We start from the raw sequence: 106447 nt of genomic DNA on the forward strand, positions 1-106447 counted from the left end.
GGGACTTTGGTGTCGGCATCTCCTGTCTGGCTGTGACGGGGGCTCCCTCCCGTCTTTATTTCCTCTGGTTTAACTTGTTCTCCTCCTCCTAGTTCCCTAAGTCTGAACGTTACATTGTTGACACGAGACCTTTCTTGTGTTTTCACGTGTGTTGATCGCCATAAATGTCCTCCTTCCGGTATTTTAGCCGAGTCTCTTGTATTCTGATACCTTATGTTTTCCTTTTCTCTCCTCTCCGAGTATCTTCGGAGTTTCCTAGTGGTTTCTTCTTCCGGAGTGTGTTGTTTAGTTTCTACAAACCTGTAGATTTTCTACTTCATCCTATTGTGGTTCAAGGAGCTATTTTGTGGATCTATCTTTTAAAATCCAGCAAGATGCAGCCTGGGGCCTGTCGTCGGCTCTCCGCTGGAGACCGCCCCGTGTCCTGCTGATGCGTGCTCTGTGTGTGTGTCTTAGACCTGCTTGGTTCATCATGTTAAGTCCTGTTTCCTTACCTTCCATCTGATTGTTTGCTCGTTATGGACAGTGGGGTACCGATGTCTCCAACAATTGTTGTAGGAATGCCTGTTTCTCCCTTCAGTTATGTCAGTTTGGGTTCATGTATTTTTTTTTTTTAAAGTACAAGATCTTTTTTTTTTTTTAACGTTTATTTATTTTTGAGACAGAGAGAGACAGAGCATGAATGGGGGAGGGTCAGAGAGGGGGAGACACAGAATCTGAAACAGGCTCCAGGCTCTGAGCTGTCAGCACAGAGCCCAACGCGGGGCTCGAACTCACGGACCGCGAGATCATGACCTGAGCCGAAGCTCATCCGCTCAACCGACTGAGCCATCCAGGCGCCCCTGGGTTCATGTATTTTGATGATCTGTTATATAGGTTCACAGTGCCTAATAATGTTCAGTATCTTTTCGTGTGCCCATCGACCATCTGCAGATTTCCTTTGGATAAATGTATATTCATATACCTTGCCCATTTTTTTAAAGTTTATTTATTTATTTTTGAGAGAGAGAGAGAGAGAGAGAGAGAGAGAGAGAGAATGTGAGCAGGGGAGGGGCAGAGAGAGAGGGAGACACAGAATCTGAAGCAGGCTCCAGGCTCTGAGCTGTCAGCACGGAGCCCGATGCGGGGCTCGGACTCAACACCCATGAGATCGTGACCTGAGCTGAAGAGGGACACTTGACCGACTGAGCCACCCAGGTGCCCCTCCCCCTGCCACCCATTTTTAAATTGAGTTGTAAGAGTTCCTTATATATTCCAGACACTGGACCCTTACCCAACATGATCTGTAAATATTTTCTCCCATTCTGTAGGTTGCATTTTCACCGTCTTCATAGTGTCCTTTTTTGCACAGAAGCTAAACATTTTCAAGTCCGGTTTACTTATTGTTTCTTTTGTTGCCCATGTATTTGGTGCCACATCTTAGAAACCACTGCCAAATCCAAGGTCATGAAGATTTACACCTGTGTTTTCTTCTAACAGTTTTATAGTTTTATCAGGCTTTTGATCCATTTTGAATTAATTTTTGTATATGGCACGAGGTAGGGGTCCAAATTCATTCTTTCGTGTGTGTTTATCCAGTTATCACAGCGCTACTTGTTGAAGAGACCATGCTTTCCACACGCTGCCTGAGTCTGGCAGTTGCTATAAGACTATAGTAATCAGGTCAGCATGGCCTTGGCAAAGACATGGACATAAATCACTGTGACAGAAGAGCGTCCGGAAACAGCCCTCCCACACACATGCCCAACGGTGTTTTGAGAAGATGTGAAAGCAGTTCGACAGAGAAAGTGTAATTTTTTCAATAGGCGGTACTGGGAGAACGGTACATCCTTATGCAAGAAAAGTAACACTTGACCTAAATCCCACACCTTCTATAAAAATTAACTCAAAAATGGGTAATGTCTCCAGGTGGGACACATAGAACTTCACGGCTTTGGAGGAAAGTATGGGAGAAAATCTTTGTGATCTGGGGCTAGCCAATGTCAAAAGCGTGAAAAGCGTGATCCGCGTAAGAAAAATATTGATGAATGGACTTTATCAAAATGGAAAATTTTGTGCTGTGGATACAAGTACAAAAAGAGAAGCCACCGGTGGGGAGGAAGTATTTGCAAATCAAATATCTAACAAAGATTTAAAAACATTTTTTAAACATTTATTTATTGCTGAGTGACAGAGCATGAGCTCTGGGGAGGGGCAGAGAGGGGGAGACACTGAATCCGAAGCAGACTCTGGGCTCTGGGCTGACAGCTCAGATCCTGTAACGGGGCTCGAACCCACACACCGTGAGATCATGACCTGAGCCGAAGTCGGACACTTAACCGACTGAGCCCCCCAGGCGCCCCTAGTTTGGCAGTTTCTTAATAGGTTAAACATACACCTGTCACACGACCCAGCAGCCCCTACTCCTGGCATTTGCCCGAGAGAAACCCAGATGTGTTCACACAAAAACTTGCGTGCAAATGTCGACGGCAGCTTTATTCATGACTGCCCGAACTGGAGACAACTCAAATGTGATTCAGGGGAGAAGTGGGTAGATAACCTGTGTTCTCGCTGTATATGGAATTTTATCCATCGATAAAAAGGAACAAAGGGTTGCGACACAGCGACCTGGATGAATCTCTAAGGTGTCATGCTAAGGGAAAGAAACCCGCCCCAAAAGGGACATGGTGTAAGCTTCTGTTCACATGACGCTCCCAAGACGACGCCACAGTAATGGAGAACAGCTCAGCGGCCGCCGGGGCAAGAGGACCATCTAAGCATAAAGCGAGAGCGTGGAGGAGAGTTTTGGGGATGGGACAGTCTGTGTCCTGATCAACGTGGCTACAGTCATCTGCGCGTGTGCTAACATTCATCCAACTGTGTATTCCCCCGAGAGTCCCTTTTCTGTGTGACAACTTAAAAAGATAAAAACAAAAAATAATTCAAAAAGCACAGCCACCATAGTAGAAATGGATGCAGGTAAGAATCATCAATGAGTGTTGGGTTGAAAGAGGATTTCGATGAGGAACAGGATATCTACAGAATCCAAGGTGCATCCTCATTAATTAGCTCATACTTACGAGGGGAAAATAAAACTTTGCTACAGGAAAAGCTAGCGGCCACCACCGTCACTGGGTCGTCGGGGGTGACATCCCTGTCAGGGAACTAACCGATGTGAGGCACCTCCCCTTCGGATGCGTTGAGGGGAATACGTGTTGCTCGGCGGGGATTCCCACCAGGAAAATAAAACTTGAACTCATTCGTGCAGAAACATCAGAAGCTCCAGAAGACGGAACTCTTCAAAGCAACTGGCCTCAACTCTTAAAAAACGTCAGTGTCATAAAAGACACAAATGGCAGAGGAACTATTTCCAATTAGAGGAGATCAGGACATGTGACTTGGGAAACCAGCGTTCGGTCGCAGACCGGGAAAAGCTGCCGGGGCGGCTGGCGCCATCGGAACAGGGCTCGTAGACCGAAGTGTTGTGTCAGTTGGAAGGATGCAGTCGAGTGCTGAGGGCAATGATTTACGCAGCCCCTTCGCAAGTGGCTTGGAAAAAAGAATATGCGTAGATACACACACGGAGAGTTGCATAGACGCACACAGAGAGGATTGCATGGACACACACACAGAATTGCATGGACACACACAGAGAACGAGAACGCAGATGGGCAGGCATTGACAATAGGGTGCCGGCGAAGGGCGCCCGACACTGGGGGCACCTACTCTTGCAACATTTCTCTAAGTTTGCAATGATTTCAGAAGAAAAAAATGTACATGTGTGGAATCTATTGCTTCCGGCCACGGTGAAGTGGCAGGTGGCAGGCCAGCCCTGTGTCCACGAGGAAGCGTGGAGCTAGACCCCATTGCGGCAGCCGCCCCAGGCGGTGGGGGCCCAGGGAGTAGGGCTGCGGGTGGAGGGAGGTGGGTTCAGCGGACCCACACTCGCAGGGTCATCCAAGTGGGTCAGGCTGAGGCTGGGGCGCAGGCCGGCTGAAGCGCGGGGAGTGGCTTGGGTCTGTGCCTTCTGGCTGGGGGAGCCTGGGGGGCTCACGGAGAGCAGACACCACGGTCTGTGTCCTCGTGTACTAGTTATCTATTGCTGCATAACAAATGATCACAGGTTAGTGGCTTTACAAAACATGCGTTTATTGTGCACACCCAGCTCCCTGGGTCAGGGGTCCAGGCACGGCTTACTGGGTCCTCTGCTCAGGGCTTCAGAAGGGTGCCACCAAGCCATCAGTTTCCTTACGAAGCTCACGGTCCTCTTCTAAGGTCACATGGCTGCTTTCTTTGGCTGGACAGCTGGAGGCCACTCACAGCTCTTAGGGGTTCCTTGACCTGTGGCCCCTTACAGGCCTTCTCACATCTTGGTAGTTCTCTTCTTCAAGGCCAAGAGGAGAATCCCTCGTTCCGGTCTGTCTGCCGAGACAGGGTCTTAAATAACGTAGGCCAAGTAAGGGAGTTATAGCTCACCCCCTCTGTCATGTTCTGTTGGCTGGATGCAAGCCACAGGCTCTTTCTGCCCTCAGGGGGAAGAAGTTACTCCAGGGCATGAATCCTGGGGAGGGGGGGTGAGTTGAGATCAGAGCCAGAATATCAGCAGACATCCCATGCTGGGCACCACTGGTATCTGGACCTGGCTGGGATGGAGAGACCTTCTGACTTATTTCTTTAAGAGATAAGACTACAGGGGCACCGGGCTGGCTCAGTCAGAGGAGCACACAACTCTTGATCTCATGGTCATGAGTTTGGGCCCTATGTTGGGGGTAGAGATTACTTAAATAAATAAAATAAAAAAAAAAAAAGAGAGAGAGAGAGAGATGGGGTGCCTGGGTGGCTCAGTCAACTTTGGCTCAGGTCATGATCTCACGGTTTGTGGGTTTGAGCCCCGTGTCGGGCTCTGTGGTGAGAGCTCAGAGCCCGGAGCCTGCTTTGGATTCCGTGTCTCCCTCTCTCTCTGCCCCTCCCCCACTCACACTGTCTTTCTCTCTCCAAAATAAATAAACATTAGGAGAGAGAGAGAGAGAGAGAAGAGTACCACCTAAAGTAATGTCTACTCTAGGACCATCTAAGAAAAGTTAAAGCTGAGCCTCATGAAAGGCTGGGGGACCAAGACTGAAAGTTGAATCTTATCCATCTGAGGGAAGTTATGTTGGGTGTTCCACAAATCAACACCAAAAAGCATGAAAACAAGCCCCTACAGGCCCAGCGATTGAATGGCCACTAAAATAAGAACCCACAGTCTCCAGAGGAAGATAACAGAATCCAGAGTCTTCACAGAACGTTCAGCATTCAGCCAAAAATTACTAGATGTGCAAAGAAATAGAAGAATTTCCTCATACCAGCAAGGAAAAAAGCCAGCGATCAATTAATTTTCTCTCAGCGGTGAATTTATCCTTCAGTGCCTGCCTATGGAATGATCTGCTCACCGTAAAGCAGAAATGCTTCAGGTAAGTCTGTCCGTCATCACAGAGCAGGTCTTGAGGCGGGAGTTTCGAGCCAAGAGGTGGTGAACAGATGACGGCGCACACCTGTGGCTCCGAACCCCATCCCCGTGGCGTCCTCGCACAAGTTCACACACAGCGGCACACGGCAACCTTATCGTGGAGCAACACTGAATGCGGAACCCCGTACGGCAGTGAGAAGAAACAACTACCGTGTAGACCGTGTATGTGAAGTCTGAGAGTAGACAACATGATGCACGGTCTAAGAAGTCAGGACAGTGGTCACCTCTGAGGGCACGAGGGAGTGTTGTGTTTCTTGATCTGGGTGGCCAGGTACCTTTGTCATTTGTGCACTTTTCTCTAAGCATTTCCAAGGACAGTCCCCACACCCCCCCCCCACCTTTTCTCTAGCCAAGGACGAGCTTCCTCAGTCTTGCCAGTAGGGAGGGGGTCTCCCCTGGGGCAGGGCAGGCTCTGGACCTCTACCATTGATGGAGGCCGCCAACAGCCTCCTGCACCAGTCACCCTAAGACACCCACGAGGCCTCCTGCTCTGGAGGCAGGTTATTCCCAATTGCCCTGCCGAGGGTTTGCTCTACCTACGAGGTGAAAACATGGGCCCAGAGTTGCTAAGGAGCCTCAGGATCCCCAGGGTTGTCTGCCTGGAGACACTCCTCCTTGAACTGAGCACTGAGGCCTCTCCCTGCAGCACCTGAGGAGTGGGCAGTGGGTCTGTAGACCCTCCCCAGGGGCTCCCTCCGTCTCTGGGCCCCACCATAGGGGCTGCCCCTTCTTGGCCAGAGAGGTTGACCCATCCCCTGGGCTCTCCAGTGGCCCCTCAGCCTGCCATGGACCACATGGGGGGGCTGGGCCCCCCCCCTCCTCCTGGTGCTAGGCTGGAGCCCTGGACTCTGGGGGGCTCAGAGGGCAAAGCTCGCCAGACCCCTTCCCCGGTGGTGGCGCTGGGCTTGGGCAGGGCAGGGGTGGAGCTCTGGTGGCGGCAGGAAGCTGCCCTCCCAAGCACTGGTGACACTAACCCGGGCTCTGGGTGGAGCTCTGCTCCTTCGCCATGGCAACAGCGCCCCGCTGTGTTGCTGGGGGATCGGCCCCAAGTGCTGATGGCTGGTAGGGCAGGGCCGGCTGACCTTCCCTTCCCTGAGGGGCTGCATCCCCCTCCTCGGGGCCTCCCACCCTCCAGGCACGCTAGGTTTCTTAAGGTGGGCCGTTTGGGGGCCTAGATTGTCTAGTAAGTCACGCCCTGCACCCCGTTCCACTCGGCCCAGGGACCGAGCCCAGGGCTGGACGTTCGGTGGGGCCCCTGCCTAGCCTTGGGGTCTAGTTGGGGCGCAAGCGGCCGGCCCGCCACCCCTCCTCCAGCCCCGCCCCGGCCCTGCCACCAGGCCGCCGCCCCCTCTGGCCCCTACTTCTCTGATTTGGGGGCACGATCTCGCTTTTCCGAGGGGAGTTCAGCAGCCGACAGTTCCTCCTCCATGGACACCACCTAATGTGCGGACTCATGGGCAGCTCAGTTCCCTGGTTGTCCAGCCTGGGGAGCTGGGGGAGGGAGGACCTTGACCCCAAGGCCGTCCAGGGTCCTGCTGCCCAGGTAGGCTGGGAGATGAGATGTGACTGACCCTGCACATGAGGGTGAACACCGGAAGTCCTGGGGACAGACAGGAGCCTGTGGCCCAAGGCCAGGAGTTGAGGTCATTCTGAGACACCCCAAGGCTGGAGGGTGTGCTCAGCCCTGACCCCCATCCTGCCTCCAAGTCACTGCCCGGGCAGCAGCTCCCAGGGTGACCACTGGCCTTGGCCCCGCAGGAAGGCACATGCCCAGCTGGTCAGTTATGCATTCGCAGGTTATTATTAACCCAGCAGTGACATCACCAGCAGCCAATAGGAGGAGGGTTTATTTCCAGGCTGACAGCTTGATAACGGTTAATTTTAGCTGGGTCTTCTTTCCACGGGCTCATGAAACCTCAGCCCGTCAAAGTGGGGGCTGCCTGTGTCTCCCCAAACAGTTCCCCGCTGGGGGTAGCTGGGGGCCACCGGAGGGGACAGAAGGTGTGCCGTGAGGCGGTGGCCCCTTCTTTGCTCCCCCCCCCCCCGCCCTAACCACCCCCTTGGCTGCTCTGGGGGCCGTTGTGACTAGAGGCTCGGATTTGGGAGGGGGGGGGTTGGGGGGAGTTGGAGGGGGAGGCGTGGCAAGCCTGACCTGGGAGGAGGGGAGGAGCGCAGGCGGGAACCGGTTGGCCTCTGTCCAGGAGTGACACTGCCGGACTCAGGCCTTCCAAGCTGCCGGCAGGTTCCGCTCTCCTTGCTGTGTGACCTTGGGCACTGTGGCTTGTCTGTCTGTGCCCAGCTGACTCTTGGTCAGTGGGTGCCCCGCCGCCTGGTAGGCCCACCCAGCACTTGATGAACTCACAAGGCCTGGAGACGGGTTATTTAGTATTTGGTGTTTGGTTCTGTTCAGTGACCTGTAGTTATTAAATGCTGTGCGATGGTGAGGAGGTGTTAGTTAGTTTGGGGACTCTGCAGTCGTACGGGCTTGTTCAGCACTGTCGGTGTCTTATTATGCAGTCTCACCGTCCAAGAGAGCTTGAGTGTCGCCACCTCACCCAGCCTCCCAGGGCCCTGCAGGCTGCCCCACTGCAGGTGCACGGGGCGCATCCTGGGGACACAGAGGCACCTTGGAGAAAACACCCGAGACCCCTCGGGGTCAGCGTGTAGGGCTTTCAGGGAGGATGCTGCATCCCACCGGCAGTGGCTGCTCCCCTGAGCAGCACCTCCCGGCACCGGCCTGCCCCTGGCAGGGGTGTCACAACGTGATTCGGTCCCCACCAGGCTGACGGCCGTGGGTAAGCCCAGAGTAGGTGCGCAGTCCAGACCTGTTGACGGGGAGCGGTCTGCAGGCAGCCCGGGGTCCTGGGCGCTGGTGGTCCCTCTGGGGAAATGGGGGTGGGCGTCTCCATGGACCTGGGCCTCCCTCAGCCTTGGTTTGGCCCATCCCAGCTTCAGCCAATCCCGATGTCTCCCAGACCCCTGCTAACCTTCAGGCGGGAGCCACGCATTAAATATAGAGGGCAGCTGGGCGGGGGGTGGGGTGGGTCTCCGTTTCTTGCCAGGAGTTTATTTTTAATTCCTGGCTCCTGCGTGATAGTATCAGCAGCACTTGGAGGTGCCCGGAGTCATCTGTGAGCCCCTCCCTGCCTGAAAGGGCCAGGAGTCCGTCTGTCTGTGGGTGCAGACCTTGGTCCTGTGGGGCAGGTCCCCCGTCCTCACAGCCCAATGGGACAGCCTGTCCCTCCCTCAGAGACCTCTCCCTGAGCACGGGAGACCTGCTTGCCCCCCCCCCCCCACTGTGCTGGGCCCCTTCCCCCCCCCCCCCCCCGACCTCTGAGGGTCCCATCTCTGAGGGCTCTCTCAGCCACTGCCCCCGTGCAAGGAGCTGGGCACTAGGCCTCTGCTCTCACCCACTCAACACACATTTCTAAAGACCCTGCAGTCACTAAGAAGAATAAGACAGGAGCGGTGGCCGGACGATGGCAGATGAGGCCACGGGGAGAGGTGCCAACGGCGGAGAGGCCTGTAGACTTGGTTTTCACACAACACAGCGCTTCCCCGTCCCTCCCCTGAAAACCCATTTTGGCCATTGCCCTGGTCTGCCCAGGACCCTCAGAGGTCCCCCATCTGTGGCCTGGGACTCTGCTTCCCTGGGGGCTCCGCTTCCCTGGGGGCTCCTGCCCGTCGTGCACACCAGGGCAGCCCAGGAGGCACCAGTGGGCTCTGGGAACAGACCTGGGTGCTCCCTGCATGGAGAGAGGCCCAGGGTGAAAACAGTCCTTTCCAGAAGCCTCAGAGGGACAGTGGTGGAGGTGGATCGCCTCAGGCCTCAGGTCACTCTGGCGAACTGAGGGGACCCTGGACACACCATTTTCAGTCTGTCCCATGGGGCCGGACTGGGGGCACGCCAGGGTGAGGCCACGTGGCAGGCACCCAGGCACAGGGGCCTGGAAGCAAGCAGATTCCAGGGTCTCGGGGAAAGGACCCATTCCGCAGAGGCCACACTGAGGAGGCAGAACAGAGGCTTGTTAGTGCGTCGGGCACCAACCACGTGGAGGGCCAGGCCAGGGCTCAGTCCCTGACCTCAGTGCCCTGACCTCAGTCCCCTGACCTCAGTCCCTGCCCCCTCCTGGCCGAGGCCTTACCTGCTGCTACCCTGGCCCCACCTGTGTTTTCCGGTACCTGGGGCTGACCCCTGGCCTGAGACCTCCCTCGGCATCTGCAGTGCCCTCTCGCTCTCTCCAGGAGCGCCTGAGCCTGGCCACTCCGGCTCTGCTTCATCTGCCCTCCATCTCTGGCTGTTTCTCTCCCGTCGCCTCCCTCCTCTCTGTCTCCCTCCCCCTGCCCCCCTCTCTTCTCTCCGCGCCTCCCTGCCTGCACTCCCTCCGGGTGCGTCCGCGCCTTTGTCGCTCGCTCCCTCGCCGCATCTTTCTGTCGCGTCCCTGCCGCGCCCGCGCGCGTCCGCCGTCCCCGCATCCCCGCATCCCTCGCGTCCCCGCCCCGGCCCCGCCCGCCCCCCTCCCCCGCCGGTACCGCATTGCCGTACTGCAGGGGCGCGGTGCATTGCGCCCGCTCCGTCAATAGGTGGACCCCCTCCCGGAGAGATAAAACCGCCGCGCCGGCGCCGCTAGTCCCTCTGGCTGAGATCTCGGCTCTGGGTAAGGACGCTCGGCCTCCGGGTCTCCGGCTCCATCCCCAGCTTTCCGCAGAGGGCCCTCTCTCGGGGGACGGGACCTGGAGGCAGAGAGGGGCCAGGGAGGCGCCTGGCCAGGCTGCGCTGCTCACCCCGGGCTTCGGCCAGCCATCCCACGCGCCCGGACCGGCACCAGGGTTCGGTCCCCGCTGGCGACAGGGGCTGGGGTGGGGGCACCGCGGTGGCGTTTGTTTATGCGGTGGTGGCGGCGGGGGGAGCGGTCTTCTGGGCGGCGGCGATCGCCCTGCTGCCGTGACCTTGGAACCGGCTGGGGCCCTGCGGGGTTGGGGCAGGGTCGTCCTTGCTGGGGGCTGCTGGAGATGCCCGCGGAGGGGGAGGCAGTGAGAGCCCAGAGGCACTCGCCACCCTGCCCCCACCGGGTGGGCCTAGGGGTGTCCGCTTGGTGTCTGCACCCTAGGGTGCACTGTTTCCCTCCCTCAGGCACCTGTCCCCTCCCGGGCTGCCCAGATTTCTTCACTGACCTCCAGGATGGGGCAGGGGCTGTGACCTGGGTTCTGACCAGAGGGAGAGGGGGAGGGGGTGCCCCCCTGCCCCCACCAGGCTGCAGGCATGGCTGTCTGGCTCTTGCTGAGCTTGGCTGCGGGGCCAGATTCTTCTCTCCTCTTTCAGAGCCGGCACCCCACTCCCTTGCCCTACTGTCTGCCCCCTGCCCGGGTCCGGGGAGGGCCCAAGCTATTCTAGGCCCCCTGTCTGGGCACCACCGCCTTGTCGGAGCTCTGGCCCAGCCTGTCTCCCCTGGTGCCAGCCTGCCTGGCAGGGATGAGGGGAAGATGGCTCCCTCTCTGCTGGAGGAGAGGAGTGGGGAGCACTGACCGTCTCTCCACCAGGCGACAGCTATGCTGGTGGGGGTGGGGCACAGCAGTGGGCCTGGGACTCCCGGGAGGGGAGAAGCATCAGGGACAGAGCCCCGGAGAGCGGAGAGCGGGGCAGGGTGACTCATCACCGGGCTCCTGGCTGGTCATGGGGCTCGCCCAGCTTGGCGCTCCTCCCCCGCCTTCAGGGGGGGTTAGCGTCCTTCATGGGGGTGCCCTGTGGGCACAGCACCCCGATATTTACTGCAGATTGGACTGCTGGGGCTTGCCACTTGACCCGAAAGGGCCAGGCCCAGGCTGGGGGGTGGCCTTCCCTCCCTACTAAATGTGGGAATGCGGCCCCTGCCTCGGGGCCAGGTGTGTGGGCAGGGGTGGGGGTGTGCTGGCAACCTGTGCAGGGCAGTGTCTCTGCTGGCCTCCGTCTGAGGCTCTCTGTGGCCTGTCCCCCACCCCACCCCACAGAATCACTGCCCGACAGCCCCCTCATCCTGAGCCACAGCGCTCCAGCTCGGTCCGGCCCCTCCCCCCACCCCGGGCAGAATGGGCAAGGAGAAGACCCACATCAACATCGTGGTCATAGGCCACGTGGACTCCGGCAAGTCCACCACGACGGGCCACCTCATCTACAAGTGCGGAGGCATCGACAAGAGGACCATCGAGAAGTTTGAGAAGGAGGCGGCGGAGGTGAGCCTGGGGGCCCCTGTCTTTTTCGCCACACTGAGGGGACAGCTTCCCGCCTTGGAGGCCGGGCTGGCACGTCCCTGACTCCAGGCACAGCTGATCTCCTCCAGGGCACGAGGGCGGTGTGAGCCCTAAAGGAAGCCGCGTGGGGGACAAATATCTGAGAGAGTCCAGGTGGAGTGGCACGGGGGGGGAGGGGTTGCCTCCCTCTGAGGATGTGCTTGGTGTTGGCAGGGGAGGGGTGGCCCGCTGGCTCTGCCCCTGGGGCAGGGGAGGTGGCCTGGACGCAGCATTTCTGCTGCCCCCCCCCCCCCCCACCACAGCAGGCTCCGGAACTCTCTGCCACGCTGGACTTGAGAACCTGGAATGGGTGGGGTTCCCGTGTCCCCACGGCCGAGTGCTGGGGCTGCAGGCACTGCTGCCCTCACTTGTCCCGGGGCTGGGCCACGACTCAGGGTGGCTATTAATAGCTCACTGATGGGCACCCGGCCCCAGCCCATCAGCTCCACTTTCTCATGCTGGGCTGGGGAGGGCTGCTTGTCCAGGGTGGCACTCTTTGGGGGGGGGGGGGGATTCTGGTTGCCTGGTGAGGATGAGAGGGGCCCCGGTGACTGAGCTTTCTCTCAAGTGGCAGAGACCCCCGAGTGGGAAGTGGTCATGGAGTGGGGGTCTGCTCTTTGCGACCCCTGCCCCCACCCCTGGGCTCTGGGAGAAGCCCCCGTGTGGGGGGCTGTAAGGGTCCTCTCCTGGATGACAGAGGGGTGGGGGCCAGGGCCCAGGAGGAGTCAGTTGCTGGCCTGGGGTGACCTCGCTCGGAGTGTGTGTGTGTGTGTGGGGGGGTGCTGGGCCGCCTCCCTCCGCGCCTGGGCCCAAACGCTGCGTCACTCCCTCCTTCCCTGCGGGTTTGGCGCTGGGGGGAGGCCGTGGGTGTTTGCAGGATGTCTGATTCAGGTCTAGCTGGGTCCCATGTGGGTCCTGGCAGGGCGGCCCTCCTGGCCGGGCAGCCTCACATCAGCCCAGCTGGGCGGCAGTAACCACAGCTCTGGGCCCGGCACGGGAGGCCTCGCTGGGCTGGGCACAGGTGTTTGCAGGTGGGGCGAGGAAGGGGAGGAGGGGCCTCAGAGCTACTAGGAAGCCTTGGCTGTCTGTAGAAAGAGCTGGAAAGCCCGACCCTGCCATGCAACCTCATCCAATTTCCTTTTTATTTTTTGTCTTAAAAAAATCACAGAGGGGTTTTGGGCTTGACACGTCGACAGCGGTGTTGCAGGCCTGTGGCTGACGCAGCGATCTGCGCCTGCGGGTGCGGCTGCGGGTGCGGGGGTCGCCAGCTTCAGATAAAGGGGAGCCCCCAGCCAGGGGAGGGGTTTAAATCGCCTGGGGGCTTCTCCGCAGGCCTGACTCCCAGGCCCTTGCGCCACCTACTGGTGGACGTTCAAATGGCAAGCATCGAGGTGGCAAAGGCCAGACCTGGGGGGCCACAGGATGGCAGGGCCGAGGTCGAGGTGTCCCTCAGAGGTCCTTGCATCTGACTCCCTCGCTCCGGAGATGGGATCGGGGTCCTGGGGTTCCAGTGGGGAGCGAGGGAGGCTGTCACCCAGGTCTCTCCGCTGTGACATGCTGCCGTGGTCCGGGGGCTGAGTCCCAAGCCCCTCCCTGAACCATCCCCCTCCCCCGCCCCCCAGATGGGGAAGGGCTCCTTCAAGTACGCCTGGGTGCTGGACAAACTGAAGGCGGAGCGGGAGCGCGGCATCACCATCGACATCTCCCTCTGGAAGTTCGAGACCACCAAGTACTACATCACCATCATCGATGCCCCCGGCCACCGCGACTTCATCAAGAACATGATCACTGGCACGTCCCAGGTGGGCAGGGCTGCAGGGGGCCGAGGGGGCACCCGTTCAGTATACACCTGGGGGCCCGGGAGCCTTGAGGGGTAGCTGGGTTTCCTCTGCTCCCTTGCCAGGGCACAAGGAGAGAGAGGGAGAGGGGAGGGAGAGTGAGATGACCTCATCACACCTGGACAGAGTCCCCCACAGAGCTGACCAAGGGCCCCATCATCTCAGCTAGGCAGAGGTGCCCACAAGGACCGCTGGCCACTGTCAGGGCCACCTTTGCAGACAGACAGACCCAGACACCGTCAGGCCATTCGCACGGGCGGACGAGCCCCTGCTGCCGCCCCTAAGGCCCAGAGCCCGAGGGCCTGTCCCGGGGCACCTGCCTGGCGGGGCCCGGTGCGAGGCGGGGCCTGGGGCTCACTGCACCTGACCTGCCGGGCAGGCGGACTGCGCGGTGCTCATAGTGGCTGCAGGAGTGGGCGAGTTCGAGGCGGGCATCTCCAAGAACGGGCAGACCCGTGAGCACGCGCTGCTGGCCTACACGCTGGGCGTGAAGCAGCTCATCGTGGGGGTCAACAAGATGGACTCCACGGAGCCCGCCTACAGCGAGAAGCGCTACGACGAGATTGTCAAGGAGGTCAGCGCCTACATCAAGAAGATCGGCTACAACCCCGCCACTGTGCCCTTCGTGCCCATCTCCGGCTGGCACGGCGACAACATGCTGGAGCCCTCCCCCAACGTGAGTTGCCCGGGGCTGGGCGGGGGGGGGGGGGTGGGGGTGGGGACGGGGCCGCTCGGAACCCTGCCAGGGAGCCCAGGGCACTGGGTCAGAAGGCCTGTCCACAGGCTCCCCTCAGCCCCACTGTGTTCCCTTAACCTGCATGACCCTGGGCACCCGGCCCCGTGGGTGTCTGCCTGGCGGGCCGCCGCCGCCTCCTCGGGGCCTAGGCGCCGTGCCCATGAGGCCAGCAGAGGCCCCTTCTCTGGCCAGGGGTACCGGCTCTGGGCAGGCAGTGTGGGAGCAGCGGCCGCCACGGCCTAGGCCCAAGCGCTCTGTTGCAGGGGGCTCTGCCCTTATGGGGTTAGTTGTCGTCTCCCCAGGGTGTGGAGCGGGCTGGGCTCTGGGAAGGGCCGAGTCCCGGCTCTCCGCTGGCCAGCTGGGAAGTTTCTGGCTCCCGCAGCCACAGCCGGCATCTCAGGGACTCTGACTCAGCGGGAGGTGACGAGGCGGGGCCCGAAGTGGTTTTCAGAACGTGAGAACAAGGGAGAACAAGGGCCTGGATGCAGCGAAGGCAGAGGACGGCGCTGGCCTAGAAGGGTGGCCATTTGCTCCAGCCAGTGCTGCAGCCACCCACACTGAGCTGGGCGGGCATGGAGGGGGCCCTGGGCCGAAGCTGGGGACCCTGCCCCCGTCCCGCTGGGCTGCATGCTCGCATGTGGTGGGTCCCGCACAGGATGTCACGGAGCAACCAGTGAGCCGCCACTCCCCACCCTCCTGGCAGGGCCGACAGAACACCCTAGCCCTGAACTTCCCGCTCCTGACCTGCTGCACAGGGAGCCGTCTGTTGATCTGTGCTGCTGGGAGGACACAGCCCCTGGGAGCGGACTGGGCAGCACTTCCGGCCCCCTCCCCTTCTCCCTGCCCGTGGCCAGTGGGTCGGGGGGGCTCCAGGCAGGAGAAGCCCTGGGCAATGCCGGGTCAGTCGTGCCTGGAGACAGGTGGCATAGCGGTTGGGGGCCGAGGCTGGACCCTCTGCCTCTAGGCTGGCCACTGGCCGGACTCTGGCCCCTCCCGCTCTGGTGCCGGCCCTGCCCAGGGATCTGAGGGCTGCCAGAAAGAGGGGCTGAGCTGGGCTGGGCTCCATGCTGGACGCTTATTCAGGGGTGCCAGAACCCGCCTCCGTCTGAGTGCGGTGTGAGCAGTCTGGGCTGGGGAAGGGGCCCCCCTGTTTTTTCGCCAGACCTCCTTTCCCAAGGCTTCTGTGATGTTGGGAGTGTGGACCAGAGCTGGGGAGGGTGCAGGGCTGCGCAGCGTCTCGATGGCATGAACAGGCTTAGGGTGAACCGTTGGCCATTAGGTAGCGGCGAGTCCCGTGCTCCCCTGCTCCCCAAGCCCTCTCAGGTCACATGCCTCCACCGGGATTTCTGGAAAGTCCTGGGGAGGCCCTGGGGCTGTGGGGCAGGGCGGGGCAGGTGGAGGCGGTCTCTGCCTCCAACGGACACCTTCTTCCTGTCCAGATGCCGTGGTTCAAGGGCTGGAAAGTGGAGCGTAAGGAGGGGAACGCCAGCGGCGTGTCCCTGCTGGAGGCCCTGGACACCATCCTGCCCCCTACACGCCCCACAGATAAGCCCCTGCGCCTGCCACTGCAGGACGTGTACAAGATCGGCGGTGAGTGACGGTTCAGTGCTGGACGCTCCACCTCAGGCAGCTGGCCCAGCCCACCCTGGCCGGGTCTACCCCTCACACCCAGCTCCTGAGACCAGGGCCCCTGACAAGGAGGGTTCGAGGCCAAGTTATCTGCCTGTCCCTCAGTGCTGCACACTTCCTGGGGGCCATCCATCCACCTGTCCATCTCCCGTCCATGCTCCATCCATCCATCCACCCCATCCATCCATCCATCTGTCCATCCACACATCCATCCACATGTCCATCCACCACCCATCAATCCACACATCTATCCATCCATCCATCCATCCATCCATCCATCCATCCATCTGTCCATCCATCTGTCCATCCACCATCCATCCATCATTCATTCATCCATCCATCCATTCATCTCTATCCAGACGACTGTTTACCCCACACATTCATCCATCCATCCATCCATCCATCTACCCACCCATCTGCCTATCTGTCCATCCAGACATCCACCCACCCCTCCCATCCATCTCTCCATTTATCTCCCCATCCATCCATCCATCCATCCACCCACACACCTACCCACCCTTACCCGTTCATCCATCTGTCCAGGGTCTTTCTCTCTTCAAGTAAGCACTGAGCCCTGTGCCAGGAGTTGGTGGCATAAGGGTAACTCACATGTCCCCTTCCCCCATGGCCGTCCCAGTCCTGTGGGAGACATGACCTACCCCAGGCATGAGAAATGCTATTCGTGAGATGACAGAGAAACCACAAGCAAACATGAGGCCCACAAGGGGCACCGTGGAGACCCCCAGCCAGGGGGCTCATGCAGAACGGGGGTGTCACACTCACCTAGCACAGAAAACCGCCACCAGCCTCAATGTCTGTCATACCACAGCCAGGGATATGGGAGTAGGATCTCCCTGCACGCACGCTGGGGGACCCCGCATAGCCACTGAGCAGGCACACAGGCGTCAGCGGATCCATGAGAAGCGCTGGTGCCACAGTGTCCCTCTGGGGGTGGCTCCCTGAGACAGGCAGGCAGTCCTGGGTGGATGACCTTGACCCATGCTGCTGCTGCTGCCTCACCAGGAGGGGCCTCAGAGAAGGGAGGGGTCCCCACAGTACCGCCCCCGGTCGAGATGGGCCTCCCTCTGCCCATGCCCCCCCCCCCCCACACTTTGCTCCTGCCCAGCACCACTAGGGGTTCTCTCTTGTTCAGTCCTTTCTGTTCCTGACAGAACAGGCCAGGGGAGCCTCCACTTCTATCTGAACCTCAGTGTCTGCCTTGTCTGGGGTCTCCCCCGTCTCTGCACTCTGCCCATGTGGCCACACCTGTCCCCCACCCCTCACAGCCCTCTTTCCTTCCACCCAGGCATTGGCACCGTGCCCGTGGGCCGAGTGGAGACGGGCATCCTTCGGCCGGGCATGGTGGTGACCTTTGCACCCGTCAACATCACCACGGAGGTGAAATCAGTGGAAATGCACCATGAGGCCTTGAGCGAGGCCCTGCCTGGTGACAACGTCGGCTTCAATGTGAAGAACGTGTCGGTCAAGGACATCCGCCGAGGCAACGTGTGTGGGGACAGCAAGTCCGACCCACCCCAGGAGGCTGCCCAGTTCACCTCCCAGGTGCGTGGCTGCAGGGGCCGGTGTGGCCCGTTCCCTCAAGGGTGGTGGGGCTGTCATCGTACGGTGCTGGGCGCCTGGGAAAACGTAGACCCCCACTTTACAAACGAGGCCACCCAGGCCTGGAGAGGCTGGATCAGGGCTGAGGGCACTCACGGGAAGAGCGGACACCAGAGGGGCCCGGCCTCTGAACCTCACTGAGGTCCCGCTTGAGTCCTGAACATGTTTTTAGTAGTTTATTGCCGGAGACATCTCTACATTTTTCTTTTATTCTCTTCTCGACATTTTCACGGCACCCTCTTGGTCACCTCTTCGTGTGACAACAGGTGTAAAAATTGTCTTCCTTGACATATAACCGAAGTGTAATAACTGAGGTCCGCTTTTCTCATCCCCCTGCCTCAGCTCTGGCCAGTGCAGACAGTAGGAGTCCTGCCCAGTGGCCCTTCATGCAGTGCACTTGCTGGCTGTTTCTCTCCTGTGGTTTGCCAAAGGCTTGATGGGGACCCTGGGGTCCATGTCAGGGGTGTGGGTCCCTGACCTTTCCTCACGGCCAGCACCTGGGCCCCTGGGCCTAAAGCTTCGCTCCGATGCCGTCTCACCCCCTCTGGGCACGCCTGACGGCCTTGTGCCCTTGTGCACCTCTTCCTCCAGGTTATCATCCTGAACCACCCAGGGCAGATCAGTGCCGGCTACTCACCGGTCATCGACTGCCACACGGCACACATCGCCTGCAAGTTTGCCGAGCTGAAGGAGAAGATTGACCGGCGCTCAGGCAAGAAGCTGGAGGACAACCCCAAAGCCCTGAAGTCCGGTGACGCAGCCATCGTGGAGATGGTCCCTGGGAAGCCCATGTGTGTGGAGAGCTTCTCACAGTACCCACCTCTCGGTGAGCTGGGCAGGTGGTGGAGGGAGGTGCAGCCTGGGTGGGGCTGGTCCGGGCTGCCAGAGGACCACTTCCGGGTGGGGGGTTTGGCGGGGGGGGGTCCTTCGGTTTGCTCCGCTTAGAGTTTAGCAGGAGACCTGCGGCCTCCGTCCCATGAAGCAGCCCTGCCGGCCAGCTCTGGGATGGTGTCCTCCTCTGTAGATGAAGGCCCCGGGCCCCATAGCCAGTCTAGTGGCAGCATTAGGGCTGACTGCCGGAGCTGGACAGCGGCTGGCTGGCCGCACACACGTCCCTGGGATAACCCACCGGCCTCTATGCGAGAGCTGCCTCGTGTAGGCTGCCGGCCAGCTTCGTCGTAGCTGTGCCTTGCCAGGCGCGCTCCAAGAGCGTCGGCGCGTCCTTGGACCCCCACACGCCCGGGGCGGGTCCTGCAGTCGTTCCTGCCACCCGAGAACCTGATAGCGCTAGCGTCCCACACTCCTCGGGCAGTGGCCGCACCGCGCCACCTGCAGCCCCGCTGGGCAGGTAGCAGCGGGCGCGAGTGCGCCTGCGCCCGGCGTGTCCCGGCCGGGGCGGGGCCAGGCCGGTCCTCGCCCACCCCTCACGCCCTCTCCCCGCAGGCCGCTTCGCCGTGCGCGACATGCGGCAGACGGTGGCCGTGGGCGTCATCAAGAACGTGGAAAAGAAGAGCGGCGGCGCCGGCAAGGTCACCAAGTCCGCGCAGAAGGCTCAGAAGGCGGGCAAGTGAAGCACGGGCGCCCGCGGCGCGACCCTCCCCGGCGGCGCCGCGTACCGGCCCCGCCCCCGGCCCCGCCCCGGCCCCGCCCCCGGCCCGGCGCCCCGCTCCCCCGCCAGGCGCATGTCTGCACCTCCGCTTGTAAGAGGCTCTCGGTCAGCGACTGGATGCTCGCCATCAAGGTCCAGTGGAAGTTCTTTAAGAGGAAAAGCGCCCCCGCCGCCCCCGCTTCCGCGCCCAGACTTCGCCGCGCTCAGTGCCCGTTTTACCAATAAACTGAGCGACCCCAGAGTCGTGTGCGCCTGCTTCTGGGTGGGGTGGGGTGGGCGGGGGCCGCCCTGCGCTCTCCCCTAGCCCCTTCCTTCCGGCCCAGATGGCCTCCCGCGTTTACCCAGGGTGGGTGGTGGGGCGGGGGTCCCCACACACGCTGTGGCCCAGTACTGGAGGCCCGATCCGAAGTGCAGCTGGTCTGGCTGGGGCGGGTTTTGGAATGCCCTCCTGGGGGCATCCAGCACAATCAGTCACTTCGGATCCACAGAAGGGGGCTGACTGTTTTGAGGGTCTCTCTGAGAGCTGAGGGCTCCTCCCCCACCAGTGATTGTCAGGCACACTGGCCCCCACGTCTCACTCCCCTCCCCAGCCAGTCGCCTGTGGCTGGAGGGGCACCACCACCTACATCCCCGCTCGGCTCCTCAGCTGAGCCCTCCCCTCACCCAGGAGCTCCAGCCGAGCAAAACCCTAGAGAAAGCCCTGACTTTGGTCATCGAGGTTGGGGGCGGCGGGGGGGGGGGAGGGATGGCAGGCCCAACCCTGCCCCGCCATCCCTGCTCCAGGAAAGCAGTCCCAGCCTGTGCCCGGTGTTGGTGTTGCAGAAGGAGCTCGGGGTGGGGGTGGGGGTGGGCAGCTGGGTCACCCAGGCTCACAGTGCAGACGCCGTTGCCTGTGGTGGGGAATGGGCTGGGGGCTTCCCCTCCAGGGTGGGCAGCAGGCCAACCATGTGAGTCTCCTAGGGTCACTGCAACAAATCACCTCAAACCGGTGGCTTAAAATGACAGAGGTGTCCTCTCTTACCGGCCAAAGTCACCACCAGTGGGACAAAATTCAGGCCTTGGCAGGGCTGTGTTCGCCCCAGAGGCTCTAAGGGAGGGTCTGTTCCTCACCTTTCGCAGCTTCCGGTGGCTCCAAAAGTGGCTTGGCTTGTGGCTGCGTCCCTCCAATGTCTGCCCCATGGTCACGTGGCATCCCTTCTGTGTGTCAGATCTCTCTCCGTCTCCTCTTATAAGGGTGCATGTAGTTGGCTTACATGATAGTCCGGGCTAGTCTCCTCATCTTGAGGTCCAGGATTTAGTCACTTCCGCAGGACCCTTTCTGGCCACACAGGCCCCATCAAGGTTCCCGGGATTGGGAAACCTGCGGGGGCACAGGCAGGCCACCACACTGGGTGAGGCTGCCAGCCAGGAGAGATGGGCCGCGGAGGGGCCGCTGTGTGTCCCCACCTGTCCCAAAGTGACCATGGGTCTCAGGAAGGCGCATGAACAGCGTGTGATGAGAAGGAAGGGCCGAGTAGCCAGGCAGAGTGCGGTTCCCAGTCTGTGTCCCGGGCAGTGGCACTGGTGGGGCAGAACCACGTGGGAAGGGTCTGGGTTGATCCGTGGAGGCCGCCAACGGAGATGGCCTGAGCAGGAAAACACAGACACAGGAAACCCAGTCAAATTTGGATTTCAGATAAACAGTGGATAATTCTTTAATATGTCGTATACAGTATTCACACCAGAAAAGTACTTGTTCTTTATCTGAGATTCAAACTGGACTGTCTGTTTTGTCTGCGACCTTGGGAGACCAGGTGCCTCCTGATGCAGGCTACCGCCACCAGTGGGGGACCCGCTGACCCTGCAATGTGTCTGCTCCAGGAGGCTGTCAAGTCGAAGAAAGCTGTGAGCCGGGGACAGGGTACGAGTGAAAGAAAGCCCCACTGGGGTGAAAGCACTTCATGGTTTGTAGTGGTCCCTGCCCTCCTGTCCCAAGCTGTCACCACCTGGCTCCCTCTGGGAGTCCTGGTCACCTAGACACTTCAGGTAGGACGAGGTCAGGTCCTGCCCACCAGAGGTCTGTGCTCACAGCCCCTCTGCTGGCCCCGGGTGAGGTGATGGAGGCAGGCCCAGGAAGGTCCAAGCGCCCGGATCTGGAGCCTGGCAGGGCTCTGGGCCTTGGAGCACCCTTGCCTGGTACCAGGCTCAGCGTATGGCCCACGGGACGGGCAGGGGATCGTGGCTGGAGGAGGCAGAAACCTGGGGCCTCAGCCCGGCGGGGTGCGGTGGCTCTGGGCCTCCACAGGGGCAGCACGCCTCCCCGGGATTTTCCCCGGGGTCCAGCAAGGGGGCTCCCCTGCCTCCAGCACCCTGCCAGCAGGACGGCGCGAAGTGCCCAGGCTGTTCCTGGAGCTGCCCACACTCGGAAGGTGGGTTCCTGGGGTCCGGTGGGCACTGGCCACACCTCGGGCTTGAGACACTGCAGGGAGATGAGCCCCCGTCACAGGGGAGGGCTGGGGTGGGGGGACTCGCACAGCCTCTCGTGTGACACTCTGGCCCTCGGTTCTCACCCCGTCACATAGTGACAAATGTGTGGCGTCATCACACGTCACGGCCTCCGGAAAACTCCACATATAAGAGAGAACAGTAGTGACAGAGAAAAGGTCTTGATAGGACTATGGAAGCAGTTTCGACCTCTAGGACCTTCTAGAAGGTTCTTGGGACCTGAGGGGCCCGGACCGAGCTTTGACAGCCCCTGGTCTCAGTAGCATTGCAGGTAGCAAGGCGCCAGGGACAGAGCAGATGTCTGAATGAGCGGCACTAAGTGCGTGCTCGCAGGTGTGGCCGGTGGGCTCCCCTCCTGTCTCTGCCGCTGTCCAGCTCCGGAGTGGCCGCTGGAGCCATGGCCGTGGCCTGCAGGAGTCAGGTGGGGGTGCAGGCTTGGGGTGTGGAGGGAGCTGGGGGGCCTTCCTTTGCCCCAGTGGTGGGGGGGGGCCCTTTCCTACCGCAAGCAGGGGCTGCTGAGCAGGGTAAGGGGCAGGGTCCACCAGGCTTGGGGGTAGGGTGTCAGCTTGAGGAGCCCCGTGGGCAGCTGGGCACCACAGCCCTACCGTGCCGCCTGGAGTGGGGGGGCCACAACCTGAGGCCTGGGGGCCCAAGCCGGGGACACGGAGTGGCACCCAAAAAGGGCTCGTGTGCCTGGACTGCCGAGGAAGATGTGGAGGCCCAGGGAGGTGCCCTGCCTGCCGGCCACAGGGCTGGCTCCGGCCGGGGCTCAGGGAGGCTACACCTGAAGTCGGGCCTTGGGGCCAGATGCTACCACCCTTGCTCGGCTGTGAATAATTTAAAGCAGGACCCCCGGGACCCCATTGGCAGCTTCGCTCTTCACTTTGGGTGCCTCTGAAAAATTCATGAGTCTGTGGGGTCCTGCTGAGCTGGCCAAATCTGATGTCTCCTGCCCTTGTCTGCCCGGGGCTCCTGGTGCCCTCCCCTCAAAGCAGAAAGCGTGTTCTCACCGTCCCCCAGGGTCCAGGGTAGCCCTGGCAGTGACAGTTTTGGGTCTGAGCAGCAGTTTCAGACCCCAACAATGGGATTTTGGGGTTTCTCACAAGAGAGCCACCGTCTTGTGGGTGGCCGTGGGTGAGTCCCCTCCTGGGTGCCCTAGTGTGGCTCAGAGTGGGACCACGGGAGTGCCCCTGGTGCGTTCCCAGTGTGGGCTCTGCGTTCCTGTGCGTGACCCGGATGTAGAACTCTGCGCATCCGTGTGTGGCTCCGTGGGGTGTGGGGAGAACTCGGTGGGCGTCGCGGAGCCCTCGGGAGCTGGTGCGGTGTGCGTGTGCACGTGTGTGTGCAAGTGCCTGAGGGTGTAGGTGATGTGCGTGCACACACGAGCACGTGTCCTGGCCCTTCCTGTGCCGCTGGCAGGCTGCAGAGTCAGAGCTGAGCTCCTGGGAGGCATCTGTGGGAGGCCGGGTCCAGGCCTTGCTGGCAGTCCTCTCTGTCCCATAGCCCTGCGGGGAGAGGCTAGCGGGGGCGGGCGCACCGTCAGGGGTACGATGTCTCGGTTGCTCCCAACGCCGCTGGGGTGAGTCCGTGGGAGCGGAGCACGGTGTCAGTAGGAGATTCAGGGTGCTGGCTCCTTTCCTGGCCTCACTTGCTGCTCCTGGTGTCTCATGGTGGGGGTCAGCGGGGGAGGAGGTGAAAGAGGGTGGAGGGGGCCTCGAGTCAAGACCAGCCCAGACACGGGCTCGCGGGCCGGGAGTCGGGCCGTGGTGGCGGCCAGCCAGGAGGCCCAATCAGCCTCATCACAGCAGGGTCTGGGCCCGGACTGGGTCTGAGTGGGGGCCAAAGCAAGGGTTGGGGGAGGTGATGGCATCTGGGTTCTCCTTATCCTGTGTCCACCTTGGGCAGAGTGGGTGGGCCCGGAGGGGTCAGTGAGGGCGAGTGCCAGTCAGTCTCTGGGCTGTGGCCCTGAAGATACTCGGAGGGGTCGATGCTGGCAGCTCTGGTTGGAAGGGGAGCTTTGTTCCCCCAGGCTCCCAGGAGGGGGCTTGGGGGCTGTGGGCTGGCACACAGTGCCCGATGGCCCTGGTGGGGTGCCTGGCCCGGAGAGCCCACCCTGGGATCTGGCGACAGCCAGCCGCCACTCGAAACTGCGCCTGTCAGGCGGGCCGGGGCCCCTGGGTTCCAGGGCTCAGCTGCCTGCACGGTGTAGGGCAGCGCTGAACCAAACGGGGAGCCGGGGGCACGCGGAGGGAGGGGAGGTGGCGCAGAGGGGTCCCGTGGTGGGGGTTGTAAAATGTCTCCGTTCACCTCCTGGCCTTTGAGCAAACCTCTTGCTCCCCAGAGCGGGTGGGGCCCGCACGGCAGCTGTCTGCACCCTTAGGGCTGCCGTCTGGGTAAAATGGCTCTCCCGTGTCCCCCAGCTTTCCCAGACGGCTGCGGCCGTCTCTGCTGGGGTGGGGGTGCTCCCGGGACGTTGGGTGCCTTGGGTGCCCTGTCTCCTCCCTGTCTTCACTCTGTGTGTCTCCCGACACCCACGGTCTTCGTCTTGGTGGAGGAAGGCGGTACACGCTGTAGATTCAATGCACTCAGAGCCCGCCCTGGGACGGATTCATTTGTGTTTCCTTTGATGCTGATAGAAGTCTCCCTCGTGCCAGGCTCGGTCTAAATGCTTTACAACCCTTAACTCATCTCACTGTCATAACAACCCTGTGATGTGTGTACTGTTATTAGGCCCCATTTACAGGCTGAGGAACCGTGGTACAGAGAGGTTCAGCAACTTGCCCAAAGTCACACATGTAAATTAAGCCTCCGAACTGTGAAACCGCAAAGACTCCATCGTTCTGTGATGGGGTGAGAGTAGTGTTTTGTCATCAGGCTAGAAGAGAGCATTGTGGAAGGTGCGGGGCTACTGTGCTACGCTCTGACCACGAGCTGATGATGAGCCCGACCTGTGTGGACCCCCATACAGATGCTCGCCTGCCCAAAGCCCTTGGCGGGGCGCCCTCCTTTCCAACCCCTCCCAGATTCCTGCCTCCTTTCCCATGAAAATGCTCATCGCTTGGCTTGGGTATTGTTAGGAGCCTTAGGGAGAAAAATCCACGTATTTGCACTATTTTATGCTAAGGTGTGGATGGTTAACTTACCAGAAATATTTGCATTTTAAGAGAAGACCTTGTTAACCTAAATCATGGTGTCTTAACCTCTGCCCTATTGACATCCGGGGATAGATAATTCTCTGTTGTGGCGGTGGGAGGGCTTTTCTGTGCCTTGTAGGAGGGGCCAGTAACACCTGCCCCAGGCATGTTAGACAAAGATGTCTCTGGGGAACGAGACCACCCCTAGGGGAGAGTGACTGGCCTGATGGATCTCATCTCTGTGGGTAGGACGTCAGGAAGGGATGGGGTCAGCACACCGGAGCCGGGAGGAAGGATGGAGCACTTTCTTCAACTGCAGCCTGTGTGTGGAGGTCTGTAAGAAATGAGGGGAGAGGGAGCCTCCAAGTGGGGAACCGGGGCTGCTGGGGCACCTTCTGCCACCCCCCCCCCCCAGACCCCGGACACCACTCAGCCGACGCTGCTCAGGGCACTGTGCTGCTCTGCTCCATTCAGTGCCCCCGCAGCCCCACCAGGTGGGAGCCATTTCTCTCCGCCTGACCAGTGAGGGAGCCAGGGCCCTGCCAGCTCGCTTACCTGGTCTGCCCAAGGTCTCAGAGCTCAGATGAGCTCACCGGGCCATCTCAGTGCTGTACTCTGCAGCAACAACACCCTGCCTCCGGTGATGCTACGGGGTGCAGCCTGGTGTCGGGGCGCAGCCTGGTGCTGCTGGCAGAGTGGGTCATCAGGGGCCACCCCAGCAGAGCCCTTGGTGCTGGCCAAGGACTCCAGCTCTGTCTGGGCCGACGTGTCGCCGGTCTGCTGGCTGGAGAGTCCAGCCTTTCTGTCCCTTCCTCCTAGCTTGGCTCGGTGGTGACCTTGTGCTGGGTGAAGGGGTGGGTGAAGGCCTCTGACAGCCCATGGGTTCCGCCCCAGGTTAGATGGCTCTGTCCAAAGCCTACTGGACATCTGGCCAAGCAGGCAGGGCACTCAAACGAGCCCAGGCCAGCAGTGGGCGGGCAGCCAGGGCCCAGATGCTGACAGCCTGTGTGTGGGGGAGCTGACCACTCTGCTGGCAGGGAGCCAGTCTCCATGGCATTGAGCTCCCGCTGCCCATGTCCTCCATGGTCTACCCCAGCAGCCCCTGAGCCACGCAAGCCCCAGGCTGCAGTCATCAAGGGCACATCCTGGCTCGAGGCTCCAAGCGATGTCTAACCCTAGAACAAAGTGACTGTCATTCACAGAATGTTGATGAACAGCTTCTGTGGGCTGTGAGTGTGTGCAGGGGGCTGTGAGTGTGTGTAGGGGGTTGTGAGTGTATGCACTGGGCTGTGGGTGTGTGCAGGGGGCTGTGAGTATGTGTACTGCCTGTCCAGTGGGGAGACGAACAGGAGGCAGCAAACACATGACACGGCTTCCTACCACGCTGGGGAACCAGAACTGAGAAGGAGGGCAGGGGTCCACTTCAGGGAAGACCCGTAAGCAGGGCCTCCCAGAGAAGATGCCCAGAGGCCTCCCTGTGCCGGCGGCTGCGGCAGAGGTCAGACCAGGGGTTACCCCTCCCAACCGCCACCCTGTGTGTTCCGTGTTCCCTCCTGGAGAGGGGGGCAAGGGGGTGGGAGGGCGTGGGGCCGCGAGCAGGGGGTTCCCTTGAAGGCCCAAAACTTTGTCCAGATCCACCTCTACTCCCCAGCCCGTTTCCACTGTCACAGGCGACCACAGGCTCCTGGTGCAAGGAAGGGCCTGTGGCTGATAAATACAAATCAGCCCTCATATGATTAGCTGTTCTGCTGGGGGCTGGGGAAGCTTGTTGGGGGCTCTGATCCTTGAAAAAAAACCTATACGTTAAATTTTCATTGACTTTAGTGTGAGATGTTTCAAAAAAATCAATGCTTTCGTATCGAATCTTTTCCTTATTGTCCTGCTCCCCCATGAACTGGATAAATTCAGCCCTTCCTCCTCCTAATAATGGAAAATTCCCCGGAGGGGAGGGCTGGGACTTTCTGTCGGGTAGGCACTTCCTGTTGTCCAAATTACAGAATTAAGACAACAGCTCTGACCCAGGTTAGGAGATTGAGAGCCTGTCTCTTCTCATTTCCCCAAATTAAGTCTTGTTTCTTGGCCTGGTGGAGTGTCCTCTCTGGGCCTCCGCCAGGATCATCTGTTTTCCTGAAGGCACCGCGATTGGGGAAGGAGCTTGGTCCTCCTCTACTGGGAGGAGGTGGGTGGGTACAGGGAAGTCTCATTTTCAATGTCTGTCCCCAGTGCCCCCATGGTCACTGGCCCACGGAACTCAAGTGTCTCCAGACACCTGGGCATAAATATCTTCTCTGTCAACAGAGCATCAGGCTGGGGCTGTGCTAGAAGGGCCCCCACAGGCAGGGTGACAGAGCAGCCCCTACTCTACCACGGAAGGGCCAGTGCAGCCTCACCGCTGACCCCCCTCGGCCAGCACAAGCAGCCAGTGGAAGCCTGTTCCTTCTAGACTCACTTCCCCTGCACTCTGATGTCTTCTGGACCCGCCGTCACGTGTTGTCTGTGAGACTAGGGTCGTGACTTCCCAGGACTGCATTCCAGGAAATGCCAAGCCCACTCCCTGTCCTGAGCACTGTGCTTTGATTTGGTCTGCACCAGCGGCGGCCATGATATCTACCGTCTACACGTTGTGGACCCTGTGCCAGGCTCTGGGGGACACGGAAGGACACACACAAAGGCAGGGGTGCCAGGCTGGGAAGCGGGGTCACAGCCCCGTGTGGTGAGTCCCTGATCGGAAGGGAACATGCAGGAGCGCTTTGGGGGCAGGTGGGGACTTGTGAGAACTCGGAGCTGTCCTTCCGTAAGACGGCAACGGTGGCCAACGTTCGTTTCTCAGCTCAGGAGTCTGATCTCGGCTGCTTCGTGTAGCCAGCGATGTGGGGACAGGAGGAGGAACCGAGAGGACAGCCAGGAGCAGGGTGCTAGGCCCTAGGTTCTGGGGGGAGTGACCGGAGCTGGAGGTGCTGAAAAGACAGCGCACAGCCCAGCCTGCCCGCCCGCGTCCCGGTGAAAGGTCCCTCCGGACCCGAGCTGGGTGCTGTGTGCATCTGGATTTTTCCACTTCTCTTTCCTGGATCCCACAGTGCAGTTTTGGCAAAGATGGCTTGAGCCTGAAAGTCTTTCCCATCTATTTTTAAATAAATGAAATTCCTGTCTCTTGTATGGAATTTACCCCAACTGAGCATTTTCAACGAACTGCTTCCCTGGGCTGCAGGGGTGGAGGGCACTGTTGACCAGGTTGCCGACAATGCAATCCTTGTACGTGGCACAACACTGAAAGCATACATGTTCAATGAGCCAGCTCACTGAAAGGACGTCCTAGACAGAGGAAGCAAAGATCTTCACGCCTTGAGGTGGGCTTCACGCGCCACAGCCCCTGAGGGTTGAGGCAAAGCTGAGTGTGCAAGAGAACAGCGGGCTTGCGCGTCCCCAGCAGCCTCCCCTCCAGCCTGGCTGTCGGTGCTCCTGCTGGAGGGGCCTCCCCCAGGGGACTGTGAAGGCAACCTGGGGCATGTGGGTCCCCTTGGGGTCCCTGCGGAATCCTGGTCCCCTCCCACCTTCGGGGCAACCTACACTCTGGGATGAGAACAAATGTCACGTTGACGCCTGACTCTGGTCTCGGCGAGCACACAACTCTCCCTGTGGGCCTCCCTGATCTCTCCCGCCTTAGCCTTCTGGAACTTACCACGAAGACAATGGAGACCAAGTTGGTGATGTAGGCTGGGAACCGATGTCTCCAGGTCAGCTTCACCGAGTCCACCTACAACAGGGAACAACGTCGGGTCACCTGGTGCGAACCGTCACAGAGGAGAGAAGTCTGTGCGCACGCGGTGGGGTATGGGTGAACAACTTGGACAAACAAATACTAGGAACACCTTTTTAAAAAAATGCTTGCAGGTGACGAGTAAAGCAGACACCTAGCGTCCAAGGAGGGGTCTGGGGTCTCACCGCTATCAAACGATGTCATGCAACAGTAGAAATAGCGTTTAAAAATGTGGTTCGCCTGTGTCCAGGGCGTAACAGCACCAAACACCTTTCTAAAGTAGACGCTTAGACCCACGTCTTGTCCTGGATGCCAGACGGCACAGACTTTGCTCCCACTCAATGCTCATGCGTCTGCAAAAACGATACCTGGGAGTCACTCCTTCATCCTCTGCGAAACGACCCTAACCACGGATCCACTTCACTCTCACATTGAACCCTGACAAGGGGCTCCCCGAGGAAAGGCCATGCCCAGCATACGTGGCACCCCACAAACCAGGGCTTCCTCTTAACAGGATGAGGGGGAACGAGGGCTGCTCAGAGTCCGAGCAGCAGGGCCAGTCTCGGCAGCTTCTTTCCTTTTGCGATCTAGGCCATTGTCTTCCCCTTGAAGTGACCAGGTGGATCCCCCTTCCTGCGCTTGACCTCAGCGATGGTACACATACTCAAGAAAACTGCAGCCATTTGGGGACATGCTGGCTGATCGCAGCTAATGACCGAGGGGCAGGGAGGTAGGGGTCAAGAGTGTGGTCCCTGGGACACACCTGTGTGCACAGGTGTATGTGGGGCCTAAGTGGCACTCTGTCCCCAACATTCTAGATGACTTACAAATGAGCACTGTGCCTGCATTGACCATTCTGTTTTCCGCTGAATATAGAAAGCTATAGAAAGAAAGGGGCAAACGACACAGCGGACCCAGTGCGGTAGAGTGTGCTGGCTTGTGAGCCTAGTAACTGGAGAGGACGGTTCAGCACAGGGCCTCTCTCAGTGGACCCCTCGGTGCCGGGCAAATGTGGGGAGAGGCTGGTTGCAGTCGGGAGAGGCACCTGCGGCCAACACCATCCACGGGAACAGAGGGAGGCTCCGGGGGGGACACGGTGGGGACTGTCAGCATGGAGTGCACCGGGGCCTCTAAGTGGCTGAGGCATGGGTCCTTTGGCTTCCCAGAAGCAGGTTCTAGAAAGACCCCTCCCCCCCAGGACACCCTGGCTCCCTGGCTGTAGGAGGCAACCTCTGCCAACTGCCCTCAGGAGGACTCCGTGCCATCTGTGTCCAGAACCTTCCCTCCTGGACTGTGGCATCGGTTTCCCCATTGGCCTCCGGCCTGTGTCTTGCCCTGGGGCCCACCGGCCACCCCCCTGCCGCGGGCCCTTTCTGGGGTCTGCCTTAGAAAGCCCAGGCCCCCCAGGGGCAAGTGTCTCAGGTCTCACCTCTCTGACCACCTTTGCCCCTCTTCCTGCTGCAGGGGCCTCTGCAAACCCTCCTCGCCTTTCCCCTGCTGCCTCCCTTCAGGACTCCTTCTCCAAAGCCCAGTTCAGGTAACCTCTTGGGAAGTGTCTCCAGATGCCTCCCTGTACACTCAGGGGACCTGCGTCTAAGGGGTCTTCGTGCCTGGCCCACCTAGAGGCCAAGAGCATAAGTTCCTAGTGGGCTGGGCCTTCACGGAGGGTCCGGCAAGAGCCGGTGCCTGTCTCTCCGTCCTGGGCGTCCCTCCGTCCTGCTCCCAGGCGTCCAGTCCAGGGGCCCAGCTGGTAAGAATCCCACTGGGGCCAGGCGCTCCGATCCACGGAGAGCTGGGGGCCGCTCAGGCGGCGCGCTTGTCTGGCCAAGGAACGACCAGGGGGCCGGATTCCCTCGTCAGGGCACACCGGGCCGCGGGAGCGGGGCCAGGCGGCCCGGGGCGGCCAGACGCCTGGAGCAGCCGGGTCCCCTCCCCCCTCCCCTCCCGCGGCCGGCGCGGCGTCGCGGGGGTTAACGGGGGCGGGGCTAGGCGGCGGGAGGAGCCAGGCGGCCGCAGCGTCCCCGGCGCGCGGCCCGGGCCGGCAGGAGCGCGGAGCCGCCGCCGCCGCCGCCTCGGCCATGCGGCTCCCGGGCCGGGGGCCTGGGCTCGGGCCCGCGCCGCCCCCCGCGCGCCTCGCCCGCTGAGCCCGCGCCCGCCGGGGCGCCGCCCGGCACCATGGTGCAGAAGTCGCGCAACGGCGGCGTGTACCCCGGCCCGAGCGGGGAGAAGAAGCTCAAGGTGGGCTTCGTGGGGTTGGACCCCGGCGCGCCCGACTCCACCCGGGACGGCGCGCTGCTCATCGCCGGCTCCGAGGCCCCCAAGCGCGGCAGCATCCTGAGCAAGCCGCGCGCGGGAGGCGCGGGCGCCGGGAAGCCCCCCAAGCGCAACGCCTTCTACCGCAAGCTGCAGAATTTCCTCTACAACGTGCTGGAGCGGCCGCGCGGCTGGGCGTTCGTCTACCACGCCTACGTGTGAGTGCGCGCCGGCGGGGGGCGCGAGGGGCGGTGGGGGGGGGGTCTACGGGTGAGTGCGCACCCGCGGAGGGTGGTGGGGGGCCTACGGGTGAGTGCGCGCCGGCGGGGGGCGGTGGGGGGTTTGCAGGTGAGCGCGCGCCAGCGGGGGGCTCGGGCGGTGGGGGGGGCCTATGGGTGAGTGCGCGCCGGCGGGGGTCTCGGGGGACGCGGACACCGGGTCGCTGGGCAGCGTGGGGGGTCTATGTGTGAGTGAGCGCCGGCGGGGTCGCGGGGCGCACGGCGGTGGGGGGGGGCTCTATGAGTGCACGCCGGCGGGGGGGCGCGGGGCGGTGGGGGGGCCTCTGTGTGTCCGAGCGCCCGTGTCGGTCACGCCGGTGCCGTGCTCTGAGCCGGAGGACCGCGTTCCCTGGCTAAAGCGAAGGGCGGAGACGGTAGTGCGATTTGGAAGGAGTTCTGGGGCCCGGGCGTTCAGGCGGGTGTGGGGGAGCCATCCCCCTACCGCCAGCGGCCTGGTTGGGTTTCATCAGCCCCTCCCCCGCAGGATGGGGAGATGTGCGGCGCCCCAGCCTCCCTTCCTCGGCCCGAGGCCCCTCCCCACGGCCGCTGCGCTGAACAAAGGGCCAGCCGGGAGGGAGGGTGGCGCTGCGGGTCCTGCCACTGGATCTGGACTCCTGGAGGCCCCCTCTGGCCTAGACTCCCCCAAGGAAGGGGGCAAGGGGCTGGGGGAAGGGGCTGGCCCGCTGTTCCTCAACCCCCAAGCCGCTCACTCTCCAGCTAGGGTGAGCCTCAGGGCTGCTGAAATGGGGAGGAGGGGTGTCCAAATATTACCTCCGTCTCCCAGCTCTAGGCTGAGGGTTGTGGTCTGTCTTGCCCCGCGGTTCCTGCCCTTCTCCTTGGCCCGGCCTGGACCCCCCACCCCCCCGCACACAGCAGCCCTGACCCCTGTCAGCTGGAGGGGCAGGTATGTGTCTAACGCAGTGCACATTCTGGGCTCTGGAGCACCTCCTTGGTAGAGTGGTCACCCAGGAGGAGCGGTGCTGTTGGCCCAGGAACGGGCTCTTGGTTTCCCAGGCCCTGTTCAGGGAACTCCTGGCTCCTGGGGCAGGTCCGGTGTCTCGGACCGGCCTTGTGGGCACGTGAGTGTTCACGTGTGTGGTGTTGCGGGAGCTGCTGTGTGTGGACTGGGCCGTTGGCATGCACAGTCTCTGAGCAGGCAGGCGCTCTCTGCCATCCCAGTTAGACTGGGACCGGGACTCGGCCATTTTGTATGAAAGAGGCATTTTGGGATGGGATTGAGGGACGGATTCTGGGAAAGCGCCTCCATGTGCCCCCTCGGGACGGGAGGCGTGTGTGCCCCATGAATGTGCCCATGTGCCTGTGAGTGTGTGCCCTGGACAGATCCTCCGTGGGATGGGGGAGAACACCCCGGGAGGGAAATGCTGGAGGGGAGGGTGTCTCGGGGAGGGACCACGGCCCTGGCAGGTGCCTCGGGCACGTCTCCAGGCCCAGCGCTGAACCACCTGGGAGTCCAGACGGGCGGGGCTGTTCTGGCAACATGAGTGTCCCCCCCCACCGGCCCCAGTGAGGGGACTGGCTCTTCCCATGTAGGCTTACTCAGGTATGCTGTTCATCCTGGGAAGAGCCCTGTGTCTCCTCACCAGTGGCCCTCCTATCACCACCTCCCTCCCCGTCTGGTGGGACCAGCTCTGGTCGTCCGGGTCGCGGCCCAAGGTGGCCTCCAGTGTGTGGCCAGAGCCCGCCCCCAGCCCCTGGGTGCCTCTGCCAGACCCGTGGTGCGGCTGCCAGAGCGAGCGCTGTGCTTTGGCCCTGCACGTCCCTGGCTGGCAGGACGTCCGGGGGGTCCTGTCTGTGTGGCCCCGTCTCCAGCCCTGAGTGGCTCCTCCCTGCTGGGGCCTGAAGCAGCCAGCCGCTCCTGCCCCCTAAAAGCTGCAGCATCCAGAACGGGGAGCAGAGCAAAGCAGAGCGTGAGGGAAGCCTGAGTCTGGTTGCGGCTCTTGTGTCTGTGGGGTCTGTGCTGGGGTCCACCTCAGGTGTCTGTGAGCCTGGATGTCCAGACCTGCGGCGTGTGGGGGCATGGGGGACAGTGGTCCTCGCTGCCCAGGCGGCCTGCTCAGCCCCTTCCTGCTTCTCTACCGAGGGCACAGAGCTCTCTCCGCACCCCTCCCCCCCAACCCCCCCAACCCCCCCCCCCCCCCGCCTCGCTCACTGGCAGGAGGGGAGCAGAGGTCTCGGCAGCTGCTGGGTTCGACACTTGAGTGCAGTCACAGAATGTGCAGGCCTCAGTCTTCCCACAGTGAAATGGGCATCATACTCCCTATTCCCAGGGCCCCGGAGACCTGAGCTGCCCTCTCAGGGTGGCCCAGTGGCTCTCCCCGGATGGTGACGTGTCTTCTGCCTGCTTTTGTAGCTCCTACTCAGCCCCCAGGCCCCCAGGTGTGGAGTTCGCCCCCGTCCCTGTGCCCGTGCTTGGGGTCCAGCCCCACCCTGGTGCTGGTCTCCTGTTCGAGGCCCAAGTTACTCGACGGTGCGGCAACCCTCGCATCCCCTTGCCCGGCACAAGGACTGGCCCGTATCTGAGTGTCATTTGGTTTGTTGATTCATTAATTAAATGAAGTCCAAGCCCCTCTTCCCTGCCTGGCACTGAGTGGGCCTGGGGAAGCCAGTGGAGGGCAAGCACAAGGCCTATACAGTCTGTCCCGGCCAGAAAGGAGTCCTCGGGCCTGGGGCAGCCCTGAGCCCCCTGGGACCACATTTCTTCTCCTTTTGCCACCACAGCCTGGCTTCTGGAAGATGGAGGTGTGCCAGCCCCTCTGGGTGTCCCAGGGGATCCTGGGGGCAGTGGTTCTCAGAGGTGGGGAGGGAGGGTGGCCGCCCTGTGGCCTCCCGGCTTGGTGGGCCTCAGGCAGGTTCCCCCTCTTCCGTCTGTGGAAGGGGCTTTCTCCGAAGACACGCCTCTGGGACCAGAGCTATGGCCATCACTCCTTCCTGGTGTGAGCTTTTTGAGACCTGCTTCTGGAGACAGGAGCCTTCCCTGCGTCAGGGGGGGATCCGACACCGGCTGAGGTGTGGGCCCTCCTGGGCAGAAACAGCTTGCACCACCCCCCCCCCAGCCCTGACGCCCCTGGAGGGTCCCTTCCTCTGCTCGTAGCGAGATAGACAGCCAGCCCCGGCTGACCTGCCCCATGTGACGGCCCACCCAGATTCGGGTGAGCAGCCCAGGCTGCACGTGGGTCCAGGGTGAGGTTGCCGGGGACCTGACCGTGTTGTCAGCACTGGGTGGGGCCCTGTGTTGAGGACCTGGGCGTGTGGGGTGGGAAAGGGGTCAGACTCAGCTGCAGGAGGCCCACAGATTTTCCTCACCCCCCTCCTCTCTTCCCCACTGCCTGCCCCTCCTCACTCCTCAGGCTGGAGCCTCGGGGTTCGGACGTTCTGTGCACCCTGACAGCGGGGGCGTTTTTGTGTGAGAGGGTTTTCGAGATAGAAGGTCTGGAGTTTCCATGACTTTCTCAAAGCGGTTGTGAGCCACAGAAAAGGCTTAGGCCACCTTTCAGGGGTGTGTCCCTTGCACTCAATGGGAGTCCTTCAGGGGGATCTCCTTAGGGTGGTCTCTCTGGCTGCAGCTGGGGGTGGGGTTTATTTTGTGTCTACAGTGTGTGGGTCTCGGATGTGTCCCTGGGAGCCTGGGAGGTGCCCATTCTCACTGGTGGGGAGACTGAGGCCAGGCCAGGTTGAGAGGGTTCCGGAGCTGCCCCACTCAGGCTGAAAGGGGTCTCTGCCTTGGAGATGAGAGTTTGGGGGTACAGATTGCTTAACCTTTCCAGCATCTGAAAGCCACTTTAAGTTGCCAGGATGCAATTGCGTTTAAAATAGGCCGGGTGGAAAATGCCGGTGACGGCCACGGGGCTGAGCCCGTGAAGTCTGGGCTCACTTGACTGGCTCACTTTTTGTGAGCTGTTTTCTCTTGGGCTCGACTGCCAAGCCCTCTGTGTCCTCAGATGGCATCTGCTGTGGGGCCGGTGCTGGGGGCTGTGGGGCCCCGTCTGACCTCTTACCCCCCCCCCCCAGCAGCAGGCTGGGGTCCGGGGCTTCATGGCCTTGCTCCAGTCCCCTGTGCGGCCTTGGCTAACCCAAGTGGGGTCACACTGTTGGCCCTCACAGGCCGCCTGCTGTCCCCTCCCGCTCATCTGCCACCGGTGGGCCACCTGGGTGGGAGGTGGAGCCTTGGCCCTCAGCCTTGACCCTGAGTGTTGGCCACTCGGTTCCTTGGTCTGACTGCAGTTGGGGGTTGAGTGTGGCCCCGGGGCGGTGGCAGGGTCCCTCCTCTGCTGACGGAGCATTCTGTGTTTCCAGAAGAAGACTGTATTCTCAACTGCTTTCCAGTCGCAGACCTCTCTATAGGCCTGGGGAGAAAGTGTCCACTGGGACTTGGAGAATCTTATGGAACTTTCCACAAAGGTGGGAATGCCAGGAGAGTTGTGGTTTCCAGGGAAACCAGGGCTTAGCAGACCATCCTCGCTGGCCTGGAGACCTCGGGCGTCTTTGCAGAACTTCCCACCCTCCGTTGAAAGTGAGATCACTCTGTACCAGTCTAACACTTTTTGATCACTGTCCACTGTCACACGGGGTCAGTCTCCACACACATTCTTGGGTCTGCAAGGCGATAGGGTAGGTGGGAGGCTCAGTGCTGGACAGCTTCACAGATTCAAGCAGAAAAAAAATCTCGGTTTTATTAGAAATCCGTACAAGTCAAATATTCCAAGTCCGAAGTCTCAGAAGGAGGGAGGCTCGGCTTGGCTAGTGACGTGGGCACCACTGTGCGTTGGGGACCCTGAGACCCCAGATGCTCACCATGTGGTGGGAGGGCCACCCTGCTTCTAACAAAGCTTAAACCCCAGAAGGTCAGGTTACTGAGCCAGATTACTTCCAGGAGGCACAGGCTGAGTCCGGATGGAGTTCCTTTTTTTTCTTTTTTTAAAGTTTATTTTTATTTATTTTGAGAGAGAGAGAGGGAGAGAGGGAGAGAGGGGGAGGAACAAGTCGGGGAGGGGCAGAGAGACAGGGAGAGAGAGAATCCCAAGCAGGCTCTGTGCTGACAGCACAGAACTTGACATGGGGCTTGAACCCATGTATTTCGAGATCGTGACCTGAGCTGAAATCAAGAGTCGGATGCTTAACTGACTGAGTCCCCCAGGCGCCCCTGGATGGAGTGCTTCCAGGTTGGGTTTTACCAGTTTATTTCAGTTAACACGTTAATCCGCAGATCTTTGTTAATACGTGCACTCCTGCCTGACCGAGGCAGGCCCTGTGGGTCTCTGCATGAGCGTTACTCGGCAGACGTTCTGGGTCCTTGTTAGTGGAGCCACAGGGCTACCTTTGGGAGCTGGCTTTCTACCCGTCCCGTAGAAGGTATAAGGTCCAGAGGACTGAGCTCTTGGGACATTTCAGGGGAGGCACTGACAACGGGGTCTTGGCTGAGGGGAGGGGAGACCCCTCAGAGGCTTGAACCTTTGTGCGGGACAGGGAAGCCCACGGAGTGCGTGTTCTGTGCCCCCTGAGCGTCTGCCCAAGGCTGGACAGGGCGGGTGGGGCCAGAGGCAGGTCTGGGCGTCAGGACCCGTCCTGTTAGAAGGCTCATGATGGCGAATGGGCCCTGGGCTGCAGGCTGTTCCCCTTCGGGGGCAGAGCTTATAAGGGATATCAGTGACTGGTGTGTGCCCAATGTCTTGTTACCGTGATGGTGCTGGGATACCTCTCAGGTGGCTCTTTTTAAGTATTCTGAAGTACAAATGTTGGGTCTTCCTGGATGGACGTTGCGGGGGCGCATTGGTAGCGGATGTCACCACGTTCGCCCTCGCTGAGGTTATGCTGTCTCAATTCCTCCTATTGGGTGTGTCACTTAACCGCTCACTATTCATGGCGTGACGTTGTAGCCAGTGGAGATGGTCCAGAGGGCACGTTCCTGTGAAAGACGGCGAGTGGTGGGGACCCCTAGCTCTAGGCTCGCCTGACTGGTGATGTCCCGGGACCGAGTCTTCTTGTCTGTAACGGGGGCTAAGAGCTCCGTGTTCATCTCCTGCAAATCATCCAGTGTGGTGTTTGATGTGTGTGGTGCTCACGAAGCTCGTGGCCGTTGTTGCCAGGTCTCCGTGGTTGTGGCTTAGCAAAATGAAAAGCGTCGTCCTGCATAGAGACTGGTCAGACAGGTGGACAACGGTTAGCAAGCATGTCCTGGACAGCGCCCTCAGCCATCTGCCCCTCGGCTCAGCCACGGCCAGTCCTCAGCCATCAGCCAGTAGCCGGGCCTGGATCAGGAGGTTTGTGGCTGCTGTTAACGAGCCCGCACGTAAACATGAGGCCTCTGACACTTCAGACGCTTGCTTGTGTGTTGCAGGGGGACCTGCTGTTTTCCTGAAGGAAGTTGCTTGCTCTACAGCCGCCTGGGTCCGGGGACACGTCTTCTGTTCACAGCCGAATGGCACACATCCCCAGCATCCTGAGCCTCCAGACATGGAGGCAGAACGGTTTGGGCTTGAAGAACACCGTTGCGGGTGGGTTGGACGGGCGGACTCTTGGGACCCGAAAGAACTTCGCTGGGGACATCTGGTTTCCACCTGGGCGTCCTGACCAGCCCCCCCCCCCCCCCCCACCATCCTCGGCTAAGTCATGTAGTGACTTAGGTGTGTGTGGGCCTCAAGGCTGAGCCCACCTTCGACTGCACTGTCCCCAGAGCGTGGGAGACGCTGCGGGCACGGCTGCTTTCTTCTGCAAGGCTGGAGCTCAGTGGTGCTTTCCAGCAGCAATGTGCTGACAGCTCCAGCAGCCTCTTAAAACGGCTCCTCACTTGTGACGATGCACCGGGCCGTCGCTGCGGGAGGAAGTGTGTCTTCCTGTTGTGGCTGTGTGGCACCCGTCCACCCTGCCCAGCAAAGCTGGAACAGCTTAGCTGGGTCCTAGGTACGAAGAAGAGGGCCGTGCAGACCTAAGATTGTCCCCAGAGAACAACGTCGTCTGTGCTGGGGGGAGGGTTTTGAAGAAAGCAGTGCTTCTGGAAATGAGTCCCGTTTGTCCTTGTCCCCGGGGCCCCTTTCAGCAGCTGGGCCCCACCCTTCGCGGTGGTGATGCGTTGCACTGATCCGTTCGTTCTCAGCTCGCTTTCCCGGCTGCTGGTGGCACAGTGGTGAACCCCCGGAGTGAGTTTGCTCTCCTTCTGTAGTTCTTGGGGAGGTGCATGCGTGTCAGAAAGGGTCAGCAGTGGCAGAGATGGCTCTCCCTGTAGCCTGTTCCTCATGTGAATTTAAAAAGCCGGGGCCACAGAGTCGGAGGGGAGGGGGTCCACGGGCTGTTCAGTAGATGGACTGGTCTGGAGCTGGGGGCAGGGAGGGCTGGAGTTTTTATTGTTTGAAGCTGGTCTAGGTCATGCTGAAGGCCCTGAGGACTGCAGGGTCCCTGGACTGGGGGCCCTCCGGCTGAGCTGCCCAGGGGCAGCTGTCCGCTCCACATTTCCAGGGGAGTAGGTGCTCCTAGAATGATTTGCTCTCAGTAAGTTTGTGCAGCTTTCTCTGCAAGGGTCTTGCTGAGCATGGCAGGATGGGTCCTCGTGGGGCGCCCAAGGGGACTAGGCTGGGGGCTCATTGTGGGGAAGGAAGGGCCTGGTATAGTCACACTGATGGGCACTGGCTGTGGGTCTGAGTGTTGATTAAGGAGCCTCTTGTCCCTAAAGCAATCCACCACCAACCCTGCCATACACCTGTAGCCTCACCCTTTCCCGGTGCAGAGAGGGGACTGTGGCCCTTGGGGATGCTGGCCCCAGTGAGGTGTTGAACCTAACCCTTCCTCTTGCCCCCCGGACTCTGGTTCCTGCGGGGTTCAGTCACAGGGGCAGTCAGGTCTCAGAAAGGGGGTCCTCTGACCCTTCCCCGAGTCTCCAGGATGATGAGCAGGGGTGGGAACAAGATTGTTTTTAGGTGCTCCACACACCTGCTGTCCGTCAGCCCCCAGATGCTGAGGTCAGGACCCCAGGTGAGTGGTCATGGACTCAAGGCCAGTTGATGGTAAGTGGGGCAGCCGGGATTCAGGCCTGGCAGGTGCTGGGTCAAAGAGGTCATGGCCTTCTGCAACAGCCCCCCCACAAATGGGAGAGGTGACCTGACTTGGGGGGGGTTCTGGCTTCCCCCCCAGCCACCAGCTGCCCAGAATCTTGGTCCCACTGCTTAGCACCTGGGGTTAGTTGAAGGGAAGGGATGCTGGGGGGACAGGGCCTTGGCTTTCCTGGCGGCTCCTTGCGGAGACCATGAAGGTTGGGGCCACGGCTGCTCCCCTTGGGGGAAATGGGGGATGGGTGTGTTCCGGGTCAGCCCTGAGCCTGACTTTCATCTCCAGGATGTGCTGCAGAGCTGAGTGTCATTAGTCTCTACTGGTTATCTAGCCTGAATACAATTAGGTCTCTAATTTTTTTGGATTACTTGGAATAATGTTGTAAATGTACAGAAAGTCCTAATGGGAGTCATTGGGAACAGTGTACCCGGATGTCCCTTAATCATCTGTGATGGTGGCAGGTCGGCTGCTCACAGTGGATGGATGGGTAGTGCCGAGTGAGCCCGGCCGCAGAGGGCATCCCCCTGGATTGTTCCTGGTGGCCTGCAGGGTGCGGCCGTCCCCTGCCCAGCTGCACTCCTTCCCCCTAGGTCTTGTCTGCTTTGCTCTTTCCGTCCACGGAATTAGAGAGCTTAGAACTTCTGAGTTTGCTTTTCCATTTAGGCTTGGAAAAAAATGTTTGAAGTGTTTGGAGGAAAAGGCCAGTTTCTCCTGGGACCCCAGGTTTGTGGGGAGGTGGTGACAAGCTGCGGGAGGCGCACAGAGAAGCCAGTTCACTGGGAGAGGATGTGGAAGTGCCGATTCTGGCCCAGCAGCCGACGGCTTGCCGCAGGAGCCTGCTGGGCCCATGAGAGTTTGTTCACCCACAGACAGAGCCTCAGTGAGCCTCCCTCAGGAGGGCAGGGCCTGACCCAGTGTGCTGTTCATCACGTGCACAAGGGCAGAGCAGGGGAGCATTTTGGAGCTTAGGTCCCAGATGGGATTAAGAAGAAGGCAGGTGAGTTTCCCTTGGCCTACCCCAGGCCTGTGGGCAGGAGAGGGTGCTGGCCATGGTGCTGGCCATGGTGCTGAACAGGAGCCCACGGCCCTGGCCCTTCATGGGCACCAGCCAAGGCCCATGGGGCGTGAGGGCCCCTTGGCCCCTTGGCTGGTACTGGGGAAGGGGCTGGGGAGGCTGCACAAGCATCAGCCCTTTTCACCTGGACCACTTGCTTGCATCTCCAGATTTAGCTTGTGCTCCCAGCGATCCTTTCTTCCCAGTTAGCATTCTTGCCTGCGTGTCTGAGGCATGTGTGGTTTAACTAGTCAAAAGCTGAATGAATGTGGCATGGACAGAAAGCAGGTGTTTCAACCCTGCCTGAGTGAGGGGCGCCAGCAGCTTCTTAAACCATTGGGTATGGTCTGTCGTCTTTGCTGATGACAGAAATAATACACACCCCTCGTGGGGAGCTGGGAAGATACAGTCAAACACGGGAAGAACGTTTGTGTCACCTGGTTTATTTTCAGGCATCTATGCCCATCCTATGCGTTTTTTAAACGAGATAGGATTCAGACTTCTCTAATCCTTTTCCACGCTAACGACGTATTGTGAAGTTTCCCTGTGGAATTACATGTGCCTGTTTGGCGAGCACTGGGCTTTGTCTCTGTCATAAGAGCTCCTGGTGCTCCCTGGGTGACAAGGTGGCCCTGTCCCTGACTCCCCTCACCTTGTGCCCTCAGTGGCTTATAGCTTGGGAGGAGACAGTGGCTGTGGGTGCTGGCCTGGAGAATGGACCCCACGCACACGCCTGGGGGAGGACTGGGACCAAGGAGGGGGCATGTTAAAAAGGGGTTCTGCCTGTGGGTAAGCCTCCTGTCACTTGGAGGCATGTGAGTGGAGTCCAAGAAAACACTCACTAGGGATGATTTTAGGGGACCAGTATGCCAGAGCTGTGCGCCGTGGGAGCACAGGGGATGGGCCAGCCCAAGAGCCAGTTGGAGGCTCTTCAGGAAGAGTCTGGGGGAGACTGACCTTGGGGGAGGCAGGCCTGGCTGTCCTATCAACATCAGGGGGCAGTGGGGCAGGGAGGCAGGTCTGTTGGTTCCTGTGCTCATGTAGGGAACGTGGGATGTTTTGTGGGGCGTGGTCCTGACTGATCCCACTGCTGAGCACCTTCTCCCCAAAAGCTGATGTCTTCTCAGCAGATGACAGTTCTGCTGTGTCCTGACCCCAGAGTTCACATCCACAGCAGTTCTGGCTGCCTCAGAGGAACCCTCCTCATCCTGCACGAGGCTCCCCTGTGATTGTACGGACGGGCACGAGTTACCTCTGTCATTTCCTCTGGGGTGTGGCCTTGCTGGAAGTGAGCCACATCTACCCTGTTGTGGGTTCCTGTGTGGCCAGGCTCCTCAGACAGGGCCAAGCCCCTCCTGGTCTCAGGACCCCCATGCTCTGCCTTTGGAAGCTCTCTGGGTCCCTCTAGGACACAGGCCTCCTACCCATGGGCCCCTTCTTTCCAGTTCTTTCCAGTGGTGTTTAGAGACTGCTCAGGATGCACCACTGAGCCATCCTGGGGTCACTGGCCAGTGGGGGGCTTCAAGGGGTCCCCTGAGAGCACCTTCCTGCCCTGGGTGTTGGGAGAGGAAGGGGCATTAGTGTGAAAGGTGTGGCTGTGGGGTGGCCACGGGCGCCAGTTGGTGGATGGGTGCAGTGAGGTGGGGGTGGGGTCTGGGCAGGCCAAGGCTGTTTATGGGGGACTCAAGTGCCGGACCAAGAGCCGGACCTTCTGAGGTCTGGGACTTCCTGAGTTGAGGCATCCGTCACACCTCCATCACCTCCCCCAGCCTTAGGTGCAGGTAGGTGCCACCAAGAAGCCTCCGTTCTCTGATTAGCAGGCTCAGGTGGGCTGGGGGCAGGCCGCGCCCACGGGTGAGACTTGGCTCCAGAAGAGGGGTCTCAGGAGTGCGGCCTTGGCCTCCCTCCAACGCTGGCGGGATCTCAAAGTGATTTTTCACATCTGGTTTACGCCTGGAGCAGCCGTCAGCAGTCCGGGCTCCGTCGCTACTGGAGATTGGAAGTGGCAGCGTGTCCTGCAGGCAGAGCAGTTCATTAGGGGCGAAATTAGATTCCGGGCTGTAGCGCCGGCTGCAGTCCTAGCGGACGAGGTGAGCGGGAGGCTCCTGCGGCCCGGCGGCCAGTCTGGACGGGAGGGCCTGCTTTGGCCTCACACTGGAAGCTAGCCCAGCCCCGGGCCCTGCTGGGCTTCTGGGCCACCCAGCCCCCGGGGAGGCACAGCCTGATTGGGATGGACATTATTCTGGGGAGAGGGAATTTCTACAGCGGAAGACGGTGCTCAGGCTCGACCCTGAACGGCCACGGTGAGCTGCTTCAGAGCCTCTGTTTTCCCATCTGTTAAATGGGTGAGAACATTTTCTGCCTTTAGGGTTGTCGTGGGCCTGGTGCATAGTAGACTCACTGTGAATTCTAGCCTGGAGGGGCGGGGCTGGATGTCAGAGACCCTTCCCCACTTGCTGAAGAGCAGCCAGTGGGGGCTGGAGGGACAGTGGTGTGCTGGCAACCTTCTCCGATCCCGGCTGCTCCCTTGTTAGATGGTGATTTCACTAAGTACACAAATGAGATTAACAGCCCCAGCCATCTCCTGAGTTAGTCTTTGGAGGCTGTGAAGGGGTCTGGGGTGGGCCTGACCACGGGGGCTTTGCCCTGCCAGTGCCGAGGGACCCTCCCAGTTGGCCCCACAGCAGTGAATCAGGACTGAGGAGCCAGGTGGCAGGGGTTCTGTCATATTTTCCCAGAAAATAAATAATTCCCTGCTGCCAGATGGGGCGAGGGTGTGGGACGGGGAGACGGAAGCAGAAGCAGAGGAGTCTCTCCCCGGAGGTGGGCGCTGCCCCTGTGTCTCAAGTGCAGGGGCAGGCAGAGCACACATGTGCACACACCCGCACAGGCGCACGCACATCCGCACAGGCGTGTGCACACCCACACATGCGCACACGCCCACAGAGCGCACCCCGTGACATGCAGGTGTGGCTGCAGGCTGACCACCAGGAGGGGCCCCTCTGGCCAGTGTGATTGCCTCCACCGTCCTCTGTCTCTCCTGTCACCTCGCGTCTGCTCTGGGCCCCTCCCCGCACCGCTGTCCGTGTGTCAGGACCCCAGCCCTCAGGACCCTGCCAGTCCTCTGCTCAGAGCTCGGGCTGTGGCTCAGATGTCCCTCCTGACGTCTGGCTGCGGTTTCTCCTGCTGCCCGGTGCAGACAGTGTTTGCTGTGGGTCCTGGGGCGCAGCAGCAGGCAGCCAGCGGGGGTGTGCTTCCAGCCAGAGCTGCGTCTCCAGGTGGCCTGCTTCCTCGCTGCTCGTGAGCGTCATCTGAGGTCCCTTGTCACCCTGGCTCCCCCTTCTCACCCCCCCCCCCCAATCCCAGCCCCTGGAATCTGGGCTGCTTGAGATACTGGTCTCCTTGGCAACCGCTGCCGGAGAATTCGCGATCATAACCATTCTCGGGCTGCAGGGAAACCGCCCCATTCTGGCACCGGGGACGCTTCCTCCCTCCTTTCTTTCCCTGCAGCCTGGACGGTTCCCAGGCTGGAGGGCATGAGAAGGCCCTCCCCCACCCGGGCCTTTGGGTGCTGGAGAAACCAGGCTGGGATGAGCCTGTGGGGTGGGTAGAGCCACTCACCTGTCCCCATCAGGAGGAAGCAGACCAGCCATCCTGCGCCAGCACAGCACAGATTTCTATCTGAACGTTTCCTCATGAGCCACGTCGGTCCTCGGGGCCTGGAGGGGACACACTCTGAGCACGTGGCCGTGCCGTGAGGGGCCCCCGCGGTGGTGCTGGTCTCCCCTGTGCACCGTCCCCAACACCTCTCCTAGGGCGAGGGGTGGGAAGAAGGGCCCCTTCCTCCCACAGCTGTCAGGAGCCGAGACTGAGGGTCACGGGGTCGCTGAGGGAAAGGACTGTGGGAACACTGGCCATTTGCAGACCCCAGAGCACCCACAGGAAACTCCAGGTCTGCCCAGGGCCCCAACCGCTGCAGCCCAGGGGCCCCGCCATGGGCTGCAGGGCTTTGGTGACTCTCCCCTGTTGCCTTGCAGGAGGCTGGCCCCTCCTCCAGGCTCCCCAGGGCTGGACCCCACCCACGTGTCCCCATCACCAAGGACACTGTGCTCTGGCATCATGAGGCCAGAGGCAGAGCCCCCTACCACCTTTCTGAGACTCAGTGTTCCCCTGTGTAAGGTGGGTATGAGTGTGGATGTGGCAGGGGGGCGTGGCAGGGCACCCTTGTCACCAAGGTGCCTGCAGATGGGAAGAGGCCTGGAAAGAAGTGTATTCCCCGTTGCTCAGCGGCCTGCAGGGCCAGCTGGGGAGCGAGGGAAGGCTCTGGGATCTGTAGGAGACTCGAGTCCTGGGCCTGGGAGGCTGGGCAGGTGGGCGGCCTCTCTCCATGGGGATCTGCTTGTCTTTGCTGCGGGTGTGGGGTGCCCCACGTGGCTGCCTGCCTCCTTCCTCCTCCTCATGGGTGGGCAGGCCCCACCCCTTTCCCCCGCCTGCCGTCTGTGGCCACCTGCTCCAAAACCTCAGAAGCCGGGTGGCTTCTGCTCGGGTTCACTCTGCTCACCTGGTGGCCTAGGAACATTCACCGTGTCTGGCTTCGGGTTTTTCTTCTGTATTGCTGGTGTGGCCCTGGACATCCTAGTCCCTGCCTTCTGGGAAGGGCTCTGCGTCCGTAGAGCACGGCCGGGCCATTCTGGAATGTTCCAAAATGCCAGTCAGAGCTGCCCTCGGGAAGCAGGGCCGGGAAGGCCCGGTTGCTTTGGGACTTGGGCCTTCCCTTTTTACTTCAGGGTAATGTTTTCGTACGGTGTGAGTCTGAGTGTGGACTCCCGGGTCCCCCCACATGGATGACAATGGCATCAGGCCCATCAGGCCCCATTCTTTAGTCTGGTTGGACTTGCCCTCTGCTGAGTCCTGGGACCCCGTGTCGTCCCTTTCTCTGGACCACCCCTTCCTTTCTCCCTTCTTGGCCCCACCGATTCCTTCTTGCCTTTGTGGACACCTTCTCAGGGAAGCCTGCCAGATTTCATGTCTCCCCTGGGCTCTCTGCACCTCTGCCCTGGGCCAAGCTGGGCTGGGTGGCCTCCTTGCCGTGGGCTCTCCCGTCACCCAGGCCTCCGGGGTCCTGACCCAGAGCCCTGGAGTCTCCGGGTCCCCCATTCCTGGCAGAGGCACTGTGTGTAAATGCTGCTTCCCCACTGACTGAGTCGGGAAAAAATACCACCAGGCAGAGAATTATGAATAAACATAAGACACATGAGATAGCTGGACGTTTTTTTTCCAGCGCTCGGTTAATTGAATAAATTGTCTAATGAGCAAAGGAAATTAATTGTGGTTTTGAGATGTGACTGTTTCTTCGCGTGGTTTTGTGTGTGCCAGCGGGCACCGGCTTTGCCTTCGTCATCTGCTGTCCGTGCCTCTGCTCCGGAGTGGGGTGCGCGCCGGGAGCGCCCTCACCAGCCACGCTCCTGGGAGGGTCGTGTGTCTCTGCACGCGGTTGCCCATCTTCGGGGAGTGTGGGGCCGACTGCCCGAGATGCCCTGGGATCCGGCCGAGGCCCTGACGTCTGGGGGCTGCATGTGCCGGCAGGACGTCCAGCTGCAGGCGGCCGGGGGGCAGGGCTCGTGGCGGACCACGCAGCAGCCTCCCCACTGTGGTCTCTCCCCCTGGCACGTCCAGGGTGGCAGTAACACACGGGAGGGGTGTGGTGTGCGGGCCCCTGTCCAGCTTCCCCACACTGTGTGCTTTGTGCCCTCAGACCCCACCTTCAGCCTTTGGACAGACACCCTGGCTGGTGTCAGATGGGGCCTCCTGGTTCCACCTCTCGGGAACCGATGGGTCTTCTGCGCACCCGCTGGGTGCGGCCCGGACGCGGGTCTGCGGCCAAGGCCCTGGGCCGGTGCTCCTTGGAAGATCGGCGGTTTCTGTTTCGGAGCCAAGAAAGGGATGTTACGAACAAGGAGGATGAGTTTCATTGAGGGATGTCCACGCGGTAGCCGGTGTCCCCCCGAGAGCCTGGGGGCCGTCTCAAAGCCCAGGGCTGTTGAGGCAGGAGTCCCGGGGGCGCTGTGGGCGTGCGTGCGGCGTGCTTTTCCTTGGCCCCTCTGTGGCGGCCGCTGACACCCTCTGCCTCTGCCCGCAGCTTCCTGCTGGTTTTCTCCTGCCTCGTGCTGTCCGTCTTCTCCACCATCAAGGAGTACGAGAAGAGCTCCGAGGGCGCACTCTATATCTTGGTGAGCCCCCGCGGGTGTGCAGCCATGGAGGCTGTGGTCGCTGGTCCATCCCCATACCTCCGAGCCTCTGACCCCCCCCAACCTGCTCCTGCATGAGCCTGGCCTCCCCCGCAGAGACGCCCTCCCCCCCCCCCCCCCCCCACCACTGTGGCCCGTGCTCTTCCAGCTCCAGCCTGGTGGACCTGGGCCCCTTCCGGCCTCACCTCCTGACATGAGCCTTCTCGCAGCGTCCACCACGACTGTCACAGTGCTCCCACCTACTTCTCCCCACACACGGTCCACCCCACTGCCCTCCCTGTGTCCCCGCAGCATCTGACAGCCACCCCACTCCCCCACCGCTTCCCCCCCTGTTCACTGGAGCCTGAGGGCCCAGGCGGCCCCCTGGCCCCGAGGTGTGGGGTGTTTCCTGGCGGGCGTGGGCGTGGGACGGGGGTTGAGAAGCTGACAGCAATTGACAGGCAGGGGCGGGCGCCATGGCAACCACAGAGCGATGTCTCTGTTGCTGTTGGCGACAGAGGGGCCGCTCGAGGAGGCTGATCCGGGTCCAGAGTGTGGGACCCCTCCCACTGACACCGGCCCACACAGGCCGGGCCCCCCCACCCTAACTCCCGCTCAGCCAGGCTGGTCCCAGCCCTGACGCGGGCCCGGGGGTGGCTCAACGCGGCCTCTCCTGCAGGAAATCGTGACCATTGTGGTGTTCGGGGTGGAGTACTTCGTGCGGATCTGGGCGGCCGGCTGCTGCTGCCGGTACCGCGGCTGGAGGGGGCGGCTCAAGTTTGCCCGGAAGCCTTTCTGCGTAATAGGTGAGCGGGGTGCGCGTGTGCACGTGTGTGTGCACATGTGTGTGTGTGACAGGTGAGTGGGGGGTGTGTGTGTGTGTGTGTGCACGTGTGCATGCAGGCGGGGGCTGCCAGCTCCGGGAAGAGCTGAGTGTGTGTGGGCACGGGAGGCGGGCTGAGGCTGAAGCTGAGGACTGGCTCCTTCTGGAAGTTTCTCCCACCTGCCCTCTTGGCATCCGAGCCTGTGGTGAGCCCGGCCTGGTGGCGGGAGGAGGGGACAGGTGGCAGGACAGCAGCCGTGCCGGGCAAGGCTGGACTAGGTGGACGGCCGTGGCGTCCCTGTGCTGCCACGCGTCCACGTGGCTGGGGGCCCCGCCCTCATCTGCACCAGGCACGGAGGTGCAGGGGGCCGGCCCCGCCTCGAGCCGCGACGTCCCCCGCAGACATCATGGTGCTCATCGCCTCCATCGCCGTGCTGGCCGCTGGCTCCCAGGGCAACGTGTTCGCCACGTCGGCTCTCCGGAGCCTGCGCTTCCTACAGATCCTCAGGATGATCCGTATGGACCGGCGCGGCGGCACCTGGAAGCTGCTGGGCTCCGTGGTCTACGCCCACAGCAAGGTGAGCGCTGGCGCGGGGTCACAAGCCCTGCTGGACCGAGCCCAGGGGGCGGGTCAGCTGGGAACCAGCCCATCCCCTCTTCTGGGGGCGTCTTTCCATGACCCGGTCCGTCTGGTCGTCTCTCTCCAGAGCGGCTGTTCTGCGGCTCGCTCTGTGCTTGGTGGGTGAGCCTGGGTCTGTGCCACCCGGGCTCACAGCGGCTGCCCTGAGGTGCCCCCTGCCCCACGTCCTGGCAGGAGCCCAGCCCTGTGTCCCAGGCAGCCCCCATGAGGCCCACACTGCACCCCGCCAGCCCAAATGGCCTCCTTTCCTGTCCTTGTCTGAGTCCTGAGGCTGGACGGGGCGGGGGTCTGTCCCCAAGGAGGGCAGCCAGTGGGCATTCGGGCTGCCTGCTCCAGGCGTGGGGAGGTGCGACAGGTTCTCAGCAGTCCCAGATCTGCAGCGGGAATGCCTCAGGATTGTGGGGGTGCTCCCAGCGGCCGTCCTCTGGGTTTGGGTGAGCAGGTGCAGGGGCCACGTGGCAGAGGGACCACACAGCCAGGACCACACACACCATCCCTCCCGCCCCCGCAGCAGCCCTGTGCTAAGGGCCATGCGGCCAAGCAGGTGCCGGCCTGGGCTGCCGAGGGCTCTGTGGGGACAGAGAGCTGGACTGGGCGTGGTGCCTGCTGGGGCCAGGGAGCCAGGACGTGACCCTGTCTTTCAGGAGCTGGTGACTGCCTGGTACATCGGCTTCCTCTGCCTCATCCTGGCCTCGTTTCTGGTGTACTTGGCAGAGAAGGGCGAGAACGATCACTTTGATACCTACGCTGATGCTCTCTGGTGGGGCCTGGTGAGTCCAGGCAGCTGGGGTCATCGTCCTTCACTGGGGACCCGCTTGCTTGGCACCGCCTTCCTTGGGGGCCCTCCTCCTGCTGTCCCCCACCCCACCTCCAGGATGTGCCCCCTGCCCCCAGGGCATGGCAGAGTCACAGGGGCTCTCTGGCTGCAGAGGTCTCTCTGGGGCTGGGCAGTGGGCGGAGAGGCCCTGCCTGGTCACCCACCTTCCTTACTGGCCACCGGTGTGTGAGGCCTCTGTGCTGGAGGGAGGAGGGGACAGCCCTTCCGTCACACGGAGAGTCTGGAAAGGCGAAATCGAGCCCCTGGCCCTCCTGGGCCTCACCTTCCGGGCTGCCCGTCAGGGCAGGCAGAGAGTCTGTGGGCCCACAGCCCCTGCTCACAGCCACCCAGCTCCCAGGGCCCCGGAGCGCCCCTCCCCTGTCACCCGCCTCTTCCTGGGCCAGCCTCTGAAGGGTCCCTCCCACCCTGCATGGGGTAGCGCTGTGTCTGTGGCCCTGCCCTGTGGGTGTCATCCCCATTAGCTGGATGGAGCCTGGCCTGGCTCCTTGCCCGAAACCACGGATGTCCCCAGGCAGGGTGCTGGAATGCCCCGAGGGTGCCGGGCACTTGGCCTGGGGATGAGTGGCTGGTCCTGGGACCCCATGCCCCCTTCCACAAATGCTGGCTGCGTGGCCTTGGGCAGATACTTCAGATCCAGTGGCGAAAGGAATATGTAGCTTTTACACACATCTCAGTGAGAACTCACTTTATCCAGAATCATCTTATCGATTGCCGTGCAGCCTGGAGTCTGTGTGCTGTGCCCTAGCCGAGCGGGAAGGAGCAGGGTGGGCCGTGGGCCAGTCGCCGGTGACCAGGCTTGCCCTGCCCCAGGCCTTGTTCGTGGGCCATGGCCTTCCCATCTTGAAGAATGGAACCGAAACGGCTACTTAAGTGTTTTATCCAAGTAGTACTTAAACATGATGAATAGTGTGTGCGTGTTAGAGTGACCACGCAGTTCCCCACACTCCCTCCCCGCCCTCTGGGCAGGGCTCCTGTGGCTTTTCTTGGGGTTTGCCTCCATGCTCCCAACAATATGCTTACGCTGCTGTTTCCGGATTTAAACTTCAGACGTGAATTATTCACTCTGTGCTGTGACAGAATGAGGTGGTGCCCCGTCCCCTGTGCTCGTCATTCTTGGAAAATGTCCAGCCTGAGCCTCCCCTTTCTTCTGCCCTGTAGGCCTGCGCGGCTGTGGGGGACCCTCGCGGGGGTTGGGGAGTCTCCACAGCTCGTCCTGCCCAGGCCCGCCCCGATGCCCCCCTCGAATCTGCCCTCATTTTGGAGGAGCAGGCCGATGGCTTTCTGAGAGTTTTCTCAGACCCGGGCGTCTGCGAGGTCCCACTCCCACGCCCTCCCGGCTGTCGGGAGCCACACTTCCGGGATCCTCTCCCACGTGTTTCTGGAATGTGGCTGGGTGGGGGGGTTCTCCTGTGCACGTGAGCTACCTCGTTGCCCTCCCTCCGGGCCCAACGGGCCTCAGGATGTGTCCTCTTATCTCTGTCTGTCTCCTCACCCCTTGTCCGGCCCCGAGGAGGCGTCTGGAGCCGTACATCTCCGCCTGCTTGATTTTAATTTCATTTTCAAGATTCCTTTGTCATATGGATATGATTTCTTCTGTGTGAGGACCAAGGTGTCCGGCCACAGAGTGGCCCCGTGGACTCCAGGTTTCTTCCCACCTCCTGACCCTGAGCCCCTCCTCCAGGTCCTGCCCTTGCTCTCCAGGCTTCTTTGCACAACTTTGGCGTTTTTGCAGAGAGTGGTGGTTTGAAGCGTTTCCTGTCTTTAAAATACGCTTAGTTTATGTTAAAAATCTTAACTGTAATCCTCACACAAGGTGAAGATTCTACCAGGGAAGCTTTATGGTGAGAAGTGGGTCTCCTTCCTGCCCACACCCACTCCTGGCTGCCCTTCCTCATTACCTGTGACTTTCCAGAACTTTCTGCACTGGCGGGAATGGGGACGGTGGCCCCTCGCCTGGGCCTGTTTCTTGCTGTATGTAAACAGGCCCTGAAGGTCCTACCCCCGGGGCCTCCATTTACCCAGGGCGTCTCCCAGACTCATGGCAGGCCCTGTGCGGCACCCGGGGACAGCTTCCAGGGGCTGCAGGTGGGTGGTGACAGGTGCCCCTGTCCCCAACAGTGTGAGCCCATCCCCACTGGCAAGTCTGCTAGGGGCCACCTGGGGCTTGCTCCACGGGCAGCGGGCCCTCCTGTGTGCCCAAGCACCCCTCTGCGTGGGCGTTGCTCTCCCCGCTGTACAACAGGGCAGCTTGTGCTCCGGCCACACCTCTGGGGACCCTTCCCGTTCTGGCCTTATGTCACCTCCACACGTCCCACCACACGGTCCCCATCCTGTCCCCGTCATCTGTCCCCCGGGGCTCCTGCTCAGCACCGTTCCTGTCCAGCCCCTGACTCTGCACTTCCTGGCTGCTGCCTGGCCTTGAGCCCAGAGCTGCCCCCGCCTCCGTCCTGGGGGAGGCCACTTGACGGGTTCTTCTGCCCTCATGTGTGTGAAATGGTAACACAGGCTTCCGGTGACCCCCACATCCTGCCCTGGCACGTAGGGCAAGACAAAGGATCCGGAGAGTTCTGATGTGGTTGTTGCAGGGGGGAAGGATGGTGATGGGGAGCCTGGTCCCCTGGGCCTCGTATGGGTGGTGTGGGAGGGTGGTCCCCATGCCTGTCCAGCTCACCCTAAATGGTGTGGGAGGTCGCTGCATGTAAGACTCCCGGGGGCTTTGGAAGTGTCCAGCTCAGGGTTGCAGGTGTCCACGGCGGTCACTGCCAAGCTGGCCGAGTGACCGGCCTTGCCGCCCTACAGATCACTCTGACGACCATTGGTTATGGGGACAAGTACCCCCAGACCTGGAACGGGAGGCTCCTGGCTGCAACGTTCACCCTCATTGGCGTCTCCTTCTTTGCTCTTCCTGCGGTAAGTCCTGTGGCCCCTCTTGCCTTGGCGAGCCCCCGGGTGGCCACACGCAGCTTGGGGCACCTGTCCACTTGGGGTCCATGGGACGGGAGCGTGGCTGCCAGCAGGGTCCCTGGCACCCCAGGAGCCGCAAGCAGCAGGTATGGTGCAAGGACACCCTTTCCCGGGCTGTGCAGGCAGAGTGCGGGTGGCTTCTGTGAGCCTCCGTGGGAGCACACTGACCTTCCTCCAGCTGTGGCTTCAGACCCTGCATCTGTGGTCACTGTCAGCCCCTCCCAGCCCTATGGGATTGACCAGTGGGGTCCCTGTGAGCCAGAGCGTGCTTAGTGGTGATGAGGCTGCCTTGTCAGATCTCCGGCGGGGGGGGGGGGGGGTGTTTCTGGTGTCACCCACAGCTGGACAGGTCAGAGGGGTGGCTGGTGGGGACACAGCTGTCTCAGGTGGCTGCCACCCAGAGCTTGGGCTGCACTTGCTTCAGTGCAGGCCAACCGGGAGGGAGGGTAATCTGTGGGCCCAGCCCACTCCCACAAGGTGGAGGTTTTCCTTTACCCTAAATCCGAGTGTTTCTCCCCAGCATGGTCCCCAGGTGATGGGCGACTGAGGAGGAGGGAAGGCAGAGCCAGCGAGGCCCTGGGGTGTGCAGGCTGGGGCGGGGGTGGGGCTGTGGTCCCCAGCACGTGGTCTGACCCTGATGATCTGCAGGGCATTTTGGGATCTGGCTTTGCTCTGAAAGTTCAAGAGCAGCACCGGCAGAAGCACTTTGAGAAGAGGCGGAACCCTGCAGCGGGCCTGATCCAGGTGAGTCCAGGTGGCCCCACATGGGATTCCCGGGGCGCTCCTGGCACGGCCCTGCTAAGGGGGGGCCACCTTGGCCCCTGTGTCTCCCCTGCCCCGGCGACGTGCACGGCCCTTGTTCCTTTGCAGGAATGTGTTGGGCACAGAAGCCAGGTGCAGACGCCTAAGGCTGCAGTACCTGTAGTGACACCCGGGGGGGGGGGGGGGGGGGGGAAGGTGTGGCCGTCGTCCTGCGTGGGCCCCGGGCCCTAGACCAGGCGGTCACAGGTACCCCTGACGTGCCGCTCACGGGGCCCCTGCCGGGCAGGTGTGGCATCTCAGCTTCACTGCCCGCGCTCACACAGCCCCTCCCACTGCTGGGGTCACAGGGGCCCCTAGGGATCTAGCAGTGCCTCCCGAGCCTGAGCAGCAGGCTGCCCGAGGGGCCCCTCCAAAGCCCATGGGCGCCGGCGGACCTGGGGAGCCGTGGTCTTCCCAGGGGACAGCCTCCTGCGCATGCGTGCGGTGTGTGAGTGCGTACAGGCGGCGTGCGCGTGTGCGTGTGTGCGCGTGCGCATTTACCTTTCACCATAAAAGCTGCAAATGGCTATTTTTCAAATGCGAAAGAGCGTGAGGGACAAGGGCCACGGCCTCACCGCGCACGTGCACATGGTGCCGAGGCTGGAGGCCCTCTTAGCAGCCGCACGCCTGTCCCGCTTCCCCCCGTGAGTGTCCTGTGTGCCTGTCCCCCGTCAGGACTCAGGCAGTTCAGGGGCGAGGCTCGGGTGTCCACCCGGTGGACGGACACTGAGCTTGTGGGCGGGGCTGCAGGGAGTCCCCGTGCAGGAGTGGGGCGCCGTCACGGGCATGCCTCGGGGGACTGCTGGTCGGAGGGCGGTGCCTGGATCCTTCTTTGGAGGCAGGTGGTGGGACCACAGCCCCGCTGCTCGCGATTACAGGCTGGGACAGTTGCACAGCTGCGTAGCTGGTCACCTGGCTGCGATTCCCGGCGCCCAGACGGGAACAGACCAGCGGGGGAAGCCCCAGCAGAGGCTCGGGCCCTCTATGCTCTGGAAGTCTCCAATGGTCTGTGTCCTTCTGGCAGCTAAGGTGCCCGGGCAGGTGTCCACCTCATTGCCTTTGCACGTGGTCCACAGTTTGCCAGAGTGCCCCCCCCCCCCCCCCCCCACCGCCAAGGGAATGGACATCCTCCCTCGGAGGGCCTGGGACAGGCTCTGAATAGCAGCGGGACAGGGAGGGGAGGCATCCCCTGCCCTGTGCTGAGGTCCCCACAGGTGGGCAAGGTGCTCTGGTGTTCTCTGTGAATCCGGGTTGAGGGTGGGCCCAGACGGGGGCCTGGAGAGGGAGGGGCAGGAGGGACAGGACCCAGAGAGGGAGGGAGGGGAGGGCAGAAGGAGATGCCCCAGGCTTTGCTAGGAGCGTCCAGGAGGATGGAGAGGTTGGGAGGAGGTTTGGAGTGTGGGGTTTGGGAAGCCGGTCGGCCCTCAAGGGCAGGTGCGCACAGCGGCTGGCCAGAGGCCTGGAGTGGAGGGGTGAGGCCCTGGCTGGACGCAGAGGTGCAGGAGAGGAGATGCGTGTGCAGAGGATACCAGGCCCTGAACATCACAGGCAGGGAAGGGGGCAGCATGGGGGCCCCGAGCCGTGGAGAGCCCGTTGGGGAGTCCCCGGGGCCGGTGGGCAGGTGATGGGGAGGCACCACTCAGACTACAGGAGCAGGGGTCCGGAGCCTCTCTCTCAAGACCCTACGTTCGAGTCGAGGGTTTGGATTAAAGCTTAGGGACCAGGGAGGTCACTGGACGTGGCGGAGGACAGAATTCCGGCACCTCATTTCTGTGCCAAAGGCACACAGATTAGCAAACCTGTCCGGATCCTGTTTTGGGGACTCAGGAGCTAAATCAGAATTTTACAACAACCAGGGGAGGGGGTGCTTGTGAGCACAGGACTGTGGGCTGTGTGTGGGGTTAAAGGCACACACAGGCCTGCCCCTGCCCTCCGCCCTGGGGAGTCCCTGGCGTGGCCTTGTTCCAGAAGGTCAGCACAGGGCTTTGCCTGTGTTTTGTCCGCCTGGAGACCTCAGGGCTGGAGCAGCCCCGGGGCTGTGAGCGTTGGTAAGAAGGTAACCGCGGGGTAAATGTCAAAGCCGGCCGTGGTGTGCTTTTGACTTGTGACTCGTCTTTTGTTTCTTCACGTGATTTAAAAGGCAGACGCATAGGGCAGTGATCACAGATCCTTTTTTCTGGGTGCAGCGTGTAGAGATGTAAGGGGCTCAACACCAGGGGGTGGAGGAGAGGCAGGGGGTGGAGGAGGGGCGCGTTCGCGCGCCGTGGCAGCTAAGCTGGTTCAGACTAGATGCTTGTGTGAGACGCTCACCGTGAGGCACACGGTCGCCATTAAGAAAACAATTGCTAAAAATTCAGAAGAGGCTCAAGATAACCTAGCAGAAAAAGCGAGCACCGAAGGCAGAAACGAGGCGCTGGGAGCCCGCACGCACAGAGGGCTCTGTCCGTGACCACTTTGCACGTAAGTGCACCCCCCTCTCCCACTTGAAAGGCAGCAGTTGAGAGAACGGATTTGAGGTGTGCCTGGCGGTGTGCTGTCTGTGGAGACTCCTTAGACCCAAGGACAGCGACAGGCTGAAAAGTGCAGCAACGAAGACAGGAACCCCTCAGGGAACGGTGGCCCGAAGGGGGCTGGGAGGGCTGTGGTTGGAGCAGACAAAACACACTAAGGCAGACACTGTTAAGAGAGACCAAGGAGGTGATGACGCATTGACAAGAGTCCGACTGTGGGACAGGGGTAGACGTGTCCACACTGGGGGCAGAACCCCAGAGTATGTGCAGCCAACACCTGACAGAATTACAGGGCGACCTAGATGCTTGTGTAATAATAGCTGGAGATGTCAGCACCCCCCCCCCATCCTCGGTACAAGGACGCAGGATGTGGAGGACCTGCAAATCCCCCCAGGGCAGCCCCCCACATCCTGTCAGCCCCACGGGAGTATTCCCCAGGATAGACCATGTCTTAGGCCCCCAAACAAGCCCCCAAACTGTGATGTTGCAAACCTCCAATGGGAAAGAATGTCTCTGCAACAAATGGTGTTGGGACTGCTGAAGATCCAGTTTTGAGAGTGAAGATTTACTTTCATGCAGAATTTACTCAAAATGGGTCAAAACCTAAATTTGAGAGTCGAAACTATACAATCCTTACAAGAAAATAGGTGTAGAGCTCCATGGCTTTGGTTTCTCAGATCTGATACCTGAAGCCCAAGCAGAAAAGAAAAATACGTGGGAATTTATCCAAGTTAAAACCTTTTGTGCCTCAAAGGACACTGTAGAGGGAGTGAGAAGCTAACCCACAGAATGGGAGAAAGCGTTTGCAAATCCTGTTTCCGGTAAGATTCTGGTATCCAGAACACATAAGGGGGCTCCAGCAATTGAACAACAAAAAGACAAACCAATTAGGAGATGAATTCGGACAGACGTGGCTCCAGAGAAGATGTCCAGGTGGCTAGTCGGCACGTGAAAAGATGCTCCACGTCGTTCATGAGAGAACCGCGAGTCAGAAGCGCCTCAGGCGGTGGGAATGTGGTGGGAGCGGAATGCTGGCGCATTGCTGGTGGCGGGTGCAGGGGTGCAGCCCCTTGAGAACCCTGGGTGGTGCCTCAGAGGGGTAAGTGCGGCCTTACGTCACAGCAAACCCCCCAGGTGTGTACCCAAAAGAACTGAAAACATGTTCAGCCAACAACTTTTCCACAAACGTTTGCTCCTGGGGGATTCACAGCAGCCAGAAAGTGGAAACGACTCGAATGTCTGCGAACAGACGAACAAAATGCGGTGTTTCTGTGCCGTTGAACGTTATTCGATCATTAGAACAGAACGCTAACACTCACTACGACGTGCACGGGCCTTGAAACCTTCGTGAAAACAGCCGGTCATGAAAGGCCACGTGTTGTGTGGTTGTGTCCAGGACAGGACGCCGTAGAGACGGGTGCAGGTGATGCCCGACGCCCCCGCACTGGGGCGTGTGCCTCTTTGGGGGGATGCGAGTGTGGAGCGAGATGGGGGTGGTTGCACGGCAGTGTGAGTGGACCTGTTGCCCCCGGATTGCGCACTTTGAGACGGCGGACCCCGTGCTCTGTGTATTTCGCCACAATCGAAAGGAAAGGGAACGGGAGCCCAGGCCGGGCTGAGGCTGGGCCACTGCACTGGGGAGGGTCCGGCTGTGTGTCCCTGGCTCTGCCCCTGCCCCCCGGCTCCTGAGTCACCCCCCGCCCGCACCCAGGGTGGCATCCCCATCAGGCTCGGGGAGTGCAGGAGCGGCCACCGTGGCAGGTCCCAACCGCCAAGGGTCGGGTGAGGCGGACGACGAAAGGCTCGCTGTAGACGGGCTGCGAGCGTGACCTGTGGTGGCGTGTGCCCCTTCTCCAGAGGGTAAACCGAGGCGGGAGTGGGGCCGGACAGGGCCCGGGCAGGGGCGAGGCCCTCAGGGGCATGGGCATGGTCTGACCCTTGCCCGCTTCCCATCCGCAGTCCGCCTGGAGGTTCTATGCCACCAACCTGTCTCGCACAGACCTGCACTCGACGTGGCAGTACTATGAACGCACGGTGACCGTGCCCATGTACAGGTACCGCCTGCCCGCCGGGACCCCGCCCCACGGCACACCGCCTGCTTGTCATCGTGTCTGTTCTGAAGCCCCATTTTTTGGTTGTTCATTATTTTAATTGAGTTTTCCTTTTTTTTTTAAACAACGTGTGTACTTTCCACGGAGTTCTGTGTGTGATTTATTTCGCAGCATTAATTTTGTTCTTTGTTTTATAGCTCGTGGCTCTTACTTTCCACCTCCACCCACCCTTTGCTTCCCTTCCTTGCTGTGGGTCACGTTATGTTGTGAGCATCGTGAAGACAGGCCCCTCCCGAGAACTCGCGGAGGCCCGCGGCCTGGCGTAGTGCCCACCAGGGCGGGCCCCGGAGCTTTGGAAGTGAAGGGTAACCTCTGTCCTTCAGCGAGGACCAGGGTCTCTGTGTGGGGGAGGGGCCACATCGAGCCTGTAGGAGCAGGAGTCCCCAACAGCACAGAGCACACAGACGCTCGAGGGCGCCCTCGGGTGGGACAGAAGGGCCGGAAGCCCGCGCTGGGGGCAGTTGGTGGAGGCAGCGTGGTCACCAGCAGCTGGCAGTCCCGGCCACCCCCAGGATTTGTCTGTGCTGGGCTCTGGCTTAGAACAAGGTCTGAGGCGAGGGGGGCTGGGGACCCTCGGGGCAGACATTGCCCTGCAGGCCCATCCTTGCCTGGGGCGGGGTGCGGGGGCGAAGCTGAGCCCGGGGGCGTCCGAGCCCCTGGATGTCCCTTACCTGTACCTACTGGTGTCCAGCCAGGAGCCCTCACCGGAAGAGTGGGCTGGGCTGCCAGAGCGGGTTGGGGCTCTGGGCTGGGACGACGTCCCCCTGGGGATCCTGAGGTAGCGATGTCCAGGCAGGGTACCACCGCCCCGCTCTGTCACCTGGGCAGAGGCCGTGGCCCCGCCCCTCCTTCAGCAGCCACGCTGGCGGGCACTCTCTGGAACATCCCCCTTCCCCGGGAGTGCTGAAGGCTCTGGCTTTCCCGGCACAGTCCCTTGGGCCTGAGTGGGCCGACCCTGGCGCTAATTTTCTTTGTTCTGTTGTTTCCCCCACTTTCCTCAACCATTTGGTTAATTTTCTTTTTCTTATCCCGTTCTTTTAAAATTTCCGTTCTCTTCCCTTTGTGTGTGTGTGAAAACACTTGAAAGCTCGCAAACTCAATCCTACGGGGCCTCCAGGTAGGAGATGCATGGGACGGACAGCGTGTGTGGTGTGGTTGTTCTCTGTCTGGGACGGTGCAGGGCCGCCCCGGCCCCCGGCCCCCGGCCCCCGGCCCGCCCCGGCCTGCAGCCCTGTACCCGTGCCCAGCCTGTGTCCCCCACGCCGGGCGCAGGCGCTGCCCTGGTCCCCCTGTGGCCTCCCTGCCTGGAGCCCGGTTCCCCCCTTGACTGGTCCCCTCCCCTGTCACCTGCTTTCTCCGGCTGGATCCGTCTGTCCTGCCTTGTCTTCTGTTCCTCGTCCTGCTTCTGCCTCGTCTCAGTAGCTGAGCCCCTCCCCGCCCTCCCCCCCTCCCCACTGGCCCCATGTGCAGAGCGCAGAGCGCAGAGCGGGTGGACACGGCTTCTGCTGTCCCAGCCAGCAGTGCTCCCTCCCTGGACCCGGGAGGACCGTGAGCGCTGTCCCAATTGCTGTGTCTGCACGGGGTGGGGGTGGGGCTCTCACTCCCGCTGATTCCCTGTGGGATGGGTGGGGCATCGGGCACAGGCCTGCGGACCCAGGGCCCACCCTCCCTGTGTAGACCAAGCCTGGGATCCCCCTGGCAAAAGCTCTTGCCTGTGGTGCCCTGCGTGGGGACTGATTGAACGTTCCAGAAGAGGGGGGTGCTGTGGGGGCAGGGCCGGGCAGCCCCCGAATCCCACAGGCATCTCCACCCCAGCACCTGCCCTTTACTGGCCGTACACCCCAGAGACCTCGCCCAGAGGAGAGGGTGGGGGGGTCAGTGTACATCCCCCCGCCCCCCTGTGTACTGACCCGTCGCTGCCCGGGCAGTTGGGGGTTCCCTGCTACAGGCCTCTCTCCTCCCTTGTCCGTCTTGTCCAGCCGGTCCCTGGCCCCCGTCTGGAGCAGCCTCTCCCCGGCCTGGGTGGTTGGAGGTGTCCTCTTGGAGCTGGCTGACCCCCGGCCAGCCGCCACTCTCTCCTGTGGGGCATCCCCTCATGTCCCTACTCCCGCGTCCTCCACAACCGCCCTCAGCGTCATCGGGGCTGTGTGCTGCGTGCACGTCCCTGCCCATGACCCTGCCCCTCTGTGTTCTGTCCCCTGCTTCTGTGTCCAAGGCATGACGTCCTATCTGCGTATCTGTGTGTCCCTGAACTTGGACCTGCGTGTGTGGGGGCCGAGTGGGGGGTGCTGTCCAGGGTCTCTGCTCCAGGCCCAGGGGTGGGTGCCTGAGGGGCAGTGGGGAGGCCAGTTCTGTCCCCATGTCCAGTCCTGGGGCCTCTGCTGTGCCCATGCCGTGAGCCAGCCTGACTGCCCACATACCTCCTGCTTCGTCCTGACCCACTGGGACTGGGACAGCCCTGCGGGGAGGGGAGGGGAGGGGAGGGGGGAGGGGGAGCGAGCTCACTGGTCTCCCCTTCGCAGCCAGCTCTGAGGCTGTGACCTCAGACCAAGGGCAGGCCGCCCTCAGGGAAGTGTGGCCGGACAAGGAGGGGTGTGGAGAGGCCTGGCCGTCAGCACAGAGGACTCAGGGCAGCCAGCAAGCCTACTGTGGAGGCACGGGGGAGCCATTGAGTGACGTCACGTGAAGGCGGGCGGTGGGGGGTGGGGGGGTGGAGCGGATCACACCTGATAGCGGGTGAGGGCTGAGCCGGAAGTGGCCGTGCCCTCCACACCAAGTAAAGGCTCCGACGCTGATCCTTGACCAGGGCCAAGGGGGGTCTGGACGGGGCAGTGGTCCCCAGGGTCAGGAAGGACAGGGGCTGAGGACAGGACAATAGGGATGGGGGCTGAGGCTGGGTGGGGGTCTTTGAGCATGGTTTTAAAGGAGTGGTTGGGACTCCACTTGAGGACGAGCAGGGGTCACAGAGCTGGGTGGGGAGGCGGTCACAGTGCAGGATGGGGGCTGGGTCAGGAAGGAGCAGGGGCGTTTCCTCCTTATGCTGAGATGAGAAATGTGTGAGGGCAGAAAGTGGTGAGCTCCCGAGTCAGGGGAGGGTGGGTGAGGAGGGACAGAACTTGCCCCAGGAGTTGGGAGGGGACTGGGGTCTTCCCCCCCCCCCCCCCCCGTTAACCCCTCTGGTCCTGCGGCTGGGGTTGGGGAGGCCCGAGGTCCCCCAGGAACCTGGCAGGATTTACAGATCTCTGCCTTGGTGTCAAGGCGGAGACTTGACTGTCCCCTTGGCTCCTGTGGAAGTCCTGCCTGGAGCTGCCCAGTGGCCACATGGGCGAACGCCCACCTGCGGGCGGGGGCTGGGCAGCAGGCTGTCCTGGGTGGGCGTGGCCTGGTCTGGGAAGAGGGGGCTTGGAGCAGAGCCTTTTCTTCCAGCTGTCCAGGCCGCCCATCTGCAGCGGGCTTCTCTCTGCCCAGCAAAGCCCTTTTCTGTGACCTCGGTCCCTGCCCTGGCTTTGCAGGGAGGGATCTGGGACCACGAGTATGTTGGGATGCTGTTTGCAACGGTACTGCCCCTCGGGGGTGTTCAGGGATTGGGAAGGGAGAGGAGACAGTACATGGCCCCCCAACCTGTCCTCTGGTGCCCTTCTAGACCCTCCCCACACTCTCCATGGACGGCCCGGGTGCTGTTCCTGCCCCCCTGCCGTGCATGTTGCTCACTGCCCGCCTCCAGTGCCACAGACCCCAGGAGAGGTGTAGCCCAGAGAGTGTGGGTGGCCCCCCAGGGCCACCACTGCCGGGGAGCCGTCCCCTCCCTCTGCCTGGGACAGGCCACACCCACGCCCCCAGCATTAACACCGTAGGTGCCTGTGTGTGCAGTGGACGCTGGTGAGAGCAGGGGTGAGGGTCCCCCAGGCCTAGGCGGCCAGAAGCTCACTGTGCCTCTTCTCACCACAGACTGATCCCGCCGCTCAACCAGCTGGAGCTGCTTCGGAACCTCAAGAGTAAATCTGGGCTCACCTTCAGGTCAGCAGAGGGCGCCTGGGCTGGAGCTCAGGGGGCGGTGGGGGGGGGGGGGAAGGTGGGTCTCAGCCCTCCTGGGGGTCCTCGGTGAGGGGCAGGCAGCCACAGGAGGTCCCCGGCACTGCTGGCCACGGGCCCTGATGGTCTTGGTGGTTTCCAAAGCTTCTGCTGACCTGGTTGAGGCTCCGATCTCCAGAGGGTGGCCGGTGTGGGGGGTGGGCACAGAGGGTGCTGCTCCGTGTGGGGCCAGGGGCTCCTCCCGTGGCTGGCGTGCCAGCCCCAGGCGGGGGAGAGTCCGTCCCTACATCTCTCCGGAGCAGCGGGCGGACGCACACACTACGGTGCCCGCTGGTTCTCTCGTAATCCCCCCAAATCTGCGACTCGAGTGCAGGGGCACAGAGCCGGGTGTGTGGAGGAATGGCCGCCTGGGCCCCCGCGCAGAGGGCTGCCCTGCGCGGCTTGCCGCCTCTGAAGAGGGGTCAGCGGGGTGGGCTGCCCGTAAGGGTTGAGCGGTGGCCCCCATCCCCTGAAGGTGTGTCTGCGCCCCGGAACCCGTGAACACAGCCTTCTTTGGAAAAAAGCTTTGCAGGTGTTACTATGTGAAGGATCTCAACATGAAACTATTCTGGATTAGCATGGGCCCTAAATCCCAAGACAGCGTGCCTGCGTGAGGGGAGGCAGAGGTGGGAGGGATGTGGCCAGGGGCCCAGGATGCCTGGGGCCACCAGGAGCTGGGAGAGGCAGGAGGGACCCCCCCCCCCAGGCCCTGCCCAGAGCCTCAGGGGAGCTCGGCCGCCCCAGCTCGACGGAGTAGCTCTGTGTTGTGTAGGCTGCCTGGTGTGTGCTCCTGTGCGGCCTGGCGGATGAGTGCAGGTCTGTAACCAGACGTTAGGAGCCTGTGGCACTACCCACAGTGCCTGGGATGGGATATGGGAGAGGACGGTCTGGAAGAAATGGAAAAAAGACACAGGAAAGTCCTGGGTTCCCTGGAGGAAATGACTGACGGGAAACACGGCCGTGGGGGTGGTTCCAGTAAGAGCTCCGGGGAGTGAGGAGCGTGGCGGGGACGGTCTGGTCAGGGCACAGGCCGCTGGAGGGTGCCGTACGCGCTGCTGGTGAGGTCTTGCATGGAAATGGGGATCGCTGGCTACGGGAGGAAGGCCACTCTTGTCACAGACGGTGGCAGACAGGCCGAACCTCATGGAAGACACTGTCTGGGGCGGTGAGGGGGAATTGAATCAACCTCAGAGCAGAGAAGCCAGTGCCTGAAGACTCGGGGCCGTGGCCCCGTCGAGACCGCGGGGGACACAAAGTTAGGAGATGCGCTCTGGAAGGAGGGTCGTGGGCGGGGACAGCCTTGGTGGGAGAGCTCCGTGTGTTGACGGGCGGGTCTAAGCTCTCTTGGCAGAGGCGGTAAGGTGGGTCACCCGGGAGAGAGGTGTGGGAACCCTCCTGCACAACTGCCTGTCCCCGTGGCGTGTGCGGGAGGCCCACGCGGCTGTTAGGAATTTATAGCAGCGTGCCCTGGCGGGCAGGGACAGACAGACTGAGCGAAGGAGGGCTTGGCAGTCTGGGGACCCGCGGGCAGGAGACAGGCTGATGGAGTTCCCCAGCCACAAACACGCTGGGCCTTCGGGGCGAGGGGATAACGGCTGGGGCCCGGGCGGGTGCGGGGCGGGTTCGGGCCGGGGCCCCTGGAGACCACCGAGGCTCTTGTGACCAAGAGGGGTTTCCTGCTGGGTCTCAGACCTTGGGCACTGGTGACCCTTTATGCCTTCCAACTTCTCCCTGTTTGGGTGGGCCTGTCTGGGCCTGTCTGTCCTGTTGTATTTTGGGGACAGATCACTGGTTTTCTAGAGTTGACGGGTCCCCACCTGGAGAGGACTTTTACCCAAGTGTGGATCACATGTGGTTTCCTCGTACCTGGCCCAGATGAACGAGACCCCGCGATTATGGGTTCTCTGAGCTACTGAGCGTTAGTTGAGAGTTGGACGTAGGGCTGATACTGTCATGGGTTGAGACTTTGGGGTGTTGGGGTGTAAGGTGGACATGAATTTTGGGGTGCTAAGGCACAGACCGTAGTGGGTTTAGTGGTGGCCCCCGGAAGATGTCCATGCCCTTGAACCGTGAGTGGACCTCATTTGGGAAAGGGGGGTTTGAAGAGGTAGCTAAGGATCTCAAGGGAAGGTCATCCTGGATTGGGGTGCCCCTAGACCCAGGGACACGTGTCCTGGAAAGACCAGCCACAGAAGAGAAGCCCTGTGACAGGGAGGTGGAGACTGGAGGGACACGGCCACAAGCTCAGGAGTGCAAGGGGCCCCCAGGGGCTGGGAGAGGAGGAGGGACCCCACGCCCCGGCCCCAGGCGGGGAGCTGCGGACCGACACTTGGATTTCTGACTTCTGGCCTCCAAACTGGAAGAGAAGCTCCCGTGGTTTTAAGCCGCCAGATTTGTGGGTCTTTGTGATACCGTCACCGGAGACTCACCGCGCGGCTCTTGGCGTCTGAGCTCCAGGGCGGCTACGGGACGGGCACGAGGGGTCCCACGGAGGCCTCTGCACCCCGCGTCGCTGGACTGTGGGCGGTCTGGCACCCCTCCCGCCTCCTCTGGCGCACGGATCCGCCAGCCACAGCAGGACGGTACCTGTTCCGCCAAGACTGTGGACACGCCCCGAAGAGCCCACTCGGGTCACCTGCGGTTGCCCCACGATTCAGCCAAGGAAAGTCCAAGCCGCCAGCCTTCCATTCAGTTCACGAAGAGCGTGGGCCCTGGAAGTCACCTACCCCCAGTAAGGGTGCGCTGGAGAATTGCCCTGGGCCGAGCCAAGCACAGGCCCGGGACCACAGCCCCGTGGCCTCTCCGCTGGGAAACAACACGGAGAAGAGTGACCCCAAGAAGCCACAGTGGGAGTCAGAACTGGGGCAACTGTCCGTCCCGAACCTTGGCTGTGGAACCGGAACCCTCTGGCGTTTCCATCTACGCTCACTTAGTTAACGTTGGTGGTTCTCATTAAAACGTGTGCCCCTCACATGGGGCCTCGAGCACTTCCAGAATTCCCTCTTTCCTCCAGGACCTGCCTCCTCGGGCCCTCCAGGGGTTCTCGGGGCGGGTGGGCCTGAGGTGGGGCTGGGTGGGGCTGGGGGGCGGGTCTACTGGGCCCTGCGTGGGGTGGGGTCCGCCTGACCGACCTGCTGCTAACAGTCTTGTCGCTTCTGTTTAAAGGAAGGAGCCTCAGCCGGAGCCCTCTCCAAGGTCAGTGCCCGCTTGCCCCCCGCTGCCCCGGGTATGCTGCCGTGCGTGGGGGCTGGCCCCTCCGTGTCTGTGCACTGTCATCGCGGGCCCTGTGCCCACGTGTGGAACTGTGTGTCTGGACCCTGCCGGCCACGCTGTGGGCCCTTAAATCACTTTGCCTGTGCTCAGCACCCCCCGTCCGCCCCTGGCCCTGAGGCAGGAGACCTCTGCGAGCACCCCTAGTCCAGGGTAGGGCCAGACGCCCTCTCCCTGCCTCGTGCCTCTTTGGTGGAAACTGAGCCCTGGCCCTGTGAGTGTTTGCCTGTCCGGCCCCTGCAGGTGCCGCCTTCCGGTGTGCAGTCAGGCAGGTTAGAGACGGGGTCGCCCCCAACCCCACCGTGTGCGGGGACTCCGAGGGCTATCTCTGCTGGGAGCAGAGAAGGGGTGATAGCAATCTGATGTTTTCCTGCACTAAGAAGAAAATCGACTGTTTCATGACTTCCAAGTCTGATAAACCCCAGCCTGCCTGTGTATCACCATGCTGAGCTTGGGGTGCGCCCCCCCCAACACCCTGCCGTGAGTCTAGTCCCTTCTGGACCGCAGGCCACTTAACTGGCCGCTCAAGTTAGGCTGAGCTCTACCCTCTCCATGCACCGGGGGAGGGCACGCTCCTCCCCCCACGTTCCCCCAGAGGGGGTGACAGAAGACTGGCCACACTCTTGCCCCGAACCAGCCGCTGGAGCAAGGGTGACCAGCCCCTCAAAGCGGCTAAGAAAGCCGACCCTGGACCTGGCTGGTTTACCCGGCACACAGACCCCGTGCTCACCATCAGGGGGGATGCAGAGCACATGCCCAGCACGGCCTGGTGTGTGGGGGACCAGGGGGGCTGCCCCCCACGTCCTCAGTCCCCGTCGCTGCTGCTGTGTCGGCCCTTCCGCACCCTGAGCCCGGGGGAGGCGGGCCCGCAGCTCTGCCCCGGTCCATCTGAGGCCCCCCGGCCTCATGCGGCCTCTCGTTCTCCTCCCCACGACTCTCGTCTCAGCGTCTCTCTCTCTCTCTCTCTCCTGCCCTCCCCCCAATTTGGACACTCTTGCCTGCCCCCCCAAGTGCCTTTAATCTTGTCACTGCCCTTCTTGGGCCCCTTTCACGTCCGTCTGTCTTTGGGGAGGAGGTGGCTGACCCTGAAAGCAGGACTCAAGGTGAGGACACACGGGAGCCCTCCCCCGGGCTCTCCGGTACGTTCCGTGGCTCCCCTCTCCCTGCTTTCCGCACACCACTCCTCTGTCTCCTCCCTGTGTGTCCATGTGTCCCTGCCTGCCCGTGACCCAGTGGCTTCCCCGAGGGCTGGCCTGGCCCGGCCCTCCTCCTGGCGCACCCCGGGCTGAGCCCTGGGGACAGAAGGCCTCTCCTGGGACATACACTTGTCAGCTAGGTGACGGAGGGCAGCATTTCTGTCCCCTCACTCGGGGTGGCCACAGATCCCCTTTTCGGCAGCCAGAGCACCGTAGGGATGCCAGAAATTCTTCTGCCGCCTGGGCCCCCAAGGGGGTGGGCCTGTCCCGGGGCTGCCGGGCAAGGGGACCCTGTTCCGTGAAGTGCTAACGGGGGTGTGGTTCCCCAGCCCCTCCTGCATGGCAGTGGGAGGTAGTGGCCTCCTGCCACCTGCCACCTGCGTGCCAGGATCCCGCTGGCACTTACCAGCCTGGGCAGGTGGATGGGTGGGCACAGGGACCCTCACTCAGCTGCCGTGAGACCCCCTCCCAGTCCTGGCTCACGACGGGCATGCGCCCCAGCTGTGTTGGGGTCCTTGGCTGGGCCGGTGTCAGACCAAGGCCGTCTGTGCCCGGGCAGGGTGGAGGGGGCAGGCCGCGGGGTCTCGGGCTGTGCCGCTCTGGGTGTGTCTGATCTGCCCTTTGCCCCATCCCACTTCTCACTGCCCCCCACCCCCCGTGCCTGGAGGAGACCCCCCCCCCCCCCCGTCCTCCAGCTGCTTTCCCCTTGTCTGTGTGGGTCCCTCCTCGTCGAGGCAGCCACGTGCTGTGTCCGAGTGCCTGTCTGTTCAGTCTGGTCTTGGTGAGTGTCTGTGGGTGCCTCTTCCACTCACTCAACCCCCAGGCCCCCTGGGCGTGCCTGCCCACCCCTCCCGGACCCTTGCTGTCTGCTGGTGGTTCTCAGACCGGCCGAGCTCCACTTGGCTGCTGTGGGCAGGAAAACCCCAGCGCTGGCCTGAGCCCCGAAGGAACGGGCCCCTGAGTTGGGGGGCCTTGAGCCACGAGGCCCGTGGGGCAGTGCTCAGGGAGGCCGTGGGTACCCCCCGGCTCTGGTCAGGCTCTCAGCGCACTGTCCCATGGGGGCGCCGCTGGCCACGTGTGACCGGTTCAGGTTTTACTACACACGAGAGCCAGTCCTCCGACGCAGGTGCTCAGGAAGCAGGCAGTGGGCGACAGGTGGGTGGTTATGTCTTCGGTGCAGCTGGGAACGTGTCCCCAGGCAGTGTTGGGCCCTTCTGGGGCCGGCGTCTATGCTGGGAGTTTTGAAGGCAGCAAAGCTGTTTGGGGGGTTGGACAAAGCTAAGGTCCTTCTAAGGCGCTGGAGGCAAAGCCCATCCCCCCATCACCCTCTTGCCCTGGACAGAGCCTCCGGGTGGTGGGGGCTGGGGGCCATGTGCAGGCCCAGGGAGCCCCGGGGGGCGGGGGGAGGCAGCAAGGGGCTCTCAGTCTTTAGCTGTGGTGGGACTGTGGCTGACGTAAGGGTGTGCCTTGGGCGAGAGCATTTGCCCCAAATTTGAGGGTCTTCTGTGGACAGAGCTGCTAGGTGGTGGGGGCGGGGGGGGGGGGTGGTCCGGGTCCTGGGGATACTGAGTCACAGGGAAGTTTGCCCCCATGTGAGGGCACTTTCTGATACAGCTGGACCCCAGTTCCCTCACCGAGAGGACCCCACAGGGAGGAAGTCCCCCCTGGAGGGGAGGGGGCTGGGGGGCCCATGGCCCTCGGCCCATGGCCCTCGGCCCCTGGGCCGGCATGGAGCGCTCTGGGCAGTCTGAGCTGTGCACTGGTGGGAGAGCTAAGTGTTGGGGACCGGAGGCGCCCTGTGGGGACGCCGGCAGGTGCCGCCAGTGTTTATGTGTGTGGACGTCGGGCAGCCCTGCCTGGGGCTGGGTTGTGTGAGCAGGGGGGAGGGGAGGGGTCGGCGTGTCTGGTTCCTGTGCCCGCGGTTTGAGAGCAGCTGTCTCAGGCCATAGCTGCAGGGGTGGGGGGAGGGAGGGTGGCCTCAGGAAGATCAAAGACTCTTGTGTGTTTTCACTTTTGCTTAAAAATGTGCACGATCTAGTGCAGAGAGATCTGGGGCCTTCGGGGGAGGTTCCTGGGGACCGCAGACCACTGGGGGAGCCTTTTCTGAGCTGCCCGGCAGGTCCAGCCCAGCCCAGCCCAGGGCTTCAGCACCGAGACCCAGACGAACCGACTTGGGCGGTGCCCCCAAGGCCCCTTTGCTGAGCGTCCCTCCAGGGACAGGCAGCCACTGGCTCCTGGATGTGCCGAGGCCACTGCTGACCGGCGGCTGGCTGGGCTCGGCAAAGCCTCGGTGATCAGTTTGTGATGCCAGAGTGCACGCTTTCCCCCCCTAAAATGTGTGCTTTCCGGAATCCTGTCCATCTAGAACAAGCCTTTTGCCAAGTCTCGCCCGTGTATTATTTTTTGGTTGGCATGAAGATAGCAAAAAATAATACATTTTTAAGAAGACGTGGCCCAAAACTCTGACTCTGGAAGGAAAAGGTATTTTTGGAGGAAAAAAACGGGAATTTTTTTCTCCAAAAATAGGGCACTATTTTCTTTTCCAGGCCGGCGGAAGACTCTCTGTGCAGGCCCCTCACTGTCATTGCTCAGACCCAAGTGCGGCTGCTGGACCCTGAGCCCAGGGCTGCATCAGGGTCGGCGTGGTGCCTCAGTTTACCTGTGCTTTCTGCCCGCTCGCCCGGCCCAGGCCCCTCTGGGCGCGCCCAGGACTAACTGTGCTCTCCTCATTTCCAGTAAAGGCAGACCGTGCAGAGAGTCCCTGTGTGGATGCTGCCCTGGACACTCTAGGTATCGCGGGCGTGTCGCACGGACCGACCATTGCTGCACGGCTGTACTCCACCTCCTCTCCCGCTCCAAACACTGCTTATTAGAGGTTCTAGATGAGTGAGGGCGAGGCTGGCACCCCGCCCCGGCCCCCCAGGCCCCAATTCTGATTGGCAACTCGGCCTCCACGGCCCCTCGCGGCGGAGCCCCGGGCCCCCTCTGATTCCAAATGATGGCCGGTGACGGTGCTGGCTGCTGGTGGCACAGATGCTTTTGTCCCCAAGCCAAACGATGCCCTGCTCCAAGCAGGAGGTGGGGGGGGGGGGGGGGCCGGCCAGGGGCTCTGAGGCCAGGAAGGGCGCCGGTGGTTTCCGGGGTCCTCATCGCTCTCCGGTGAGCCTTCCCTCCGGGGCTCGCCATCTAGCACCTCTACTATGCACCGAGGGTGGCCACTCCTCACCGGCCGCCTCACCTGCGGGAGGCATCTCCGTCCTGTGTGTGCGGGCTCCCCGTGGCCCTGACACACCAGACGCGCCGGAAAGCCAAAGGCCCACGGCCCCCCCTTCCCCCTACAGGCCTGGTTTTGGGCGGACCGGAAACGGCCCCCTGCCCCGTGGGCTCCTTGTCCGCACCTTTACTCTCCGTCCACTGTCTGCTGTGGGGTGTGTGGAAGCGTCTGTCCTGCTTGCTCTGGGTCCCCACCCCCGCCCCGTCCCCCTCCCGCCTGCCCCCCTCCCCGGCCAGAGCAGCACGCAGCCCCACGGCGTGTGGGCAGCTGCACTCGCCTGTCATCTTGTGCATGTGGCGGTGCTGGCCCTGGGCGCACGGGTGTCGAGCGGCGGGCGTGGGGAGGGGCTGTGCAGCAGGACCAGGGGCAGGGGCATGCTTGCCCACCTGCATCTCTGCATGCCTCGAGTCCCCACCGGAGGCGGCGCTTGGGGGACACGTGCAGCTCCGGGACCGGAGGCATTGGGCCCCGGCAGAAGCTGACCCGCTTGCCCAGAGCTTGTGTCCAGGGGGCTTCTGGCCACAGGCTGGGCCCTCGGGTAAGGGGCCGTGGTCAGGCTGCTGGGGGACCAGACGGCCAGTCCAGGAGCCCAGGCCAAGCTCAGCCTCACGGATGCCCCGTCATCGTTCGCACTTTCCCTGGGCATCCGTGGTCGAGCGCGGGCGGGAGGTCCTCCCCGCGGATGCTGGCTCCCTCCCCGCTGAGCTGGGCCCCGGCTGTGCAGACCCAAGCGTGGCCGATGTCAGTGCGGGCCTCCCCCCCTCCCCCTCCCCTCCCCCGGGTATTTAGGGTTTCGCTGTGGGCAGCAGGCAGGGGAGGAGAAGGCTGGGGCTTGGCTGTCTCCCCCAGACCCTCCGGAACCTGCTCCCCTTGTCCCGTGTGAATGCCAGAGCACTGGTGCCAGGAGAGACCGCCCTTGCACACACACGGCGGTCTCGTCCAGGGGTCTCTCCGCCGGAGCAGGTGGCCAGAGCCCCAGCCCGCGTTGGTTTGCTTCTGTCCTTGGCTTGTGAGGTTATTAAGGCAGCCCTTCCCTCGACCCCTGCTGCAGCAGGGGTTGCGTGGACACCTGGACGTGGGGCGGGTCTGGGGGGCCGGGGGCCAGGTGCTGCACACACTGAGCTGTGCAGTCTGGGCACCCACATGGCGGCCTCTTGCGGCAGAGCGTCCCTCACCAGTCTGCACATTCCGAGAGCTGGGACAGCAAGGCCTTCCTGTGGCTCCGTCCTCGAGACGGCTGCGTGGGGCCCAGCTCCGGGGGCTCAGCCGGGCCGTTGCTTCGTACGGTCTCCCTGGATCTCCGTTGGGAAGGAGGAGGTCGTCTGTGCGGAGGGCCGCACGGTGCCTGGATTCCGGCATCCCTTGCGCCCATCTGGCCTTCTTGGCCTTGTGCTGGGCACAGCCGTTACGGGCTCGGGCCAGTGTCCTGAGCCAGCAGATGCCTGCTCCACTCGAGTGGGATCCACACCGCAGCTCAACTTCTAGCTCTTACGGGCTCCTTTCTTCCCTTTTTCCCTGTCCTGGGGAGACCTGCTCACTAGCAGACGGGTGATCTCAGCTGCTCGGGGAGGTGGGAGGGGATGCTGTGTCCAGGCTGGGTAGACCAGGCCACTGGCCGTCTCTTCTCCGTGGCCAGTCATGTCTGCGCCGTCTCAGGGACCTGTCTCGGCTGTGGGTTCTGGTTGGGGCCGATGGGGGTGGCTGACCCAGGGGAGCCACAGTGGGGTCTGGCGATGTCTGAATGGTGAGCAGGTGATGGTGGCTTCCCGGTGACAGCAGAGGCCCCCGTCGGGCCCCGGGAGCAGCGCAGGGCTTTGCTCAGAGGCTGTTCTAGAAAGTTCTGTGGCTCCTTGCATGTGCTGGGTGTGAGCAGGTTCACAGTTCACAAGAGCCATGCTCTTCCACAGTGGAAACTGTCCGGTGGGAGGAAGCCAGGGGCCAACTGGTCCCTGGGCCTGACCTGCCCCCGGACCACAGTGACCCACTCCTGTCTCGTGGCTGCTGCCCAGAGGGTATCAGACCCAACTGCACAGGGAGGCCCGAGGACCCCTGGCTGGCCACGGTGGCCCCTCCCTGTGGCACGTCCCTTCCATCCCCTGGAAGTGTGGGCGTTCAGTTCCCGGATGCATCCTGTATGTGGGGGCGGGAGCCTGTGCTGGCCCTGGTGCCGGGGAGCGGGGACGAGCCTCACAGGACACCCCGGCCCCCTCCACGCTTCCGTGCTTCCTGCTCCTGCTCCAAACCTTTCTCCGGGTGGCTCCTGGGGTTTGGCAGAGGGGGTTTTGGCAGCTGTGGACCTCACCCCCCCAGACCCTGGGGCAGTTACGGGGTATGGAGGGGCAGGCAGGGAAACCAGAGAAGGTTGCCAGGGAAAAGCCACCGCCACGGGGCACTTGGGGGTCCTCGCGCCGCAGAGTGTCACCGTGGAGTTGGAGACCTGGCAGGACAGTGTGGAGAAGGCCCAGCGCCTTTCCGTAGCGCCCAAAGTGATTTAAGAGTCCGCTGCCCCTCCCCGCGGCCATGCCGAGCACTGAGGGGCCCTAGGGGCGCCCGTGTGCGCGCGTCGGCGTGGGCTGTGAGCGGACGTTGGGGCGTGAGTGTCCTTTGCACAGTGACTTCTCTCGCTGTCTTTCTGTGTGTCCGCCCCTGTCGGTCCTCGTGGGAGCAGTCAGAAGGTCAGTTTGAAAGACCGTGTCTTCTCCAGTCCCCGAGGCGTGGCCGCCAAGGGGAAGGGGTCCCCGCAGGCCCAGACCGTCCGCCGGTCACCCAGTGCTGACCAGAGTCTGGAGGACAGTCCCAGCAAGGTGCCGAAGAGCTGGAGCTTCGGGGACCGCAGCCGGGCACGCCAGGCCTTCCGGATCAAGGGCGCCGCGTCCCGACAGAACTCAGAAGGTGGGTCAGGCCGCCGTCTGCCTGCACTCTCGCTGTCCCCCGAGCACCACCCAGGGCCCCGGAGCCCCTTTGATCAGCGCCTCTCCTCGACCCTTTTTTCTGAGGTGCAACTCCCGTAACGTCAGGTCAGCGACACAACAGTGAGCACTTTGGTGGCAGTACACTCAGCTTTCATTCCAGCACATTCATTGGCTCGGAGCAGACCTGCACCTGTTAGGGCCCCTCCAGCCCCGGCCACTGCCAGGCTGCTGCTGCCCGTGTGCCTTGGCCTCCTCTGCACTTTTCACACAAGCGAGTCACGTGCCGCGTGCTCGCACGCCCGTGCGGGGCCACAAATCGGCTTCATGCCTGTCCGTGGCTGGACGATCTTCCATGGTTTCTGTCCACTTTGAAGCCGTCCTGTGAGCCACTCGGCTGAGGGGAGCACGTGGGCTGGAAGGTGGCTTCCCGGGGAATCAGGGCACTGCTCGGGGGAGGGGGGCGGCCCCTCTGTCCTCGGTGCAGCTCCGCCCCTCACGGGCCGCGTCTCACCCCCCCCCCCCCCAGAAGCGAGCCTCCCCGGGGAGGACGCCGCGGAGGACAACAAGAGCTGTAACTGCGAGTTTGTGACCGAAGATCTGACCCCAGGCCTCAAAGTCAGCATCCGGGCCGTGTGGTGAGGGACTCAGCTTCCGCTCTCCCTGGGATGTGGGCCCTCTGGGGGCTGGCATGGGGGCGTGTGCTCTGGTGAGACACCTGTGCCTCGTGGCTCCCGTGGCCCCTCATGCCACGGCTGTCACCTACCCGACCCGGGTGCAGAGCACAGAGGCTACCGGGAGGCGGCTCCCGGAGGGGGGGGAGGGTGGGGGACAAGGGTCATCTGCACCCCGGGGCCCGGGAGTGGCCCGTGTACACAGAGGGTGGGAGACCGGCCCGGATGATCATGGCGTCGGCCGGTGCCTGTTCTTGGAGGTGCTGGGGGTGCGCGGGGCTCACGGCTGCCCCCACCCCAGCGTGATGCGCTTCCTGGTGTCCAAGCGGAAGTTCAAAGAGAGCTTGCGGCCATACGACGTGATGGACGTGATCGAGCAGTACTCGGCCGGCCACCTGGACATGCTGTCCCGCATCAAGAACCTGCAGTCCAGGCAAGAGCCCCCCCCCCCCCCCCAGCCCTGGGGCGTGGAGGCCGGGTCCTTCTGGGCCACAGCCGGGGTGGCTCCGGAGGCCAGGGTGGCTCCGGCAGGGTGGCGTCCCTCAGGGGCCAGCACGGGGGGGTGGGGGGCGACGTGGGGGTCCTCGTGCCGCCCCCAGAGGGGGGGTGGCAGACAGGGCTGTGGGGACGCGGTGGTCGGCCCTGCCTGCCGCCGCCTACGGGCCCTTCCTCTCGGGCCCCATGCCGGCCCTCCGTGGGCCTTCTGCACACCCTCGTGTGGTCTGTCTGTTGTAACCTTTCCGTTGTCTCTCCCTTCTCGCCCTCCTGCCCCCGCTCTGGTGGGCGAGCGTGTACGTGTGTGTGCATTCACACGCACGTGTGCGTGTATCGTGTGAATGCACACATGCGCGTGCACGGGTGCGGGCACCTGTGGCCACGGTACAGGTGCACGTGTGTGCACACGTTATGCATGCGTGTGGCGTGTGCATGTGCCTCTGTGTGTGCTGTGGGTCCACGCATGTACGTGTGCACCTGTGCACACCGGTGTGCGTGTGTGTTGGGGGTGAGGGTAGTTGTCTCGAGAGAGGGAGCCGTGGGGTTTTGTGAGCCCCGCCGGGAGCTGCTGCTTATTCCAGGACAGGGGCTTGTCCACCCCCGTCCCTCACGGGCGGCCCCCTGCGTTCCAGGACACGTGTGAGGGGTTGGCATCAGCAGGGCACGTACACGCGTGTCCACGGACCCGGGCGCACACCCGAGCACAGGCGCGGACACATGCACACACGTGTGTGTGGTGTAAGGAGCCCACGTGGCTGTTGCCGTGGTCTCTCCGGAAGTGAGTCACACGCTTCCGCCAGCAAGAGCCCCGCCCCTGCCCGTGGTCCCTCAGACTCCACTGGTCTGCCCCGGCCACCTGGGTCCTGGCTGCAGCAGGGTCCGGACGGTCAGGGGACAGTCGTAGGGCTCAGCCAGCTCCCCAGGCCCTGGCGGTAGTGAAGTCCTTGTCCTGGGGTGATCAGTGTGCCCCTCCCGCACCTGGACGCCAGGGAAGGGTCTCTCTGGGCCTTAAGCTGCTCCCGTCGGGCGGGTAGCAGGGGGTGACCCTGTCCTCAACACGGCTGAGGCTGCACGGTCAGCTGCTCACCGTCCCCCACCGCCCCCGGGCGGCAGCTAGACTTGTGCCGTGTACGTGGGCATATGTGAGGTGCGAGTGTGTGCGTGTGCAGTTATGCACATGCAAGCAAACGTGTGCCTGTGCAGCGTGCGTGCAAGCTGAGGCGTGCAGAGTGTGGACGTGCACGTGCACAGGGGTGTGTGAGACAGAGTACTGCAGTGGCTCGGCCGCTGGGCCTGTTCCCATGTCTCTCTCACCGAGGTTGATTTTGTTAACCAGGCTCCTCTGTCCTACCCGCCCCCCCCCCCTTCTGACCGGAAGAACAAAGCACATGGGCCGCCCCAAGGAGCTGGGACACCTGCCCCTCACTGGCAGGGCCCCACCGTGGTTCGCCGGCACCCTCGGCGCCGTGCCCCGGCTGCGGTGGCTCCGGCGCACACACCTGCTGGCCCGGGCAGGCCTGGGGCCAGCCGCGTGGTTGCGGGCCCCCCTAGTTCTGGGCTCGCTCGGGCGCCTCCCAGGTTAGGTGAGCGCCTTCCGCGCTGTTTCACGATGCATTTGGTGGTGTCTCTTTTCTTGTTCACTCGCCAGGATAGATATGATTGTGGGCCCCCCACCCCCTTCAACTCCCCGGCACAAGAAGTACCCCAGCAAAGGACCCGCGGCCCCTCCGAGAGAGTCACCCCAGTACTCACCTAGGTCAGGACGCCAGCCCTTCCCGCCTTGTGTCTGTGGAACGGCCAGCCCCCTTCGCTCCAGGCCACATGACGGCAGCACCTGGCCTGTATCCCGACGGGACATTGGGGAGGCGGGGGGGGCTGCTCCTGGTGGGGGGGGGGGGTGCTGTGTCAGGGTCCCGGGGAAGCTTTCCGTGGGGGGGCTCCTTTCCACAGACATCCCAAGTGACGTCTAGCCTGGGCGGGGGCCCCCCAGCTGGCGGTGTCCTTCCCACCCCAGCCCCCCTGCCCCTTCCCCCTGCGCCCTCCCTGCAGCAGGGCTCACCTGGGCTGCCTCGCGGATCTGAGGAGCGCCTGTTGCTTCTCCCGCCTTGGAGCCACCCGGGTAGAGTAGTAAGGAAGCCCCCCCAGGCACCCAGCACTCGGCTGGGTGCCAAGGGGACGCGTGACAGTTCACTGCGTCATCTCCAGTGGGCAGAATAGTATGGAAGCCGGTCCCGGCTGATGGGCGGAGTGGAAGGTGAGGGCACGGTTAGGTGGGGAGTTCACAGAAGCAGCTGTTCTAGTGACGAGTTCAAACTTCGGTACCTTTCTGCCTCCTTGGGACAGATGGTGGCCGTAACCTGTGGCCCTTGGGCAGGGCTGCTCAGCTGAGGGACAGCGGAGCCCCCAGGGCAGAGAGGAGGGCCAGGGCAGATATGCCCTGGCCTGCTGGCAGCTCAGGGGCAAAGGGGCCCAGGAGCATCCCGGAGGCCAGCAGGGACACTGCCACGTGGATCCAGGCTGGCCCCTGGAGGGACTGGTGTGTTTGACCCGTCCTCCCCGCGTGCCAGGGTTTCTGCCCGTGAGGCTGAGGGTCAGCATGCTGGACCCTGGCTCTTTCGTCAGAAAGGGGTCCCTGACGAAGGAGGCCTGACCCAGGGCAGCCTCTGACAGTGTTTGCTGGTCCGCTGCTCTGCCCGTCCTCTCCCGCCTTGAGACGCCAGCCCGTCCTGGGCATTGTGCAGGGGGCAGGGGTGGGCATCCAGAGCCGTGAGCTGGGAAGGTTCCGTAGCCCTCGGAACTGCCCGGGCCTCCGGACTGGCTGCAGCCAGAGGACACGCAGATTCTCACAGAGAAGGGGCCGGAGACACAGCATGGGCACGTGGGGGTTTAGCCTGACCCCTCAGCCCGAGGCCAGGGGGAGGGAGGGCACAGGCCCCTTAGAGGCCCCTCCCCCAAACCCTGGCAGCGTCAGCTCCAGGCTCCCAGGGGGGACCGGCCAGGCAGGTGGCCCGTCATGTGGCAGGGGTGAAGGCGCTGAGCACCTGTGCCTGGACTGTGTGGACACTTGGAAACACCAGGGAACCCTCCTCCCTCTCCACTGGCGTCTGCTTGGAGCCCGAGGGTCCCCCCGCTGCCCCCCGCCCTTCCTGGTCCTTCGTGCATGAGTCAAGCATGAAGTTCAGACAGAGCATGAGGCTGTACTGTGGCTGACGCAAGCCTGAACCCCTCTTCTGCTTCGTGCAACAGAAAGAGAACAATCCCCCCGAGCCCTGCTCCCCATTCAGAGGCAGACAGAGCAGCCTGTGGGTGAGGAAGGAGGCCGAGACGTGGCCCCGGCCAGCTCACGTGGCCTCCTGCACTCCGAGACCTGAGGAGTGTGCCTCGTGCTGGAGGCTCCCGACCGCCCGGCGGGGATGCCGTTTGCCGGGCCGGTCGGAGGGCTGACCCAGCAGCTTGCACACAGCCCGGGCCTTTGTTCCCGCGTGAGCCCCCGCGTACCTGTGGGTCTTGGCTCAGTGTCAGGAGCCCACACCGCAGCGGTGGCCCCTTCCGAGCCTGTCGGTGGCCCATCCCGTTCGGCCAGGGATCGTACCGACGTCCTCCTCCCAGATGGAAACCTTCCACCTCCGGCTGCCGTTCGGGACCCGTGGCCTCCTTCGAGTTGAGCTCAGCCGCGCTGTCCGTCCCACACGCGCGAGCACACGCGCACACACACACGTGCACACGCCCAGCGAGCACACAGACTGGTTGGCAGTGGCTCTGTCTGCCCCCACCCCGTGTTGTGCGTTGGCGGTTTCCTGTGTTGGTCTGTGTCCCTCCCTGTCCGGTGTGCATGGAGCCGCGGCCCTCATCATCTGCTTCTGTTCCTGCCGCAGACGTGGAGCTCCGCCCTCCCCAGGCCCCCCCCCCCCGCCCCCTCCCCGGGTTGGGCTGACTGAGGTCACATTTAGAGGAGTAAAGCTCAGGGGAGGGGGCAGGGCACGGGGGGCAGGGCAGCTGGGGGGGTGAGCGGTCCGATCCCTCTCCACTTTACTCCTCGTTAATGTGCCGCCCGCCGGAACGCAGTGGGTGGGAGCAGGCCCCTCAGGCTCAGAGAGCAGGGCAAGACCAGGTGCCCCACGTCTACCTGCCCTGGTGCCCTGCTGCCCCCCACCCCCCCCCCCCCACGCCCCGGGCGGCTCTGGGCCCAGTCCGGAGCCTGGATCTGGGGGCCCGTGGCCTGGCCCGGGAGGAAAGGGCCACGGGCCCCGGCGCACCCACCCGAGCTCATGCTGGGGGGTGGGGTCTCTTCCCGGCAGAGTGGACCAGATCGTGGGGCGGGGCCCGGCGATCACAGACAAGGACCGCACCAAGGGCCCAGCCGAGGCTGAGTTGCCCGAGGACCCCAGCATGATGGGCCGGCTGGGGAAGGTGGAGAAGCAGGTAGGAGGGTCCCCCAGCCCAAGGTGGGGGGCGGGGGGGGGGAACGGGGGAGGCCACGGCCCTTCCTTCCCTCTGGACGGTTCGCTCCAAGGGGTGGACCCACGGTGGACAGCAAGGCGGCCCAGAGGCCACACAGGCTGGCGGGTGGGGTCAGGGGCAGAGCCCCTCGTGCGTTTGCTTCTGCGCCCACGCGGGGGAGGGTGCCCGCCCGCCTCCCGGCAGCTCCAGGCCTGGTCCAGCGGCCCCTGTTTCAGGTGTTGTCCATGGAGAAGAAGCTGGACTTTCTGGTGAACATCTACATGCAGCGCATGGGCATCCCCCCGACGGAGACGGAGGCGTACTTCGGGGCCAAGGAGCCCGAGCCGGCGCCGCCCTACCACAGCCCCGAGGACAGCCGCGAGCACGGGGACAGGAACGGCTGCATCATCAAGCTGATCCGTTCCGCCAGCTCCACGGGCCAGAAGAACTTCTCAGCGCCCCCGGCCCAGTGCCCGCCCTCCACCTCGTGGCAGCAGCAGTGCCACCCGCGCCAGGGCCACGGCACCTCCCCTGTGGGCGACCACGGCTCGCTGGTGCGCATCCCGCCTCCGCCCGCCCACGAGCGCTCGCTGTCCGCCTGCAGCGGGGGCAACAGGGCCAGCACGGAGTTCCTGCGGCACGAGGCCGCCCTGCGGGACAGCGACACGTCTATCTCCATCCCGTCCGTGGACCACGAGGAGCTGGAACGTTCCTTCAGCGGCTTCAGCATCTCCCAGTCCAAGGAGAACCTGGACGGCCTCCACAGCTGCTACGCGGCCGCGGCGCCCTGCGCCACAGTCAGACCCTACATCGCGGAGGGCGAGTCGGACACGGACTCGGACCTGTGCACCCCGTGCGGGCCCCCGCCGCGCTCCGCCACCGGGGAGGGCCCTTTCGGCGACGTGGGCTGGGCCGGGCCACGGAAGTGAGGCCGCCCGCCCGCCTCTCCCCCCGACTCTGGCTTTCCAGGTCTGCAGACGGGACGCTCCTCAGCGACGTGGGCGGGGGCGCCTTGGTCTCGAGAAGTGAAGTCTGGCAGAAGTTATTTCTTAACAAGGGGCCGCCAGGCCGGCCGTGCCCTCTCTGCAGACCGCTGGCTGGGGTGTGAGCAGGGGTGATGGCAGAGGACAGACCCCTGGCGGTAGGGAAGAGGCGTGTGGTCAAGGAGCAGGGCCCGGTGAGGGTGGCAGCGAGGGGCAGGATCGATGGCCTTGAGGCCCGTGGGGAGGGAGCTTGGGCTGAAGGAAGCACTGTTGCCCCGTGGGCGTGGCTTGGTCTTGTCCCTCTGTCCCCGCAAGGCTGGCACGACGACGCCTTCTCTCCTCCAGGGAGCTGCTGGCCTGCAGAGGAGGGGGTGAGACCTCAGGGCCTCCCGGCCTCGGCTCCTGTGGGGAGGGGCCTGCTCCACAGGCTTCCGGAACGGGGCCGTTGCGGGGGGCTCTTGCAGCCACCGGAGACCTGGGGATGGGCACCCCCATGTGCTCCAGGCCACGGCCAGCACCGGATAGAGCCCCGTGTGCAGGGAGCATGCTGGGTGGTTGCGGGCTGGTGTTTCTAGGCCCCAGGGCCGGGTAGGTCATGGTGAGCAGGTTCACGTGCTGTCTTTTCCCTGAGGGCCCTGCCTCACTGCTCCCCCACTGGTGCCTCAACAGGACCCAGGGCAGGACGATGCTATAACCCCTGGGGAAAGCCTTCAAAGCCCCCCAGAGGTTGGGGGCCCCCTCCCCCCGTGGAGCTGAAGCAGCCCTGTCCTGTAGGGTGCCTCCTTCGTCCCCGCTGCGGCTGACTGTCCACCCACCCACCCGCTCTGCACTGACTGGTCCCTTGGCTGTGACTTCTTGGTATCCTGGGAGTCAAGGATGACCATCTCCAGCCTGAGCCTCAGGGAGCAGGGGCCTTTGTCTCCTGTGGTTGGCACCTTGGCGCCAGGAACAGCAGCTCTGAGCCAGTCTCAGCAGTCTGTGGGGTGGGAGGCATCTGGCATTTGGAAGCGCAGCCTGGGCACCTGGCTATCTCTGCGGCAGTGACCCCTGCGTGTGGTCGGGCTGGACGCGGCCAAGCCCACTATGGAGGGACTTCCCCCCAAACACTAGGTCCTGGGGGAGCTCTGTCATGACTCGGACCAGAAGTGGTTAGCGAGAGAGTCTGCCTTTGTCCTCGGAGAAGGGCTTGGAAAACAGTATCTGAGGGTCATGTGCCCTGGGCATGAGGTCCAGGTGCTCAGAGCTCTTTAGGGAGTAATGTCTCTTGACCCGGCAGGGGCCATTGCTATGGGCTCTGTGCCTGCCCCCTCCCCTTGCCAGGACACCCCGGGTCCCACCATAGGCGCCTCTTGCTGGCCGGGCAGCAGGTGGCTGTGCTGGGTCTGTGTTTGCCCACAGCAGAGGGTGGAGGGCGGGGAGGGCACAGGCTCAGAGGTGGAAACCGCTGTTGCTGTCAGGGCCCAGCCTCCGGGAGGGGGAGGTGTGGAAGTTGCCACGGGGCCCGGGAAGGAGCGCTTCTGGGGCCGTGCTGGCTCCCTCATGCTGAGGACCGTCCTTCTCCAGGGCTGTGTTTCTCCGGCCTCGGGCCTCAGGGTGGTGGGAAAAGTCCCTGCCCGTGCAGACGCCGCGGGCCTTGGTGTGGCCTGTGCGGAGTGGCCCGGGGAAGGTGCCTCTCCCATCGCCATCTCCCTCTGGGCTGAGCCCCCTTCGCCCTCCCGGCACGGGGGAGGGTGGTTCCAGCTGCAGACCGCCAGGCAGGGCAGGAGCGGGCGGCCCCTGAGCCGGGCAAGGCCGGGTCGGATCTCGAGGCCCTGTGAGAGTTAGAGCATGTCGCCAGTGACAGACCCGCCTTGTTGGGTCTCGGCCATCGAGGACTCCACGCCCTGGGTGGAGGCGCCTGTTGTCCCGAGAGAAAGGTTGCTGTCCCGTCCCACATGCTCCCTGTGTTGTGTGTCCCTGCAGGTGGGAGGAGCTGGCCTCAGACGTGCTCCCTGTCCACAGAGCCGCTGCACAGGGGGAGTGGTCTCTCAGGCCGCAGCAGGAGGGGTCTCAGGCATGTTCCACGTCCGCAGGGGGGACGAGAGACCTCCTGCCTGAGATCTCTGGCCCCTCCGAAGGGAGGAGGCACCCAGCTCTGGGGGATGGTTTAGGGGCTCGGCTTTGGGAGATGATGTCGTAGAGGCCCCCTCTTGGGACGCCTGGACCGAGGCCTGGGCAGTGCGTGTCCCTCACGGCACCCACCCCCTGCCCCGGGGTCCCACCCTCAGAGAAGCATAGCAGGAAAAGGCTGGAGGCCTCCGCAGGGAGCTTGAGCCCTTGGTTGGGCGTGTGCGTGATGGGAGTACGGAGCCGGCCGGTCACCCTTGGCACATGTGGCAAAGGTTTCCTAAGACAAGGGCACTTGTTAGGCCAGAGTATGTGCCCCCACCAGCCCGTGGCCCTGTGCTCATGTACACGCTTGCGTACGTGCAGCACACGCACATACACAAGCACACCCACGGGGATGTAACTTGGCACACACATGCTCACATGCACGCACACACTCATGTGCACACACGCTCGTGCACACGTACACATGTGCAGCCCACCCACACATGCACACAATGCGCACACATGGGCTCTCATACACACACTTACAAGCTCACACGTGCACACGTGCGCACACACACACACAAACTTCACACGCACACGGTCACCCACACATGCTCACACACACTCATACACACAAGTTCACATACACACGCTCACCCATACACGCTCACGTGCACGCGTGCACATTCGCACACAAGCTCACACATGCACACTCACCCATACATACTCGCACATGCACACGCCCACATGCATGCACTCTCACACGCTTGCCCAGTGTGCGTGCACGCTGCATTTCTGACCTTGGTGGCCCTTTGTCTGACCTCTCTCTTTGGATCTGTCTGCTTTATGCCCTGAGAAGCTAACAACTTTGAGTGGCAGGTGGCCGGCGGTCCCGGGCTCCTGGGCAGCTCTGGCAGAGGGGCCACCGGGGCCCGTCAGGGGCCCACGCGCCTCACGTCAGCCGGCCCGGCGGCTGTCCAGAGCCTCCGTTCGGCCGGATGCCGCGACGTGACTTGGGCTGGGCTGGGGAGGCCCGGGTGTCCGGTTGTAACCCTGGGGCCCTGACCGGCTCCCTCTGCCCTCCCTGGCCACACGGGCGTCACCCTGTCCCTCACCGGCACCCTCTGGCCCAACATCTCCTGCCTGCCCACGTGAACTCATGAGCCATGGCCTCGCTGGGCCTCCCTGGAGGATGGAGGGGCCCTGGCCAGGTGGCAGAGGCCTCTCTCGGCCTGCCCGCCTGGCCCCTTGTACGGGAGGGCGCTCCCCTCGTCGGGGGCGCTTGCCTCAAGCTCGTTTGGAGGCTGGAAAGGTGCCTGCGCTCTGGGACCCCACACTGCAAAGGGTGCTCTGTAGAAGCCCATCTGGTTAGAGCGGGAACTGCCCTGTGGCTGCCCCTGGTCCCCGAGCACACGAACCAGCCAGGTGGGGCAGCATCGTGAACTAACCTTGTCCCTTGTACTAGGCTCACGGATTCAGCACGTTAACACGGGAGAGAAGCGGGGGGGAGGGGGGCACACTCTCTTCTGCTGGCCCTCACATTCAGGGGGCACCCCATAAAGCAGGTGCCCCTGCCTCTGCTGTTTGTGGATGGAACTCGGCCCTGAGACCTTTCTAGATGCTTCCTGAAGCCCAGAGGTGTGGAGGGCTCCTGGGAGGCCTTTGTAGAAATGCTGACTCTTTGTATCTATTTCGTATTCACCCCGAACTGTAAATAGTGTACAGACCGTGGTGCAGGCGTTTGTTTGCCTCTGACGTCATGCTGCGAGACCAGAGTGACAACAGTGTCCCCGCCCTCTGATGTCACAAGCCCTTGAAATAAACACGGTGTGCAGAGGGGCAGTTTGACAGCCCATGGGGGGCTTGGGGCATCTTGCACCCGAGCAGGGTGGCTGGGTTCCGAGCAGCAGGACGGCTCTGTGCCCCTGGTGCCCCTCCCCCTGCCCGATGCTCACCGGCTCCGAGGCAGACGCTCCCTTCCCTGATTGACTTGCTGTCTTGCATGGTCTTCCACTGCCTCCGGTGGTGGTGTGGACAGACCTGCCCTCTGTGACCCCGGAGCCGGTCCTCAGGCCACCTGCTTGGATGTACCAATGCTGGGTGAGGGGCGGGAGGGCTGGGTAGGGCCCAGAAGTAATGGGCTACCTGCTTCTAGCACCCAGGGGAGCCTGTGTGGCTGCTCCCGGGGGCAGGCTCCACTGGGCCCCTGCTGAGCACTAAGTAGGAGACACGACCAGGGAGGGCTTCCCGTAGGAGATGGTGTGGTGGGATTAGGGGCTTGCACCTCTCCTCTCTCCAGGGGACCTGGGAACACCAGCTGCTGAGGCCGGGACGCTGCATAGCCCCCAGAGCGTGCACGAGCAGGGGCCACGGGTCACGGGATATGCCATCTTGTGGGAGTGGGGGCTGACCGCAGACGCCAGGAGGAGACGTTGGAGGGAGAGAGGCTTTAGCAAACAGGGTAGAGACAGCACGGAAGAGACACTCCCTGGAAGGGGAGACCCTCTGTCAACCTCTCCAAGGCACCTGTGGGACCGGAGGAGCCAGCTGACCTCTCGTCTTGGACCCCTGCGTGGTGTCCCTGGCTGGCAGAGGACGCCAGGGAGACCCTCAGGACAGGCAGGTCAGGTGCTGGGGGAGGGGGCCCCGAGAGGGGCGGCCCACACGGCTGGCCCTCCCCCGCCACACCACACGCCCAACTCTGGCTGGGTTTCATAATGTCGTTGCCTTAATGCACGTTGACGGAAATTCACCGAGGTCGCCCCATGCCCCCCGGCGTCTGCCGGGCACCGACACAGGACCCCGCCTCCTCCTCCCCGCCGGCTCCGCAGATGGACGCAGAGCGGACGGCGGACCCGGCACCAGCCTCACGTCCGCCGGGCCCTTCCGCGCCCCGTCCCGCGCCCGGCGCCCCGTTCGCCACCCCGCAGCCCTTGTCCGCGCTGCTGCCTTGGCTGTCTGCACTTTGTTCTTGCTCCAAAGAATACTCATAATGCCTTCAGTACTGCCGTGTACTTTCCACCACTCGTACGCGCCCCTGTACCATTGCCACCGGCCTTTCTTCTCGTGAATGTGTTACCACCGCGCACTTGACCCTCGACTTGTGCATTGTCCGTTTTCTAGGGATAGACGCCCAGGGAATGAACTCTAGTTTTCTACGGACCAGCCGACACGCTGACTTACTCAACTCACTGTCAGGTTGACACTTGTACCTGAGAGCGGGGCCCAGTATGGCTTTGCCCAGGACCGCAGGGGTGGAATCTGGCAGCAGGGACGCATGTGGAAAGTTCCAGAAAGTTCTACTGCCACAGGGACCTGTGCACTTAGTAAAACACAGTGATTCAACCTGCACGGTGTGTGGCCTCTTTCCTCTTGCACGCCGTCTCAGGGCTGCTGGCCTCTGGTCCTGCTCGCAACGGGCCGGGAGGCGTGAGGCCTCTGTGCTCCACGGTGGGACTCCCACTCTCCAGGGTCAAGGCCTTGGGCTCTGTCGGTGTCCTTTGCTGCCGTAACACAGGACCGCAGGTCGTCAGCTTAAGGCAGTAGGCATTCCTGGGCCCGAGCCCGCCAAAGCCCCTTCCCGTCCCTGCTGCTGCCAGAGGGCTGTGGGCTCCAGAGCCGTCCCGGGAGCCCTGGAACCTGCACTGTGTGGCCCTTGGGTGTCTGGGCCAGCACAATCCACTCTGCCCAGATTTCTCTGCAGCTCTGGGGGTCCTGGTGAATAACCCTGCTCCCATGTGCTCTGGGGGGTGGGGAGTCCCTCGCTACCCCCTCACACACTGGCCCCCCGCACTGCACAGAGGAGGCTGTGGAGGAAGGCAGGAGCCTGCCTGTGACCGCCCTAGCCTCACTGTGACCATGGGAGAAGAAGGTCGTTGTCTCTTGCATTCGATGGTCTTTGGCTCATTTCTCTGCGCCAAGAAGTTTCGCTCAGTTTCTCTAGAATTGTCACCTAGGGTTAGGGTTAGGTTTGGCTGTGACTAACAGAGAAGCCTTAAGTAACCATGGGTTCAACAGAATAGACTCATATTTGTCTCTATGGTCCAGAGGGAGGCTGTCTGGACTAGTGTGGCCCTCTGGTGCCAGGGACCCAGGACCCTCCTGATTTGTGGCTGTGCTCTACATGACCTTCTCCGCAGGGTCACCTCAAGGACCAGCATGGCTGCTTGAGTCCAGCCATTACATCTTCATTCCAGTCAGCAACAGGGGGTGAGGGAAGGACACCCTGTCCCTTCAAGGACCAGTCTCTGAAGTTACACACACACACACACACACACACACACACATACACACAGCTTCTGCTTACTTCCATTGGCTAAAACCCAGAGACGATCTGTACAGAAGATCAGAAAATGTGGCCTTCGTGCCTGGTGCCATGTGCCCGCCTATGCTCTCTGGCAGCCCACCCGGCCCAGGTCCTGCTCCCTGCAGGGCTCACCCACCCTGGGTGGACACTGGCTGCCAGACCACAGGGTGCAGAGAGTAGAGTGGGGAAGAACAGGGCAGAGGGTGACCCCGTGGTCCCCGCTGCTCCCCACACATTCAGGCCTTCCTTGCCACTCTGCGCCCAGCCCACGTGGCCGCACAGCCCTGTGTGTCAGGCCAGCGGCGGCCGGTGCACACCCGCCCCCCTCCCCGCCCCACTATGTGGTGGGAGCACGGATCACCACGTTCCCCGGGGCGGAAACCAAGGCGGGAGAGGTAAGTAGGGGCCGGTTTGTGGCCCCAGAGCCTGCCGGGAGAAGTGGCCAGAACTCACAGGGGAGCCCGCCCCCAGCTGAGCCGCCCTCTGTGTCCCGGCCACAGGGGCCCTGGTTTCTGAGAACGTCTGCGTGTTCCTTGTCCCCATCCCGGTACGCCAGGCACAGGGCTGCCTCCCGCTATCTCCTGGGCCCATGGGCCCCCTTGTCCAGTGCTGGACACTGAGGCCAGCACCGTGGGGGACTGGACACTGGGGCCAGCACCGTGGGGGACAATGGGGAAGGCTGCAGATGGTGGAGCCGGATCTGGGCAGCCTGTGGGGGCGGCTGGGACGAGGGCAGCTGGTGTCCTGACTGGCGTCTGAGACTGGGGGGGGGGGCGGCTACAGATGGGGCACAGGGCGGGCGTCCTTGTGGAACAGAGCGTGGGGGCAGGTTGCAGGTGCCTCTGAGTGTCCGAAGGTGTCGTCCCCGGGGGGCACCCAGGAGTGCGTATGATGTCTGGAAGAGGGTCAGTGGGGCCGCAGTCAGCGGGAGGACGGGACGGGGGCAGATGGGACGAGGGCGTGGCTCGAGGGAGGCTGGTGGGCGAATGCCACTGCCCGCAGCCGCCTGGACACCCCCTCTGGCCCTTTCTGGAGCCGCTGCATCCAGGACGCCACTAGGGGGCAGCGCTCACTGGGAGGAGGGCCGCCCGCCGGGGCCAGGCCAGGCCCAGGCCAAGGGGACTCCGAGTGGACCCTCCAGCTTCCCGCCTGGGATTCTGGAACCTTCACCCTGGGTGGAGACCAGTCCCTGTCCCTCCCCACCTGCGACTGAGGTTAGAGTCAGACACAGTCCGCAAACGAGGCCAGTGTGAGCTCCTGCAGGGAGAGCTCCTGCCTCCAGGTGGCCTTGGCCGAGGGGTTATCGCCACCTCACTGGCTCGTGTGTGAGCACACACGTGTGCGAGATGGGAGGCCAGGCTCCGGGGATCCGGATGGGCCCCGCAACATCCGTGAAGCAGCCGACAGGAGGGGGTCCTTGTGGAGACCCGGGGGCGGCACCGGCTTGGTGGGGTGGTCACAGGCTGGCCCGGGCGGCCAAGCCTGGGTCAGCGGTTCCACTGGGCCCTTGGAGCAGCCTGGACCCAACGCCGGGGGCCCCTGGAGGAGCCGTTCCTTACTGGGACCGCTGTGTCGGGCTTCACCGGACCCAGAGCCTGGGGCACAAAAGGGGCACCAGCCCAGGCCTGTCCCCCGACCTCGGACGCCAACCCTCCCCGGACGAACCTGTTATTATAGTCTCACTTTCTGGAAGCTCCTGGAACAAACCTCCCCTGACCTTCTCCGGACGCCCCTCAGCTCCGTCCCCGCAGGTGCACAAGGCTTGTTTGCTGACCTTTATCACATGCCCCAGGCCTGGGTCCACTCTGCAGAGCCCTGGCGGAGGGAGCAGCACCCCAAGCTCCCGCTCCCTCTCCTCTGAAAGCACCTTTATGGGGAGCACGGTGGAGTGCGGCGGGGGTCCACAGGGAGGCCCGAGGGGGCTATGTGAGGAGGCAGCACCCTCCTCCCCGCCGTGGGCACCGTGCCCTCCCTCCCGCTCCGCCCCGGGGCTGGGCCTCCCCCACCCTCCTCACCTGCTCCCAGCACCCGCCAGCCCCGCCCCCGTCTCCTGGACAGAGTATCCCTCCAGGTGTCCTGTATTTTAGAAACATGCACCTCCCCAGCCCCGCCCCAGATCCTATGGGTCTGAGCAGGCCTCAGGGTGGGCATGGGGGGCTCTGAGTGTTGGGGGCAGAGGGCCTGGGGATCAGGGGCTCCCTTGCTGAGCCAGGCCGGGTAGTCTTGGGATTGTCTGGGGTACCTTGTCCGGTGCCCTGGCCTCGGATACCGTCGGGAGCCCACCCTCTCCCCTCTCGAAGACTCTCCCGCGGCCCCTGTGCACCGTGCCCACGCCGGGCTCCCAATCGCCCCCGTCTGCAGCCGTGGTCTCTCCCTGCTGTCCCATCGTGACCTGCTGAGAAACCCACCTCGCTCTCTGCACGCACCCACCTCCCCCTGCACCTTCTCCCTCCAGCACGGGTGCGGAATCGAGACCCGGGCTGGACCTCAGAGTGGGCTGCAGATGGGCACAAGGCCCTGGGCTGCTCAGCCAGGGCGGGGGGCCGGCCAGGTGGCAGGTAGAACCCGGAGCCAGCGGGGGCTCCTCACAGCCCCATACACCTGCCCCTAGCTGTTAAACCGGGCAAATCAGGGTCCCACTGTGAAATTTCCAGCTTTCACAGGCAGGAGAGAGGGTTTACTAAGAGAGAGGAGGGACCCCAGGGTGAGCCCAGGGAAAGGCCCGTTCGTGCCTCACACAACAGAGGGAAGGCCAGGTTTCTTCCGTGTGTGTGCACGTGCCCAGCTTCCCCAGTGAGTCCTGTGAGACTTTCTGTGCTCCCCTCCACCTGGCCGGCCCTTTCCTCCTCTTCTCCCGGCCTCAGTCTCCTCCTTCAAGGCTTCTGCCCCTTTGGCCATGCACTCCCTACTCTGAAGTCTTCCATGGCTCCGCAGTGCCTGGCGGGGAAAGTCTCACCTGGAGCATCCTGGGGGGGCCTTCACCACCTGTCTCTCCAGCACACCAGGATGGCTCCACTCTCTGTGCTGCCCCCTCCCTCCTCCCCTGCCCTCTGCCCTCCTCCCAAATCCTCCTAGGCCCGCCAGGCCCTCCTCCAGCCCTGCCTCTTCCTGGGGGTCCCCACAGTGCTCTGCACCAGGGTCCCTCCCTCGTCCGGACCTGCATCCTGTGGGTGACCTGTGGCCCCTTCGTTCTGCCCTATCCTGTTCTCTGAGGACTCCGCCTCCTGAGTGTCTTTTCTCCAGCCAGGCCCAGGTCCCTTCGCTTGTCCCTGGCCTGGGCACCCGAGTCTTTGGGCACATACTAGGGGTGGACTCCAGGAAAGTTCTAGAAGCCTGGCACTGCTGGGTCCTCAGGAATCCATTCCTGGTTGCGGCCATTATCTGGTTTTATAAGACGTGAGAAAAAGTAACTTAATTTTCAATTTAAAAATGAAATGGTCTAGCTCATGATATTGGCCTTTCCTTCTGTGCAGAGGAAGGTGTAACATCGAGGCTGGGGCCTGGCTTGTTGCCGACACTTTCACATGGAAACGGCCGAGGCAGGCTGAGTGGGAAGGGGTCGGCCGGTGGGCGGCTCGGAAGACCGGGGCTGTCCCAAGTGCCTCTCCGCCTGGAGCGACCCTGGGTGACACCCGCCAGGGTGTGCAGTCGGCCAGTGGACCAAGACGGAGCCCAGCCCGGAGGACGCCGAGAGCACTGAGGAGCAGCGGCCGCAGGCGCCCCGGGTCCCGGGCCCGCGGGAGCCTCAGGGACGCGCAGAGCTCTGGGTCGGAGGAGCTGGGGGGCAGTGGTTTGTGGTCCTGGTGGCAACCTTTGTCTCCCTTCCCCAGATGTCGCCTCCATCCTCTCTGACTCAGGACACGGTCAGCCCTGCAGTCCCAAGACTGGTGGTCACTCGGCCTCCATTGCCCCAGCCTGTCCACTGCGCTCAGATGACCTAGTTTTCACACCCGCATTGGCCGCCTTGTGGTAATTCAGTCACCCACACCCTCCTCGGCGTGGAGCCCACAGCTGTACCCAGGGCCCCAGGGCCCCCTCCCTGGCAAGGGCCAAAGGCCCTGTCCCCTCCTTCATTCCAGGTAGGAGAGCTCTTGTGATGCAGCCAAATTAAGTCCTGGGCAGCCTGTGGTCCACTGACACCTTCAGTCTTTTTCTCGTGACCCAACTCCAGCCCAGGGCAGCGAATTCAGGTGTCGGTTTGGCAACTCTGGGTCAGATGTCACTTTGTACCTATAAGCTTTTGTCTTCTGGGCCTGGACTCAGCAGACCTGATGTTGTCATCTGCAGCCTGCTCTTGGAGGGAGGCTCTCGGGAACACTGCTCCTGGGGCCAGATTTCCCAGACTGGGCTCTTGCTCTGCACCGGAGACAACAAGGCCTGAGGCTGGCTCCCTGTGGCTTCACAGGAGGGCGGTGGCTCCGCGGCCCGGGGGGCTGGAGGAACGCCTCCGGAGCCACACGGCTGGAAGCAGGGCTGTCCCTGACATTCAGAGCCGCTCACGTTCATCGCACGCTTGGTCTGACATTTGCACTAGAATCGGTCTGTGTTAGCCTCCTCCTTGCCGCTTGCACAGACCAGACCCTCCTGGCTCTCAGGCACTGAGAGTCCGAGCGGCCGCCCTGCCCGTGGCCTGCCCTGCGCAAGGGAGGTTCTGGGGCCCTGGACCCCCCAGGTGCAGACCCAGCCTGTGGGGGCACCTGGAGCCTCTGCCCTGCACTCCGACCTCACACGGGGTGCTGGAGGACGGCTTCCTCCACGAAGTTTCCCCGAGGGGGCCTGGTCCCGGGTCACCTTCCCCGGTGCTCCCTCGTGTCGGCACCCAGCCCCCGCCACCTTCCAGGGCTCAGGGCTGCTGGGTGCTTTCCGTTCTGTCCCAGAGCCAGCACACGCGGTGCTCAGCGAGCCGCAGTCACCCGCTCCCCTCCCTGCAGCAGGGTAATGCACCTGTGCCTCTCCACCAGCCCTCTCCTGGGTTCTGCTGTGCATGCAGCAGGCGCAAAATGAGGGCCTGCCAGCTCCGGGGGGAGAGGCTTGCCCCCTGTAGATGGGTCCAGATGGGGCTGGGGATGGGTTGACACGAGCACGCTGTGTGGGAGCGCCCACACTGCCCCTGCTCCTGTGGGTTTGCTCGGGAGGTACCCTTCCCGCAGCCTCGCCTGCCCCCCTTCCAGCTTCTGATGGGGTGGGGCGTGGGGATGGAGGGGACGGTTAAGGGGAGAAGCCCAGGGGAGCGGACAAGCAGGGCCTGAGGGGGCCACCGCTGAGAGCCTCTCCTGGGATGAGCCCCCGCCCGTCTTCGTCCTCCACTTGCCATGTGCCCTGTGTTCCCAGCCCCCTCCCCGTTCGGGAGAGGAACCCGAGTGTCCAAGAGCCCATCCTGGCCAGAGGTGCCGAGGAGAGGACGGCAGTGCCCGGAAGTGGCCGCCAGGAGGTAACAGAGCGGGTTTGAACGGGCCTGTCTGGCTCCGCCCTTGAACATGAGTGTCAGTGACGTGGTTGACAACGGCCCTGAAGGTGTGGGTGGGACAGAGCGTTTCTGGGAAGAGGTAGGTGGGTGGGGTCCCAAGTACCGGACCTGATTCAAGGGGTCCCTGCAGCCACCTGGGGAGGCTCAGGCTTCCCTTCGGGAGCACGAGGAGGCCCGCTGGGGTTCGGGGAGCCCCGCCCCACCACGCTCTCTGAAAACAGCCCTGGAAGCAAGAATCCGTGAGGCAGGGCTGGGTTCTTCCTCCTGTGCACGTGAGACCTGCCTCCGCACAGCCTGAGGAACCCCCTGTGGGCACGATGGGGCAGGGAGGACAACGTGCCTCCCCTCTGGCTCTCCCTTGGGACGCTCATCTCTGGAATCCAGCCGAAGCCGCGTGGGGAGGCCACGGGAAGGGGTCCCGTCTGCCTGAGGAAAGCCTTCCGATGCTTCCAGCCCCCAGCGGAGTCCCTGGACACTGGGGCAGAGACCACGGTCCCTGCTGGGTCCTGTCCAGAGTCCCGATCTACAGGAACTGGGAGACACAGCCCATGCTTGCCACTGTGGCTTGTTTTCTTCTAAAGTTTTATTATTTCTAAGTGATCTGTGCATCCACCATGGGGCTCAAACTCACAACCTCGAGATCAGGAGCTGCATGCATCACCGACCGAGCCAGCTGGGCGCCCCTGGTCGTCGTTGTTGGAAGCCACTGGGTTTTGGGGTAATGTGCTGTGCGGCCACAGATCCGCAAGTACAGAATCACGGGATGTATAGGGCGTGGCCCCCACGGCACAGGCGGGGAGGAGCCGGGCGGCGTGAAGGCAGCTGGAGAGCCGGGCCGTCCCAGTTTGCTGGGAGCTGTCGTCATGGATACGTGTCTGCATCCACCGAGGTGATGCGTGGTCTCCTTCTCGTCTCAGCCCTGTGCCCGGGGTGAAGTGAGGCCGTGATGCTGTGCTCCATTTTATGTTTTACGTTTTGCCGGACCCCGTGCTCCTGGGCGCCGTTGCGTGCGCAGCGTCTGGTTCCCGCATCGGGCAGTGTCGTCGGGGCGGTGAGTTGGGAGGGATGTGCTGTCTTTCTGGGAGTGATGGTGTGAAAACTCCCTGGAGCTTTCCGGGGAGGCTCTTACCTTCCGCATGTGGGGCAGTTCCGACGCCCCCTTCCGCACGGCGCTCTGTAGTCCGTGCTCCAAGGAGCTGGTCATCTGGGCTCAGCTGCGGAGCCCGGCTGGCGACTGGCCCGTCGAGAGCAGGGGAGGGGGCCGTACCCCTGAGGCCTGTCCTCCTCCTCCCTCTCTTACGGGAGTTCTGGTCTGGCTGACCTTTGCCCCCTCGTCCTGCTCGCCTGAGGGTTTCTCTTCCTCCTCTGGGTTCCTCCCCGCGACCGCAGCTCCTCCAGTAGAAGCACGAGACCCAGCTTTCCCTTGCGCTGCCTCACGGCCCCCCTCGAGCTTTGGTAGGCGTTTTTCATTTCCATTTTCGCCCAAAATATTCCCAAACTCCCCCCAAGACTTCCTCTTTTGTGGGTTCCTTTTGGGGTGTTTTCACCGTACGTACCATTCTGTTTCTGATTTCTACTCGGGTGCCCTCGTGCTCTGGACTGCACTTCGTACGGTTGATGTGACTTCTCTGTGAGCTTTGTTTCAGGGCCCAGAAGACGCCGCATCTCGCTGGACGCCCGTGTGCGATGCTGTGGTCCCGGGAGCGTCATTAGCCCCAGTTGGCTGACGGTGTTGTTCCGGTCATCTGCGCAGCCTGGTGCGGTGGCTCCGGAGGTGCCCAGCCTGGAAGCAGCACGGCGGGGTGCGGGCAGATGCCAACTCCTGGTGCATGACAGCCGTCGTCCCCCAAACATGGGGGTGGCAGGTGCCAGCGCCCACAGGCACCCAGTGGCCCGGGGCCTTTCGGGACAGCGCATCCTGGAAACAGGCCCCCACTCGTGGTCACTCTTGCAACTTGGCACCTGGGAGCTCTGGGAGCATTTGGGGTTCCCAGGGGCTTCCAGATGGTTAGGTCTGGTCCGGTGTTGAGAGAGGGGCCCCCAAGTCCGAGAAGATCACACGCCTCAGAGCCTGGTCCCACAAATGGGCTCAGAGCCCCACAGAAGTTTCCAGGAGGTTCCTTGGCAGCTGAGTGGCCACTGCCACCTTTGTCCAGGGTGTGGCTCTTCCAGCAACTCCCCCGACTCCAGGGGGCCTGGGTGCAGCTGGCTGGCGGCTGGCTCACCCCTTCCGTGCCTCCCGGCTGCAGTCCCTGCCTGTGGTGTCTCACAAGGTCACGACCCCCCGCACGCGTGTGGGGAGCTGATCTGTCCTGGGGAGGCCGGGCCCCCCAGCCCCAGGCTGCTAGGAGGCCCGTCGGGGCTGGTCTCGAGGGCAGGCGAGGGAGGGGGGTGCCCGGTACTCGCCCAGGCTGCACTGCCCCCGAGCAGGGGGTGCCGGGCGGCTCCGACCCCCACCCGTGCTCCCCGCCCTTGGCAGTCTGCACTCCCGGCCTCGGGGAGCAGGTGACGGGAAGCAGGTGAGGGCGGCTGGAGAGAACTCCAATCCAGCTTCTCCGTGGAAACAGTCAAGGCATCGCGTGTGGGTTTTATAACTCAAAAACACCAAACGAATCTTCTGACATTTTACCATTGAGAAAATAAGGCAGGGCGGAAGAACCAGGCGGACGAGGCAGCGAGACCCGCCCGGGCGGGGTGGACGCCTAGGCTGGGTCCGGGCCAGGCAAGCGCTTCCGGAAACCGAGTCCCCGTCATCTGTGGCCGTGGGGAAGGGCTGGCCCTCGCCTCCCGGACAGGAAGGGCCGCACTGCCGAGGACGCGACTCAGTTCTGTTCTCCAGGCAGCGAGACGTGATCTGGTAGATATTTTATGTGCCTTTTTAAAACACTGGGCTGCGGCCGATGTGTGATAGGCAGACAGAGCGCAGGGCCCACGATGCACAAGCCGACAGGCGTGGCCTGGGGGGGAGGGTGCCTTTGGCTGCAGGACCCCTCGTTTGAAAGGGGGGGTTGGGTCGAGGGCAGATAGGCCTGTCCCTTGAGGGAGAGGCCTGGGTGACGGCTCCACACGGTGACAGTGGCAGGGACCCAGCTGCAGAACCACACAGGCCTCTTGGTGCGAACAACCCGGGAACCAGGGCTCAGATGTCTCACTGCGGGGACTGCCTACACTGGGGGCAGAGTGCAGCTGGGGACTTCTTGGTCCTGCCCAGCCCCCTCCGCCCCAATGCCCTCCAGGGCCAGCAGGACTGCGCTGCCCTCTGCCACGGCAGGGCCCGAGCTAAGCAAGAGCCCCAGTTCTGGGAGGGTCGGTCACCCTTCCATCTTGATAGGACCAGGAGGTCCTGACTCTCCAGTTTGTTTGCCTTTCCTTCCAACAGTCTTACCAACTCTGTCCAACTCACGCTCTTTAGGACAAGGGCACAGACCGGGACAGCTGTGGACAGTCAGGATGCATAACCCAGCCAGCAGTGCGTGCAGGGTCCTGTGGTGACCACAGCATTGCCACCTGGCTCCAAGCCCAGAAGTCCCCCTCCCGGGGGCTCTGCAAGACCACAGGCCCCTCCTAGCAGTGTGGGGGCTTGGAGACAGTGGGGTCCCGGCATCTGCTGGGTCAGGGTCTCCCGCCAGCAGCCTGGGGTGGGACCCTGGTGCTTCTCCAGAGCTAACTGTCTGCATCTGCATTTTCCAGCAGGGAGACCCTGTGCTAAGAGCCTAGAGGGAAAGCCCATCTCGCTCCTGTACGTGAAAGTCCTTTTTTAAAAAATTTAAGTTAAAAAAATATTTTAATGTTTGTTTTTGAGAGAGAGAGAAAAAGCATGAACTATGGAGCATGAATGGGGGAGGGGCAGAGAGAGGGACACACAGAATCCAAAGTAGCCTCCGGGCTCCAGCTGTCAGCACAGAGCCCAACGAGGGGCTTGAACCCACGAGTCTCGAGAAGGTGACCCGAGCCAAAGTTAGACGCTTAACCGACTGAGCCACGCAGGCACCCCAAATGGGCTTCTACTTAAATGATGTCCTACCTGAGCCAAATCAGAGCTGAGGAAGGAAACGATAGGGCCTCCGAGAGCAGGCAGCCCACGGAAGGGATTTCCCAGGTCAGCCTGAGGCCCCAAAGCCCCCTCCACACTCTGCACCACCCGGGAAGAGCCCCACCCTACCCTGGGTTTCCAGATACAAACACAAAGAGGCCAGGGTGCGGGTTGTAAGGAGGAGGGAAGCCGTTGACCCTCGAGTCGTTCAGGGGGCAAAGGTGGGGGCTGGGCAGAGCCTGGAGGTGGGCAGTGGGGCCGGCTGCTTGCTCCTGGTTTCTCTGAGTTGAATGTCACATGGAGACCAGGTAAGGCCAGGTGCTCCTACTGCTGGGTTCACGAATATATGCCCGCTTTTCCCTTCTTTCTCTGGTAAATGTCAAGGGCCACTGGGGAAATGAGGTTGACCCCAGGACTCAAATGAGTTTGAAGCTGGTCTGGAGGTGAGTGGGTTGGTCTAGAGTGAGGGAAGGAAGGAGGGAGGGAGGGAAGAGAAGGGAAGGGAAAGGAGGGGAAGGGAAGGGAGAAGGAGGGAAAGAAGGAGAGAGGGAAGGAGGGAAGAAGAGTGAAGAGGCTGGTAGGTGCCTGGGATTATAGAAGGACAGATGGCCCCCATTTTTTTTTCAGCCAAATTCCAGCAATGTCTGTGGCCTGAGAAATTTGCATCAGAAACAATGATTTTGCTATCAAAAACTGACACGTAGGGCCTGCGTGTGTCTGAAAGAGTACTAGTTATCCCTCGCCCCGGAAGAGAACATCCGGGGCCCAGAGGAACATTTCTCGGTTGCCGTATTGGGTGCACACAGGGTGGTGAAGCCACAGGCTGGAGCTCGGCCACGCCCAGCTCACAGGGGACCCGGGTGCCTGTGCCGCCAGGACCTGGGACTGACCCTCGCTGACGTCGGCTCAGATGCACAGAGTCTGCCTCTCCAAGGTGCCGTAGAGTCCAAGATAGGTGCTGGCATATCGGAGTGGCTTGCTTCGAGAGCAGACACACCAGACAGAAACGTCACCACACCAGGACGGCCAATGGTGCCTGAGCGGCAAAAGCCATCGCCACCGAGGGGGGCTCTGGGGGAGGAGGCAAGGCTGGCCTGCTGCCCCTGCTCAGAGGGCCGGTGGCCCGCCATCCTGTTCCAGGGACACTTCCTGCTGGTGACTTCCAGTTCCCTAGGAAGGGGGTGTGGGTGTTGCTAATGGGAAGATCCCCCCCCGCTCTTTCTGTGCCTCAGTTTCCATTTTCAGGCTGCCCTCCAGAACGCATGAGGTCAGGGACAGCAGGCAGAAGACGCGATGGCTGAGAGCAGGCTGGAGGCTAAGCCCCCAGGGAGGCCGGGCTTAGTTCACGGGGCCTCCCTCTGCGCCCCACTCTCCTGGAGATCCAGGTGGGGCCCCCACCTTCAAAGCTCACGGTGGGAGGCACGTGCAGGTTGCCATGGAAACACGCACAGTCTGTGGGCTGGAGGATGGGCCCCGGAGGGTCCGGGATGAGGTCGGGAAAGAAGAATGAGTTTCTGCGGGGAGCAGGGGAGGAGGACGTGGGGTGGGGAAGCGTGACCCTCTTGGGCTGGGGAGAAAACCTCGCATTCAGCTAGTTAACCGGGGTCCACGCAAGGCTTCTTCAGGCAAGTTGTATTTAAAACCTGTGAGCAAAACCAGCTGTAGGGCCCCAGCCGACCGTCTTGTCCCTGGTTGGGCTGTGCACAGCCTTTACCGTGGGACCGACGCGTGAGTCTGCAAACACGTGCCTCCCTCCGGTGTAGCTCTGGGCTGGAGAGGCGGGGGCGCCCCGCTGGCAGCCGGGCCAAGCCCCAAATCCTGCGCTGTCCTCCCCCACCCCCACCAGGGACTGCAAGGCACCCAGCCCCCGTGGGCCTCTGAGGTCCCAGCGCCCACTCCCACAGGGGGGATGACGGGTGCCCTGCTCTGTGCCTGCCCTCGGGGAGCTGATTTCCTCCCACGGAAGCCCCTTGCCAGCCCATCCCAGACTGAGGGGAGGGGTCCTTCCAGGCGCAGCCCGGTGGTGTGTCCCGAGGCGCCCTGGTCCAAGCCAGGCCCTCAGCAAACCTTGGGGGGCAGGCGGCCGCGGCCGGGGCACAGGGGGACTGCCAGCAGGGGGTTACCGCCTCTCGAGCAGCCTGGCGCCTCTGGCAGGAGAGCAGCGGGGTGATGGCTTGCCCCCACGTGCACCTGCCCTCGGCCCCGCCTACCGCACGGTCTCCCGTGGCAGGTGAGTGTCCCTTTTGGCTGTCCTCAGCTTGCAGGCAGGCAAGCAGCTGGCCCGGGGAGGGGAGGGGCAGGGAGCGGCCTGTGTGCTCAGGCGGGAGGCTCGTAAACGCTGTGGGCCTGGACCCTGTGGGAGCACCCCCGGGCCGAGCTGAAGGCCACAAGCCCTCCCTGCCGTTCCTCCCGGGGCCGAGGCCTGTCCTGAGGGCTGCACTCTGTCCTCCACTCCTGGGGGGCCGGCGGGGGGCGGGGGGGTTACTCGTGGCAGAAGGCGTGTCGCCCTCTGGTCTCACTGGAATTGCTGGCTCTGACCATCACATGTTCTCTCTCCTCTGCCCGGACACATCCTCTTTCACACCATCGTCACTGTGAGTAGACAGGACCCCAGCAAGACCAGAGCCACGGGCCTGAGTGCGCAAGGTCACCCAAGGTCACTCCTGCCAGCCCGGCCCGGGGAACTGGGGTCTCACTGTCTGTGGCCGACGTGGGGGGCTCTTGCCCAAAGGCGTGGTCTCCCGAGGTCCCGAGTGTCGGGGGTCCTGTGACCTTCATGGCCGCCCCCCCTGGCGAGGCCCGCAGAGGCCTGGCTCAGATCCCGGTCAGGCCCCCCTTGCGCTGCCCCACAGCCTGCTTCTCCCTGTTGCCGGCCCTCCCGGGGAAGCCAGTCGGGCATAACAGGGTCCCGCTACCCAGATTTCCTGCTCTGAGGGTAACTGTTACAGGGGGGAAGGAAGGCCAGGAGGGGGGCTGAGAGCACAGCACAGGGCTGATGGTGGGCGGGCTCACTCTGCCAGGACAGCGGCTGGCACCAGGGCCTGGCGTCTGCCATGGACGCTCATGGAGCCCCGGGCCTCTGGCTCCCAGGTCCCCATGGAGCCTACAGCACATTTCCTAGGTCCCAGAGCAGAGCCAGACCCCGCCGTCCATCCCGACCTTGGGGTCCAGCCTTTCCCAGAAGGTGCTCTGCAGAACCCCATTGCCTACAGAGGCCCCCAGATAGCTCTGCGTTCAAATCAGCGTGGTCAGTGCATGCGCCCCAGTCCAGGAACCACAGGGGAATTCGCACGATGAGGCAACAAAAAAGGGCTGATTAATGAGTTTTCTCTAACCAGGATCCACAGACGCATTTGGCCAGAGGTCACTTCTCCAGAGTAGTCCCTCTAAAGTGTCCGAGTGTCCCCGGCTCATGTGGGCCCGCACCTGAGCTGGTGCTGTTCCTGTCACAGGGGATCCTGACAGCGAGGGGCCTCACTACCGAGAAAGGCAGGCTTCTGGACCCCACACCAGGCATCACGGGGGGGGGGGGGGTGCCCCATCACCTATGGTCCACACAGGCACTAGAGAAAACTATGCCTTTCAGAGGCCAGTGAGGACACGGAGGTTTGGGCTGGGTCACCGTCTGCTCCGGGACAGTGGTCCTGGCCGTGGTACCACCGTCCCTCCCGCAGGACCACCCTGGGCATTGTCTTCACGAGTCTGGATCTCCCGGGCTCCCCCTCCGGCCCTTGGGTCGTCTGTGGGGTGAGACTCAGGGGCGGGCCCTGCCGGTGCCCTCAGTGCCCACCCCATCTGTCTGAGCCTGGCTGGGCCGAGGGGGCCCCAGGGGAAAGGCGGGTGGGGACTGTGCCCGGTCAATCCATTCCTGAGAAGCCAGGAAGGAGACGGCTGTGGCTTGGGGTGGGGGGCCTGGAGTGGACGCCAGGTGTGTCCAGGCCCCGGTGGGGGGTGTGCCCTGCCCAGCCTCTCTGTGTGTCCCGAGGGCAGGGGCAGCCGCCACCTTAAGGCCTGCCCTGGCCTGGGCACCAGCTCTGGGCCAGCAGGGTGGTGGGCGTGGGGAGGCCGAGGGGCATGGCCCTCCTCCCTGGAGGCCTCGTCCGGCAAGCGCAGCCATGGGCACAGAAATCCCATTAAAATCTCTCTCCCCCAGAACCCCACACCTGCCTAGCTGGCGAGTAGAACGCCCCCCCGGGTCCTGAGCTGGACCCGCTCACCTGAACGGCTTGTGCTCAGCCTTCCCCTCGCTTCTCAAGGGCGCATGGCTGGCGGGGTCTGATTCAGATGAGGACGCACATTGCAGCGGGGTGGGGGCCGGGGGCAGCAGGGGGGCCCAGCAGCGCCTCCTGCGGGGCTGGCGTGGCCCACTTCCTACAGGAAGTCCCCTCCTGGGGCTGCGGAGGCCTGAGGATTTAGCACCCCTGACTCCAGGGAGAGCAGAGAACAGACTTGCAGGACGCCTGCCTCTGCATCCAGCTTTTAAAAGGTCTGCAGGTACCACGCACGGCTGATGCCCACCGAGAGCTAACGGGATTGCCTAGGGGAGGGGAGGCAACCCCTCCCTGAGCCCAGGGCCTCGGGTGGCCTCAATGTCTAGGCCCCAGGTTCTCCCCTGGCTGAGCCCCCACCTGCGCCTCCTACCCTTGGCTGGTGTCTGCAGGCACTGGGCCTGGGCTCACTCAGAGTCCCGAAGACGGGCTGCTTTTAGCTTGTGCCCCCGCCAGGGAGGGCGCGGCTGCAGGCCAGGTCAGCCCCACGAAAGGGGGAGCGGCCAGAGGGGTCCTTGTGGGGGTCTGGAGCCGCACGTGCTGGCGAGGGCAGGGGACGGGGGCCACGTGCCTCCAGGCAGGCCCTTGCAGGCTTGGTGGCGTTGGCTGCGGGCGAGCAGGTGCAGACCTGGCAGGACACGGTCTGCAAGGCAGGCTCTGGGGTCAGGAGGGCGGGACTGGGGGGCCGTGACCCCAGCAGCTAGTGCTGCCCAGTAGGGAGCAGCGTGGCCAGGTGAGGGGCAGAAAGAGGCTGCAGGGGTGCCCTGGGGGGTCCAGGAGCTGGGCTGGTCCCGGAGAGGTGGCCGTGGCCTGCCTGCCGGAGTCTTCCTCGGAAGACGCGCCCCTCTCAGCCCAAGCAGGGTGTGTGAAGATAGCAAGGCAGCAGGGAGGGGGCGTGGGGGGCTGTGGGGGGAGCTGGGGGAGAGGCCATCTGGCCAGCGGGGTCAAAGCACTCCCGGGCTCACGTCACCACGGGTCCTGAGTCTCCAGGTCACTGTGTGAAGGTGGCCATCCAGGAAGACGACAGACTTGTCCCACGGGGGAAGAGAGGGGCTTCCGGGTAAGACCCCAGCATCGGGATGGAGGCAGACCCCGTCCCTGTGTGACCGCCCTCCTGGGATGGAGGACCCGTCGGGCATGACCCACGCTCTGAGGAGCCCCATCTCCCTGTAGCCCAGCAGCCCGGTCAGCCCTGCCTCACCTGAACCACGGCCGTGCCCGCCCACCGACGCCCTTCTGCAGCCGTGGTCCCTCCATCCACAGGCACCACCCGGAGCCTGAAAATGGGCAGCGGGCACCCCCAGGCCCTGGGCACTGGCCTCACCAGGGGCTCCGTCCGCCCCGTGTGCTCGGGGAGGGCCTGAGGACCGGTGGCCTGCTGTGTGAGGGGGGCCAGAGGGGTCTGAGTGGTGTCCGGGATGGACTGAGCTCTGTCCCCATACAGTTCCATCCTGTGGGTCTCATCCCAGGGCTTTGCTGCAAAGGCTTCTTTGTACTTGAGCTCTGGGCACATGGGCACATGGGCACATGGGAAAGGGGTTCACTGTGACCCACTGGGCCCTCTGGCCTCGACTCAGCTGGAACGGGGCCCGAGAGGCCAGGCTATGTGGCTGTGCTGGACTGAGGCCCACCGGACCGGGAAACCCCAGGGCCACATAATGCTGGGGGACACTTGGGGTCGGGCTCCAGCGGGGGGCACGTGGGAGGCCACCTCCCCCTCCCCCCACCCCCGGCACTGGCCTCCTCTCAGGGGCTCTCAGCACAAGGTTTTCAACACGAAAAGCCAGTTCTGTGTCCTCCTTATAAACCTTCCCAACCAAAGTTTGATTCTTCCGTGGGGCCTACAGGGAAGCCATTGGCTCAGAACCCGCTCTCAACACGAGCGCCCAAAACTGTGCCGAGGCGCCCGGCGCTGAGATGCTTCCCCGCTGCCTCACCCTCATCCGCCATCCACACTTCCTGTCCTGGGCAGGACCAGAGCCGCCGTCCTCTGAGAAAGATGTTGGGAGCCCTTTTTGGGGAGGTGGCCTTTCACCCAAGACCTGAATGATGAGAAGGAGCCAGACAGAGCACGGGGGCAGGTGGGCAGGGAAGGGCCCAGCTAGAACCTTCTAGATTCTGGAACTGTGGCAGGCAGGGGCGAGAAAGAGGAGGATGGAGAGGGTCACTCAGGTCCTCTTGGGCCTGGGATGGGGTTGGGCGTTATTTCAGGGGCCCTGTCCCCCCACCCTCAGCAGCATGTTGGCTCTAAGCTCTGGGGTGCTGGGGTGGGAGGGACCTACCCTGTTCTGGTTTCCCAGGGGGCCATGGGGCCGGCCGCGAGACAGGACGGGGCTGGCTTGACACATGTTTGCAGAGCTCCATCTGGCTCCTGCCGGCCGGACAGCAGGAGCCGTTCCCCGCGCCCTGCAGGCCTGCCCACCTCAGGACCAGGCGCCTGTGGTTGATTCTTCGGAACTAGAGGCCCTGCTCACCCTCCCCCTGCCCGCAGCCCGGAGCCGCTCCGAGTGAGATCCCACCTGCAGCCTCTTTGGGGAACACCTGCACATGGGTGTGGAGCTCTGCAGCTCCCCGCCCTCCGGCCCGCGTGCACCCCAGGCCCCTGTGCCCGGTGGGGATGTCTGGGCCCCGGGCAGGTTCTGAGAATGAAGTGCCCCTGTGTGTCCGCACCGAGCTCCGTGCCGGTTTCTGGGTGAGAAGACACCCGGCCCCTCAGTGGTGGAAACGCCAGCCCGGAGCAGGTGAGCCAGGAAAGGGACACACCGCCCACCGTGGCTGCCACAGCCAGATCTGCGTCTCCGACGCCGAGAAAATGTATTTAAGCTCCGCAAACGGACGTCAGGGTCATTTTCTCCACCCAGGACGGGGACAGGGTCCAGGGCCTTCCTGAGAACAGGCCAGGGACGTGTCAAGTGCTTTGGAGAGACGGCGAGCTGGAGCAGGGCCCGGGCGCCGGGACAGCCCTGATGGCCCTGACCCCACCTGGGCGCAGAGAGGGGGGTCCCACCAGCCACCTCCCGCTGCATCTGCAGGAGGTGAAGGACTGGGGGCGGGGGGGCGCCTGAAGGTCGGAGGATTGCAGCCTGCAGAGAAGCTGGGTTGGCTTAATTCACACTAATTAGGAAGATTCGTGAATATTCATGAGCCGCAGGCTGGCCCAGGTAGCTGAGGCGGAGCTGGCACAGCGGCTTCTGGAGCCACTGGAGCCACGAGGAGCTATTTGCAGACATGTCTTTGTCAACAGGAAGCCAAGCTGGCTTTACGAGCTCTCCTGGGCAGTCAGCTCTGGGCACCACCCGGGGAGGACGGCGGGGTGGGGGCCGGGCCTGGGGGACTTTGGGCGCTGTGACGTGAGGCGGCCAGAGGAGCTCAGCCTGGTCACGGGGGCAACACGACACTCATGTGGCCCCGGACGCTGTGACAATCCGTCCGGTGTGACAAATGTGAGAACATGCCAGAAATCAAACAGTACTCCACACTGCAAATAAGTACACCTGTCTTCCCCCCCTCCCCCAAGACACCATATCTCCCCCCCCCCCCCCCCAAGACACCAAGCGTGGGCTCAGAAGCCCAGCGGGAGGAGGGCTGCAGTTCCCGGCCTCCGAAAGGCTGCATTTGCACAGGAGCCTCAGGCGTTGGACATCCTCACCCGCCGGACTCCCGGCTCCCCGTGTGGAGGCGAGACAGCCAGCATCCCCCGCAGCGGCAGTGGACGGGACAGCAGAGGGTGATGGGGCCCCTCGGGTCCGGGCTGGGCCTTGGGGTCCCGGACCACTCAGAGTGTGCCTCCTTTTTCTCCATTTTATTGTTTATTTACGTTTCTAGCTTTACGGAGACGTAAGTGACCTTTGGCATTGCGGACGATTGAGGTGCACAACGGGTTGATTCGATGCACACTTTTTTTGAGGTGGGGAAGGAGCAGAGAGAGGGAAAGAGGATCCCAGGAGGCTCTGCACTGTCAGCGCAGAACCCGACATGGGGCTTGAACTCACGAACCGTGAGATCGTGACCTGAGCCGACATCAAGAATCCAAGGACCGCTGCTCAACCCACTGAGCCCCCGGGGGAGAGCCTGCCCTCTGCAGCCCCGCCCACCCAGCTCGACCTCTGCCTGAGCCCGGGGTTTCTCAGGTGGGCTTCCTCACCTAAGCACCTGGAGACCCAGAGGTGCCAAATCCCGCTTCATCCCACCTGCCCTGCGGCAGCGCCCCTGGCACCCCCCACGGCCGCCCCTGCTCCAGAGGCCCTGTGGGTGGTGCGTTTACGCAGCGCATCCTGGGGGGCGGGGTCAGCAACCTCCACTGGGGAAGCCCGGACAGCGTCCTTTCTGCCCAGGGCTCCTGAGCTGCTGGCTGTGGCATGCGAAGCGGCCTTGCATCTCTCGGGCACCCAGTGCTGCTTGGAGGACAAGGACAGGACGCAGAGGACAGAGCCCTGCCCCCCCTCCCCCCCCCCCCATCCCTGCTTCACTTCCAGGGAATGTGCTGATTTGAAATCCAGTCGCCTGGCTAAGGGAACCTCTGCCCCCTGGTCAGCCCCTGGGCCTGGCGACCGGAGTTCCCACCGGGGAGGGCTGCGGAGGGGGGCAGGGTGGATGTCCCCAGGCTCGGGCAGGCTGGAGGTGGAGGGGCTTGCCTTCCCTGCAGGGGTGCCTCCTGGGCAGGAGAGCTGGGCCCGAAATGGGTTAGACATGAGTGGGGCAGGCCAGGCCCAGGGCTGCACTGCAGAAACAGGCCCCCATTTAGGAACATGGACACAAGGGCAGGCAGCCTTCCCTGTGCCTACCAGGAAATGGCCCATGGCCTCCAGGTTCTCCCCCGGCCTCTGGGCCTGCAGCCGTCTGAAGATGCTGGGGCTTCCTGTCCAGCCTCCTCTGCCGGCCTCATCGGCTCGGCCCCAGGGAGACCCCCCCCCAACCCCCCGCGTGGCCTTTTGTGGTTCCTCCGCAGGCCGGTCTCTGCAGCCTGTTGGCATTGTTTGCACTGTCGGAGGCGGGTGTCGTCAGCACTCGGGCCCGTGGGACTGGCCCAGAAGGTCTGGCAGGGAGGATCCAGCCTGGCCCAAGGGACCCCAACTGTGCTGCTCCCCAAGGAGCCTGGGATGGCAATGCAGGTAGGCCTGGCGTGTGTGGCGGGGGGAGCTGACCTCAGGGCCGTCGTCCTGGGCCAGCCGCACTGGCACCCTCCCCCAGGCCCCTGTGGCCTTTGCAGCAAGGAGCCTTCCCCTCGGCCAGAAACATCCCTGCTCTTGAGGCCTGGGGACTAAGGGAAGGCTCCCTGACCTCATGGGTGGGATGCTGAGCTGGGGAAGGGCTTGCCCAGCTGTTGTGCCTGGAGGGGCCTGGACCTATATATGCCTCCTGACTTGGGATCCCATGGCTCACACATGCGAAAGTGGGGGCCCCGGGGCATGTGCTCGGGAATGGAGGTGACAAGCTGGGGAGGGGTCTTAGCTCTGCCCAGGTCTGCAGGGAGCAGAGCCCACCCCCCACGTCCAGGGGCCAACAAGAGCATGAACTTGGCCTCCTCTCCCCTATCTTGATGGGTGGGACCGGTTTTTGAGGATCAAGCCCCAATTTCCAACCTCAGGAGGTGTTCCTCCCTCCCTGGGAGGCCCCTGGGCCTGCTCAGTGGGGCTTTGTGGGCAGTGGCCAAGCCCAGTCCGGGCGGGATGCACCAAGGCCTGGCTGGCCCCTTCTCTAGGATCTCCTGGCAGTCACCTGCCTTGAGGGTCCCAGGGTCTGGTGGGGAAGGTGGGCACCCACAGCCAGCAATTTTGGGCCCCCCGTGGATCAGCAGAGCTGGGCTAGCCCCAGGACACGCACCTTGCTGTGCTCATAGAAGGGAGGTCCCATGCGTGGCCCGGAGACATCAGAGTCTCCAGACTCTGGGTCACAAACCATGAGCACTAGCCTGGGGCTCAGGGCCTGTCCAGGCCCTAACACAGGGCCTCCATTGGCCTGGGAGGGGCCCGGCCTCATGGCCCTAAGCAGAGCTCCATCTGGAACTGGTCCATGCCAGGTTTGGGGGCTGAGAGAGGGCAAGCTGATTGGGAGGTGAGGGGCAAAGAAGTAGATTTGCTGGGAGGACTTGGCATTCTTCCTGGAGGGTCACAGAGTTTCCCACTGGACCTGTTCCCTCTCCACATGCAGAGCCACTCAGCCTGTGGCCCGCCCTCCCCCTCCCTTGGGAGCGCCCCCCTCCCAGGGACGCTGTCTGGGTCCTCCCGGGATGTCCATGTCCGGAGGGCTCAGGCTAGGAATCAGCAGGCCGCCAGCTGGCTGGGACAAAGGGCTTTTCTGTGCCGGGAGCCGTCAGGATGCATTTCTTCACAAAGAGCCGACTCCTTCTACTAAAGTCTGCTCAGGGGCCTCTGCCAGAGGGCTTGATGCGTCTGCCAGCTCGAGGAGCGAGGAGCAGGCATGCGTCCAGAGGCCTGCTGTCTGGGTCCTGGGTTAGGCCACCTGGACAGAGCCTTGTGTGGGGGTCCTCCGCCCCCAGTGCAGGCAGGATGCTGCTGGGATGGTCTGCAGCCCCTGGGGCAGGTGGCAGGGCTCACAGGGCGCAGGCTCTGTGTCTGTCCCATCCTCGGCCTGGCCCACGAGCTCTGTGCTTGCACTCTGAAGGCACTTGAGTTGCCACCCCATGCGCAGCCCCTTGGCTGTCGGCACAGGGACGCTTCCCTTGAGAAAGAAAAGCAACATAGCAGTCAGTGCACGGTGGCCACAATTCAGCCGCTGCCAGACCCTGAGCCATGTCCCAAATGCCTGGCTGGAAGGCCCCCCTGAGTCGAGGACTAATACTATCCCCACTTAGCAGCTGAGAAGACTGAGGCTCAGAGAGGCACCGCTGGCAGGGCAGAGCCAGTGTCTGAGCCCATTTTCCTCAGCCCTGCTGCACAAGCACCCTGATTCTCTTGCTCAGTGCAAAGACCCCTCACGCTGCAGTCTTTCACTTGGAGTGTGTTTGTAGATAATGAACTACTTAGCAGAGATGCAGGCAGAGCTGGGGGGGAGGGGTCGGTGGGCAGAGACACTCAGCTGTGAAATTGGAGTCCGGCCAGTGGCAGATCAATATTCTGTCTAAAATGATCCTGCAGAGTCGAGGGCAAGACCCCGCTCACAGGAAACGCAGCTCGAAGGGGTGCTCGTGAAGGTCGGGAGCAGGGCCCAGCCTTGCTCAGGTTGGCTCAGGGGACACAGGGCCCTGCGGAGACCCAGCTGTGGGAAGCCAAGAGTGTGGGGGCCAGGGGCACCTGGCAGAGCAGCAGGGCCTGGTCCTGGGGCACCGCGGCTTATCTGTGATTCCATAGCAGGCCCGGGCGAGCTGTCCGTGTCTTGGGGAGGGGCTGTGTCTCCTCTGCTACTGCCCACTCCTCTCCCGTGAGGAAAACATCCAGGGCTCTTTAAACTGCTGTGGTCTGGGGCACCTGGGTGGCTCAGTCGGTTAAGCATCTGACGTCAGCTGGGGTCATGATCTCGTGGTTTGTGAGTTCGAGCCCCACGTCGGGCTCTGTGCTAACAGCTCAGCCTGGAGCCTGCTTTGGATTCTGTGTCTCCCTCTCTCGCTGCCCCTCCTTGCTCACATGCTCGCTCTCTCCCTCTCTCTCTCTCTCTCTCTCTCTCTCTCAAAAATAAATAAATAAACATTAAAAAAAAACTGGGATGTTTAGAAGTCGGGGCCTCCCAGCCACCCTGTCCCCTCTGTCCCGCCCATAAGCCAGCATTGGTGTGGCCTTCAGGGGACCAGCAACGGTGTCCCCATAAGGGGCTGGTTGGAAGCATCTGCGGCGGGGGAGAGAGGGGAGCCTTCCCCTTTGGAGATGCGCCCCAGGAAGGGCTTCTGGCCTGGGC

The 106447-nt window shown here is 62.8% G+C and overlaps 2 protein-coding genes and 2 long non-coding RNA genes across 26 annotated transcripts; 2 read left to right on the forward strand and 2 right to left on the reverse strand.

The window, feature by feature from the left end:
* Positions 1–4107: 4107 nt before the first annotated feature.
* Positions 4108–8307, reverse strand: LOC106973726 (uncharacterized). Of its 2 annotated transcripts, XR_001430039.3 has the most exons (3): positions 6850–8307; positions 5412–5661; positions 4108–4397 (listed from the first exon to the last, which is right to left on the reverse strand). It is a non-coding gene; the product is annotated as an uncharacterized LOC106973726 (long non-coding RNA). The 2 variants fall into 2 exon arrangements; XR_008288998.1 differs by lacking the exon at positions 6850–8307 and having other exon boundaries at positions 5412–6831.
* Positions 8308–10006: 1699 nt separating this feature from the next.
* On the forward strand, positions 10007–19428 carry EEF1A2 (eukaryotic translation elongation factor 1 alpha 2). The gene is made up of 8 exons (XM_027046598.2): positions 10007–10146; positions 11477–11698; positions 13378–13557; positions 13973–14269; positions 15769–15919; positions 17265–17521; positions 18170–18404; positions 19022–19428. Exons 2-8 carry the CDS (start codon positions 11555–11557, stop codon positions 19147–19149), a joined length of 1392 nt encoding a protein of 463 aa, XP_026902399.1. The 5' UTR covers positions 10007–10146; positions 11477–11554; the 3' UTR covers positions 19150–19428.
* A 555-nt stretch (positions 19429–19983) lies between these two features.
* On the reverse strand, positions 19984–30511 carry LOC113595758 (uncharacterized). The gene is made up of 4 exons (XR_003416359.2): positions 29992–30511; positions 28485–28559; positions 25361–25980; positions 19984–25139 (listed from the first exon to the last, which is right to left on the reverse strand). It is a non-coding gene; the product is annotated as an uncharacterized LOC113595758 (long non-coding RNA).
* A 117-nt stretch (positions 30512–30628) lies between these two features.
* KCNQ2 (potassium voltage-gated channel subfamily Q member 2) lies at positions 30629–83043 on the forward strand. 22 transcript variants are annotated; one of them, XM_027046486.2, is made up of 18 exons: positions 30629–31033; positions 46345–46435; positions 47112–47238; positions 47658–47833; positions 48540–48665; positions 51533–51643; positions 52346–52441; positions 56968–57062; positions 58207–58236; positions 61068–61136; positions 64356–64385; positions 68393–68446; positions 71599–71822; positions 72369–72477; positions 72815–72946; positions 74657–74764; positions 77307–77430; positions 77685–83043. In XM_027046486.2, exons 1-18 carry the CDS (start codon positions 30738–30740, stop codon positions 78375–78377), a joined length of 2691 nt encoding a protein of 896 aa, XP_026902287.1. In that variant the 5' UTR covers positions 30629–30737; the 3' UTR covers positions 78378–83043. The 22 variants fall into 22 exon arrangements, with proteins under 22 accessions (XP_026902287.1, XP_026902290.1, XP_026902303.1 ...); XM_053199718.1 differs by lacking the exon at positions 30629–31033 and adding an exon at positions 37464–37605 and having other exon boundaries at positions 72372–72477; XM_027046503.2 differs by lacking the exon at positions 30629–31033 and adding an exon at positions 37466–37605.
* Positions 83044–106447: the final 23404 nt, after the last annotated feature.

Source organism: Acinonyx jubatus, chromosome A3, assembly GCF_027475565.1.
Source record: "Acinonyx jubatus isolate Ajub_Pintada_27869175 chromosome A3, VMU_Ajub_asm_v1.0, whole genome shotgun sequence".
Classification (NCBI taxonomy): domain Eukaryota; kingdom Metazoa; phylum Chordata; class Mammalia; order Carnivora; family Felidae; genus Acinonyx; species Acinonyx jubatus.

Bases quoted from the DNA above. Each gene is read 5' to 3' on its own strand.
- EEF1A2 (XM_027046598.2), top strand. From the start codon at position 11,555: ATGGGCAAGGAGAAGACCCACATCAACATCGTGGTCATAGGCCACGTG. The intron at 11,699-13,377 runs GTGAGCCTGGGG...CCCGCCCCCCAG, and splicing joins TTGAGAAGGAGGCGGCGGAG to ATGGGGAAGGGCTCCTTCAA. The intron at 13,558-13,972 runs GTGGGCAGGGCT...CCTGCCGGGCAG, and splicing joins TGATCACTGGCACGTCCCAG to GCGGACTGCGCGGTGCTCAT.
- KCNQ2 (XM_027046486.2), top strand. From the start codon at position 30,738: ATGGTGCAGAAGTCGCGCAACGGCGGCGTGTACCCCGGCCCGAGCGGG. The intron at 57,063-58,206 runs GTACCGCCTGCC...AACACTTGAAAG, and splicing joins GTGACCGTGCCCATGTACAG to CTCGCAAACTCAATCCTACG. The intron at 64,386-68,392 runs GTCAGTGCCCGC...CCTCATTTCCAG, and splicing joins CAGCCGGAGCCCTCTCCAAG to TAAAGGCAGACCGTGCAGAG.